Source organism: Elephas maximus, chromosome 12 (genome assembly GCF_024166365.1).
Source record: "Elephas maximus indicus isolate mEleMax1 chromosome 12, mEleMax1 primary haplotype, whole genome shotgun sequence".
NCBI lineage: Eukaryota > Metazoa > Chordata > Mammalia > Proboscidea > Elephantidae > Elephas > Elephas maximus.
The window spans coordinates 85,385,270-85,521,523 of NC_064830.1; the positions used below are offsets into that span (position 1 = coordinate 85,385,270).

Below are 136,254 nucleotides of genomic sequence, written 5' to 3' on the forward strand. Positions count from 1 at the left end.
TCGATTCTGACTCACAGTGACCCTACAGCACAGAGCAGAACTGCCCCATAGGGTTTCCAAGGAGCAACTGGTTGATTTGAACTGCTCTTTTAGTTAGCAGCCAAATGCTTAACCACTATGTCACCACGGCATCACGGGTAGAGGGGAGAAAAGCAAATGGTATCCCAATAAATGTACTTGCTAAACTTTGTGGTGGGGAGTGGGGAAATGAGATGGGAAATATAGAAAGGTGAAAGGAGGTTAGACTGGCTGTGTCCTACAGCCATGATGCTCAAAGTCTGAGAGTGAACTGTGTGTTACCAGAATGTGACTATTTTCAGAACAAAATGTGAGAGTAGCATTTAGGAACTTTCACTCCAGTTTGACGGGGTAGTTTCATGTGTGTTGCATCTACTAACAAATAATTTTGGCTTATGTTTTGTATTTTGAAAGATAGCTCAGATTGTCTTCCTCATTTTACTTTTCTTGTAAATCATTATTATTGTATTTTACAGAAAATGCCTCTAGAGCACAGGACAGAGTGGATGGGGCCTCTAGCCAGGCCTTGCCCTAACTAACTATTCCTGGCTTCATCCTCATCTCCCATTAAATATTGACACACTTAGTCTCAGGAGCCACTGCCTTAGATTTTCTTTGCATTTCTTACAGAGTCTCTCTAGTATCCATTTTAGGGTCATAATTCCTTGCACACACATGAATTGTGGTCATTTGGTCCATTTCACAATCTGGTTGAAAACAGGTCATGCTCCTGTCCCAAATTATTTGACTCCCTTGATGGGAATTACTTGCAGAGCCAAATAACTGTGTTACTAATACTCATACCAGTAAATCCACACTAATAATATATTCCAATAATACTCATAACGCAACCAAAATTAATTCCTGACATGAATAGGTAGTTCATAGTAAAAATATATGTTTTTTAAACATATGAAAATTATGTTCAACCTCACCCATAAAACGGACAAACATAAAATAAAATTAGATTGACACTATTTTTTCATCTATCACATTATCAGAGGTTAAAAAGTTTGATAAAACAGTGTATTGGAGAGAAGCTGGGAGATAATCAATCTCATGTACCTTTGTAAAAAATGCACACCAGAACACTCTCTCTTGACGATTGAATCCCTAAAATTTCAGGCTTCTCAGCTGACAAGGTAATGCCATAGAGAGGGAGCAGCTGGTTACCTACCTCTGTTAATTTCTGAAGCCTTCCTGTCTTTAAAAAAAAAAGCCTCAAAAAAAATGTTGGATATAAGGGTCATGTCAGTAACCAATGCTTGCTTCAAACCTGGAAAAGGTGAAAAAGGAGGCAGGTGACTATAGATTTGTAGGTTCAGGCCTAAGTGCCACTGCCCAGTTCCCAAGAACTAGGTCAAGGGGCCCTAGGAGAATCACCTAGATCAACATCAACAAATGAACATTCAGTGCCCCATTACCTTCCATCCAACTTTATATTCACATTCCATCACCCATCATGCCTCCCACAGGGGTCATTTCTCACCTCTCTGCCTCCCATATCCCTAATTACTTCATCAGGACCCTAAACCAGCAAATATTTAATCTGTTACAAAATATAGAGAACTGACAAACATTCATTCATTCAGTCAAGTTACAGGCCAGAAGTAGTCAAATAACTCTACTCAACTAAAAGTTCTATACCCAGAAGAAGGAAGAGTCAGATATTTGGCAAACATCACTAATTACTAAGTATTTTGTTTGACACTATATTACATGCTTGTCCTTACAATTCCCTTAGGAAGGTCATAGTGAGGGAAGCCAGGAACAAACAAACAAAACAACTACACTACACTTTGGAAAATGCCATGGTAGACTAAACTCACTCTACACTAGTCTACCTTACAAGGAATTAAAATGTTTTAGTGTTCCAAGTCTAGGAGCTGAATCCCAGATTACTACTGGAAACCTCTAGGCAACCATTAGTGGCACTGTTCTTAGAACAACTAAGAAGTCATGGAAAGAACCAGACTCCCTCAGGCCATGACCAATACACTGTGGTCCTGGGTCTATTCTTCATCTCAACATCTATTTCATGAAAGAGTAGTTTGTTTGTTTTTAATCATTAGCCAGTTTGAGTCAGGTTTCTGTTACTTGAAGCCCAAGGCATCCTGATACCCTGAGTAATACACCCACTTCCTAGTTAGTTGATAAATATGCTGAAATTTAAGGTATATACGCTGGCTCTCTCACTTAGATTATGAGCTCCCAGGAGCAGTTACTACATCTTTTCTTTGTATTATCTGACAAGACTTACTGCTACCTTGACTACCACAGGTGTTGAAATTGTAGAAATTTTTCTCACACGGTCTCTCTCATCCATGTTTGACATACACATACACCCATAAGGAAGCGTGCAACCTAAAGGTTTATGTTAAGCTATTCAAAGCTGCAGCTCAATACAGAAACATACAAAACACTCACTAGTGGACATGATTTGTTATAAGCCCAGACTGCACAAGGAAAATGGCAGACTCTCAAATCTTTACAACAGCGAACTTCCTCAGTTATTTAAAATAGTGTTTTTCGACCAGTTTGTTGTGACACGAAATGAATTTCATAGTTTGTGGAGCTGCATTTTCAAAACAAGTGAAGTAGAATGCAGTACAGTAGAAAATACCAGTGTGTACCACACACAGTAAGGGTTAAGATTTTTTTTTGTGAAATTTTTGTTTCAAGTGTGTGTTGTAGGAGTAAGTGCAGCAAAAAACGTATTTTCTCGCTGTGGGTGCAGACACTTTGGGAAACACTGATGTAAAAGAAATCCTCTATTACCATGTAGTGGTGAAAGTCATATCTGCCGTTGAAGCAAGAATGGTCCTCTACCACCTGCATCTCATGAAGAGAGTACCCATCCCACAATTTAGGATGGCAATGGATTGATAGATGTGCAGCAGTATAAAGCTCATACATTTATTTGGTCCATAGCAACTGGAAGCAGATCTCCAGGTTTTTCTTTTGTGGCACCACCGAGCGGGTTCAAATCACCAATCTGTCTGTTATTAGTTCAGTGCAAGCCTTTCGTGCCACCCAGGGATTGAACCACCACTTCGAATTCACTAGCCACTCCTTGGAAACCCTATGGTGCAGTTCTACTCTGTCCTATAGGGTCACTATGAGTCGGAGTTGACTGGAAGGCAATGGGTTTGTTTCTGGGTTTATATGGCAGATATAGCTCTAAGTGATAACTAATATTCAATACAATTTAATTTTCACAGTCAGTCACCTTAAGAGGTGCATATTTTTACCCCCATTTTTATGATCAGGAAACTAAGGCACAGAATGGCTTAATAAAGTTCCCAAGTTTGTACTGCTGGGATCAGCTTCACTGAGAGCAAAGGTTAAAAATAACAGGGGTGTAGGAGAGTGTCTAGGCAGTGGGTACAGCAAGGAAGGAGAATGGACTGTTAGAGGAACTGAAAGGACAACCTGGAGGCTGGGAAAGTAGGCAGGGGCCATGGCAGAGCTGGGATCAGTTTGACAGAGGACCTGGTTCCAGTCCAAGCTCTGAGTCACTGTGCTTTGTCTCCATGAATCCACAAAAAAGGACTTTAAAAAGGGATGATGATAAACTACTATATTCTGGCTAATTCTCATACTAGAGCTCTCTCCAATCAATATCCTACACCCCACATGGCCCCTGCCTACTTTTCCAGCCTCCAGGCTATTCTTTCACTTCCTTTGACAGTCCATTCTCCTTCCTCGCTCTACCCACTGCCTAGACACTCTGCTACAACCCAATTATTTTAACCTTTGCTCCCTGCTTAAAACAAAACAAAACAAAAGGCCTAAATTACAAGCTCTAAGAGTACCTTGTACTTCTTCTCAGTACTCAATTCAAAATTATACTTGTGTATTTTGTGGGTAACTATTTGTTTCCTATCTCTGTTTTTCAATGAAACCATGACTTCTAGTAGGTCAGACACCACGCCTGACTTGTTCATCATTATTCCCAATTATCGAATACCCAGCAACCAACACAGAGTAAGTGCCAGGCACAAAGGAAGTTCTCAATAATTTGTGTTGAATGAAGGAATAAATGAAAAGAGTACACCCAAGCCCCATGTTTTCTTTTTCTCTCACGCGTATGCTCGCACACCTCCGTGCTACCAAACCCTTAACAGTGGTGACCCTTGTAGCACATGGACAAGAGCTCTGCAAACAGATTGGTGTGGTTCTTGTTTGGCCTAAGTTTCAGGTGCACAGTGGGGATCATGACAACCTCCCAAACCTCCCCTAGTGGGAATGTAACCAACAAAAGAGGGAGAACCAGCATTTCTCTTTTTCATAACCCATCAAGACTATAGTTATTATGGACTTCATGTTGGCCATTCTAGCAAAACATTAGCTCTCAGAAGGTGGGCACCACATCTGCCTGGTTCACCACACTATCACCAATCACAGGATGCCTACGGCTTGCACCCTGCCTGGCACACAGCAAGCCTTCAGTCGTCGTTAGTTAAATAAATGAAGTTTTGCTTTGTGCACTTCCCAGGTATGAGGTGGGGATCGCCCAGCTAATGCCACACAACCATTTTGGCATAGGAGCATATTACTTCTACACAGAAGCACCTTCCATCTAGTGCCGCTCGCCCTGTGCCCAGCAGGCAGCTCTTTCACAGGTAAGCACGTCACAGGTATCAGGATGCCATCGTCACCTCGAAGCTCGATGTGGAGGAAAAGAAGGTGACTGGTGATCGAGGAGGCCCCCCTCAGGCTAGTGGCCATGGAATGGGCGGCTCCGGGATACTGTGGCTTCCAGGGACAGAAAGCAGGGTCCACAGGCACCCCTGGTGAAGAAGTGAGCCACAGGTAAAAAGCAGAACAGGCCTGACTCAGCAGACGCAGAGCAATGCAGCCGCCCACGATGGCTGCCAAGCAACCTTCCCGCTCGTTAACACCTCTGCCAAGACATTTCTTGAGCAGTTTTCCCTGCCCCTTCACTCTGCGCCAGTGCTCATTGGAGAACTCCTTCCCATCCACCCTTCCCCTGTCCCCTCCCACTCCATCCGATCTGAAAGTTCACCAACGGAGAAAGTAAACGGAAATTGACCGGAGAGGACCGCAATCCCTTCTGGGAAGTGTAGTCTTAGGCGCCTTGGAAGGCCTCAGGGTGTGGTAGTGCTGGTCACGGAATTTTATAACTATAATTAACTTCGGGGCGAAAGGGCAAGCAGGATCGGCAGCACTGGGGCGAAGGGCAAAGACTCAAGCCCTAGGAAACAAGTGTCAGTTGTTACACGCACTTGGGCTCAATCTCATTCGACAATTTCACAACAGGTACTGTGCTGAGGGCTTTACACATACAGTCAGTCCTCTGAGATCTTCACGACGACCCTAGCAGGTAGGTATGAAGGAATAATTAACTCAGTTTCACAGATGAAGAGCCGGCAGTAAAAAGGTTGATAATTGCCCAAAACTGTGTAGCCTAGGAGGAGTCCCCGAGTTGTGTAAACGGCTCACAAGCTCGGTTGCTAGAGGTTCAGGTCAACCCAGGAGCCGCAGAAGAAAGGCTTTTGACTATAAACTTCTGAAAAACCAGTCATTGAAAACCCTATAGAGTACAATTCTTTTCTGACACACATGGAAGTAGCAGTGAGTTGGGGTCACTCTAGGGCAGCTGGTAGTGGTGGTGGATGTGCCTAGGATGTGGCAGGACCAGGAGAATCTAGTCAAACCCAGATGCAGTTAAGAGGATTTACAACACTGTAAAGTGGTAAAGGAGCCCTGGTGGCACAGTGATTAAGAGCTTGGCTGCTAACCAAAATGTGGGCAGTTCAAATCCACCAGCTGCTCCTTCGAAACCCTACAGGGGGCAACTCTACTCTGTCCTATAGAGTCACTATGAGTTGGACTCAGTGGCAACCAGTTTGGCTTGGAAAGTGGTAAACCCACATGATCTGACTCCAGAGCCTGTGCTGCTAGCCACTAAGCTGTGTTGCACCTGAGGTTCAAAGGTGAAGTGGCCACTCTGCACCTTTATTCCCCCATGGCCACTTGACTGCATGCCCGGTAACATTCATGAGAAAGTCAGGCTCCTCCTTTCTTGTTCTCCACTGTGTCTCCTTCTCTCATCTTAACCACAAGGTCTCTCTCTTTTTTTTTTTTTTGTTTAGACTCTATGACTTATTCGTGAAGGAGGTGAGTGAGGTATGCACTTAAATAACTTGGTGGTGTAGAGGAATATCATGAGAAGGGTTTAAGAGGTGGGTAGAAAGTGCCAGAGAAGCTTACAGGCAGGACTCTGCGTTCTAGAAACTTAGAGCATGAGAGGCCTCTATTCCAGCCTCCACCCTCTGCCCCACCTTGTAACTAGATGCCTCTCTTCAGCATCTCTACCTGGTGGTCCTTCAGCCTATGTTTGCAAACAAGCAGCAAGGACAGGGAGAAAACTCACTTTTTCAAGGGGTAGTTCATCTTTGGTCAGGATAGCAAACTCAGTGAAATGTTCACACTAGCTTGGAGACTACCTTGGAATTAAGAGAACGGAAAAACATGATTCAGGAAAAAGGAATTAACTGGAGATACCAGTTGCATGCCAACTATCGCTCCCCTCCCATCACCAACAAGTAGTACCTCAGTCAAACCATTATCTGCCTCATCTGCTGGTCCCGATTCCCAGGGTTTTGGCCTGTGATTTCCTCACATGCTGTGCAGAGCTATAGCCTGTTGAAAAGGCTATCTTTCTGCCACTGAATTGCTTTTGCACCTTTGTCAAAGATCAGTTGGACATACTTGTGAGGGATATTTCCAGGTTCTCTGTTCTATTCCATAAATTTGTTTTTTTACCCCTCTGCCAATAGTATACAGTTATTAGTGCAGCTATATAAGTTTTAAAATTGGACAGAATGAGTCCTCTCATTTTCTTTTTCCTTTCCAAATAAATTGTAGAATAATCTTCTCTATATCTACAAAGGAGACCCTGGTGGTGTAGTGGTTAAGTGCTACGGCTGCTAACCAAGAGGTTAGCAGTTTGAATCCACCAGGCGCTCCTTGGAAACTCTATGGCGCAGTTCCACTCTGTCCTATAGGGTCGCTATGAGCTAGAATCGACTCGACAGCAGTAGGTTTTTTGGTTTATATCTACAAAAATCTTACTTGGATTTTGGTAAGAATTTTGTTATACCTCATCATGGATTGAATTGTGTCCCCCCAAAATATGTGTATAAATTTGGTTAGGCTGTGCTTCCCAGTTATTGTGTGATTGTCCACCATTTTGTCACCTGATGTGATCTATGTGTTGTAAATCCTGTCTCTATGACGTTGATGAGACAGGATTATTGGCTGTTATGTTAATGAGGCAGGACTCAATCTACAAGATTGGATTGTGTCTTGGGCCAATCTCCTTTGAGATATAAAAGAGTGAAGTGAGCAGAGAGACATGGAGGACCTCACTACCAAGAAAGCAGCACCAGGAGCACAGCACGTCCTTTGAACCCAAGGTCCCTGCACCTGAGAAGCTCCTAAACCAGAAGATAATTAAGACACACCTCCATATCAATTTGGAAAAACTGATACCTTTACTAGGTTAAGTTCCCCAATCCATGAATGTAGTATATCTTTTTATTTAGATCTTCTTTGACTTCTTACACCAGGATTATGTAGTTTTGAGGATGCATGTGCTATACGTTTTGTTAGTATTTTATTTTTACTAGTGATTATAAATGTATTTTAATGTTGTTGTACATGTGTACATTACTGGCATTTAGAAATAACAATAGATTTTTGTATGTTTATTTTGTATCATGTGACATTGCTGAACTCATTATATCTAGGAATAATTACTTTAGTACTTCCAACGTGCACATTTCAAAAGACATTACCTTGCCATGATTAGGTGTATGGGTTTGTAGTTACTTGGGTGATAGTCTCTTTAGGCTCTGCAAGAAGTCACATGTAGCTGGAGATGTGTCCTATGTGCGGGTGACTAACAGAAGGGAAGGTGTTGAATGTCCTGTTAATGTCTGGCCTCCAGGCAATGGGGAGCCCTGAAGTAATTTTAAGCATATTTAATATTTAAATAATAATCATATTTTTATCTTAGAAAGTTCACCCTCACAGCAGTATGGAAAATGGAGTCAAGGAAGGCCAAGGATGGAACCAGCAAGATCAGTAAGGAGTGTATTGAACCAATGCATGCAAGATACAGCAAGAGGGCTGAATTCTGGAATGATGGTGACATAAACAGACCATTGTTCTGACCCTCCTGTACAAATACAATAAGGAAACAGTGCCAGCTTTGAGGGACTCTAAATCAGGATGTGGAGGAAAGCAGTGAGGAATTGCACACAGGCAAGAATCAACAAATCAACAACAAGTCGTATATGGCAGGAAAATCACTCTTCCCACTGACCCTGCCCCTTCCCCCAACTACACAGGCCGCTGGATGCTGTGAACTAGGGAAGTGGCCCCCCAAAAGACGCTGCTTCCCTAACTACCATATCCCTTGCCTTTACAAATAGACAGGACACCAAGCTTCTGCTCTAAAATCAACAAGGCAGACCTCCCTGGGGGTCTGTTTGGAGTATGCCAGCACCTCCCCCACCTGGACAGTGTTGGTTACAAGCCTATGCGAATTGCTACAGAAGGCACATGCAGTGTGGTCTGCTCTCATAGTCAACACTCTACCTGCCTCCCTGTGCACCCCATAGCTCAGTCCTCTGAAACCAACAGGACAGACTTCCTGGGGCATCAGTTCAGGTCTGTTTGCTCCCCTTCCGGTCAGTGCTGAGGACTGCTGACTGAAGCTGCTGTGTGCTAGGAAACAGGCATACTACGGGGTGGGGGTGGGGGGAGGACTCTGATAGCAACAGGACATACCTCCCAGGTTCCATTTGGAATGTGCCAGCACCTCCCCCAGCTGGACACTGTCAGCTGCAAGCCTGCTGTGAATTGCTACAGAAGGCCCATGCAGTGGAGTCTGCTCTCATAGTCAGCATTCTCCCTGCTTCGCTGCACACCAGTATGGAGAGTGGAGTCAAGGAAGTCACTGTTGTAACTCTGGACATTAGATTCTTCCCTTTCTCTAGGTTTGCCCTTCTTCCTCTTTAGTAATGTTATTATTATGTTAAAATATTGAAGGCTGTAGTTTTCTCCTTCCACCCCAGACTCCCCATCTAGGTCCCTATCGGTCTCCCTACTTGGGGGTGCCAGCTGTCACTGTTACACTTCTGGGTTCCCTGGGTGGGGGTGTTGACCATGTCATTTCAGCACCAAACTCTATGGCTTGCAGCATTTGGCATGGTCACCTCCCAAACAGATTTGGGTATGATGACCATATTACTCTACCACCAGACTCACTTCCCTAAACATGCTGGCCATGCCCTTCCAGCAGCAGCCTCCCCCCAACCCCCAATTTGGGATTACTGGCTTTCTCTGATTGCCCACCATAAATATCCCCCTTATGAGCACTGGCTGTACAACTCTTTGACTGGACCTGCCAACCCAGTAATTGCTACTGTCACAGATACACCATTCTTCTCCCAGGAGCACTGGCTGTGCTACACTAACCTCAGAGTCCCACACTGGAAACAGCAGCTGTTGCTGGTTCACCACATGTCCTTACTGTTCATGAACTCCAGTCTGTACTATGCTCCCCTCATTCCTTCCTCCCGGGACTCACAGGAACTCCAGCCCATTCTGTGCTTACCTAGCTGCTCTGTCCCAGGTCTGTCTGCCCAGGTGATTCAGCCCAGACTCCCCCCACCTCCCCGCACACTCCTCTCTGTCCTATGCCCAACCCTCATGCACTGCAGCCTGCACTGCACCCACCACACTGCTCTTTCCCAGGATTCACCTGAATTCCTACCTGGGTTGTATTCACATAGTCTGTCTGCCCCAGGTCTGCCCTCTCAGGTGATTCGGCCTGTGCTTCTCCTTCCATGCCTCTCTCTCCCAGGCCAGCCTGTTCACATGCTGGGGCCTGTGCTACACTGGCTACATTGTTCTTTCCCAGGACTCACAGGGACCTCCTGCCCGGGTTGTGCTCACCATGCCTCTCTGACCCAGGTCTGCCCATCATGTGTCTCAGCCAATGCTGCACCTACTACGCTTCTCTCCTGGGCCCACTTGTTCATATACTGCAGCCTATGCCATACCTGCCACGTTGTTCCTTCCCAGGACTCATGGGGAACACTCGCTTGGGTTGTGCTCACCATGCCTCTCTGTCCCAGGTCCACCCACTCAGGTGTCTCAGCCAGAGGTGCACCTTCCACACCCCTCTCCTGGGGCGACCAATTGATGTACTGCAGCCTATACCACACCTGCTGTATTCTTTCCTGGGACTCACGGGGGCTTCCACCTGCATTGTGTTCACCGAACTGCTCTGGGTCAGGTCTGATGCCCTCTCCCTCCTGGGCTCCCTGCCCAAGAGTGCTAGCCAAAACCACCCCAAGATGGCCATGCTGCGCTGAGGAGGGGTTAGAGTAAGCATACATGGTGAACCTCTGCTCTCTTGTTGTCTATATTCTACTTTATTCTTGATTCAGTATCGACTTGGGTCCTCCAATCTTTTAATTGCTTCCTGGAGTTCTGAGATTACTGATAGAATCAGTTTTTACTTGTTTTCTTCTGGATTTGTTGCAGGGGAACAAGAGCATGCAACTGCTTATGCTGCCATCTTGCTCCACCCTCTGTAATAATACTTTAAAATGGATTTTTACTTGATTAATTACTATGGCATTTACATACATTTGAGAAAGAAAAATACAATGATATATGCAAAGCATATTATGATTCCAGGACCTTTTACCATAACGTCAAACCCCTAGAGGCTCTGGACATACACACTGGGAACCACGGCTACCACAGTAGTTCCGTAATAAAATTACATGCTACCTTTGCATATAAAATGATGCTATTTGACCACATTTTCTTAGGGTTTATTTACTTGTAGTGAATAATAGGCTTTCAATCACTAATAATACCCTCTTCGACATTCTAGGGTTTCACAACACTGTAAACTACATAACGTGGAAATGGAACAGGAGATTCAGAAGAAACTGCAAAAACACCAAACTTCACTCCATGCCTGATCCGAACAAAGTGAACTCTGCAACCTGCAAAATACCATCCAGGGACTTCGACAAAATTGAAGTCAGGACATGGATGGCCGTGAGCATGAGATGTCAGTACTGCAGGATGCACATCAGCAGAAATTGACAGAAATAGGTCAACAGCAGCAAAAAGAATTAATCAGTTTTGAAAAATGAGTTGAAAACCTTGAACAGCTTTTACAAAAAGCTGGTTGAGGCATCGGAGTACCTGATCAATCTAAACTTCAACTGATGCAAAAAAAACTCTTCAAGGTCTACAAAATGAAAAAGGAGAAAAACTCAAAGACAGTGAAGAACTTGAGGATAGATTAAAAGACACGAACAGAAAAATACCTCCTATAGAAAAGGACAGAGATGACTTGAGGCAATAACAAGAACTGCCAAATGTGGAAAAGAGAAAATTAACTGAAGAAACGTGAAACCTTCAAACTGGAATGTAGGAAATTGTAGGCTTATGTTAAGCAAAATGACACCGTGACAGAAAGGGGAAGAATTCTTCCAGAGCACATTAGTGGAAGAAGTATTCAGACTACAAGCGGCATTGCCTGATGCTGAAAATGAAATTATAAGACTAAGTAGTTTAAACTAGTACAACAATGTCACTGAAGATACAATCTGCAACTTAATAAACGTGTTTAAGTTTTAGAAAAAGGGAATCCATTATTGAGGCAGGAACTGGAAGGACTTCAAATATCACTTTTAGAAGTGAACACTTGGAAATAATTAAAAGTAAAGCTACAAGAGACATAAATTTGGATTCAGAATTAAATGATTTACGATTTTATTTAGAAGCAAAAAAAAATGAGTTCAATCAACATTACTAAAAAGGAAATGCTGACAGCTGAGATAGAAGAATTGGGCAAACAGAAACAAGAAGCTACAAAGCACATGCTTTTGATGAAATGTCAGCTATCAGTACAACAAAATGAAGGCGAAAGCATGAATCAGTAAACTAAAACAATACCTAGAGGCTGAAGAAAAGAGAGTTTGTCAACTTAAAGATGATAAAATGAACATTACTAAAGAATTACATATGCAAAAAGAGAAGTTAATTGAAAGTGCACTGGTGCTTAATGATTAGCATTCAACTCAACAAAAGCTTAAGGATAAAGGAGAAGATTTAAGAGATCAGCTTAATAAGTCACAAAAAATAACCTGAACATCCAGAAGGAGACCTTTATGGTGAAGGAACACGTGAGAAGAAATGAGGAGGTGCTTTCTAGTTATCGATGAGTTCACTCAGTCTCTTAATCAAGATTCTAAGTCATTTCTTAAGGATGACTTTCTTTAAAAAGTCAAAGTTATATAAAGCTAAAGCAAAATCTATTAGAAATGGAACAGCTCAATGAAAAATTAGAGGAATTTTCTTTTAACCTCAAAACCGAAAAGTTGGGTTTAGCACGTGATGATGTCAGAAAATTGGAGATTAAACTTCTGAATGACAAGAATGTCTCTTTAATGAAACGGATTGATCAGCTGTCCAAAAATGAGGTTGATAAACTAACTCAGATTATCCAGCAGAAATAGTTGAAAAGACATGATCTTCATACCACAATTTGTTCAGCTTTCTACATCCAGGATGTTGCATAATTTCAACAGCAACTGCAGGTGTATGCTATGGAAAGAGAACAAATATTAGCTGTTTTCAGTGAGAAGACTAGGAATAATAGTCATCTAAACAGTCGGTATTGCAAAATGTTGGGTATAGTTGCTGCCAAAGAAGCAAGCCTCATTAAGCAACAAGATGAAATTTTAAAAATTGTTCACCAGACTTGAAAATCGAGGCCTGGATATGAGAAGCTGTTCAGATTTATTTTGTATCATTCAAGAGAAAGATATTTTAATAACTTCATTAAGTCAGAAATCTGAGACATTTTTGAGATGTTTACAGATACACAGCCCTGGTAACGAGATGGGGTAGTTAGTGGTAATCAGTTTGAGGAGGTGCATGATGTACTAAAAAAAAAAAAATTGCCAACTTAGTAAACACCATAGAAGGAAAAATGGACAAAGTCCTAATGAAAAACCTTTTAACTGGACATTTTAATACCTCTAAAAATCAGTGTCATGAAGTATTATGATTAATGGGAACCCTCCTGGGAATCAAAAGGGGGGAAATGGAGCAGTTGCTTAATGAAAATAAGGGCAGTGTTACCAGATGAATAGCAGGGTGGCTTGCAGGAGGATCAAAAAGTAGCCAACCCCACTGGACAATGGGTTGGAGAGGGATGCTGGTGAGGAGCAAGCTTCTTGGATCAGGTGGACACTTGAGACTATGTTGGCATCTTCTGCCTAGAGGGGAGATGAGAGGGTGGAGGGGGTTAGAAGCTGGTGAAATGGACATGAAAAGAGAGAGTGGAGGGAGAGAGCGGGCTGTCTCATTAGGGGGAGAGTAATTGGAAGTATTAGCACGGTGTATATAAGTTTTTGTGTGAGACTGACTTGATTTGTAAACTTTCACTTAAAGCACAATAAAAATTATAAAAAGAAAAAAAAAAGTAGCCAACCCCAACACACCTGAGAGCAAATCAACACTCTTGATTGATAGTCTTTTTCAGACCTTTTTGTTGAATTTCTAGAAACAGAATCTCATCCATCAATTCTACCACCATAGGTTTCTGTTCATGATAGGACACCTGTAGATTAAACGGGAAGGAGAAAACTAGTAAAAAATGTACCACCAAGTTTTAAAGATACTACAGGATCCAGAACCAGTAGAAGAGCACATGTGAACCAATTCTCAGCTCCCTGTTCTGTAGTCGTGCCTCTTTTTAATCCGGTTGGACTTGGAACGGGTGAGTCTGGGCATCTTCTTTTGAAGCTCATCTCAGATGTTTTGCCCACATTTACATCTTTGCCAGTGCTACCTGACCACAGCACTAGAGTTGTGCTGAAAGACCTTTTAAAGAAGTAGATGATTCTCAAGTCAGAGATGAAATAGCACTTTGTAGAAATCATGAACACGCTAGTACATACTTTATCACAAAGTAAGTGGCCTTTTGGCAAAAGTCAGTTATTTGTTTGCAGTTGTACCTTCTCTAAATTTAATAAAAATATTCTTCATGTTTTTTTTTTAAAGTATCTCTTAGTGCATGCAAAATTAATCACCATACTTGAAACAATGGTTACAGCTTGTGAGGGTGGGATTTGGCAGGATTGGAGGCTATGGTTAAAGATACTTCAGTATTGTTTGTAATCCTTTAATTTTTAAAAGCAGTTAATATTTGTGTAAAACTTATATAATTAAAATTTTAACTTAATGTTCAAAAGTTATAATATACTTGAGTTCAGATTCTTTGTATAAGACAAAATGTAAACAGCACAAAAGTACATTTAAAAAAATTAAAGTTCCCTTTTCCTGGCTAAATTAGACTTGCCCTCAGCTGGGTAAACATTCTATTGTTAGCCTGTGTTTTTTCAGATCTTATAGAGATGCATGTATATTTGTATATACGGGAGCTTATTATTCTCTGACTTGCTTTCAAAAACAACAACGTAATATTAAACCTTGGAGATGTTTCCAAATGAGAATTAATCCTAATTCATTTTCAAAAGCAGCAGTTCATGGTATGAATGAATGTATCCTAACTTACTTACCTAGCTCCTACTGATCAGCATTTAAGATGTTTCTAACCCAAATTCTGTCAAATGTCCCTGGTCATCTCCCTTGCCACTTCCTCAAAGGCCATTCCAAATCTTCATCACTTTGCCCAAGCAGGAACATGCCTTGTACTCTCTTGAAGGCAGTAGAAACCAGCAGTAAAGAACTTTTAACTTCTCACACCTCCCTTGTTGTTGTTGTTAGGCGCCATGAAGTTGGTTCTGACTCACAGTGACCTTATGTATAACAAAACAAAACGTTGCCCAGTCCTGTGCCATCCTCACAATCTTTGCTATGTTTCAGCCAGTTGTTGGAGCCACTGTGTCAATCCATCTAACTGAGGGAATTCCTCTTTTTCACTGACCCTCTGCTTTGCCAACCATGATGTCCTTCTCCAGGAACTGGTCCCTCCTGATAACATGTCCAAAGTATGCAAGACGAAGTCTCACCATCCTCATTTCTAAGGAGCATTCTTGCTGTACTTCTTCCGAGACAGATTTGTTGCATTCTTTTGGCAGTCCATGGTATATTCAATATTCTTCACCAATACCGTAACTCAAATGCATCAGTTCTTCAGTCTTCCTTATTCACTGTCTAGCATTCGCATGCATATGCGGTGATTGAAAATACCACGGGTTGGATCAGGTGCACCTTTGTCCTCAAGGTGACATCTTTGCTTTTTAACACTTTAAAGAGGTCTTTTGTAGCAGATTTGCCCAACACAATATGTCATTTGATTTCTTGACTGTTGCTTCCATGGGCGTTCATTGTGGATCCAAGCAAAATGAAATCCTGGACAACTTCAATATTTTCTCCGTTTATCATGATGCTGCTTATTGGTCCAGTTGTGAGGGTTTTTATTTTCTTTATGTTGGGGTATAATCCATATAGAAGGCTGTAGTCTTTGATTTTCATCAGTAAGTGCTTCAAGTCCTCTTCACTTTCAGGAAGCAAGGTTGCATCACTTGCATATCATGGGTTGTTAATAAGTCTTCCTCCAAACCTGATGCTGAGTTCCTCATATCATACAGCTTCTCAGATTATTCCCTCAGCATAAAGGTTGAATAAGTATGGTGAAAGGATACAACCCTGATGCATACCTTTTCTGATTTTAATCATGCAGTATCCCCTTGTTTTGTTTGAACTACTGCCTTTTAGTCTATGTACAGGTTCTGCATGAGCACAATTCAGTGTTCCGGAATTCTCATTCTTTGCAGTGTTATCCATAATTTGTTAGGATCCACATAGTCGAAGGGCTTTGTATAGTCAATAAAACACAGGTAAACATCTTTCTGGTATTCTCTGCTTTCAGCCAAGATTCATCTGACATCAGCAATGATAACCCTCGTTCCCCATCCTCTTCTCAATCCAGCTTGAATTTCTGGCAGTTCCCTGTTAATGTATGGTTGTAGACATTTTTGAATTATCTTCAGCAAAATTTTACTTGTGTGTGATGTTAATGATGTTCAATAATTTCTGCATTCTGTTGGATCACCTTTCTTTGGAATGGGCACAAATATGGATCTCCTCCAGTCGGTTGGCCAGGCAGCTGTCTTCCAAATTTCTTGGCATAGACCAGTGAGCACTTCCAGTATGCATCTATTTGCTGAGGTATCTCAATTGGTATTCCATCAGTTCCTGGAGCCTTGTTTTTAGCCAATGCCTTCAGTGCAGCTTGGACTTCTTCCTTTAGTACAAAATCAGTTTTTGGTCGTATGCTACCTCCTGAAAGAGTTGAATTGACAATTCTTTTGGCAGTCAATGGTATATTCAATATTCTTTGTCAGCCAATTCTTTTTGGTACAGTGACTCTGCATTCCTTCCATCTTATTTTGATGCATCCTGAGTCATAATGACTGAAGACCAGACAAGTTGTGGGATAACATTAAGGACATCATACATGAAGAAAGCAAATGCTCATTAAAAAGACAGGAAAGAAAGGACTAAAATGGATGTCAGAAGACACTTTGAAACTTGCTTTTGAATGCAGAGCAGCTAAAGTGAACAGAAAAAATGACGAAGTAAAAGAGATGAATAGAAGATTTCAAAGGGCAACACAAGAAGACAAATAAAATATTATAATGAAATGTGCAAAGACCAGGAGTGATAAAACCAAAAGCAAGGAGCACACTCGGCATTTCTCAAGCTGAAAGAGCTAAAGAAAAAATCCAAGCCTCAACTTGCAATACTGAAAAAAAAAAAAAGTACCTCCATATATACTACCAAATTCTCTGTGCCTGTCTTTTTTCACCTTCCTTTTTGCTTCAGAGGAAAAGGAATCATCACAATTCAAAGCTAATAGCCCTAATGCACAAGGGAAACCATCCATTCAGACCTTTTTAAAGACTTCACTGCATTAATTTTCCATTCTGCTTTATCTCCAAGAGGTGTCTTTCTTTCCCTAAGCACATAAGCATGCTTAAGTCTCTCTGGGTATAAAAGTACTCCTTTCCAAGATCCATTTATTTTTCCACCCTACAGAGCTAAGCTTCTTGAAAGAATTCTTCACTCCTTGCCACCATGTCCTCATTTTTCATTCATTTCTTTGTGCATGCTACACAAAAAATCTTGTCTAATCTATGCCCCTAAGCCAAGCCAAGCCAAGCCCAGTGCCGTATGCCCCTAGAGACTTTTAAATTACTAAGTCTAATTCACATCTTTTTTGTCATTCATTCACTTTAATTCTCTGTAGCACCTGATATTAACCACCTATGCAATCTTTAAGTTTCCTCCTTCTCTTCATTTTGTGCTAGGACACTCTCCCTAGGTTCCCTTTCAAACCTCTGACAATCCTTTCTCATTCTCTGTGGCTTCCTCCTTAACCATTTATTAAAGCTAAATTTTCTCCAAGGTACCATCTTTAGCCAACAATATCTTCTCAGTCTACCTGCTGTCTCATTCCAAGCTCATCCACTCCCATGCTTCAACTTTCACCTAAATGCCAATAACTTCTGATTTTCTATGGCTAACCTCAGCCTTCTCCTACCTAATCTAATTGTCTGCTGGACATGTCTATCAGAATGTGCATAGGCTCCTCAAAATGAACATGTCTAAAAACGACATCAGGATCTTCCCTAACAACCTTGCTCCCCCTCCTGCATTCTTCTTATCATTTGATAAAACTTCTGTCCATTTCATCACCCAGGCAAGGGGCCTAAAAACTATGGTTGACATCTCTGTCTCACTAGGCCACTCCATATGCAATTAACCACCAGATATATCTTATTCTCTTCTTTTCTTTCTGTTCCCACTGCCCAGGTCCATTTCTTGCTATCTCTTGCATTGACTAGTGCAGTGGACTCCTGTTATGGGTTGAATTGTGTCCCCCCCCAAAACATGTGAAATCCTAACCCTTACACCTATAAATGTCACCTTGTTTGGAAAGAGGGGTTTTCTTGTTATGTTAATGAGGTCATACCAGTATAGGGTGGATCCTAAACCTAATCCCTCCTGAGTTATAGAAAGATCATGAGTATACTGAATACTAAAGTATCTTTAACCATAGACTTCAATCCCACCTAGACCCACCTTCACAGAGATACACAGAGGGAAGCCAGACAGCAAGGAATGCCAAGGAACTCCCAGACCACTGACAAGGAAGGACCTTCCTCTAGAGCCACATCCTAAATTCAGACTTCCAGCCTCCTGAACTGTAAGAAAATACCACTTGTATTTTCTGTTACAACAGCACTAGTTAAATAAGAACTCCTTACTGATCTTGCTGCTTCCACTCTTGGCCACCCTTGAATCCATTCTCTACAATGCTGTAATCATGAACTGATAATTTTACTATGTGCTTTAAATTATCTATCTATTATTATTTAAATTATTTCAGGACTTATCATTGCCTGGAGTCTGTACTTGAAGAGGACATTCAAGACCTTTCCTTTGCAGCCTCACTTCCTGTTAGTGATCTACATACAGGTCATTCTGTAGCTACATGTGACTTCTTAGAAACTCCGAGTAGGCTATCAAATAAATTCAAGCCCACATGCCTAATCATAGCAGGGCAATGCCTGCAAACACGTGCAGACAAGAATGGGATGTTGTTGTTTGTTTTTTGTTGTTGTTTTGTTTTCTTCCACCATAGGGTAATGGTGGAATAAGCAGGCCCTGTGCCTGGTCCCTGTGATAAGGAGGGTTGTTTGGCTAGAGGATCTTATCTGCAGTAGCAGAGATGGAGGGGAACATGTGATTAGGATATTTGATGCCCTCCTTTGGATTTTTATTTTATTTTACCAGATGTCAAACTGAACATATTAGCCATACCTCTAGTAGCAAAATGTTTACCAAGTACTGACTGGATGAAGTCAGTAATTTCAATAATACTGGGTAATGTCTAGAACTTTAAAGTGGACGTGAAATGTCGTGGTGAAGCCTTGTATTGTGGCCTTAGTGTATATAGCGACATGTGTGACCTTGATTTCTATCTTGCGTATCTATAAGGCAAGAGATTCACAGAGTCCTTCCCCAGTGGTTTCAGCTCTTAAGTAATGGCCCAAAAATGTGCAGATGAGTCAATTTGTTGGCCAAGACACTTAGCACTAAGATGACTGCCTGAAGTCTGGCCAGCTGTGCTGAACCTTGTGTCCCTTCCTGTATCCTGGGCATCTTGGTTAAGGGATGGAAAGCAGCAACATTCCTCTGAGCTCCATCATTTATGATGGCGTAAATATCATTTACACAGTCTGTGCACTTGCATTTCTGTTAACTCAGTTAAATCCCAATGGGCTCCATAGGTAGCCAAGGGGTCTGGAGAAGGGGTGGCCTCTTCTGGCACCATGGCATCTGGCAAGGGACTGAGGACATGGGAAGCCACCTACTCGTGCAGGTGGGATATGTCAAATGGCCCAGGTTCGGCTCCATCATGTATGAAGAGGGCTTCAGTACCTGTGCTTAGCTTCTAGGGTACAAAATGAGCTATAGTTTCTTGCATCAGAAGTCCATGGGTAACTTACAACCATCATAGGCAGTCCAGAGATGCCAGGGGGAATGAGAGGATATTGCTAAACACTCCACATTGAAGGAGTTTCTGAAGGCACTAATGGAAGTGTCTGATGATTTTAATTTGGATAGATTCTATGGCCATTTTTGGGAGGGGGACCCATTCAAATTGGACTGATCTGTAAATAGCTGCATTAGTGAGATACAGTAAAAATGATAAATGGAAAATATGTTGCCTCCAGAACCCCAAAAATACTAAAAGATGTTACAAATGTATGCTTTTAATGAGTGTGTTAAACAAATCTTCTGAACGTAGAACATCATCAATGTAATGTCACACTTGTGTTCCTGGAGAATAGTAGATGTGCCAAGTTCTTGCCTGAAAAGATTCCATGTGATGGCAAGGGTGCTGAAATACCCCATGGGTAAACCTGGTAAAGGTGTGTCATGTCTCTTCAGAGGCGAAGGAAAACTGCAGCTGAGAGGTTGTAAAATAGGTACTGGATATAACATATTGGCCATATCTCTAGCAGCAAAATATTTACCAATTACCGATTGGATGAGGTCAGCAATTTCAATAATATTTGGTATTGGGTATGGGGGCCTTAATGGATGGGTTCACAGCATTAAGGTTGCAGTAATCCACCATAAAGTGCCATTCATTCTTTGCAGATTTAAGGACAGGCAACTTTGGGCCACTAAATGTATAATCACCCCTCCACTAGGTCTTATATAATAAGTTTTGATTCTTGAAGGCCCTATTTTAATTTACATTGGGCCATATCAACTATTTTAACTGCAGAGTCCATGGGTCGCCATTTTGTCAAGCTAATTTGTAAGTGCCAATGACTTAATTTTATTTTATTACTCATTAGATCAGTGCCAATGCCCATTTTGGGGAAATGGGTGCTACGATCGTAGGGAATTTAGGTAAAACAATATTTCTGATGATTAATGTAAGCCTTAACTAATTTGTGTTTTATTTTATATTCAGTAACTCCCCTAAGATTATAAGGGGTACAACATTTAAATTTAGTGAGATCTCCAGGTATAACTATAATTTCTCCCCCAGTGTTGATTTAGTCCATGAAGGACTTAATTTGCCAATATTTAGCAGATGTTTAAAGTTAATTCAACCTTTGTAGTAGAGGCATGATTGAACATGCAGTCAGGATTGCATGATCGAACATGCAATCAGGACGCACTGATAATTACTCGTGATTGAAATGCGAAAGTTGGAAACAGAAGGATTGGTAGTTGGAAAATATGGCCTTGGTGATAGAAACGATGCCGGGGATTGCATGATTGAATTTTGCAAGACCAACGACTTCTTCATTGCAAATACCGTTTTTCATTAACATAAACGGTGACTACTAGAAAAAAAAAAGAATACACAAGGACCTCATCAGGTGGAACACACAGGAATCTAAACGACTACATCTGTGGAAAGAGATTATGGAAAAGCTCAGTATCATCAGTCAGAACAAGGCCAGGGGCCAACTGCGGATCAGGCCATCGACTACTAATATGCAAGCTCAAGATGAAACTGAAGAAAATTAGAACAAGTCCACGAGAGCCAAAGTAGGACCTTGAGTATATCTCACCTGAATTTTGAGACCACTTCAAGAATAGATTTGACACGTTGAACACTAATGACCGAACGCCAGAGAAGTTGTGGAATGACATCAAGGACATCATACATGAAGAAAACAAGAGGTCATTAAGAAGACAGGAGAGAAAGAAAAGACCAAAATGGATGTCAGAAGAGACTCTGAAACTTGCTCTTGAACATCGAGTAGCCAAAGCAAAAGGAAAAAATGATGAAGTAAAAGAGATGAACAGAAGATTTCTAAGGTCAGCTGGAGAAGACAAAATAAGGTATTATAATGACATGAGCAAAGACCTGGAATAGAAAATCAAAAGGGAAGAACAAACTCAGCATTTCTTAAGCTGAAGGAACTGAAGAAAAAATTCAAGCCTCAAGTTGCAATAGTGAAGGATTCTGTGGGGAAAATATTATATGACTCAGGAAGCATCAAAAGAAGATGGAAGGAATACACAGAGCCACTATACCAAAAAGAACTGGTTGGTATTCAACCATTTCAGGAGATAACATATAGTCAGGAACCCAAGGTACTGAAGGAAGAAGTACAAGCTGCAGTGAAGGCGCTGGTGAAAAACAAGGCTCCAGAAATTGATAGAATACCAAATGAGATGTTTCAACAAATGGATACAATGCTAGAAGTGCTCACTCGTCTATGCCAAGAAATTTGGAAGACAGCTACCTGGCCAACTGACTGGAAGAAATCCATATTTATGCCTATTCCCAAGAAAGGTGATCCAACAGAATGTGGAAATTATCAAACAATATCATTAATATCATACGCAAGCAAAATTTTGCTGAATGTCATTCAAAAGTGGCTGCAGCAGTATACTGACAGGGAACTTCTAGAAATTCAAGCTGGATTTAGAAGAGGACATGGAACAAGGGATGTCATTGCTGGTATCAGATGGATCCTGGCTGAAAGTAGAGAACACCAGAAAGATGTTTACCTGTGTCTCATGGACTACGCTACATTCAACTGTGTGGATCGCAACAGATTATGGGACACTTAATTGTGCTCATAAGGAATCTGTACATGGATCAAGAGGCAGTAGATAGAAAAGAACAAGGGGATACCACATGGTTAAAGTCAGGAAAGGTGTGTGTCAGGGTTGTTTCATTTCATCATACCTATTCAATCTGTATGCTGAGCAAATAATCTGAGAAGCTGGACTATATGAAGAAGAAGGGGGCATGAGGATTGGAGGATGACTCATTAACAACCTGTGTTATGCAGATGACACAACCTTGCTTGCTGAAAGTGAAGAGGACTTGAAGCACTTACTGATGATGATCAAAGACCACTGCCTTCAGTATGAATTATACCTCAGCACACACACACACACACACACACACACAGAAAAAATCCTCACAATGACCAATAAGCAACATCAAGATAAACAGAGAAAAGATTGAGGTTGTCAAGGATTTCATTTTACTTGGATCCACAATCAACAGCCATGGAAGCAGCAGTCAAGAAATCAAAAGATGCATTGCATTGGGCAAATCGGCTCCAAAAGACCTCTCTAAAGTGTTGAAAAGCAAAGATGTCACCTTGAGGACTAAGGTGCACTTGACCCAAGCCATGGTGTTTTCAGTCGCCTCGTATGCATGTAAAAGCTGGACAATAAATAAGGAAGATTGAAGAAGAATTGACGCCTTTGAATTGTGGTGTTGGCGAAGAATACTGAATATACCACGAGCTGCCAAAAGAACGAACAAATCTGTCTTGGAAGAGGTACAGCCAGAATGCTCCTTATGGGATGACTACGTCTCATTACTTAGAACATGTTACCAGGAGGGATCAGTCCCTGGAGGAGGACATCATGCTTGGTAGAGTAGAGGGTCAGCAAAAAAGAGGAAGCCCCTCAACGAGATGTACTGATGCAGTGGCTGCAACAATGGGCTCCAGCATTGCAACAACTGTGAAGATGGCACAGGACCGGGCAGTGTTTCTTTCTGTTGTGCATAGGGTTGTTATGAGTCAGGACCAACTTGAGGGCACCTAACAACAACAGTAGCAGAGGCACAAAAGCCAATCAGCATCCTTTCATCTTTTTCCTGCATAAATGTTTTAGTAAATTTTAGATTTTCAACTGGGTCCAATTGTAAACCTTTGTTTCTATTTATTTTTTCCTCCTGCTGTATGCAGGCTTCTTTCTTTCCATGTTCCTACAGCCTCCCTGGAGCTTTCTCCTCATCTTTCAGACAATTGTCACAATCCCCTCCCCTGATGTTATTTAAGTACATACTTCACCTCCTTCACCAATAAGGCATAGGGTGTAAACAACACAAAGGGACCTTGTGGTTAAGGTCAAAGAGATAAAGTGAGTAACAAGATAGCATGAACTTCACTTTTCCATGCATATAACTGATCATGTAGTCAAACGGTCACAGGCGAATAAGAGTGCACCATGGCCACCTCTGTACCTCAGGTGCAAAACAGCTTAGTGGGTGCCAGCAGCGGCTCTGGAGTCAGATCATGTTGCTTTATATATACATATATACATACATGTATACATACATATATATATATACATTTATGTGCATACACATACCTTGTTGCTGTCGAGTCGATTCCGAAGCATAGCGACCCTAAAGGACAGAGTAGAACTGCCCCATAGGGTTTCCAAGGAGTGGCTGGTGGATTCGAACTGCGAACCTTTTGGTTAGCCACCAACCTCTTAACCACTGCGCCACCAGGGCTCCGTTAGCATTATAAATCCTTCTAAATGCATCTGGGATTGACTAGATTCTGATGGCTCTGTCATTTTTTAGATTAAAAAAAAAAATCTTGGACAATTAGTAACCTTTTTACTACTAGCTCTGAATCTGGGTTAAGGATTCCCACCTGATTGGGTCATCATGAAGATCAAAGGTTTGTGTAAAGTCATTGCAATGTTCTGCGCAGAGTCAGCACTCAATAAATATTTGTGAAATTGTTGAGTTGGATCCCCGACTGAGTGTTACATCTGTTTCCTCCTGCTGTATTCTCTTGTCTTCACCCCAATACTGCGGATTTTGCCCACTCTCCGGCCTGAGTTAGTTATTAAAATTCCCAACCAGCAAGAGCACGCTACTAGGCTTCCCAAAGCACGTAAGACTACACTTCCCAGAGAACATTGCGGTCACCTGTTGCGTCCTTTTCATTTTTACTGTTTCAGTAAACTTCCGGGTCATGTGGGCAGGGCTAAAAAGTCCTCCAATGAACGCAGGCAAGGAATGAAGGGGCGGGGAAATTGTCCAGTGAGCGTCTGGGCAGAGGGGCTAATAAGCGGAAAGGTTGCTTGGGGAAGCCGTCGTGGGCGGTGTTACAGCGACGCGCCAGCTGGGGCGAGCCGCTCGTACTGTCCTTTTTCCTCCGTGGGGTTCGCTCCTTCTACCGCTGCTTGCTGACCGCGCTTCCATGTTCCTGCTGGAAACAGCAATCTGGAATCGCCACGCCCATGGCCGCTAGCCTGAGGGGAACCTCGCTCACCTCCTGTTCTTCCACTTTGAGCAGTGACACTGACGACGATGGTGTGCGCGGCACCTGCGAAGATGCTTCCCTGTGCAAGAGGTGCCTGTCGGGTGGGGGGCTAGGGACAGGCATCCCGGCTGGCTGGGCCCTGGGTAGGAGGCGGGCCTGTTCATAAAGAATACAGTCGTACCCCAAAAGGGATGCTATATTCGTCAGCTCGTGCGATACTCGCATCGTACCTGGGCAGTGCTCATAAGAGGGGTTCATTTATTTCGTAAGTATTGAGCTCCTGCAGTGTGCCAGCAGGCACAGTGTCAGCTTTGGGCATTCTGTGATTGGGGATACTGCGCTAAACCAGGCAGACGTGTTCTCAGCCTTTTTGGAGCTAAAGTCTTCCTGGAGCGATCGACGTGAGACAACTAATAGCAACAGTCTTTTTTTTTTAGTAAAAATACACACAGCAAAATCCGCTCCCATTTCAGGGTTTTTAGACGTAATGATCAGTGACGTTGTTTACTTTCTTCACATTCTGTTAGCATTCTCCTTATTTCTCACTTCCATTTCTTAATCTCCCTTCCCCCCACCCCCGCCGCCACTGCCCCCCAGCCCTCTCATCTATGCTTTAAAATAGCTATTGACTGTTTGCTCTTATATAGATAATTTCTATTTAAATAAACACAATACTGAAGGGTGACAATCTTTATTTTTTGTGCTAAACTGTTACCTAGTTTAAAGGTGGCTTCAGGAGATAGTTTAGATTCAGGGTTTGAAGAGCAACTCAGGGCCATAGTCCCCAGGACTTCTCCAACCTCAGTAGGTCCAGGAAGTCTGGATTCTTTAAGAATTTGAAGTTCTGTTCCACATTTTTCTCCCTTTTTACCAGGATTCATCTATTGTGCTCCTGATAGCAAAGTTCAGTAGTGGAAGCTGGACACCATGTAGTTCTTCTGGTCTGAAAGTGGAGGAGGCAGTGGTTTGTGTAGACAATTAGTTCCTTCTCTGATTCTTGAGTTTCCTCCTTTCCCTTTTGTTTCAGACCAATAGTTGTACCCTGGATGGCTGCTCGTAGCTTTTAAGACCTCAGACATTACTGACCATACTGGGAGGTAGAACATAAACTTTAAGGACTATACGATGCCAGTTGACTGGATTGTCCCAGAAGACCACAGTCTAAGCACTCAAACTCTAAAGCACACTAAACCCATGAGGTGACTGGTGATGTCTAATTAGTACCAGCATCTGTAGCCCACCCCTATTTTCTTTTTGGTTGCTGTTATTGTTGCAAAACCATACACAACCTAGCGTTTGCACATGGATCTCTTTTCTCTATATGTACAGCTTATTGACATCACTTACGTCAGTCAAGCTAGGCAAACCTCACCCGTATTCAGTGCCACCTTTCCCATTTCTATAAACAAAAAATGACTACTGCCTAGGGAGTACTTCTTCCTCTTCCCACCCCCACCCCTGGTAACCACTAATGAACTTTAGTTTATATTTACCTACTCATCATTTCATAAAAGTGAGGACATATGCTATTTATTTGTGTGTTTGATTATTTCACTCGACATAATGTCCTCTGGTTCATCCATGTCGAAAGGTGTTGCAGGAACTCATTTTTCTGTATCGCTGAGTAGTATTCCATTGTACGTACATACCACATTTTGTTTATCCAGTCATCTGTTGATGGGCACTTAGATTATTTCTGTCTTTTTGCTATTGTGAATAGGTGCAATGAACAGAGGTGTGCATATGTCTGTGTTGCTTCTATTAGATCCCTAGGGTATATATACCTAGGGGTGGAATTGCTGGGTCATATAGCAGCTCTACTGTAGTTTTTTGAGGAACCACCATACGGTTTTCCACAATGGCTGTACCATTTTGCATTCCCACCAGCAATGCATAAGGGCTTATAATTTAGTCAGTGGTTTTAAATTGAGCAGACAAGCCTAAATGAAAGAGTTTAGGAGACTGTTCAGGCTGTGGCTACAGCTACAGCAAGGAAGGCCTATGGACTGTTAGAGGAACTGAAAGAATGCCCTGGAGGCTGGAGAAGGAGGCTGGGGCCATATATGCTTGATGTGTGATGTAAAGTGGGGAAAACTAGAGTTCTGAATTAAACCAGATTTTTGTGAGTTCATGGAGACAAAGCATAGTGACTTAGAGCATGGAATCTAGAACCAAACACTGTCAGACTGATCCTAGCTCTGCCACTTACTAGGTGTCTAAACTTTGCGAAGTTACTAATCTATTTTGTGCATCAGTTTCTTAATATGTCAAATGGAGATGGTAGTAATACCTACCTCACAGGATGATTGTGAAGATTAAATGATATTTAATATTAGTAAAGCGCAAAGAACAATGTCTGACATAGAGAAGTTACTGGTGATTGGTTAAAGTAAGTAGGTAAATAAATTGATCTACTTAAATATAAGTAAATCAATTTACTTAAGTATATGTAAGTAAATCGATTTACTTAAATATAAGCAGAGCAGTTTACTTAAATATAAGTAAAGAGGTTTACTTAAATATAAGTAAATAGATTTAAGTGTAAGTAAATAGATGTACTTAAATATAAGTAAATAGATTTATTTAAATTTAAGTAAATAGATGAATAAATGCAAAGGTCCTGAAGGCTCGGAGGCAGTCCCTGATAAAATTTGTGAACTTAAATGGATTACACTTACCATTATTTCCTCTCCAGCTTTCAGTTGATATTGGCCAAATAAATTCATGCACTTTATGCTATGTACATCTGTAGCACTGTGGGATTAGAAATGACTTTTCTCATATTAACTGCTATTTGCATTGAGAATCTGAAATTCCATTAAAATTATCAGAAGGAAATAAAATTCCTTTTAGTATCACATTAAGGACTGTTTTATGGAATACTGTTATATTGGTTTATTTAATAATGGTAATGTTCTTTGCAAACTTGCTTACTCAAGAAAAAGTAAATTAGTTATAAAATAATTTGTACACACAGAAAAGTACAGATAAATAGCATAACTGTTTTTGTTATTTTTAGCTGCTATTGAGTTTACCCCTGATCATGGTGACCCCCTGCACAATGCAACGAAAGGCTGCTGTTCCCTCACCATCACTATGATTGGTTGCAGATGAGACAGTTGTGATCCATAGGGTTTTTGTTGGCTGGTTTTTTGGAAGTAGATCACCAGGCCTTTCTTTCTAGTCCATCTTAGTCTGGAAGCACTGCTAAAACCTGATCAGCATCATAGCAACACACAAGCCTCCACTGACAATCATACCAAAGCTTACAGGATGCAGCGAAGGCAGACCTCAAATGGGAGTTCGTAGTTGTAAATGCCTACATAAAAAAGAACAAAGATTTCAAATCAGTAACTGACTTTACACATTGAGTAACTGGAAAAAGAGGAGCAAACTAAACCCAAAGCTAGCAGAAAGAAGGAAATAATAAATATCAGAGCAGAGGTAAATGAAATAGGGAGTTGAAAAACCATGGAGAGAATCAACAAAACCAAAAGTTGGTTCTTTGAAAAGATTAATAACATTGACAGATGTTTAGCTAGACTAACAAAAAAGAAAGACGCAAATAACTAAAATCAGAAATGAAAGTGAGGACATTACTGCTTTACAGAGATTCTTTACAGAAATAAAAAGGATTATTAGAGGGTACTATGAACAATTTTATACAAATTAGATAATCTAAATGAAATGGATAAATTTCTAGAAAATGCAAAAATTACCTAAACTGACTCAAGAAGAAATAAAAATCTCAACAGACCTATAACAAATGAAGAGATTGAATGAGTAATCAAATGCCTCCCAACAAAGATTCTAGGACCAAATGACTTCGCTGGTGATTCTATCAAACACTTACAGGAGAATTAACACAAATCCTAAAACTCTTCCAAAAATAGAATAGGAGGTAACACTAGCTAATTTTATGAGGTCAGCGTTACCATAATATGAAAACACCACAAGAAATGTAAATTACTGACCAATATCCCTCAAAAATATAAGTGCAGAAATTCTCAAGAAAATACTAGCAAAGTGTATCCAACAGCATAGTAAAGGATTATACACCACGACCAAATGAGATTTATTCCAGTAATGGAAGCATGATTCAAGATGAGAAAATCAATGTAATATACCACATTAATGGAACCAGGGGGGAGGGGGGACTCACATGATCATCTTAATTGATGCAGAAAAGGCATTTGACAAATCCAACACTCTTTCATGATAAAAACACTTAACAAATTGGGAATAGAAAGGACATTGCTCCATATGATAAAGGATATTTTTGGAAAACCTACAACTGACATCATACTCAGTGGAGAAAGACTGAAAGCTTTCCCTGTAAAATCAGGAACAAGATAAGTATGCCTGCTTTCAGCACTGCCTTTCAGCATTGTACTGGAAATTCTAGCCAGAGCAATTAAAAAAAAAAAAAAAAAAAGAGCAATTAGGGAAGAAAAATTAGAGGCATCCAGTTGAGAAAGGAAGAAGTAAAACTATTTCTATTTGCAGATGATATGATCCTGTGTATAGAAAACCCCAAAGAATCCACAGAGATAATAAATAAATTCAACAAAGTTTCAGGGTACAAGATCAACGCACAAAAATCAGTGACATTTCTATATACTGGCAGTGAGCAATCCAAAACAGAAATTAAAACAACTGCATTTACAAGAACGTCTAAAAGAATAAAATACCTAGGAATAATTTCACCAGGGAGGTGAAAGACTTGTACACTGAAACCGAAACATTGGCGATAAAGTTAAAGAAGACTTACATAAATGGAAAACATACCTTACAACGCAAAGCAATCTAAAGATTCAACACAATCCCTATCAAAATCCTAGCTGCTTTCTTTTGCAGAAATGGAAAAGCCAGTCCTCATTTGTATGGAATTACAAGGGGCCCGGAGTAGCTAAAACAATCTTGAAAAAAGAAGGAAAAAGTAGGAGAACTCGTACTTTCCAATTTCAAAACTTCCCACAAAGCTATAGGAATCAAATTAGTGTTGTGCTGGCATGAGGATTGACGACGTATAGACCAAAGGAATAGAATTGAGGGCCCAGAAATAAGCCCATGTGTGTCAGAGTAGAACTGTGCTTCATAGGGTTTTCAAAGGCTGATTTTTTGGAAGTAGATTGCCAGGCCTTTCTTCCAGGACACCTCTGGGTAGACTGAACTTCAGTTTGCACTGTCCAGGGACTCCTCATTAGTCACTAGGGAAATGCAAATCAAAACCACGATAACTACATAACTATATACATCTATATATACACACGCATATATATAACTATATATAGTTATATATTCAATTGTATGCTTTGTATAGTTAAAATGGCAAATTTTATGATATATATTTTAAACTGTAATTAAAAAAATTTATAGAATGAGGGTCGATGGCTTAAGAAAGGCTGAATTTGTAACAGCTTTCATGGCACAAAGGTTGATATTGTATGGAAACTGACATATGCTGGAAGTGAAGACTTAGCCAATTTTCTTTTACTTATTGTTTCCCTTTTCTGGGTATACAGGAGAGATATCTGATAACCATCTATCTAAATAAGTCTAAAGGAGCTTTTTCAATAGCCACAAAATTAAATTTCTAAGTGATGAGAAAAAGCACTGTTAGTTTTATTTGGCAATTTTTTTGTTTTTTTTTTTTCCTTTCTTGTTGGTATAGCTTAAAATTGACAGTGTCTTAGATTTGATGAAATATAGCACATAGTGTAGAAAACTTAGAAAATGTAGATAAATTAAAAAAATAAACACAAGAAATCTCAGAGATAATCACTGAGAATATTTTGGTACCAATCCCCTCGTAATGCTCTGTCCAATATAGAGACACGTAAGTGTATTTGTGGGGAAACACAGTACATATATTCGATCTTACCTTTTTCTCTTAACGGTATATCTTGAACATCTTTCCATGTCTAATTTTTCTAGTTGGTATTTTAAATGATGGGTTAGTATTTTGTTTTATGGATATGCTGCAGTTCAGTCAGTTCATCTCCAATGAATGGCCTTTGAATTCTGAAACATAGGGTTCATCTTTCCTTCCAGTCTCCCGTCTGTGGCAATAACGGTACTCCTGTCACATTCATTCTGCTTATCCCGATACTGTGTTGTAAATTTTTCTTTTTTACCTTTGCTACTCTAATATGCAAAACAGTGAGATCCTCTTTCTCCTGAGGTGTAGAAACCACTGACAATCATCTAAATTTGAAGAATGGAAAGAGACAAATATTAGAAACATTAGGAAGAAGTAAGTGATGAAAATTAGTGTTTGGGGGTCTCAGGCTGGGTTCTCTAGAGAAGTAAAACCAGTAAAGAGTATAAATATAGATATGGAGAGATTTACAGCTCACACGGTTGTAGAGGCTGGAACATGCCAAGTCTGTGGATCAGGATAGAGGCCTCTCCCAATTCACGCAGCCACCGAAGCTGGGGAACCTAAGATTGGCAGGTCGGAGAGCAGGGCTCCTGCTCACAGGCTATGAAGGTTGACGGATTCCAAGATCAGCAGGCAAGTTTGCAAGGTTTCTCCTGATTGACGTGTAGCTGCAGGGGCTGGTGAACCCAAGATCGGCAGGTTGGGGAGCAGGACTCTACCTTGCAGGCTGTGAAGATTGATGAATCCCAAGATTGACAAGTAAGCTGTTATCTCAAGTCCCAAGAACCGGAGGTCAGACAACAAGAGACAGCTGCTGAATCCAGAGCAAGCCAGAGCCTTGTGAGGTGAGCAGGAAGGAAGCAGGTGGTGGAGGGCAGAGAGATGAAGGCTGAGGCGGCAGTGAGCTGCCACAGGCCCCATCTCCCAGTACCACTCAGCAGATTCCATCATGGGGGTGATCACATATCACAGCCTGCAAGCAAAAGCCCTGCTCCCTGACCTGCCGATCACAGGGAAGTGACCACAACATTATACAATTGCCAAAAGACTGAGAATCATGGCCCAGCCAAGTTGACACACAATCCTAGCCATCACATTGGGTATATTTGCATTATGTATGTTTGCATCTCACTACCCTTTCTGTACTACTGCTCCTCTCGGAACAATCACAGTGTGCTCTTGAGATCAGTTCCAGACTCTTGCAAGGCCCTCTGGGTCCTCTCTCCAACTGCCTTCCCTGTTGTCTTCTCTTTTATTACTGTTCTCCAGCATTTCTCCTTCCTCCACTCCCATGTCTTCTTTCTGCTACTGAAACACTCCATCCAAGTCTGTTCCCGCCCCAGAACATTGTCTGCTGTTCCTCCTGTCTGGAACACCTCTTGCATAACTGGCTTTCTCCCATTCTCCTGAGCTCAACTTGGCTGTCCTCTCCAGAGAGGCCTTCCCTCTGCACCTTCTCTAAAATTGTCCTCTATTCTATTCATATTCTTCATTCATTTGTTATCTTTTTTTTTTAATAATAATATTGTGTTTTTGGTGAAAGTTTACACAGCAAGTTAGGTTCCCATCTGACAATTTCCACACAAATTGTTCAGTGACATTAGTTAAATTTTTCACAGTGTGTCAGCATTCTCTTTGTGTTCTGATTGTTCCATTTGTCATCACCTTTTAATTGTTTTTTTCTCTCTTCTCTGTCTTCTTCACCACTGTATCCCCAGTGCCTAGCACATAGTAGGCACTGCAGAAATATTGCATGACTGGACCAATATCATTAAACTGACTGACAGTTGAGAGGAATAGAACTTGTTCCTTATTACCCAAGAGGGCAGTAATGAGCCCAAAGGGAGCACTTAACTGACCCATTGCCATTGAGTCGATTCCCACTCATAACAACCCTATAGGACAGAGTAGAACTGCCCCATAGGGTTTCCAAGGAGTGCCTGGTGGATTCAAACTGCCGACCTTTTGGTTAGCAGCCAAGCTCTTAACCACTGCGCCACCAGGGCTCCAGGGAGCACTTAGAGGGAGACAGATTGATCAGCTTCGACCAGAGTTGTTAGCGGTGGAGTGAGTGCCTTCCTTGTGGGTGTAGGGAAGCAGCGACTTGATGTTGTTGAAAGGATTCTTATACTTGATGTTGGGGTTGACTAGATTGTTTCTAAATCCCCTTCAAACACAGAAACTGTGGGGTAAGTTCTCTCCTCAGTGCAGTTACTGGTGTTAAAAAAAAAAAAAAAGGTGTTAGGTGCCTTCAAGTCGATTTTTGACTCATAGTGACCCTATGTGACAGAATAGAACTGCCGCATAGGGTTTACTAGCCTGTAATCTTTTCAGTAGGAGCCCTGGTGGCGCAGTGGTTAAGTGCTTGGCTGCTAACCAAAAAGTTGGTGGTTAGAACCCACCAACCACTCTGCAAAAGACCTGGCACTCGGCTCCCATAAAGACTGCGTTCATCACAGATTATTTCATGAAACTTTCATTTCAGGTGTATGCTGTGGAGTGAGTGCCATGAAAAATGTATTTTCTCACTGTTGGTGGCAGGCAGAAAGACTGATAAACACTGATTTCAGAAAGATCATGTGCTACCATCTAGTGGTAAAGCTGTATTTGCAGTTGAAGAAAAAAGGGTGCTGGTACAGTGGTCAAGCTCTTGGCTGCTAACAGAAAGGTCAGCAGTAGGAACTCACTCAGTGGCTCCACGGGGGGAGGGGTGCGGGGGGGAAGACCTGGGATCTGCTCCTGTAAAGACTGCTACTTAGGAAACCCTATGGAGCAGTTCTACTCTGTCCTGTAGGGTCACTATGAGTAGGAATCCACTCAGTGCCACACAGTGGCAGTCCTTCCAGAAGCTGATTGCCAGGCTTTTCTCCTTTTGTTTAGCAGCCAGGCATTTAACCCTTGCGCCACCAGGGCTCATTAGTGTTATTGTGTGCCATCAACTCGATTCCCACTCATAGCAGCCCTATAGGACGAGTAGAGCTGCCCCACAGGGCTTCCTAGGCTGCAGTCTTTACAGGAGCAGACCGCCAGGTCTTTTTTCCTCTGCGGAGCTGCTGGATGGGCTACCACTGTCCTTTCTGTTAGCGGCCAAGAGCTTAACCATTGCGCCACCACCTTTTTTTTGTTAACTGCAAATACAGCTTTACCACTAGATGGCAGTACATGATCTTTTTGAAATCAGTGTTTTATCAGCCTTTTCTGTCTGCCATCCACAGTGAGAAAATACATTTTTCATGGCACTTCACAACATACACCTGAAATGAAAATTTCATGGAACCGTCTGTGATGAACGCTGATATTTTCTGTTTTATTCTGTTCTACTTCATTGTTTTAAATAAATGCAGATTCACAAACTATTGCATGGATTTCGTGACATGAATGGGTCAAAACTCACTGTTTGAAAAACCCCATTTTAAATAGCTAGGCAAGTTTGTTAATGTACAGCTTTGAGAATCTGCTGTTTTCCTTGGACAGTTTGGGTTTATAGCAAATTGTGTTCATTAGTGTGTTGTGTGTGTGTCTGTGATGAGCTGCTGAGTTGAGTAGTTAAACATAAACCTTTCAGTTAATATGCTTCCTTCTGGGTGTCTATGGATATGCAAACATGGATGAGAGAGACTTTGGGAGACCAGTGTATAGAGAATTCAGCACCTATTGTTGTCAAGGCAGTAGTAAACCTTGTTGGTAGACACAATGAAAAGAAAAGATATGGTATTTGCTTCTGGGAGGTCAGAATCTAACTGGGAAATAAAATATATATACACACCTTAAATTTCAGTGTACTAATCAAGCAACATGGAAATAGCTGTATTACTGAAAGTATCATTTAGAATGCTTTGTGTTGCAGGTAATAGAAGCCTAAATCAAGTGGATTTAGCAGCAAAGAAATTTATTATCTTCCAAAATTACTTAGAGAGGTAGAGTAGGCTTCGGGCTCCTAGAGGCCTCAGAGATCCAGGTCTCTTCTCAGTTGTCCCAAAGCAGATTCCAATGTTCACTTGAAACTCAATAAAAGTTTAAAAAAAAAAAAAAAAGCAGATTCCACTCAGGGTTGCCAGGTTTCTAGTGAGATCCAGACTTGGGCTCAGCTCCCAGACTTGGAGCACTAACACATTCTAAGTCTGGGGTAGAGAGAGTTCAGGCTACCTGAGCATGTTCCTGGTTGTAATGTAGCTATTTTGTTTACTTTGTCCTTGCTTCCCCCCTGTAATCTCCCTAGTGGAAGTAAAATGACTACCATATAATACAGAGTCAGGAGAATTACTTAAATAGAAAATGGTGATATTTGCCAAATATTTCGGGGTGTCTCTTCTTCTAGGCACAGAATTTTTGGTTGAGTGGAATTGACGGACAAGTTTTGGCCAGTGAGCAGGCAGAGATAATAAACGGTAGTAAAATATGAAGTATGAGGTGAGGTTATTTATCGATTGGGATTTGGGGAAGGAATTAGGGATATGAGGAAAGAGGTGTGAGAAATGACCACTGTGGGAAATGTGACAGGCAGTGGAATGCAGATATGAAGATGGATGGATGATCCCGTTTAAATTTTTAATGGGGCACTAAATGTCCCATTTTTGGCCATTTGAACATGATGATTTTCCTCTGGACTCTTGACCTGGTTCCTGGGAACTTTACAGTGGGGCCTTGGCTGAGCCTACTACTCCATATTAGCTGTGCCTCCTTCTTCGTCTCTTTCAGGTTTGCAGTAAGCATTGGCTACTGGCACGACCCTTACATCCAGCATTTTGTGAGATTGTCCAAAGAGAGGAAGGCTCCAGAAATTAACAGAGGCAAGTGACCTCCCCCTTCCCACCTCCAGTGTGTTCTCATCCACCAAGAGGCCTGAGGTTTTAAGAATTCATTTGTATGGAGCGTTCGAGTGCACTCTTTCCAACAGTATATGAAAGTGCTTATTTCCCCACAGCCTCAGCAAACTTAATCTTTGTTAATATGATAAAAAAAGGTATCTTATTTTTATTTTATTTATAGGTGAGACTGAACATTATTTTTGTATGTTTAGAAGCCAGTTATTATCTCATTTACTATGAACTATTTGTTGCCTTATTAGAGGGTTAGTCAGTAACATTATTATTAGGCTCTGCAGGTAATCACCACCAAGCAAGTTAAAAGATTTGAGACAAGAGCATGACGCATTCTCTGTGTAATTTAGAAATTGACGCGACTGAAAAAAAAAAAACCCCATTGCTGTCGAGTCGATTCCAACTCCTAGGCGACTCTATAGGACAGAGTAAAACTGCCACATAAGGTTTCCAAGGAGCAGCTGGTGGATTCAAACTGCCGACCTTTTGGTGAGCAGCCAGGCTCTTGACCACTGAGCTACGAGGGCTCCAGAAATTAACCGAAGGACCATAATTCTTGTGTGTGCAGAGAATCATGGCCCTAAAGATGATTCCTTTTAGGTAACTTATGTAAAAATAAGTTACCTAAAAAGGATACAAAGAAAATTTAAAGCAGGGTCTTTTGTGGGGGGGAGGTGGGGTGTGAAACCTGGAATCAACGAGAATTGGGCAAGACCTGGCAAAGAGGCTGCAATTCTTCCTGTGCTCTTGAAGCACATTTTCCTAGTAGGTGCAGCCGTGGGGACTACATAGTGCTCCAGGACAGCATGTCAGCCTGCCTTCTTCCTCCTTCCTCTTCCTGGGTTTGGATCTCTAGATTGAGGACCTGCAACCAGTAGGAGATTGCCTCCCAAACATTGTGTGAGGAAAGCTCTTTTTTTTTTTTTTTTCTTTTCAGTATCCAATGCATCATGGATGATATTCCTGTAAAAATACAATAAAAACGATTTACAAAAAAAATACGTTTTAAAAGATATGCAAATACAAGCCCAATTTTTAGTGGATTCAGCACACTTAAAATTACTCTGTCAAATTGCAGTAAAAGTTTGTAAATGCTACTCTCAATTTGTGATCCTAAGAGAGTCACATACTGGTAACAAACAGTTCACTCTCACGCTTTGAGCAGCATGACTCTAGAACACAGACTTTGTTTTCTTTCTTCTTTATTTCCCACTGCCTTATCCCCACTGCCCACCCCAAACCTAATCAAGTAATTTTATTAGGTGACTGTTTTCTTGTGCCACCTGTAGTCTGTGATGCCATTTTATATAAAGACTTTATTCAAGGTGGAGATGAAAGGAACATGATAAGATATGTGACTTCTTTATTTTAACATTCACTGCCCAGTTTCCTGACCTAAGATACTATTTTCTGTATGCTCTCACAGTTTTTGCCCAGTTTCCTGACCTAAGATACTATTTTCTGTATGCTCTCACAGTTTTGAGTTTCACCAGAGTACTGAGTAGCCTTCTCTTTAGCCATAAAGAGAATATTTCCAAGGGGAACATTTGGATCAGATATTTTGATGTGAAACAGTTGCTTTCATATCTAAAGTTACAGGACACTTTATTTTCTTAGATTATGTTCTAATAGGTAGGTAGGTATTTCTTCCATTAAACAGATTGTCCCTACTTTGGTCCAAACCACTTTTTTAAAAGAAAAAGATGAGAATTTGAAAGTTGCTGTCTCTCCCATAAAGTCTACAGATAAATCTGACTCTGGAGAAGGGCAGATGTTTTATGCTTTCCTCTTCTGTTGTACTGGGCTTTGCAGGGGTTATTTCTGTTGTCATTGTGTGATAGCTTGTTTCCCTGGCCTTCTTTTAGGATATTTTGCTCGAGTTCATGGTGTCAGTCAGCTTATAAAGGCATTTCTACAGAAGACAGAATGTCGTTGTCAAATTCTAAATCTTGGGGCTGGGATGGATACCACTTTCTGGAAGTTAAAGGTAAGTGAGATCTCCCCTTCCTGGCAACCAATTGTTTAAATTTAATTTTTGAAGATGTTCACATAGCTCAAAAATTTAAAAATATATTAAAAGGTATGCAGTACTATCCTGTCTCCTCCCACACCTGGCCCCCATCTGCCTAGCCCTCCACATCCACCATCAGTACAATACTTTATTTATATACTGGACTAGTTGTGGACATTTATAGACTGTTTCTGATCTTTTGCTATTACAAACAGGGCTATAATAATTATCCATGTGTAGAGTTTTCTTTGCATGTGTAGAAACATCAGGAGAAAAATTCCACCAGTGGAATTGCTGGAACAAAGAGCCAAATGCATTTGCAATTTTGACGATAACTAGGATTTTAATGTCAGCATAATGGCATTGTGTGGTAAAGATCAGCATGAATCCAGTCCCTAAAATGTGCGGATTGATCCAGTACACTCATATTCCTACTGCTCCATCCTTGTCTCCAGCCACCGCTACAGCACTCTCTCTGTCTCTCTCTGACCTAGATACCTGGGGCTAGGTCAGTGCTTACAAGTTGAAAGGACACTATCCTTCAGGCTGCCAAATAGGCAGATGCCAGCTGCAAGTTTGGGGAGTCCACATGACATCTCAACCTTCTGACCTAATGGCCACAAATTTGGGGCTGGTTTTCCACTATCCCTTCATGATGCTAGCTACAAGCTCAGAGTCCACATGGCATCCGTACTCTCTGACTTGCTGGCTGCCACTGCCCTTTGGGTTCAATAATTCCCTGGAACGGTTTACAGAATTCTTGGAAAGTATGTCATACTTAAGACTACAGATTTATTATAGCCAAAAAGCAAACAAATGAAGAGACACATAGGTTGAAATCTGGGCTGATTCCCAATGTGGAGCTTCCATGTCCCAAGGGATGTGCTACCCTTCTGAGATCATATGTCCTCATCGACCAGGAAGCCCCCTAAGCCTTAGTGTTCTAGGCGAGTCTTTTCTTATTTGGCCAGCCCTCAGTAACAGCACAAATCCTCAAGGATGGTCTGGGAGTCCCAGGCCAAGGCATCCCAATTACTCCAAGGGTCAAGGACAAGGACCACCTTTAAGGGTAAAAGTAGGTCCTTTACCCCATAGGTATCTTAGGTGAAATTTGGAGATTTACAGGGCTGGGTCATGATAATATGATATAGAGCCCTTTTGTAGCCATTCTGGAATGTGATCCCATAACTGCCGTTACGGATTGAGAGCAGGTATAAATACACTCACTAACGGAAAAGGAAACTTAAGCTTCTTTAGTGGCAGAAAGCAGGACTAAAGCTCTGTTCTTTGATTCCTCGGCTGGGTTCCTACTGCCAAACCTTTTTCCTACAAAGATTTCACTAATTACATTTTCTGTAGGTTTGTACAAATTTTACTTGCTTCTTTAATCAGGTTGGACACGGCGCAGTAAAGGGTATGTGCATTTCTCTGGATTTCTTCCAGACCTAGACAAAGATAAAATAGAGTGTATGGCCTTAAGCCAACCTATGTATCTATTTTGTCCCTAATCAGCTCACCTGATAAGAATGTCTCTGGTCCTCAGAGCTCCCACCCTTTTTCCTACCCAACTGAGAAATCAATATGGTTTAGTATTCATGGTTTGACTTTGCATTCTTCATTCAGGATAAGATACCTAACATGTATGAAATGTGTATCCATCCGTGACCTATTGAATAACCATGAGAGCTGTGTGAAGGAGGGGGTGTTACATGGGGAACATGGGGCTGCAAGAGGATGTATTTTCCCCCAGAATTGTACAGCCAGTGGCATTGGAATGTGGAATAAACTTGGGAATCCAGCTCATCAAACTCTAAATTCATTACCCTTTCCTGTACGTATCCAGTCTCTGGTTGTTCGGGAGGATGTTTTCAGTAACCTCCCCTTTCCCGTAAATTTAATGTGCCTGTATAATACAGTGTCCCATGGCGTGGTATAAGGAAATGGAATAGAAGGCAGTGTAAGGGACTGTGCCGTTGTCTGTGCTAACAGATGCCATGGGAGAAATCCCTCCACTGCACTTGGGACCTCTTTGAAACTTTCATATTATTTTTTTTCCCATGTCCTAAAAAACCTAGGTGGGGTTAATAATTAATTAATCTGCAATATTTATTTTTGAGCAAGGCACAGTGAGGCTTATTTGCCCCTCTGGGAAAAAAGAAAAAATGCCTGTCAGTAGCGAGGAAGGAGAATTGCACAGTCTTTGAAAGTCCTTGGGAGAAAGCTTTTCATTTTGTTTGAAATTTATATTGATGTGAAGGGTTTTTTGGTCTAAAATTCCATTAAAAAAAAAAAATTACAAGCTACAGCCCATGGGTCAAATCTGCCTGCCACCCGTTTTGGTCAATAAGGTTTTATTGGAACACAGCCGTGCCCATTTGCTTATGCATTGTCCCTGGCTGATTTTATGCTACAACAGCAGAGTCGAGTAGTTGTAGAAGAGACAGATGGCCCACAGAGCTTAAAATACTTGCTTTCTGGCCCTTACCAGAAAAAGTTTGCAGATCCCTGTTTTAGAGTTGTATATGTTTCTATAAAAGACTAGGGTCATGTTATACCTCACCCACTTGCCAGCTGGGATGGTCCCCTGGTGGCACCAGCAGAGGCTCGGCTGTGTGTCCCAGGCTTTCTGCCACCACTGCTCTGTGAGCTGGTTCTATACCATCTCAGGGGCCCAAGACTGTTGGGACAGTGAAGACTCCCATCTTCAGGCAGCAGGTAGGAATAGCACAAGGGAAGAAATAAAGGGTGAGTGAAACCCTTTAAGGGGCCTCCGTCTGTTGGTTTTCTTGAATTATGTTTCTATACAATCAGAGGCACCAACTCCAGCCTAACCTGCAGCTTCAATTTTGTCTACCTGTAAAGCAGTCAGCTGTCTTGGATCCCCTTTATGGGATACCCTCATGGCTACTCCTGTCTGCCCTCATGTGATTATACCCTGTCTTGGATGTCTCCTAGTGACATGTGAGTGATTTGGAAGTGGAATGTCAAAAGGGCGATAAAGAATCACCGAACAAAAAGTCGAGCATCACTTGCCACGGCCATTTTGCCCCTTTCTGAAGCCGAGAGTGCAGATATGTGTTTCTTGAAAGCTCCGGGCATGCCTTTGGGAAGCTTTTCATTCACAGTGATCCCCTGTTCAGAGGATCAGATGATGCATGGAAAAGCTCTTTGAAAAATAAGAAGTCCTGTACAAGCTGTAGGATACTGTGCTGTCCTTCTTTGGTTGAATTTTACTTACTCTCGTTCTCTTCTGGAATGTTAGACTATCTTTAACTTTCTAAACTCTGTGAGTGAACGTTCATAAAAAGTATTGTAGGCTATCCTAGTAGAAGTTAATTCTATATGCACTCTAAACATGTTCTCCAAGTATTTTGTAAATACTGCAGACAGGCACATGCTGGAACTCTAAGGGTGAAGGGCTGGGATCCCTGGATGGTAGATCTTCTGATATGCCAGAAAAGTGTCTTTTTCTTTCTTTTTTCAAATAAAGCCCAGGCCTGATCCTTTGAGATTTCAACAGAGAGGCAGTCTCCATGTGGGTAGGTGGAGAGCGTAGCTGGATCTCGCAATGCTGATGCTTGCCCATAAGGATCACCTCCTACTAGAAAATGTTTGCTCATGATTGCTGACCCATCCATTGTGCTGTCCTCGGGGGGATCCGCAGCATCCTAACATTTCATCTACCCCTCTGTATCTGTTCTCCATCTTTATTACCGTTGTCTACATAAATGGTTCTCATACTTGCTCAGTTACTCAAGTCAGAAACAAGGGTATCATCCTTGACCCCTCCTTCTTCCTCTTCCCATCTATACAATAAAGCCATCACCAGGTTCTAGATATCAGTAATTTTCTTTTTTTGAATAAGTAGTTCTGCATTTCTGGATTATAAGTGTAGATGGGGAACAGATGTTACAGGAGAACCTGGGGAAGAGGCCAGGAAGATAACCCAGGTTGTAGAGCGCCTTGTTTCTTGCCAAGTCATAGAGGTTTGTAGAGCAGCTGGAAGCAACATGTAGTGTGTAGCTGAAAGGGAGCAGGAGGTGAGTCATTAGAGTCTGGGCAGGGGGTGATAGAGCTGAGAAGGAGTGAACGGATTTGAGAGTAGTCAGTAGGGCTAATTGACTGTTTAGACATTTGGGAAGAGATGGAGAGAAAAGCAGGATGACATGGTGACTGGATGGATGGAATAGCCACCAATCAGCCAGGAAAGGCGTGAAGAAGGGGTAGAGGTGTCCTTGTGGGTGTGGGGTTTTCCCACTATTTTGACCGCAGCCCACAGTGAGAAATACATGTTACATACCTACCCAGGACTCACAGTTATGTGCCTTTATCACTAAGTGGACATATATCATTAAGAAAGGCACATACGTGGTACTTAGTGAGGGTAAGTGCCACACATTTTTATTCCTTAATCCTCACAACCCTGTAGGTGTGGTTACCATTATCTTCACTTTTTAGATGAGAAAACCTCGACCTAGAGACTTTCCCAAGGCCTCATAGCAAATAAGTATTGAAACCAAAATTTGAACCCTGTTCCTCTGGCTGCAAAGTGTTTGTTCTTTACCACTCCACTATGTTTCACTGTAACAGACCCCAAAAAAGTTTTTTTTCACAAAATAAACTAACCCTCACTATATGCAACACTTTCTGATATTTGCTATTTTATTCTATTCCATCAAAAAAAGATGGTAAATACTTACTACATTGATTTTCTGACCCTTTCTCATTGGCCTCAGCCTGCCTTGTGAAAAACACTGTGTACTTCGTACATCGAAAATACCTCTTAAACTCCTCCCATCTTCATCCTAGCTGCCACTCCTCTAGTTCAGGCTTATTTCTTGCCTGGGTGACTGTAATAGCCTCCTGACTTATTTTCCAGGAGCCCCTGGGTGGACCAAATGGTTAAGCACTTGGCTACTAACTGAGAGGCTGGTGGTTCAAGTCCACTCAGAGGTTCCTCAGAAGAAAGGCCTGGCAATCTCCTTGGGAAAGATCACAGCCATTGATAACAGTATGGAGCACAGTTCCGTTCTGACACATACAGGGTCGCCCTGAGTCAGAATTGACTCCATGGCAACTGGTGGCGTTTTTGTTGCGTCCATCCTTGCTTCCCACAAATCCGTCCTCTCCGTTGGAAATGGAGGACAAGTTCCTGACCGTATCATTCCCCTAATTTTAAAATCCTTCAATACCCCGTTGACTTAGGTGCCTAGGGCTTGACACATAGAAGGTGATTGGTAAATGAATGAATAAATAATCATAAAGACTATTGTGTGTTTTTCTCCAGGATGAAAACCTTCTACCAAGTAAATATTTTGAAGTTGACTTTCCAACGATAGTCACAAGGAAGATACACAACATCAAGTAAGTGTGGTTTTGGCTGGAAGAAAAAGAGCCGGATAGAATTTAGCGCCAGCTCTTTAAATGTCAGGCTTGAGCGCTAGACACCTCATTGTAGGACATGGCTTTCCTGTGACCCCTTCCCCTCTTTCTTTCTTGCCTTAGACCCTGATTCTGGTGTATCTTGCAGCTTTGAAATGAAATCTACCTTCCCTCGTAACTCTTTTGTCTACTAGTGTAATTTCCCTGAACATTTATAAAATGACTTATCTAACAGTTTAGTAGCCTGGAATTTTTAGGCGTATTATTATGTTTACTGCTTTATCTCCAGGGCATAGAATGGTATCTAGCACGGAATAGATGTGCGGTAAATAGTTTTTGCATGAATGAGTGACTGGAAGACTGAAGTTAATCAGTTATTATAGATGAGACATAATGGGTCCATGCTGAGTTGAGTATTCAAGGACTTTGCAGACATGTAGGTTACAAGTTTGCTAATCTTTGCTTAGAGCTTTTCTTGCCTTGCATCATGTCAGGTACCTCACTTGGATTGTCTCATGTAGTCCTCACAATGGACTCATGAACTAAGTGTACATATTACCCCCGTTTTACAGATGATAAAACTGAGACTTAAAAAAATTAATTTGCCTAAGGTCATCGAAAAAGGAAGGGGTGGAGCTGAGATTTTAATCCCTAACTCCAAGCCCAAGGTCAGGGTTACTCAATAGTTTTAACCCACTCTTTATTCACCCTTTTGTATTAATCATTTAAATATAAAGCTAATTCTTAAATTTTTAAAACTTTTTTTTTATTTTCTTCTCTGTTTAAACTATTTCTTGAGTTCTTATAATAGTGGTCTTATAAAATATTTGTCCTTTTGCAACTGACTAATTTCATTCAGCATAATGTCTTCCAGATCCTTCCATGTTATGAAATATTTCACGGATTCCTCACTGTTCTTTATCGATCTGTAGTATTCCATTGTGTGAATACACCATAATTTATTTATCCATTCATCCGTTGATGGGCACCTTGGTTGCTTCCATCTTTTTGCTCTCGTAAACAGTGCTGCAATGAACATGAGTGTGCATATATCTGTTCATGTAAAGGCTCTTATTTCTCTAGGATATATTCCAAGGAGTGGGATTGCTGGATCATATGGTGGTTCTATTTCTAGCTTTTTAAGGATGTGCCAAATCGATTTCCAAAGTGGTTTTACCATTTCACATTCCTACCAGCAGTGTAGAAGTGTTCTAATCTCTCCACAGCCTCTCCAACATTTATTATTTTGTGTTTTTTGGATTAATGCCAGTCTTGTTGGAGTGAGATGGAATCTCATTGTAGCTTTGATTTGCATTTCTTTTCTTTTTCTTAATGGCTAATGATGGTGAGCATTTCCTCATATATCTGTTAGCTGCCTGAATGTCTTCTTTAGTGAAGTGTCTGTTCATATCTTTCGCCCATTTTTTAATTGGGTTATTTGTCTTTTTGCAGTTGAGTTTTTGTAGTATCATGTAGATTTTAGAGATCAGGCGCTGATCAGAAATGTCATAGCTAAAAACTTTTTCCCAGTCTGTAGGTAGTCTTTTTACTCTTTTGGTGAAGTCTTTGGTTGAGCATAGGTGTTTGATTTTTAGGAGCTCCCAGTTATCTAGTTTTTCTTCTGCATTGTTAGTAATGTTTTATATACTGTTTATGCCATGTATTAGGGCACCTAACATTGTCCCTATTTTTTCTTCCATGATCTTTATCATTTTAGATTTTATATTTAGGTCTTTGATCCATTTTCAGCTTCTTTTTGTGCATGGAGTGAGGAATGGGTCTTGTTTCATTTTTTTGGCAGATGGATATCCAGTTATGCCAGCACCATTTGTTAAAAAGACTGTCTTTTCCCCATTTAACTGTTTTGGGGCCTTTGTCAAATATGAACCACTCATATGTGGATGGATTTATGTCTAGATTCTCAATTCTGTTCCATTGGTCTATGTATCTGTTGTTGTACCAGTACCAGGCTGTTTTGACTACTGTGGCAGTATAGTAGGTTCTTAAATCAGGTGGAGTAAGGCCTCCCAGTTTTTTCTTCTTTTTCAGTAATGCTTTACTTATCCGGGGCCTCTTTGCCTTCCATATAAAGTTGGTGATTTGTTTCTCCATCTTATTAGCATTTTAAAAACTTTTAATGAACATAAAAATTTTAGCATGTGCTTTGGAAATGTCTAGCTCCCACAAACTGAAATCTTTTTTAGCTTTATTTTTTTCTAGTTTATCTGATAAAAGTAAGTTTTTCCCCTTTTCCTAATGTTCCATTTAAATATGCTCTTTAATGATATATGGCTATTCTGACACTTTGGAAACTACAAAGTATTACTAAGCTTTATAGAACTGTGAGTAAAATAAGAATAAATCGTCTCAAAGTTAAGCCCAGTGTTGAGTTCCTGGGTGAAAAGTGCATGGGTGTTTGTGGTATGGTTGGTGGGACATTGAATTTGGCTCTCTGATTTCTGATTTTTTGTGTGTACTGAGGATGTTATCACATAAATGTTCCTGAATTTTAAGTTTGTAGAAGAGTCAATTTTTTATGTTTATCCATGAGAAATAACCGTTATCTTAAACTTTTTGTTTGGTTGAGGAGAGGCAAGAAACTAGAGATGGCTTGAAAAACCCTGAGACATTTAGAAAACTTTTGCTAGCCTATTTCTAAGTCTGCATACTTCAAGTTCAGTGTGTGATTTGACATCAAAGGCTTAATGTAATGCTTAGGCGACCTAACCTGAAACCCTTGTATTTGCCGAATTTTTACTCTATGTGTCTGTAGTCAAATTTAATTAAACCTAAGTCCTTTGGAAGTACCTCTTTCTTTTAATAGTAGCAATACATATTTGCCATTTCTAGAGAGGGTGTATACATTTTTGTAGTAAATCATGTACTTGACTCATCTTTATCCTTTTTTCTCATTTTCCCATAGATCAAAGCCTCCGCTTTCAAAACCCATTGTAGAATTGCATTCAGAGGACTCACTTAAAATAGGCAAGTATCCTTAACCTAGCTACTACAGTATGAACTATATGGGTGTTTTTGCCTCCCTTCCACCTTCTTTTTAAAAATGATGTGTAGGCATGCACGTATGTGTGATGTTACACAGCGTATACTTCTGCTGATACGTATATATACTTGTATCTTGGCCACTATGAAAGAATTAAGAATTTTTTTTTTTTTTGTATGACTCTCCTTAGTTACCCATAGGTCACCAATCTTAATTCTTTTTTTCTGTTTGTTTAAGAATTTGAATTAGTTGCTGATATTTTAAAACCAGAGATATCTCATGAAATGTTGATTTCCACGTTTCATTGAAAAACAGTAGACCCTGTTTCCTACATGGCAATTATTGAGTAGTGGTTGCCTTATTTAGAGGGGTCATTCATTTTACATTTGGCTGTATACCCGCCATTCTCAGTTGTCTTATACCTGACCTACTTCATTTGTTTATGTTATGTTATTGGCCCTTTCAAGCAATTTTTCTTCCCAGTTTTTTCCCTCAACATTTAATTATGAAAAACTTTAAACATACAGAAAAGTTTAAGGAATTTTAAGGCAAACACCCATGTAACCGCCACCTAGATGTTTCCTATATTGCCTTTATTACATCTATTCAGGCCCCCGGGTGGTACAGTTAAGTGCTCAGCTGCTAACCAAAAGGTATGCATTCCAGACCTACCCAGATGCACCTTGGAAGAAAAGCTTGGCAATGTTTCTAAAAGATTACAGCCATGAAAACCCTAGGAAGCACAGTTCTACTCTGAAACATACAAGGTCGCCATGAGTCAGAATTGACTCGATGGCACCTGGTTTGTTTTTGGTCTTATCAATCTGTTCATGCCTTTATCCATCCATCAGACCAATTATTTTTTGGATATATTTCAGAGTCATTTGCAGACATTACTACATTTAATCAGCTAAACACTTAAGGGTGTGTATCTTTCACTAGAATTCAGTATTTGTCTACAGTTTGCTTTTTTTGTAAAATTTATACACAATAAAGTGAACAAATCTTAAGTGTTGGTGAGTTTTGCAAAATGCATACATCTCTGTAAAACAAACCTTTTTCAAGATGTCTAAAGAGTATCCACCTCAACAGAAACCATTCCCAAAGCCAACTCTTCAGACAGGGATTGGACTGGACTATAGGGTAGAAAATGATACTGGTGAGGAGTGAGCTTCTTGGTTCAAGCGGACACATGAGACTATGTGGGCAGCTCTTGACTGGAAGGGAGATGAGAAGACAGAGGGGGACAGAAACTGGCTTAATGGACACGGAAATAGAGTGTGTAGAGAAGTGTGCTGTCTCATTAGGGGGAGAGCAGCTAGGAGTATGTAGCAAAAGGCGTATATAAATTTTTGTATGAGAAACTGACCTGATTTGTAAATTTTCACTTAAAGCAGAATAAAAAAAAAAAAAAAAAAGAGTATCCACCCATACTTTGATTAAAATAAAATCAAGAGATTTATTGACAGTAAAGAGACAGCTCAAGTCGGGAGGAGACTGAATTTCATGTAGTGAAATCCAGGACTTCAAAATGGCTATATTACAGTGACATTTTATAAGGAGGGGACAAAGAACATGAAGTACAGTACTTGGTTAGTATTTATAAACTTAGATTATCAAAAAACATTACTTGATTGGTAGTAGATTATTGTAAGGCGGGACTTCTTGTGGCAGGAACTCATAAGGCAGGACTTTGTGTTGCAGGAGCTCATAAGGTGATTGTCTTAAAAGAACATATGTGTGTTTCTTAGATTGTTTACAGTGTGGTAATCATAAGGGTATGTGACTGGGAGTGGGCTGCAGGGTAGTTAATGTCATCATTACTGGACATTCCCCCCATAGAAACAGCCTGCATGACAGGCCTGTATGGAAGATGGCTATTGCTAGGGTGAAAATGGAACTACCATCAAAGGAGTCATACCCAAACCTCAAGCAGGCCATTTCAGATTTTATCTGGTACCTCAATTTTTTTTTAATTCCCTTACATATTCACTCTTTTTGATCAAGGATTTTGAGAGAAATTCTTTGATCAGTTCACTGACTGCTACTCTGAAGGAATAGCATTTCTGCCTCTCCTGAGGTGTTTACCCATGTGCAACAGGAGGTGTTAGCAATGGCACAAGCTTTTCTTTGCTGTGCTAGAAGGATTTCAAGAGCCTCTATTATTCAGTATACTTTGGCAAGGGAGTTTAAAGATGTCTGTTGGATTGCTATTCCATTAGTAATATCGTCAGCTACTTGTTCCATAGTGTTAGATAAATTCTGGATTGCATGTTCTAAGTCAGCGACTCCATACCAAGGAAGAAATACTCTTAAGAAGGAGTAACCTAGGCCAGAGTTTTCCTTTAAAATGTTTATACTTAGTTGGCCCTGGTCTCTAGACTGGTTCTCCTTTTTTCTAATAACTTTAAATTATCAGTCCTGTGGAGGCTTTCATTGTAAGAGTAAATATTCAGGGGAACTCCTAAATAGCCTAAAGTATTTTGGCCATCTCTGCTCCACCCATCTAAACAAGGTAAAGCCCAAGAGTTTGCCATTGATGCTTTCCCCTAATTATTCTGATCTTCCACGTAGAAATATATATCCAGCTGGTGCACAAAGAATTCCTGCTCCGAACTGATTATTAGGAAGAGAGATAGTTTGATTTGCTTTCTGAAGCCAGTTTTCAGTGAGGGAATTATTGCAAATAGACAGTCCCCCTAAATCTGATTGTGTTTTAAGATAGGAGTAAAATGAGGCCTTCAGCTTGTTTGCATTGTAGAGGTTAAAAGTGAGGTACTAAAGGATGAGTATGGGAGCCAGGAGAATGTTAGAGTTTGACATGAATGGCTTGCCTGGCAATAGCACTGGTATTAACAATAGCAATTAGGTATGAGACTATAAAATTGGTAATGCTAGCAAATCAGACTTTTCATGTACAGTTTGTGGGGAAGGCTGACAGATCCAGCATTCAGTTAAATTGACTATTAGCCACCACTTGAATAAACTTAACAAAGATATTTTCTTGCTAGAGTGTACCATTAGTTATTAACTTAGTAGAAGAAAACTTAAGAAAAGTTTCATGATGAAGAAAAACTGCCCAAAAGAAGCAAACGAGCAAAAAGCATAAAAATAATAGTGATGAGGCAACAAGTTTCTTCAGTTGTTAGCATAGGATGAAATGAAAATAAAAGGTGTTCCTAAATAATAAATATGAAAATGGCTAAAATACTTATAACAAATTTATATAATAGGGTTTTTAGATTTGCATAGGATGTAGAAAAAGTCTATGGTCTTTTACCAGTTAATGAAATATAGCTTGTAAAGCAAAGCAATTTTAAGGGCAATAAGTATAAAGCTAGAGCAACTATTTAAATTTTACTTCATTACTAAAACCATCGAGTAAGAAGACCTGCTTTGTGGAAGAGTAAAAGAACAAAAAAGTACATAGTAAGTAGGAAACACATTTCTTTCAACTGCCTGAATTTTCACATGATCTTGGTGTGAGCTGTCTTCTCCTGGTCATCTGCTTCTGACCACCTGGGTGGCTGAATTTCACTTTGAATCCTTAGTTGTTTGGGCCATCCAGGTGGGAGTTGTGGTCTTCTTTAATTGGGAGAGATGGATTTAAATTTTAACCACCTGTAATTTAGCAGCATAAGGATTGGTGAGAAGGACTAGGTAAGGTCCCTTCTCTCAGGGTTCAAAGAAACTCTAATTGGTATCTTTTCCAGTAAACAATCTCTAGGTTGAATATTAGACATTTCTGGGTGGATATTTAGACATTTCTTGCTTTTGATTATCAAAAGCTTCTTTAATTTTTGTAAAATATTATTTAGAATACTGAATTGAAGATTTGCAGTATTTAAACAGATCAGATTGAATCAAATTTGAATCAGGGCAAGTTGCTCAATAGGGGAGGGCTGTAGGCCGTCCAGTAATGAGCTCATGAGCAGTCAGTTTTTGAAGTTCAAATGGAATAGTCCTCAAATTCAGAAGGATCAGAGGCAATACCTCAGTCCAAGGTAACTGTAAAGATTTAGAAAGTTTTACTAGTTGAGTTTCTATTATACTATTAGTTATTTCAAGTAAACCAGAAGATTGGGGATGATAAGAACAATCAAGTCTCTGAAAAATAGGGAAAATTTTGTATATTTCCTTAATTACTTGTCCAGTGAAATGAGTGCCTTGGTCACTACAGAAGATCCTTGGGGCTCCCAAGTGGGGATGATATTCTCGAGAATTTCTTAAGCCATAAAAGCAGCAGTAGCTTGACAACTGGGGAAAGCTTCTACCTAGTGAGAAAATCTGTAAATCATTACCAATATAAATTTATAGCCATTTGAGGATGAGAGCTGAAAGAAATCAATCTGCCATTCAAGCATAGGCTGTGAAGGCAGAGAAAATGTCCCAGGTAGAGCCTTATAAGCTTTACCAGAATTAAATTGAGAGGAAATTGCACATTGGAAAGCCACTTGTTTAGCAGCTTCATAGAAGTGCCCCCACCAATATATTTTTTAAAAAATTTTACCATCTTATTTCTTCCCAAATGGGTATTCATGCAATGCCTCCAGTACAAGGGCTTGTAAGGATTTGGGGAGAACTAAGTTTTCCTTGGACCCAATCCATATCCCAGAGATGGAGCATTGGGAACAACTATGTTTTTTCCATTTCTCCACTTTATCATGTGGGGCTGATTTTGATGTTCAAATAAATCCTTTAAGGCAACTCCTCCAGGCCTGGAAGGATTTTCTATAAGCATGTTAAAAGGTGGTTCATCATTCAAAACAGTACCCCAGCACGAGGGACTATACATAACTGTTAAAAATTTGTGAGGAGAATTAACAGGGTTGAAACAAGGGAGAGTATGATCTTCAAAACTGTGAGAAAGAACATGGTCCACAACAGCGGAAAAATCTCCCCACGAATGGGCTTCTAAAGCCCTGATTAGTTCATCTGCTGTTATTCATATATTATTATGCCAGCAATTTCGAACCATAGGATCATGTAAGCATTCTGGAAAGTGGGTTTTTGGTTTTTTTTTTTTTTTTTTTTAATACTTTTTATTGTGCTTTAAGTGAAAGTTTACAAATCAAGTCAGTCTTTCACACAAAAACCCATATACACCTTGCTGCACACTCCCAATGACTCTCTCTGTAATGAGACAGCCCGCTCTCTCCCTCCACTCTCTCTTTTCGTGTCCATTTTGCCAGCTTCTAACCCCCTCCACCCTCTCATCTCCCCTTCGCAGGAGATGCCAACATAGTCTTAAGTGATCCAAGAAGCTCACTCCTCACCAGCATCCCTCTCCAACCCATTGTCCAGGCCAATCCATATCTGAAGAGTTGGCTTCTGGAATGGTTCCTGTCCTGGGCCAACAGAAGGTCTGGGGGCCATGACCACTGGGGTCCTTCTAGTCTCAGTCAGACCATTATGTCTGGTCTTATGAGAATTTGGAGTCTGCATCCCACTGCTAAAAGTGGGCTTTTTATTAGACCTGATCTACAAATCTAGTAGTTGGATCTTGATAATAGTTGGTCTGTTTTCATTCTCTAATTTCATCTGTGGGTGTTAACTGTTGATGTTTAGAAAGTGATTCTGAAATTTCTTTCTGGTAAATTTTGGTAGGCAACATTTTACGGGTGCCATATTTACAGGCATCCTAACTGTTCTCCGTGGTTAAGAGCTTGGTTGCTAACCAAAAGGTTGGCCGTTTGAATTCACCAGCTGCTCCTTGAAAACCCTGTCGGGCAGCTCTACTCTGTCCTATGAATTCGCTATGCGTTGGAATCAACTTGATGGCAATGGATTTGGTTTTGATTTTTAACTGTCGTATTATTATTATTTACTCTCTCCTTTTCATCATGATCATGAGTGGAATTATCACAGTCATGAATGAGGGTGACATCTTAAAAGGGTAATTGGGAGGCAGCCCGTTTAGCTGCTCTGTCAGCCAGGTTGTTTCCTTTAATTTTTTTCTGTTTGTAGAACCTCTTTGGGTTGATGGGCCTGAATTTTAATTACAGTGATCTCAGAGCGTAGAAAAAGGGCTTCCAGGAAGTCTGCTACTAAAGGGCTATTTTTAATTTGGGTCCCAGAAGAACCTTTGTTTCCATAACACCAAAATCATGAGTAGCTTTTAAAAGCATACCTCGAATCTGTGTAAATACTTACCAACCGTCCAGAAACCAGTTTGCAAGCTCTTAAAAGTGCAGTCAGTTCAGGTTACTGAGCTGGAGTGACATCAGGAAGGGTGCCACTTTTTTTTTTTTTTTTTTTTTGAGAGACGTATTTTATTTTTTTCTCATACAAAAAATTTATATACACCTTGCTGTATACTCCTCGTTGCTCTCCCCTTAATGAGACAGCACACTCCTCTCCACCTTTTATTTTCGTGTCCATTCAGCCAGCTTCTGTCCCCCTCTGCCTTCTCATCTCCCCTCCAGACAGGAGATGCCCACATAGTCTCATGTGTTTACTTAATCCAAGAAGCTCAATCCTCACCAGTATCATTATCTTGTGGTCCAGTCCAATCCCTGTCTGAAGAGTTGGCTTTGGGAATGGTTCCTGACTTGGGCTAACAGAAGATCTGGGGACCATGACCTCCGGGGTCCTTCCAGTCTCAGTCAGACCATTAAGTTTGGTCTTTTTATGAGAATCTGAGGTCTGCATCCCACTGTTCTCCTGCTCCTTCAGGGATTCTCTGTTGTGTTCCCTGTCAGGGCAGTCATCAGTTGTAGCCGGGCACCATCTAGTTCTTCTGGTCTCAGGATGATGTAGTCTCTGGTTTATGTGGCCCTTTCTGTCTCAGACTCATAATTACCTTGTGTCTTCGGTGTTCTTCATTGTCCTTTGCTCCAGGTGGGTTGAGACCAATTGATGGATCTCAGATGGCCGCTTGCTAGCATTTAAGACCCCAGACACCACTCTCCAAAGTGGGATGCAGAATGTTTTCTTAATAGATTTTATTATGCCAGTTGAACTAGATGTCCCCTGAATCCATGGTCCCCAAACCCCTGCCCCTGCTACACTGGCCTTTGAAATGTTTAGTTTATTCAGGAAGCTTCTTTGCTTTTGGTTTAGTCCAGTTGTGCTGACTTCGCCTGTATTGTGTGTTGTCTTTCCCTTCACCTAAAATAGTTCTTGTCTACTATCTAATTAATGAATACCCCTCTCCCTCCCTTCCTCATTCCCCACTCTCGTAACCATAAAATAATATTTTTTTTTTCTGTTTAAACTATTTCTTGAGTTCTTATAATAGTGGTCTCACACAATATTTGTCCTTTTGCACCTGATTAATTTCACTCAGCATTATGCCTTCTAGATTCTTCCATGTTATGAAGTGTTTCACGGATTCATCATTGTTCTTTATTGATGTGTAGTATTCCATTGTGTGAATATACCATAATTTATTTATCCATTCCTTCATTGATAGGCACCTTGGTTGCTTTCATCTTTTTGCTATTGTAAACAGTGCTGTAGTGAACATAGGTGTGCATATATCTGTTCATGTAAAGGCTCTTATTTCTCTACGATATATTCAAGGAGTGGGTTTGCTGGATCATATAGTAGTTCTGTTTCTAGCTTTTTAAGGAAGTGCTCAATCAATTTCCAAAGTGGTTGTACCATTTTACATTCCCACCAGGAGTGTATAAGTGTTCCACTCTCTCCACAACCTCTCCAACATTTATTATTTTGTGTTTTTTGGATTAATGCCAGTCTTGTTGGAGTGAGATGGAATCTCATTGTAGTTTTGATTTGCATTTCTGTAATGGCTAATGATGGTGAGCATTTCCTCATGTATCTGGTAGTTAACCTGAATGTCATCTTTAGCGAAGTGTCTGTTTGTATCCTTTGTCTGTTTTTTAGTTGGGTTATTTGTCTTGTTGTTGAGATTTTGCAGCATCATGTAGGTTTTAGAGATCAGATACTGATCAGAAATGTAATAGCTAAAAACTTTTTCCCCGTCTGTAGGTAATCTTTTTACTCTTTTGGCGAAGTCTTTGCTTGAGCATAGGTGTTTGATTTTTAGGAGTTCCCAGTTATCTAGTTTCTCTTTTGGTGTTTGTGCATTGTTAGTAATGTTTTATATACTGTTTATGCCATGTATTAGGGCACCTAACATTGTCCCTATTTTTTCTTCCATGATCTTTATCATTTCAGATTTTATATTCAGGTCTTTGATCCATTTTGAGTTAATTTTTGTGTATGGTATGAGGTATGGGTCTTGTTTCATTTTTTTGCAGGTGGGTATCCAGTTATCCCTGCGCCATTTGTTAAAGAGACTGTCTTTTCCCCGTTTCACTGACTTTGGGCCTTTGTCAAATAGCAGCTGCACATATGTGGATGGATTTATGTCTGGATTCAGGGTGCCACTTTTGAGGTCCCTGGTGGAAGTGGCCATGGCATATCCTCTCTGGTAATGAGAACTGGTAGGTTTAGCCTTTAAATATGACCCATCAACAAATAGGATTAAATCAGGATTTGATAACAGGATTTTTTGTAAATCTTATCTAGGAGACAAAAGTTGCTTAGTAATATTTAAGCAATCATGGGGTAGGTGGTCATTCAACAAATGAACAACCAATATCCAGTCTAGGTTCATCCCTTCCACTTGGTTACTGATGTCTGGTGTATTTTAACCACAGTTCAGCGTTCTTAACCAAAGGCGATTGTGCCCACCAAGCAGTTTTAATTGTCACATCTTGTGTTTACCTGTGCATTTGCTTATATTAGCATCTAGTTAGTAGAGGTAAGGCATGTAGCTAAACATCCTACAATGCACAGGACAGACCCCCACAACAAGGAATGCATATAGTGCCAGGATTGAGAAACAGTCCACACTTTTTCCCCCTCATAGCACTGACATTTTGAAGAGTCCAGGATGGTTGCCTGTAGAATGTCCCTCATTCTAGATTTGCCTGATTATTTCTTTTTGGTGCCCTTTCTTTTGGTTCTCTATCCCTTACATTTCTTGTGATGTGGAAGTTAGGTCCGGAAGCTTAAATAGATCCTGTCTTAGTCATCTAGTGCTGCTATAACAGAAATACTGTAAGTGGGTGGCTTTAAGAAACAAATTTATTTTCTCACAGTCTGGTAGGCTAGAAGTCCAAATTCAGGGCGTCAGTTCCAGGGGAAGGCTTTTTCTGTCAGCTGTGGAGGAAGGTCCTTGTGATCAATCTTCCCTTGGACTGGGAGCTCCTCCATGCAGTAACCCCAGGTCCAAAGGGTGCACTCTGCTCTCAGTGCTGTTTTCTTGCTGTTATGATGTCCCCAACTCTCTGCTTGCTTCCCTTTCCTTTTATCTCTTGTAAGATAAAAGGTGGTGCAGGCTACACCCCAGAGAAACTCTCTTTACATTGGATCAGGGATGTGACCTGAGCAAGAGTGTTACATCCCACCCTAATCCTCTTTAACCACAGGCAGAGATTATGATTTATAACACACAGGAAAAATCACAAAATGGAGGACAATCACACAATACTGGGAATCATGGCCTAGCCACGTTGACACATGTTTTGGGGGGACACAGTTCAATCCATGACAGATCCCCACAGGCATTCGAGTTTGTGAACCCTGTCTTAAACAATGAGATGTGGTCTCTTTCATGTTTTGTTCAGTTCTTAAAACAATATATGTAGTTCAGGCACTTGAATACACTGTTTTCCTCAATCTGACATTTTTTTCCCCTCTCCTATTCACACCTCAAGAATTACTAGCTTTGAGGTTCCTTCCTTGGGAGCCAGAGCTTATGGAGTGAAGGACATCTATGAATGAATTTAAGTTTACTGATTATCTTTTAGAACCCCGATTCAGGGCTTAGCATGTAGGAAATGCTAAGTCAGCATTTGTTGATTTGATTAGATGCCATGTACTCATTTATTAAAAACAACTGCCAAAGCGAAGTGCTATAGTGGGGATCTCTGATAAGTACACGAACCCAGATTACACTCTTTGATATTTCTTAGAACAGAAGACAACTCATTTTAACACTTAGTCTTCTACCTTAATGTTTCTAACAATACTTTTCTTATTTCTAATAATTGCAAATTATAGTAAACCTTTTCTAGAATCTTCCATTGTTTTCAGTCTGTGTCTGGCAGTGGTTTATTAGTAATTCAGGGGAGAAAACATGCCTTATTGGATGGTTGACACAGATAACACCATAAACATCAGGCCTCTGGATAGATCTCCTTTTACATGCAATCAAAATGCTTTAGTCATCCCTCAGGTGACTGGATTCCCAGTAAAGTTTCCACAGAAAATCTCCCTCCTACCCCTTTATTCCTCATACAAATTACAAGTAGAATCTCTTCAAGCTTTGCTATTATTGGTCTATTTGCTTTCTCCATACTTTTTCTATTACTATTTTCTATATATTTGGTTAATATTTGTGTCAGAATAATTACCTGTAGTGAAAGATTTAGTACTTTGCATTATCTTTGATCAAACAATGTAGAGATACATAAAGTAGAAGGTAAAGACCCTCCATAATCCCACCGCTAGCTATAAACAACACTCTGAGTGTTTTCTAAGCAGATGAACAGTATACCTACAGATAGGTAAATATATCCAAATATAAATATATTCCTAGCATAAAAGTTTCAGTACATTTTTGTTGAATGAACATATATATATATTAGATAAATATTTATGAATGAATGAATCTGTACTTCCATATATAAATAGATTTATATGTAATTTTAATAAAATACATACACATAAATGTATTCCAGTGCATGGCATATAAAGGATTCGATAAATTCTTGTTGAATGAGTGTGTATATATACATTGAATAGATATTTGTTGAATGAATGAATCTATGCTACCATATATAAATATAGATTTATGTGTAATTTTAGTAAACAGTGAATAATTTATACATATGGTTTTGCAGCTTGCTCTTTTCATGCCCTGGTAAATCATGGCCATCTGGAAACTCTGTGGGGCAGTTCTACTCTGTCCTGTAGGGTCACTATGAGTCAGAATCAACTTGATGGCAACGGGTTTGGTTTTTGATTTTGCACCCTCACTAACACTGGGTATTACCATTTTTTTAATTCCTAAATCCAGTATGCTGAAATGATGTCCTCCTATTCAAAAATCCTGTATAACTTTGAATGCTACTGAGATGGATGATCTTTTCTTAGTGTTATTGCTCTTTGGGAGTTTGTTGTAAATGTTCTTTTCAATTCTTTTGCCAATTTTTTGTTTTGGTTGAATTACTTCTTTTCTTTTCTATTTGTAAGAACTCTTTATAATATGTTCTTTCATAAAGGTTCTTTGTCAGACTTTTTATTGCAGATCTTTCTTTTACTCTTTTATTTTACCTTTAACTTTGTGTTTGTGTCTTATGAAAGCAAACTTCCCAGTCCTGTCCTTTGTAGCTTTTGATCTTGGTGTCATACAAGAAAGGAGAATTTAAATAAAGATAATTAAAATACAAATGTGAATGAAAATTTGAGAAGAGTAATAGGTGATAATAAAGCTGACAGAAATTTCATTTAAAAATTACCCTGTATCATCACACCTATGAGGCTGCGATCGTAAGAGGCACCATCATTTATTTATTTATCAGTAAGGAAGCAAAAGTGCCAACAATTAAACCGACACATCGTTGATTGTTAGATGTATCCTGGTTTCAGCAATGGTAAAATGCGAAAAAATATGCATCTAAGAATTGGAGATTTGTTTTTTTAAGCTAAAATATGCATTGGGTAAAAAATTGAAAGTATATAAAGGGGCACACATGAAAATAAGGCAGGATGAGTTTTTAAAAAGTAGATCAGGTTCTGTTATCCCCTGCATTAAACCTCCTACAGGATGCCACCCACATGGTGAATCAGGCGTCTCTCTGCCTCCTGATTTTATTTTTGACCACAGTAACTATGATCTAGCCACATGCCTTTGTGCTGCCCCCTGAATGTGCCAAGCTTGCTCTCACCTTCAAGCCTTTCTACCCACTCTTGTCATGGCCTGCAACTCTCTTCTACTAACTCTAGCTCTTTGCTTGACCATTTCCTTCTCATCATTCAGGCCTCAGCTGAGCTGTCCCCTCCTCAGAGAGGTCCTCCCTGACCACCCAGGGTAAAGACCTACCTCTCACTATGGAGAGAAGTGTAAGCTTCATGGGTACAGGGATCTTTTCTGCCTTGTCCACCACTGTATTCTCAGCTCAACATCCTTGGGGAATTAAGTGGATATAAAGAAAAACAACAAATAAAAGCCTTTCAGACTGGCAGCAGGCCTTTCAGCTGAACCCTAAGAAGGAGAAGCTATTCAGGGAGGAGATTGCCTCAGAACAAGGCAGGCTTAAGAAGAGAAGGAGCACTGTGCATTCGAGGAACTCAAAGGGCCAGTGTGGCTGGAGCTTGGGGTAGAAGGAGGTGAATGGTTTAAGATGAAGTTGAAAAAGGCAGCCTCGGCTGCATTAGGCAGGGTCTCGTGTTGGACTCTGCTCTAAGGAAAGTGGGAAACATGTTATATATCCCGTACATGTAACACTCTTTACTTCTTTGTAACATTCACCACACCTGTCCTTGTTCATTGTTCATTTTCCTTGCTGGATTATAAACCCCATAAGGACAGGGACCATGTCTTGTTCAGCAGTTTATTCCCAAAACATGGCTTAGTGCCCCACACATAATGAGAGCTCAGTATTAGATGGGTGGACAAATGGACAGATGAACAGATGAATCTTCTGTGTGGTCCAGGAAGCCCTGGTGGTACAGTGGTTAAGAGTGCAACTGCTAACCAAAAGGTCGGCAGTTCAAATCCACTAGTTGCTCCTTGGAAGCCCTATGGGGCAGTTCTGTGTCCTATAAGGTCGCTATATGTCAGAATTGACTCGACAGCAACAGGGTTTATGTGGTCCTGAAATCCACTGGAGACTACCGCCATTTTATAACCTCTTTTTTTTTTAACTGAAATCTCCAAGGAAAAACCTATGGGCCAAAGGTACACTTTGTAATAATAATAATAATAAGTCCATTATTGATGACATATAATGAATGGGTAATGGGATCCACTACTGGTCGGCAGCACAAAAGAACACATCTCTCTTGAAATACTTCCTGGAGATGCTGTGGGCCAAAGGAACTTTGTAATACTTAGTAAGTCCATCATTGAAGACATACAATGAATGGGCAAAGGATTCACTACAGGTCAGCAGTGTTTAAGAACACAACTCTCTTGAAATACTTCCTGGAGGCGATGGAAGAGATCATTAGTTGTATGATACCCCAGCACTGTGGATTCAGTGTATGTGTGTCTTTGTGTATTTAACTACTGTATTACAACGTGTAAATCTCCAGCTCTCTGTGCGTATTCTAGTTAAGGTGATATAGCATATGAGCTTAATGAAGCAGATAATTAAAGCATGTGTTCACTTTTGCTCTGTTATAAACCACTGCGAAGCATGTAGCTTAAAACAGCTATCATCTGTGCAGCTCACAATTCTGCAGGTTGGCAGTTTGGGTTGGGGTCATCTTGATGGAACTTCTCAGCAGGGCTCACTCAGGCATCTGCCTGGATTTAATAGTTTGTGGTCTGGTCTTCACAGAAGGCTCCCACTACATTCCAGGCATTGAGCTAGACTGGGGGTCCCAACCTTTCTTAGTTCACAGTGCACTATGTGTCTCAGTAATTTTTTCACAGTGCCCTTAATCCAGAACAAAACAAAAAAACCTCAACAGTTCTGTTTATTAAGTAGTTGGGTTCAAGCATCTTAGTAAGTGTTTATGTTCTAAAAACTTGTTAGTTGCTGTCAAGTCAGCTGTGACTCATGGCAACCCATATACAACAGGATGAAATGTGGCCCAGTCCTGCACCGTCTTCACATCTTCACAATTGTTGGTATGTTTAAGTCCATCGTTGTGGCTACTATATACTCTGAGTGCCTTCCAGCTTGGGGGGCTCATTTTCCAGCACTGTATTAGACAATATTCTGTTGTGATCCACAGGATTTTCATTGACTAATTTTAGCAAGTAGATCACCAGTCTGTCTTAGTCTGGAAACCTGGTGAAACCTGTCCGCCATGGATGATACTGCTGGTATTAAATACTGGTGACATAGCTTCCAGCATCATAGCAACATGCAAGCCACCACAGTACAACAAAGTGACAGAGGGGTATATGGCTAAAACCTTATTAACATGTGAAAAAGTAATGCAAATAAATTGAAAGAACAAATAATAATTTTGTTTCATTTTTACCCATTGCCATTCCAACTCATAGCTACCCCATAGGACAGAGTAGAACTGTTCCATAGAGGTTCCAAGGCTGTAATCTTTATGGAAACAGAATGCCACATCTTTCTTCCACGGAGCATCTGGTGGGTTTGAACTGCCAATCTTTTGGTTAGCAGCCGAGCGCTTAACCGCTGCACCACCAGGGCACCTCATTTCATTCTTAAGTAACCACACTTACTTACTAATGGAATATGTGCTTCTGTTGAGCATTGCATAACTGCACCTTGGAATCAAATTAGGCACCACCACCCTAATTTCCTGTTCGTCATTAATGTTTGCACAGGTAAAAAAAAAAAAAAATTTAATCGCAATATCTGAAACCCAGCTTCACAAAGGTATGTCATTAAAAGGAATGCAGAGTGATCTAATGTTGAAATTGTGAACTACCTTGAGCTAGTAGTATATGTCTGACTGATACGGAGTATCTCTGCACTAACCTCAAAAATGTAGAATACCCCACTCTGCCCTATGGTTTGCTGCATACAGGGTGCCTCAGTACACAATATGGGGACTGTGCAGCTCAGCACTTTAATACGGCCATTGTGGTTAAATGAGTTCGATTGTGTGGACTTTTGCCTTGGTTCTTTGGAAAAACAGCTCTGGAGCCTTTTCCCCTAAGCCCTGAGGAGTTTACCTTTGCCCTAGTTTTCTTCCTCAGTAGGTGTTGTTACTTTTGTCCAGGTTGATTGACATTTCCTGGGTAAGCTGTAGACAACTTGAGATTTGATATGTTTTGCCTGGCTCTGGGCTGCAACCTACCCTGTGGTTGGTTTATTTTACGCACTTTGCAGGGATTGGTCAATATACTTATGCAAATGAACTGACTATAGCCTACTAAGCAAATGAAGTATCTGTGGCCTACCGAGAGGGGATTGGTCAGTTCCTGGCCCTGGTGGAAGGGCCATTCCTTGAAACTGACCAGGAGTTTGCTTATATATGCGGCAACCCCACAGAGGTGGACAGACAGAAGCAGAAAGAAGAAAGAAGACAGAAGTAGAGAGAGGAGGCAAGGAACCCCCTAAAAGAGCTGTAACACAGGTCATGGGCTCTAACACTGAGGTCGGTGACAGGCCCGGAAAGGGCCCTGTGGCAGAGCTGGCGGCAACAGTACCGGCAGTTCTTGATCATATGCTACCTCCTGAAATGATTAAATGTGCTAACTTTAGATTCTAATCTCTGAGTAAGATACATCTCCCCTGAGAAACAAATGCTTCAAAATTCTGTTTTTTTGGTCAGGAATGGCAAAACGTGTTCCATATGTTATTAATATGTTTGTTACTTGGAAGAAGGCACGTGGGCTTCTAGGAACCATAATTTGTTTTCACAATAGAGCAGACAAGTGCCTTTTTGCATTGTAGCATTCTGGGGCAGATTTTGGGTTTCCCTGCTTATCCTTTAGAAAAACCTAGTGACGTAGTGATTAAGAGCTATGGCTGCTAACCAAAAGGTCAGCAGTTCAGATCCACCAGGCACCCCCTTGGAAACTCTATGGGGCAGTTCTACTCTGTCCTGTAGGGTCGCTATGAGTCGGAATCGACTCGACGGCAGTGAGTTTTGGTTTTGGTTTTGCTTACCCTTTAGTGCTTTCCTGACATCTAGTAGGCTCCTAGAAGGTATTTCTTTTAGCTCATGGTGTGTTACCAAATGTATTTGAATCAGCCAACTGTGGTTATCAAGATAATGAGGGAGAACCTACTAAAATGTTGTACCTTAGACTTTTCAATATTTTTTGATATGAGTTCTCAAAGCCAAAAGAACTTGCATTATTAGCAGTATTATAGCTTGGCTGTTGGACATTTCAGTTCCTTCCATGGATTGTACCCTGGAGGAAATTGAGTAAATAATGCTTCTGGAAAACCATCAAGCAATTTTCTTTTTATAATCTGTTTGTTTAAACTTGAGTTGAAAAAATTTTCAAGCATACACAGACATATCATAACTAGTTCAATGAACTTCCATGTTCCCATCACCTAGCTTTAACTATTGCCAGTACTTGGCCAGTCTCATTCCTTCTATGCCAATGGTTCTAAAGGTGTAGTCCCCAGAACAGGGGCATCATCATCTGGATATTTGTTAGAAATGCAAATTCTCCAAGATGTACTGAATCAGTAACTCTGGTGGTGGGGCCCAGCCATCTGTGTTTTAACAGGCCCTCCCAGTGAGTCTGATACCTGTCAAAGCTTGAGAACCACTGACCAAATACCACTCCATGCCACATCTGCTGAAATATTTTAAAGCACATTTTATCATTTTATTTGTAAATACGTTAGTACTTAAGCTTTTTTCTTTAAAAAAATAATATATCCCACTTTGGCATACTATTTAGAGAGCAGTCTGCCAATCTGTACCGATATTTACATGGACTTACTCTTTTACTCTTTGATCTCATAATTCTACTCATAGTAATCTAAAGAAATAACTGCCTAGGTACTTCATGGTGTATATACAAGGATGCTCATTGCAGTAGCTAATATAGAGAAAACTTGGAAATACCATATGTCCAGTAGTGGGGGATTAGCTAAATAGGTTCTGTTTTATCCACACAGTGGAATACTGTGAAATCATTTCAGAGAATGATATCCCCGATGCTGTTGGTAAGTAGGAAAAGTAGTTGTCAAAGCAAGTATTGGGTGATCCTATGTTCTTTTCTCGAGAGAGAGAGAGAGAGAGAGAGTGTGTGTGTGTCTGTGTGTGTGTGAGAGAGAAAGATAGGAAGGGATGGAAAGGAAGAGAGGGAATGAACGCGTATGCAGTATATATAAGTTTAAGCACATAAGAAAAAGGCTGGAATGTTATACACCAAAATGCTAATAGTTAACTTTGGAAGGTACGCTATTTTGGTTAATTTTCACCCTCATCTGATTTTTTTTTTTTTAACAACTGGCGTATATTTTTGTAATGGGGAAAAGAATAAAGTTACTTTAATTTTGAAAAGGCTATACCCATTGAAGTTATAATATCTCCTTCTTCTTGCATCTGCAGATGGACACATGTTGGATTCAAAGAGATATGCCATTATTGGAGCAGATCTGCGAGATTTACCTGAATTGGAAGAGAAACTAAAAAAATGCCAAATGAATACACAGTGAGTTTTATTTTTTTTAACCTCTTATGCATTTGTAATTTCATGCTATTATGAGATAAGGCCAGTTGGGGCTAGAAGTGCAGCATGAACCCTGTATCCCATCTTTTACCCTGCAATTTTTATCATCTCATTGCTACTTAGAAGAGTTTTCTGAATTTTTTTAGGAGCAGTGTTTCTCAAGTCTGGTTTCACATCAGAATCACTTATGTTGCTCTTTTTAAAATACTGAGGCCTAACTTCATAAACAAAGTTCGAACGAAAATAATTATAGCATAAAAACATGTAATTGCAGTATCTAAAGAAAGGATTGGAAACCCTGGTGGTGTAGTGGTTAAGTGCTACGGCTGCTAGCCAAAGGGTCAGCAGTTTGAATCCACTAGGCGCTCCTTGGAAACTCTATGGGGCAGTTCTACTCTGTCCTATAGGGTTGCTATGAGTTGGAATCGACTCAACGGCACTGAGTTTTTGGTTTGGAAAGAAAGGATTAGTATCAGGACTATATAAAGAACACCTACTGTTTTTTGTTGTTTTTGTTTTAAAAAGCCTCATGGAAAAATTGGCAAAGGATTGATGACCAGGCTGCTCAGAAAACAAATCTGAATATCATAGAAAAAGAGTATTGAACCTTATAGTAATCTGGTGAAATTCTATTCATTTTTACCAAATGGGCAAAAATGTAAAAGTCTGATGATATCAAGTGTTAGCAAGGATATGGGGAAAAGAGAATGGTCCAATACCAGTGGTGGCAGTGAACTTAATACAACCATTATGAGGAACAATCTGAAGGTACCTAGTAAAATTGTAAAAGAGTGTGCCATATGATAGAGCAGTTACACTTTTGGGTGTGTCCCCCAGAAGGTCTTGAAAGTGTGCACAAGGAGGATGTTCATTGCAGCCACTGTTTTTTTTTTTTTTTGGTAGCAGAAAATTGGAAACAACCTAATGCCCTTCAGTAGGAAAATGGATGAATAAAATATAAAATGACTGACCTAGATAACATGGAGAGAGCTAAAAAAACAAATGTTGAGTAAAAAAAAAATTAAGTTGCAGAATAATATGCATTGTATGATAACAAAATGTGTAAATTCAAACACCCTGAAATACCATATTTTCATGATTACATATGTACATCACAAAAGTATTTTTAAAATGGACCAGGAGGCTTCACACCAAGTTCTTAGGAGTGGGTTCCTAAGGGAAGTGAGGTGGCATAGTTGTAGCGTGATACTGCTGATCAAAATCAGATAGCAGTTAAGGAGTTAGTGGGAGGTGAAGATGTGTAGGTGAAGATGACACTTCCAAGAATATTTGTGGTGAGTGACACAAGGTAGATGTTTGAGAGGAAATTAGGGAGAATATTAACTTTAAATTAAAAAAATGAAGGTAAAGAATTAATGACAAAAATTAAAGAAATTAGCAAGTAGGGAAATCATTGTTAGAACAGGGTCCTAGAGGAGAGAGAAGGGAGGAGGTAGACCATAGATTGAGGTTAACTAGCCTTAGAGGGAAGGGAAAGACCCCAATTCTTCTAAGAGGGGAGGAAGGAGAGAAAGGACAGATGCAAAAACAGATGAACTTTGGGAAGTGGAGCGAAGAAAAGTGTAGGGAGTTAAGACTTGATCATTCTAATTAATCTTTCATTTAGGTGGGGATTGCTGTTTTCTCTACATCTTGAAGTTCTTTACCTGCTAAGCCTGGAACCATCAGCCAGGTTGTCATTGTTAAGATTTACTCACCCACCTGCTCAAATGTTGTTAGCTGCTGTTGAGTTGGCCCCCAGCTCATGGTAACTCCATGCACAATGGGATCATTGTGATCCACAGGGTTTTCGTTGGCTAATTACTCAGAAATAGATTGCCAGGTCTTTCTTCCTAGTCCGAAAACTGCTGAAACCTGTTCAGCATCATAGCAACACCCAAGCCTCCACTGGCAGATGGTGGTGGCTGCACATAAGGTGCTCTGGCTAGGAAATGAACCCAGATCTCCTGCATAGAAGGTGAGAATTCTACCACTAAACTACCACTAAAGTACCACTAAACTCAAAAAACCAAACTCAGTGCCGTCGAGTCGATTCTGACTCGTAGCGACCCTTTAGGACAGAGTAGAACTGCCCCACAGAATTTCCAAGGAGCGCCTGGCAGATTCGAACTGCTGACCTTTTGGTTAGCAGCCGTAGCACTTAACCACTATGCCACCAGGGTTTCCTAAACTACCACTCAAAAACTACCACTACCCCCGCCTAAATGTTAGGAATGGCTGCTTAACCCAGCACTGTCACTCTGTATTTTCTGAGTCTTTGCCTAGCTGAGTGTTAGACAGGAAGGTCAGTAAATCATAAAGAGTAGTTATAACTCTCTTTTTCTTTGGGGATCTCCTGATGTGGGTCACAGATTGCAGTGTGTGGTATGTCCTTCTTAAGTCTTGATGTTCAAGGACACCACTGGTTTTCTTGGGGCATGTATTATTCAGGGGATATTAGTGAGTGGAAGGCAGTAGTAGATTGGTTAAAGCTGTTACTCACTCGGAAGCATGGCACTCTTTGAGTTTGAGGGGAGCACAAAACTTAGTAATGTTGTGGATTTGAATCTGCCCTGGAGGTGCAGTGGTTAAGCAGTTGGCCGCTAATAGAAAGGGAGCAGTTCTAACCTACCAGCTGCTCCATGGGAGAAACACTGGCAGTCTGTTTCTGTGGAGATTACAGCCTAGGAAATCCTATGGAGCAGTTCTACACTGTTCTACAAAGGGTCCCTATTTTTTTTTTTATCAGTCGGAATTGACTCAAAAGCAAGGGGTTTGGTTTTCTACTGATTACTAGTTATTTAATAGAAATAAGCTTTTTAAAACCTCTTTGAGCTTTGGTCTCTGCATTTATGAACTATGAATAAGAACTATATAACTCACAAGATAGTTTTGAAGGTTAAATGAAATAGAGCCTGTAAAAACAGTTGAACAGAAACTAGTACACAGTAGGCACTCGATAAAAGTAAGTCACATCAGAGTCTAGCTGCAGTTGCAGTAATCAGCTGTTTTGATAAATGAGACCAAAGATCAGGGAAATCATCAATTATAAATTGATAGGGAAGTTTGCCTGGCTTTTGAAAATCTACAGAATGGATGAAAAGTAATTGATGTACTAGAATTATGTGTTTGATTCTTCCATGTGGTTTCCTTTGTGTTCTATATTTTCCTTTGTGGGCTATTTTTCCGTTGCTTTTCTTTCACTTACATTTTTGAGTACTATTAATTCTATTTTTGATATTGCTAATGGCTGTTTTTAAAATATATTTGTAAATTTTTTAACATTTTATTTTGAAATCATTCAGATTTACCAAAAAAGTTGCAAAAATAATACAAAGCCTTCTCATACAGCCTTCTTCAACTATTAATCTTATATAATAATGGTTACCTTTTACATTAAACATTTTTTTGAGACTGTTTCTCTAATTATCAACTTATTAATTCGATGATGCTTTAGAGCCTTTTCCTCACCATTTCTGTTGATAAAATCTAGGATTTTAGGTTTAGGTTATTGCTAATTTTTTTTTTTTTTTCATTTTCTTTGTAATGTTTTTCTTTCTGATTTTCAACCCTATTTGTTACTTATATTAGACTGAATTCTCTTTCTTCTGCATTCAGCGCATTGTTTGTTTGTACCGTGATTTCCTGGGGGCCATGCTGAGTTTCAGATGTCTGCGGAACAATGAGGAGCCCTGGTGGCACAGTGGTTAAAGCAGTCAACTGCTAACTGAAACATTAGCGCTTCGAAATGACCAGCAGCTCCGAGGGAGAAAGATGTGGCAGTCTGCTTCTGTAGAGATATATAGCCTTGGAAACTCCATAAGATCACTATGAGTCAGAATTGACTCCACGGCAGTTGTGGGGGGAGGGAGGGACCAGTGCTCCAGACAGCATTTGAATATATTTTTTAAATAACTCTTAAATTATGCAACATTTCATTGTTTAACAAAAAAAAAGAAAAAGAGGAAGGAAGGAAGGAAGGAGAAAAAAAAAAAGAAACCTAGATGGGCAAAACAGATAGATAGCTGGTACTAGTACTGTCTGGTAAAGCCCCCTTTTCTGTCATATGATGTAGTCCTCATTAGTCCAGACACTGAGTTCAACTGCACAGGTTTGAAATCTGACAGGAACATGATGGCCTTGGACAGTTACTTCACCCATCTGTACCTTAATTTCCTCCTTTGAAAAATGAGACTAAAAATACTACCCAACAATAAATCTATTAGCAATTGATGATACTGATAACTATTAGTATATATATATATGCCTGAACATTTCCATGCATTTCCATAGTTTTAGTTGTCTCTGATGGCTTCTGGAAGAGCAAATGAAAATAATTCCTAATCCCAATAGTGGGACAAATTTTATGTCAAAATTTGTAAGTATTTATTTTTCTTTAGGAAATGCTACTCTGATACATATACAGTTTTGGAATGTCTGAAGAATCAAATATGTCTGTGTATATGTGTGTATATATGTATATCTGTTTCCTTATTTATTCGTTTACTTATTCACTCATTCAGCAAGTAGTTGAGAGTCTACTATGTATAGGCACTCACATAGAGCCATGAGCAAAACATTCACAATACGGCATGAGAAAAGGGATATTAAACACCTGATTACAGTTGACTGTTTAATTATTCTTGTGGTTCCTTCTTTGAAGGAGTGTAGGAGAGCATCTAAGAGGCAATTTGTAAACCAGGATGGCTTTCATGTCAATAAATACAGTTCTGACACATACTTATAAGCTGCCAAGCAGTCCATTATGTGGACATACCATGTTCTTTTCAACCCATTTCTTGTTGTTGGGCATTTGATTTCAAACAGTTTAAGTGTTCTAAGATTCCTTCTCCAACAAAAACAGATAAAAAAGAATCTACCTGCTTTGTGAGAGAAAGAACAACCAGCCATGAGGAACATCAGTACTAGGGGGCAGGGAGGATAAGAGGATCCAGAAAAGGAGTCTGCGAAGGAGCAGTAAATGAATGAGAAATAAGCTAGTAGGATACAATTCTAGAGGCGGGGAGAAGAGAGTTTCTCCCAGGCTTTACCAGTCCGGTCAGTACTGAACTTGTCACAGACTAGTCAGGGTGGGAGAAGGTAAAGAAAATCGTTCCTACCCTCACAGAATTTTGGAGGAAGATGAATAGTCCAGTCAAGCCGAAAGATCATATTGCGCATGAGCTACATTCAGTCGTCTTGCATAGTTTAAGGGATCCTAGTGTTCACAACAGGACCAATAAGCCACATCATGAGAAATGGAGGAAAGATTAAAGTTGTCAAAGATTTCATTGTACTTGGATCCACAATCAATACCCATGGAAGCAGCAGTCAAGAAATCAAAAGACCCATTGCATTGAACAAATGTGCTGCAAAAGACCTCTTTAAATTGTTGAAAAGCGAGGACGTCATCTTGAAGACTTAAGGTGTGCTTGACCCAGCCATGGTGTTTTCAGTCACCTCATATGCACGCGAAAGCTGAACAGTGAATAAGTAAGATCGAAGAACTATTGACGCCTTTGGATTTTGGTGTTGACGAAGAATATTGAATATACCATGGACTGCTGAAAGAACAAACAAATCTGTCTTGGAAAAAATACAACTTAGAATGTTCCTTAAAAGCAAGGATGACAAGACTATGTCCTACATACTTTGAACATGTTATCAAGGAGGGGTAAGTCCCTGAGAAGGACATCATGCTTGATAAAGTAGAGAGTCAGTGAAAAAGAGGAAGACCCTCAACAAGATGGATTGACACAGTGGCTGCAGCAGTGGGCTCAAGCATAACAATGGCTGTGAGGACGGCGCAGGACTGGGCAGTGTTTCATTCTGTTTTGCATAGGGTCGCTGAGTCGGAACCCACTTGATGGTGTCTAACAACAACAACAGTCTTCTCTTTAAAAAAATTAAAGCTTTTAGATATTTCTACAGGAATTTGTTACTTTTCTTATTACCTGTTTTGTTGATTATTTTGGGTCCGGTGAATCAGAATGCATACTAATAATGTAATTTATTGAAAACTATCCAAATTGTTTTCAATTCTTGATGGTGAAAGCTTATATAAGAAAAATCAGATTCTATTAAGTGAATGTCAGTATTTCCACATTTTATGAGTCAGCTTTTGATGTGTAACAGACCACTCCAAACTCTGTGGTTTGAGACAACTCATAATTTAGTTGTTCAGAATTCTGTGGGCTGGCAATTTGGGCTGTGCTTAGCTGGGTGGTTCCTCTGCTGGGGTGGAGGGGTCAGGTTCAGCTGATGTCAGCTAGAGCTCCTTTATGTGGACAGTGGGCAGGTCAGCTGGGGACTAATTGTCTCCTGTGAAGCTCATTCTCATTCATGGAGCTTCACATCCTATAGTGGGCCAGCTTGGTCTCCTTCACATAGTGGTCTCAGGGCTGCAGGTACAGCAGGAGATCAAGTGCCAATGTGCAAGCACTTTTCAAGTCTCTGCTTGAACCATGTTTGCTGCTGTCCCCTTTGCCAAAGCAAGTCACCTGACTAACTCTGATTCCAGGGTAGGGAAATAGAGGCCACCTGCAGTATCACATTGCCACAGTATGGATGCAGGGCGGAGCTATGGCTGCCAACCAGAGGTTAGCAGTTCACATCCACCAGGCACTCCTAGGAAATCCTCTTGGGCACTTCCACTCTGGGTCCTGTAAGGTCACTGTGAGTCAGAAGTGACTTGACAGCAGTGAGTTTGGGTTTTACAATCTGTCACACGCATATAAGGTTTCCATAAGCCAGACACATCATTGCTCATTACCCACCTTTTTATAGCACAAAACAATTGGTCATGATGGTGTTACACGTGTATTACCGCACCACTTGACGATGTGCTTGCTTGGTCCTGGTTTTCCTGGGGTATGAACTGCACTGCCAGTACTGCAACATATGCACAGTTAGAGGGTCTCAATTTGATGAAAACATAATTATGTCCCTTTTTTTTCTTCTCTTAAGCTTGCCGACACTCCTAATAGCAGAATGTGTGCTGATTTACATGACGCCGGAGCAATCTGCAAACCTCCTGAAGTGGGCAGCCAACAGTTTTGAGACTGCCATGTTCATAAACTATGAGCAGGTAAAAGGAAGTATGAGAAGTTTGAGTTCTGCATAGGACTCCAGGGGTCATTGTCCCTATTTGTGCACCCTCAGTAATCTTGTCCTGCCTCCAGCCATTCTCCTTTATTAATCGATTCCAGCAGTGCTGGTGCTCTTCATTTCTTGACTTCCTGCAAACTTCTACCTGAGCCTATATAAAAGTTCTGAGTCCGTACTTCATCGTTGCATTTACCATAAAGTTATAGAAGTTGATGGAGAGGATTGGGGCTATCATCTAGGGTAAACCGAGAAAACCCAAACTAGTGGCTGTGGAGTCAGGTCCAACTCATGGCTCCTGCACGTGTGTCAGAATAGAGCTGTGCTCCATAGGATTTTCAGTGGCCGTGACTTTTTGGAAGTAGATCACTAGGCCTTTCTTTCCAGGCACTTCTGGGTGGACTTGAATTGCCAGCATTTCAACTGGTAGCTGAGCACTTAACTGTTTGTGCCACCCAGGAGGACTGTCATCAAGTGTACGGCTAGCAGACTTCAGTGCCTTCAGGGGTAAGCAGGTGATGCAAGTAGAGGAAGTTGGCCAGGTGTAATTAGTGTAGAGTGGTGGGGACTGTGGTGAGCTGGAGCACTAATGTCCCATTTCATGGCAGCAGCCACTACTCTTCCAAATAGTGACTGGAATGTTACCCTAGAGCTGCCAAAAGTCCCAATTTTTAAAGAGATGTTAGAAAACAGGCTATTAATATAAAATTTCCTAATTTCTAAAAATCACTGGCTTGGGTCCATTAGGTGCCTATTTGCATGTTCTGATCTAGCACAAAAAGGGTTATGTTTTAGGGCTTTGGAATTATCCAGCTTGGTCTGAATTATCCAGCGATTACTATTAGCTGTGTGACCTCAGGCAGAATTGTTCTGGAGATAGACTGCCTAGCTGTTGTGACCTGGGCAAGTTACATAACCTCCGTGTCTGTTTCCTCATCTGAAAAATGATGATAATAACAGTCCCTATGTCATGGGGATTATTGTGAGGAGTAAATGAGTTAATACATGCTCAAGCACTGACCGCAGTGCCTGGCTGTTAGGTAAGTGTTGGCTATTTCTCCTTGACCTCTGTAACCCTCAGTTCTTTGTTTTTAAAAGGGGATAATAATAGCAACTTGTCTGAATCATGGGAATTCATGAGATGTTAGACAAAGCCGGGGACATGATAAGCACTGAAGACACAATAGATGTTTTTTTTTTTTAGTTGTATTTTAGATGGTTTACAGAGGAAATTAGTTTCTTAATAAACAATTAATACACATACCATTTTGTGGCATTGTTTGCCAGCCCCATGACTTGCCAACACTCTCCCCTTCTCGACCTTGGGTTCTCCATTTCCATTTGTACAGCTTTCCTGTTCTCTCCTGCCTTCTCATCCTTGCCCCTGGGCTGGTGTGCCCACATAGCCTCTTTTTGTTTTCTGGGCCTGTCTAATCTTTGACTGAAGGGTGAGCCCCAGGAGTGACTTCATTACTGAGCTAAAGTGTTGTCTAAGGGCGATACTCTCAGGGTTACTCCAGTCTGTGTGAGACCAGTAAGCCTGGTCTTTTTTTGTGAGTTTTTTTTCTCCAGCTCTGTCCAGGACCTTCTGTTGTGATCCCTGTCAGAGCAGTTGGTGGTGGTAGCCAGGCACCATCTAGTTGTGCTGGACTCAGTCTGGTGGAGGCTGTGGTAGTTGTGGTCCATTAGTCCTTCAGACTAATCTTTCCCTTGTGTCTTTGGTTTTCCTCATCCTCTCTTGCTTCAGACGAGGTGGGACTAGTGGAGTATCTTTGATGGCTGCTTACAACCTTTTAAGACCCTAGACGCTACTCACCAAAGTAGGATGTAGAACATTTTCCTTATAAACTATATTATGCCAGTTGAGCTAGATGTCTCCTGAAACCATGGTCCCCACAGCCCTCAGCCCAATATAATTCAGTCCCTCAGAGAATTTGGAAGCGTGCATAGTGGGTAAGTGTTACAGCTGCTAACCAAAAGGTCGGCAGTTCGAATCCACCAGGCGCTCCTTGGAAACTCCATGGCGCAGTTCTACTCTGTCCTATAGGGTCGCTATGAGTCAGAATAGACTCGACGGCAGTGGGTTTGGTTTTTGGTTTTTAGGAAGCTTCCATGACCTTGCCTTGGTCAAGTTGTGCTGACTTCCTCTGTATTATGTACTGTTTTAACCTTCACCAAAGTTACCACTTAATCTAGTTAGTGTTTTCCCCTCCCCATCCCTTCCCTCCCTCCTAACCATCAAAGATTGTTTCTTTCTGTGTGTAAGCCTCTTCATGAGTTTTTATAATAGTGGTCTCATATAGTATTTGTCCTTTGGTAATTGACTTATTTCACTCAGCATAATGCCCTTCAGATTAATCCATGTTATGTTTCACAAATTCTTTATTGTTGTGTAGTATTCAGTTGTGTGTATGAACCATAGCTTATCCATTCATCTGTTTTTGGGCAATTAGGTGTTTTCAACTTTTCGCTATTGTGAATAATGCTACAGGGACATGGATGTGCATAACCCATGTCTCTTAATGTGATGGCTCTTATTTCTCTAGGATATATTCCTAGGAGTGGGATTGCCAGATCACATGGTATTTCTATTTCTAGCTTTTTAAGGAAGCACCATATCATTTTCCAAAATGGTTGTACCATTTTACATTTCCACCAGCAGTGCATAAGAGTTCCAAGCTCCCAGCAGACTTGCCAACATTTGTTGTCCTCTGTTTGTTTGTTTTTTGTTATTCATGCCAGTGATGTTAGGGTGAGGTGGTATTTCACTGTAGTTTTGATTTGTATTTCTCTAATGGCAAGTGATCACAAGTATTTCCTCCTATTTCTGTTAGCTGCCTGAATGTCTTCTTTGGTGAAGTGTGTACTCATATCCTTTGCCCATTTTTTAATTGCATTATTTATCTTTTTGTTGCAGAGGTGTTGGATTTTCCCATAGATTTTAGAGATTAGACGTTTGTTGGATTTATCGTAGGCAAAATTTTTTTCCCATCTTTAGGCTCTTTTGGCAAAGTCTTTTGATGAGCATAAGTGTTTAATTTTTAGAAGATCCCAGTTTTTTTTTTTTTTTTTTTTTTAGTTATCTAGCTTATCTTCTGGAGTTTGTGTGTTGTTAGTTATGGTTTGTACCCTATTAATGCTGTGTATTAGGGCCTCTAGTGTTGATCTATTTTTTCTTCTATGATCTTTAGAGCTTTTAGTTTTGTTTTTGGTCTTTGATCCATTTTGAATTAGCTTTTGTGTATGGTGTGAGGTATGGGTCCTGATTTATTTTTTTGCAGGTGGACATCCAGTTTCGCCAGCATCATTTGTTAAAAACACTGTCTTTTCCACCATTCAATGGACTTTGGTTCCTTGTTGAAGATTAGGTGGACGGATTTACACCTTTGTTCTCAATTCTGTTCCATTGGTCAGTGTGTCTGTAGTTGTACCAGTACCAGGTTGCTTTGACTACTGTGGCTGTGTAGGTTCTGAGGTCAGGTAGCACGAGTCCTCCTACTTTATTCTTTTTCTTCAGTAGTGCTTTACTTATCCAAGGCCTCTTTCCTTCCCATATAAAGTTAATGATTAGTTTTTCCATCTAGTTAAAGAGTGCTGTTGGTATTTGGATCGGGATTGCATTGTAATTGTAGATTGCTTTGGGTAGAATTGACATTTTCACAATGTTGAGTCTGCCTGTCCATGAGCATGGTATGTTTTTCCATTTATATAGGTCTCTTGGTTTCCTGCAGTAGTATTTATAGTTTTTTTCTATAGTTCTTTTACATATGTGGTTAGATTTATACCTAAATATTTTACTTTTTTTTAGGTGCTATTATAAATGGTATTGCTTTTCTGATTTCCTTTTCATTGTTCTCTTTGTTGGTATATAGGATTCCAACTGACTTTTGTATAAAACCCAAAACCCAGTGCCATCTAGTTGATTCCGACTCATAGCGACCCTATAGGACAGAATAGAACTGCCCCATAGAGTTTCCAAGGAGTGCCTGGCGGATTCGAACTGCCAACCTCTTGCTTAGCAGCCGTAGCACTTAACCACTATGCCACCGTATGTTTGTCTTATATCCTGCTACTCTGCTGAATCTATTAATTCCAGTAGTTTTCTTGTGGAGTTCTTTGGGTTCTCTATATATAGTATCATATTATCCACAGATGGGAATAGTTTTACTTCTTCCTTACCAATTTGGATGTCCATTATTTCTTTTTCTTGCCTTATTGCTCTATTTAGGATTTCCAGCATAGTGTTAAGTAGGAGTGGTGATAAAGGTAAAGGGCAGCCTTATCTTTTTCCTGTTCTCAGGGGGAATGTTTTCAGCCTATCTCTGTTAAGAATGATGTTGGCTTTTGGTTTCATATAGATGCCCTTCGTTGTGTTGAGGAATTTCTCTTATATACCTGTTTTATTGAGAGTTTTTATCAGAAAGGGGTGTTGGACACTCTGGAATGTCTTTTCTGCATCACTTGAGATGATCGTGTGATTCTTTTGTTTTATATATGTGATGGATTACATTGATTGATTTTCTAATGTTCAACAGTCCCTGCATACCTGGTGTGAATCCACTTGGTCATGGTGTATTTTTTTTTTTTTATATATATATGATGCTGAATTCTATTAGCTAGAATTGTGTTGACAATTTTTGCATCTATGTTCATGAGAGGTACCGGTCTGTAATTTTCTTTTTTTTGTGTGGTGTCTTTATCTGATTTTGGCATCAAGGTTATGCTGACTTCATTGAATGAATTCAGAAGTATCCCTTCCTTTTCTATGTTCTGAAAGAGTTTGAATAGTACTGGTGCAGGCTCTTCTCTGAATGTTTGGTAGAATTCTCCAGTGAATCCATCTGGGCCAGAGCTTTTTTTGTTGCGGATTCTTTTATTATTATTACCTTTCCAATCTCTTCTCTTGTTATGGATCTGTTCAGATTTTCGATCTGTTTGTGTTAGTTTAGGTAGATAGTGTGTTTCTACAAATTTGTCCATTTCCTCTAGGTTTTCAAGTTTGTTGCAGTTTAGTTTTTCATAGTACTGTGTTAATGATCCTTTTTATTTCAGTTTGGTCCATTGTCCCTCATTTCATTTCTTATCTGGTTTATTTGCATCTTCTGTTTTTCTTTCGTCAGTTTGGCCAATGTTTTGTCAATTTTGTTGATCCTTTCAAAGAACCAACTTTTGGTTTTGTTGATTCTTTCTATTGTCTTTCTGTCCTCTATTTCATTTATTTCTGCCCTGATTATTATTACTTCCTTTCTTCTGGTGGCTGTGGGCTTCTTTTGCTGTTCTGTTTCTTTTTGTTCAAGTTGTATAGCTAATGTTTTGATTTTGTCCCTTATTTTTTTGCTCTGAGAATTGACCTCTGAGCACTGCCTTTGCTGTGTCCTAAAAGTTTTGGTATGATGTGTTTTCATTCTTGTTTGATCCTAGGAATTTTTTAATTCCATCTTTGATTTTTTCCTATTACCCAGTGGTTTTTAAGCAAGGTGTTATTCAGTTTGCATGTATTTGATTTTTTTCCTTGCTCTTCCTGTTATTAATTTCTACTTTTATGAGTTTTTTATCAGAGAATATGTTTTATATTGCCTCTATATTTCTGTATTATATTATTCTGTTCAGGGTTGCTTTGTGCCTTAAAATGTGTCTATTATGGAGAACGTTCCATGTGCGTTGGAAAAGAACGTGCAGTTTGCTGCTGTTGGGTGGAGTGGTCTGTGTATGTGTATGAGGTGAGCTGGTTGATTGTGGACTTTAGATCTTCCGTATCTTTGTTGAGTTTCTTTCTAGATGATATGTCCTTTACCGAGAATTGTGTGTTGACGTCTCCTACCATTATTGTGGAACTGTCGATTACCCTTTTCAGTACTGTTGGAGTTTATTTTATGTATTGGAGCCCTGTCACTGGGTGCGTAGATATTTATTAAGGTCGTGTCCTTATGGTTTATTAAGGTCGTGTCCTCATGGTGGATTGCCCCGTTAATCATTATATAACGCCCTTCCTTGTCTTTTATGGTGGATTTTGTTTTACAGTCTATTTTATCTTAGATTAGTATTGCCACTCCTGATTTTTTTTTTGGTTACTGTTTGCTTGATATATTGTTTTCCATCCTTTCATTTTTAATATATTTATGTCTTTGATTCTAAGCTGTGTCTCTTGTAGACAGTATATTGATGGGTCCTGTTTTTTCATCTGTTCTCTCATTGTCTGTTTCTTTATGGGCACATTTAAGCCATTCAGCATGATTATTGATAGGTGTAAGTTTATTCCTGTCATTTTGTAGTCCTTTCTTTTGTGGTACTGACATTTTCTTTGTTCCTGTTACTCTCTTGTCCCGAATTCCTTTTGTTTGTGATTTTTTATTTGTATCTTTTGTTTTTGTAGATTTTGTGTTTACTGAGACTTTTTGTTTTCCTTCTTTATTCCGATGAGTAGGCTTGTTAACTTTCTTTGTGGTTACCTTGAAATTTACCTCATCTTCCTAAGTTTAAACCAGATTTTATTACTCAATATTGTCTTCACTTCCTCTCCATTTAAGAGTTCTAAACCTATACTGTTTATTCACTCTTTTATTGTTCTGACATTGTTGTCATTTACAGATTGATGCCTCTGGTTCCCTGGTGTAAATCTTTTGTTTTATCCCTGAGAGCTCATTACCTAGGTTGGTATCTGGCTGATGCTGATTTGTGTCCTAGATTCAGGTTGTTGTCTGGTGGTGTTGGTTCCCTAAATAAGGACTCCTTTAGTAATTCTCATAAGTTTGGTTTGGTTTGAACATATTCCCTTAATTTCTGTTTATCTGGGAATGTCATCATTTCACCATCATATTTGAGCAAGAGTTTTGAAGGATATATTATTCTTGGTTGGCAGTTTTCTTCTTTCAAGATTTTATATGTGTCATCCCATTGTCTTCTTGCCTACATGGTTTCTGCCAAATAATCAGAGTCTTGTTGTTTCCCCTTTGTATGTGACTTTTTGTTTTTCTTGAGCTTCTCTCAGGATTCTTTCGTTGTCTTTGGTTTTAGCAAGTGTGATTATGATACGTCTTGGAAATTTTCTTTTGGGGCCTGTCATGGATTGAATTGTGTCCCTCCAAAAATGTGTGTATCAACTTGGTTAGGCCATTTTTCCCAGTATTCTGCAGTTGTCCTCCATTTTGTGATTGTAATTTTATGTTAAAGAGGATTAGGGTGGGATTGTAACACCAGCCTTACCGAGGTCACATCATTAATCCAGTGTAAAGGGAGTTTCCCTGGGGTATGACCTGCAGCACCTTTTATCTCTCAAGAGATAAAAAGGAAAGGGAAGCAAGCAGAGATGGAGACCTCACACCACCAAGAAAGCAGCGCTGGGAGCAGAGTGCGTCCTTTGGACCTGAGGTTCCTGTGTTGAGATGCTCCCAGACCAAGGGAAGTCTGATGCGTCACAAGGACCTTCCTCCAGAGCAGACAGAGAGAGAAAGCCTGCCCCTGGAGCTGACGCCCTGAGTTTGGACTTGTAGCCAACCTGACTGTGAGAGAATAAACTTCTCTTTGTTAAAGCCATCCACTTGTGGTATTTCTGTTATAGCAGCACTAGATGACTAAGACAGGATCTGTCCTACATGTCGTTCGTTGAGCTTCTTGGGTGGTCGGCTTTTCGTCTTTCATGATATTCGAGAAGCTTTCTTTCAGCACATCTTCAGTGATCCTCTCTGTGTTTTCCATTTTCTCTCCCTGTTCTGGAACTCCAATCACATGTAAATTTTTGCTTTTGATTATATCCCACATCGTTCTCAAGGTTTCTTCATTTTTCTTCATTCTTTTCTCTGATTTTTCCTCAAAGTGGACCCAAGAATGTGTCTTCAATTTTGCTGACAATGTCTTCCACTGTTTCACATTTGCTCCTAAAACTTTCTATTGCACTGTCCATTTCTGAAATCTTTTGGATTTCTAATTATTGATTTGTATGATTTCTGTTTGTTTATTTTGACATTTGGTTTGTGTATTATTTTCCTGAATTCTTCTATTGCTTTGTCTGTTTTCCCTGATTTTGTCTGTATTTTCCAGGATTTTATCTCTTTTTTCTGCATTTTCCATCATCTCTTGGGGAACCCTGAATATTAAAGTTTTGAATTCCCTATCAGGTAGTTGCAGTGCCTTTTATTCTTCCAGAAGGTCATCTGGTGTTTTATTTTTTCATTCTCTGGAGCCACTCTATCCTGTTTTGATATTGTCTGCTGTCTTAGAGACATTCAGGAATTAATTTCTTCATTTATTGATTGTAGATTTGTTTTGTCTTGCTTTTTTGTCTTATCTGGTTATGTCTAAGCAGGCGGGTTGGGCGTGTTTTGTTGCTTGCTCAACTCTGGGCACAATGCTTCTCACCACCTTGTCCAGGTGGGCAGGGCAGGTCATTAAGCTGTGGTGCAGCAGGGCAGGTCCAGCAGGGCTGGAGGAGTGGGGATGGGTAGTTTGCGACACAAACTGGGGCCTACAGGGCAGGGTTGGGTGGCGGTGCAGGGCGGGTTCGTGGACCACATTGGTGTCACTTGAGGGTGCGGTGTTCAGTGCATGGTGCAGATAGCCATGAGGGAAGGATGAGGATGTGATGTGTGGAGCTGAGTGAGTAAAAGAAGAGAGAGAAATAAAAGCAAAAGAAAAAATGAAGGAAAAAGAAAAAAAGTAAATAAAATGGCATGGTAGGATTCAACTGGTGGGAGTGGGGTAGGCCCAGCGAGTCTGTTTCCTCGTGGTTCTCTAGCTGAGCGGTGTGGCTCAGCCTGTTGAGAAGGGGTGTGGTCAGCACACAGGGCTAGGTGGGCAGGAGAAAGGACAGGAAAGAGAGAGAAGAATCCAACCAACAAAAAAAATTAAAAACAAAAAATAAATATAGTGGGGGAGCTGGCTGTTGAGGGTGGGGTGGAATTGGGGTGGCGGCAAGCTGATGTCTCTCACCAGGTGGCACAGCAGAGCCCATCAGGAAGGCGGGGAGGCCACACAGGGCCTAAGTGGGAGTGAGAATGAACAGGGAGAAAGGGAAAGATACAGACAAGTAAGAAATATGGCACTTAGGGAGCTGGCCTGTGGGGGTGGTGTAGACCTGGGGAGTCCGTGTGCCACAGGCTCTCCAGCTGAGTGGTACAGCACAGCGTGCCATGGAGGGGTGGGTGGTGCATGGGGCTAGGTAGATGGGAGAAAGGAAAGGAAGGAAGGAAAGAGAAGAAACAACAACAAAAAGAAAAAAACACAACAATAAATAAAGGCGCTGAGGGAGCCAGTCAGTGACAGTGGCAGAGACCTGAAGAGGCCACATGTCAGTGACTCTTCAGCTAAGTAGTGCAGCACAGCCCCTCAAGAAGCACAGCCCCTCAAGTGGACAGGTCTAGGTTGGTGAGAGAAAGGAAAAGATGGAAAGGAGAGAGAGAGAAGAAACAGAAAAAAAGGAAAAAAAAAAAAAGAACAAAGAAAACAAACCAAAAATATAGTGCTGAGCGAGCCAGTTGGTGGGGGTAGTGCAGACCCAGGGAGGCTGTGTGCCGGTGGTACCCCAGGCAAGCAGTGCAGCATGGCCCGTCAGGAAGGGATGGGGTGGCACACAGGGACAGGTGGACAGGAGAAAGGAAAGGAAGAAAGGGAAAAAGGGAGAAGAAACAGAGGAAAAAAAAAAAAACAGCAAAGGAAAAAATATGACATTGAAGGAGCCTGCCTTTCAGGGGTGGCTTGGACCTGTGGAGGCCATGCACCAGTGGCCCCCTAGCCGAGCGGTCCAACACTGCCCATTGAGAAGGGGCAAGGGCAGTTTATGGGGCTAGGTGGGCTGGAGAAAGGAAAGGAAGGAAGGAAAAGGGAGAGAAGAAATCGGGAAAAAAAATGAAAAAGACACTGAGGGAGTGTGCCGGAGGGTTGTGGCTTGGACCTGAGGAGGCCGTGCACCAGAAGCTCTCTAGCAGAGCAGTGTGGCACAGCCCACAAAGAAGGGGCAGGGACATCACACGGGGCTGGATGAGTGGCAGAAAGGAAAAGAAGGAAGGAAGGGAGAAAGAGAAGAAACTGAAAAGAAACAATAAAATAAAAACCGATGCTGAGGGAGCCTGGCAGCAGGGACAGTGCAAATCTGGGGTGGCCATGTGCCAGTGGCTCTCTAGCCAAGCGAGGCAGCACAGCCCATCAAGGGATGGGGACATCACATGGGGCTAGCTGGGAAGAAGAAAGGAAAGGAAGGAAGGGAGAGAGAAGCAACAAAAAAAAGCCAAAAAAAAAAAACAAACAAAGGCATGAAGAGGCCGGCTGGTAGGGGCAGGGCAGACCCAGGCAACAGTGAGCTGATGTGTCTCCAGCCAGGTGACTGTGGCCCATTGGAAAGCAGTGGAGGGAAGAAGGTTGTGGGGTGGAAAAGCATATATCCCTGGTTACCAGGTACTCTATCCTGTTGGGAGCTCCTTGAATTTCCTTTCCCATACTCCCTGGCTGTAGTCCTTGGTGGCTGAGGTCCAAGATGGCAAATCCGGCAGCAGTGAGCTGGTGTCTCTCTGGCTGAGTGACCATGGCCCATTGGAAGGCAGCAGAGGCCATATACAAGGAAGGAGGGTGGGGGGCGGGAAAGTGTGTATCCCTGTTTACCAGGTGCTCTGTTTCCTGTTGGGAGCTCTGTGAAGTTGCCTTCCTGTACTCATCTGTGTTCCTTGGTGGCTGTAATCCAAGATGGAGAATCGGAGCCATATTAGCTAGTAGGGGACCCCCCACTCCATAGCTCTACTCATTCTCTGTTCTCTGTCAGTTTCTTTTTGTATTTGGTGCTTGATTGAGTTCTTCATTCCTTCATTTTATGCTTAGGGTTCCTGGATTGACAGTTGTATCTGTTGTACTTAATTTTTCAGGTCTTTGCTGCAGAGGGACAGCATGGTGCTTCTGCCTGTAGTGCCGTGTTGGCTTTACCTCCCATGGTAGCTATTGATATTGTTTATTTTATTTCAATTTTATTGATTTTACTTTTTTATTTATTTTTTTTAATTTTTTAAATTATAAGTAAGAGCAGTAAAGGGACTTGCTGTCATGTAATTATGTGTCATGTAATTATGGACAGAGCCAGGGCTGACCTTGGTCTCCTTACCTTCCCACCTGCCCGCCCTGGTCCAGGTTTCTGTGCAGTGTGCTGTACTATTCTTGTTTGAGATTTTTCATCCTTCTCTTTGATTGTGGGTGTTCCTCACACTCACTCTTCAGTTCTGGTCAATGAATATAATGGAAGCTGACCTCATTGGTCTTTTCTTTCGATGTGAATAAATCACGGGAATTTATTTTGGCTTGCAGGATGTCATACCTGGGGAAAATGATTTCGACTTTCCATGTTTCTTCACATCTCAGATGTGTGTGACTTCCCTTACTTTGCTTCATTTGTGTATTCTTGTATTTAGCAAACATTTATTCAACATTGTATGAGAGACAGTCGATTAAGAGAATTTTAACCAGAGACACTGTCACTTTGGAGCAGGTCTGGGAATGTGCCAGATTTCAATATGTTATCTGCAGCTATCCCTAAAATGGCTAAACTGCCACCCACTACCTACCATCACTTTGTGAATAATAGACATCTAACTTAACAATTTTCTAACAAATACAAAATCACCAGTATCCTCAAAATGTGTATTAATTGCTCACATGCCTTATTTAGTAATTTAAAATGATAAAACCACATGGATGACGATAATTTTAGTTATGGTAATAAAGTAACGATAGCAAATTCTTAGATATGCTTACTATGCACCAAGCACCATTCTATGAGTTTTACACATATTAAATTATTTAATTATCACAGTTGTCCAGGAAGTAGGTACTAGTACTACGTTGATTTTATAGATACAGGAACTGAAGCACAGGGGGTTAATTAAATAGTTTGTTCATGGCCTCACAGCTACTTGAGGCAGCATTCAAACCCAGGTAATAAAACTATGGAGTATATGCTCACAAATGCCCTTTTCTGCTCAATGGATAGTGTGTAATTTGAAAATTAGTGCCACATAAGCCTTACTCACCCAGTGAAAGAGAATAATCAGCATTGGTTCTTGTTGTATAGTCATATTAACACTGGGGATCATTTTACATATTGTTAAAGTGATGAATTTTTGATACTTGTACATATGACAAATAATAATGTAAATGCTATAATACAAAACCAAAAAAAACAAACCTGTTGCCATCAAGTCAATTCCAACTCATAGTGACCCAGTAGGACAGAATAGAACTGCCCCATGGAGTTTCCATGGAGTGGCTGGTGGATTCGAACTGCTGACCTTTTGGTTAGCAGCCAAGCTCTTAACCACTGTGCCCCTGGGGCTCCAATGCTATAATAGTATACGTAATATGTTTTACCCCACATGTTTGTCAGTTTGTCATACTGTGGTGGCTTGCATGTTGCTGTTATGCTGGAAGCTCTGCCACTGGTATTTCAAATACCAGCAGGGTCACCCACAGTGGACAGGTTTCAGTGGAGCTTCCAGACTAAGACAGACTAGAAAGAAGGACCTGGTGGTCTACTGAAAAAATTAGCCAGTGAAAACCTTATGAATAGCAGTGGACATTGTCTGATATAGTGCTGGCAGATGAGCCCCTCAGGTTGGAAGGCACTCAAAATATAACTGGGGAAGCACTGTCTCCTCAGAGTAGAGTCTACCTTAATGACATGGATGGAGTCAAGCTTTCAGAACCTTCGTTTGCTGATGTAGAACGACTCAAAATGAGAAAAAACAGTTGCAAACATCCATTAATAATAAGAACATGGAATGTACGAAGTACGAATCTAGAAAAATTGGAAATTGTCAAAAATGAAACGGAACATATAAACATCGATATCCTAGGCATTAGTAAGCTGAAATGTACTGGTATTGGCCATTCTGAATCAGACAATCATATGGTCTAAAATGTTGGAAATGACAAATTGAAGAAGAATGGCTTTGTGCAAAAGAACATTTCAAGATCAATCCTGAAGTACAGCGCTGTCAGGATAATATCCATACACCTAGAAGGAAGACCAGTTAATAGGAGTATTATTTACATTTACGCACCCACTACTAAGGCCAAAGATGAAGAAATTGAAGATTTTTAACAACTTCTGCAGTCTCAAATTGATCAAACATGCAATCAATATGCATTAATAATTACTGGTGATTGGAATGCAAAAGTTGGAAACAAAGAAGGACTGGTAGTTGGAAAATACGGCCTTAGTGACAGAAATGATGCAGGAGATCGCATGGTAGAATTTTGCAAGAACAACAACTTCTTCATTGCAAATACCTTTTTCAACAACATAAACGGTGACTGCGCACATGGACCTCACCAGATGGAATACACAGGAATCAAATTGACCGCATCTGTGGAACGAGACAGTGGAAAAAGCTCAATATCATCAGTCAGAACAAGGCCTGGGGCCGACTGTGGAACAGACCATCAATTGCTCATAAGCAAGTTCAAGTTGAAGAAAATTAGAACAAGTCTATGAGAGTGAAAAATATGACCTTGAGTATATATAACCTGAATTTAGAGACCATCTCAAGAATAAGTTTGATGCATCGAACAGTAATGACCAAAGACCAAGTGAGTTGTGGAATGATATCAAGGGACATCACACATGAAGAAAGGAAGAGGCCTTTAAAAAGATAGGAAAGAAAGAAAAGACCAAAATGGATGTCAGAAGAGACTCTGAAACTTGCTCTTGAACGTCCAGTAACAAAAATGAAAGAAATGATGAGGTAAAAGAACTGAACAGAAGATTTCAAAGGGTGTCTTGAGAAGACAAAGTAAAGTGTTATAATGACACGTGCAAAGGCCTGAAGATAGAAAACCAAAAGGGAAGAACACACTTGGAATTTCTCAAGCTGAAGTAACTGAAGAAAAAATTCAAGCCTTGAGTTCCAATAGTGAAGGATTCTATGGGGAAAATATTAAATGATGCAGGAAGCATCGAAAGAAGATGGAAGGAATACACAGAGTCACTATACCAAAAAGAATTGGTCATCGTTCAACCATTTCAGGAGGTAGCATATGATCAGGAACCAATGGTATTGAAGAAAGAAGTCCAAGCTTCACTGAAGGCATTGGCAAAAAACAAGGCTCCAGGAATTGACGAAATACCAATTGAGATATTTCAACAAACGGATGTAGTGCTGGAAGCGCTCACTTGTCTTTGCCAAGAAATTTGGAAGGCAGCTCCCTGGCAGCTGACTGGAAGAGATCCATGTATGTGCCCATTCCAAAGAAAGGTGATCCAACAGAATGCATAAATTATTGAACAATATCATTAATATCACATACAAGTAAAAATTTGCTGAAGATCATTCAAAAGCGGTTGCAGCAGTACATCAACAGGGAACTGCCAGAAACTCAAGCCAGATTCACAAGAGGACATGGAACAAGGAATATCATTGCTGATGTCAGGTGGATCTCAGCTGATAGCAGAGAATAGCAGAATGATGTTTACCTGTTTTATTGACTTCGCAAAGACATTCAACTGTGTGCATTATAACTAATTATGGATAACATTATGAAGAACGGGAATTCCAGAACACTTAATTGTGCTCATGAGGAACCTGTACATAGACCAAGAGACAGTTATTTGAACAGAACAAGGGGATACTGCGTGGTTTAAAGGCAAAAAAGGTGTGCATCAGGGTTGTACCCTTTCACCATACTTACTCAATCTGTATGCTGAGCAAATAATCCAAGAAGAAGGCGGCATCAGGATCGGAGGAAGACTCATTAACAACCTGCAATACACAGATGACATAACCCTGCTTGCTGAAAGTGAAGAGGACTTGAAGCACTTACTGAGAAAGATCAAAGACCACAGCCTTCAGTATGGATTATACCTCAACATAAAGAAAACAAAAATCCTTACAACTGGACCAATAAGCAACATTATGATAAATGGGAAAATATTGAAGTTGTACAGGATATTACTTGGATCAACAATCAATGTCCATGAAAGCAGCAGTCAAGAAATCAAAAGATGCATTGCATTGGGCAAATCTGCAAAAGACCTCTAAAATGTTAAAAATCAAAGATATCACTTTAAGAACTAAGGTACACCTGACCCAAGCCCTGGTATTTTCAGTCTCCTCAAAAGCTGGACAGTGAGTAAAGAAGATCAAAGTAGAATTGATGCCTCTGAATTATGGTGTTGGGCAAAGAATATTGGATATAGCACGGACTGCCAGAAGAGCAAACAAATCAATCTTGGGAGAAGTACAGCCAGAATACTCCTTAGAAGCAAGGATGGTGAGACTTCGACTCACATACTCTAGATGTTTTATCAGGAGGGTCCAGCCCCTGGAGAAGGGCATCATGCTTGGTAAAGTAGATGGCCAGCAAAGAAAATGAAGACTCTCAAGGAGATGGATTGACACAGTGGCTGCAGCAGTGGGCTCTAGCATAACAACTGTGAGGATGGCACAGGACCAGGCAGTGTTTCATTCTGTTGTGCATAGGGTCGTTATGAATCAGAACTGGCTTGATGGCACCTGACAACAAGAACAATATGTTTTATGGCATTTGTGCATATATATGGATTAATTAGGTCTATCTAGTTTTTAATTCTAAAAGTAATACCACATGCAAAATAAAAACAGTGCTGAAGAGATTAAAAAAAAAAGAGACGAGAAAAAATCTGTTTCCCAGACCTCAGCCCTCTAAGCTTAGAAAGTAACACTGCCATATTCCAGAATGTGTCTATGCATATATAAACACAAAGAGGAGCTTTTTATTCTCTTAAATGCAAATGGGAGCATATTACACACACTCTTCTGTACCCTGCTTTTCATGAATTTAAATTAGAGATCATTCCATATCCACCATCTATAACTTCCTTTTCTGTTTTTAATGTTGCATAGTGTTTAATTGTATGAGCATGCCAAAATGTATTTAACCCCAAATAATGGATCTCTATGTTATTTTTAGATTCTTCCTTGAAATAATGCTACAGTAAACATTCTTGCATCTTTGCATACACATGAGTACATCTGTAGGATAAATTGCTATCAGTGGAGTGGTTGAATCATAGGTAGAGCATTTAAAATGGAAGTATAACTGCCCAGCTGCCCTTCAAAGGGTTACACCAATTACTGCTACCACCAGTAGTACCAGCACTGTGTACGAGTGCCTGCTCCTCATTCCTTTACCTGCGCTAACTCGTTCCCATCGCCATCGAGTTGATTCTGACTCAAAGTAACCCTATAGGACAGAGTAGAACTGCCCCGATAGAATTTCCAAGGACCGCCTGGTGGGTTTGAACTGTCGACCTTTTGGTTAGCAGCCGTAGCACTTAACTGCTACGCCACCAGGGTTTCCTGGTGCAGGGTTACCTGCACTAAGTATTATCAAATGTTAGCCTTGACTGGTTAAAAATAGGGTATTGTTTTATTTTGCACACTTAAGAAAAATATCTTTATGGCGGTGCCTGGTCATCTCTTTCCCTCCCCAGGTGAACATGGATGATCGGTTTGGGCAGATCATGATTGAAAACCTGCGGAGACGACAGTGCGACCTGGCTGGAGTGGAAATGTGCAAGTCTTTAGCATCACAGGTCAGAAGGCAGAGATTGGGACGTGGTCTTGAAACATTAGCCAACGAAGGAAGGGCATTTTCCCTTCACATATAAGATAATGGGAGAAATCCTCTCAAGGACCGGACTGCATAGGCACTGAGGGTTGTGTGGGTCACTAGTTAGTGCCAGGAAAATCCAAGCCCTGCTTTGCCACCTGGATATGGAAAGTACACATTTACGTTTCCATACATTATTATTTTAACTTTCCATTACGAAAATTTTCTGTTAAATCTAAAAATGCAAAGAATCCCTTATAAAAATTTTATGTTGTTTGAATATTTTAAAGCAAATTCCAGGCAGTACATCAAAAGACTTCAGTGTGAATCTCCTACCAATAAGGACTTTCTTTCACCGGGATAATGATAATACCATTGTCATACCTCACAAATCAATAGTAACGCCTCTGTTGCACCTGATACCCAGCCTACATTCAGTTTGCCCAGTTTAAAAAAAAATATTTTCTTATGGTTGCTGTGTTCGAATCAGAATCCAAACATGTTCCACATTTTGTACCTGATTGCTGTGTCCCTTAAATCTCATTAATCTGTAATAGTCCCCCTTCCTTTTTAAATGCTATTTATTTGCTGCAGAGACACTTCCCATACTTACCCCGTTTAGGTTTTACAAGTCTTATGTCACATTGCTACTGGAACACTTTAAATAATTGCTACTCATAGAAAAGTGTCCTTTTATTTCTTTTTATACTTCAGTGGGTTTTTAGCATGGCATGTGTAATGTAGAAAACTGGAAAATAAAAAGAAGAAAGATGGCAGGGCCCAGAATGAGCTCATGAAAGAGCAGTCATCTAAGTGAAGTTCCCGTGTGCTTTAAGAGTGTTTTGGATTTGTGTGATGCTGCCTTGTAGTTCTTCTCTGCTTCTCTTCACTGCACGTTTCAGAAAGAACGGCTGCTGTCAAATGGATGGGAAACAGCATCAGCAGTGGACATGATGGAATTGTACAGCAGATTGCCGCGATCGGAAATGGGCAGGTATGGGATCGGCACTCATTAGCTCCATGATAATTAACTGGGAGTTCATTGCATGATTGTCTATGTCCTTTAATGTTAAAAAAAAAAAAAAAAGGCAAAAATCGTAACTAGACTTATTTTGAAACAAGTTAACCTGCTAACATAGATTAAACATCGGCAGCAATTTGAGAAAAACTTATTAACCATTAGATGAGATAGGGTTTATGCCAAAATAGATTATTTTAGTCAAAATAAGCAATTACACCTGGGAAGTTCCCAGAGAAACCTCTGCAATGGAAACTTTGTACAATCCCTGTGTTACAGAGAAGGAAAATAACATTGCACAAGGGCCTCTAAGGAGGAATAAAAGTCTGCTGGCAGATTTTTTTTTTTTAACAGATTTTCCCCCTCATTGTAAAAGAAACATATACTCATTGCTCAAAAAAAAATTTCAAGCAATACAGAAGTACACAAGTATAAAGGAGCTGTGTACTCTGTAGTCATACCCTCCAAAGATAGCCATTGTTCTTAAATTGGAATGTATACTTTCTTCTATGCATATAAAGAGAAATATCTAGTAATATATAGATTTCTATTTTTTGCTTCAGTGGATTCATACTACACATATTGGTCTGTAAACCACTCCCCTCCTCTTTTTAACTTAACGATAGCTATCTTTACCTATCAAAACATTGTGTTACCAAATCCTGTTTAATAGTGCATAGCATTTATATGTACATATATTATATTGGTAATAATAATTTTAAAATGATTTATTCATCAAAAGAATTTACCAAAAAAGTGAAAAGGCAAGCTACTGACTGAGAGAATATCTTTGGAAACCGTGTTATCTGATAAGAGTCTAATAACCAAAGCATACATAAAATTTTAACAATAAAAAGATAACCAAATCAAAAAATAAAGGAGTCAGATGTTTCACCAAAGAGGATATTCAAATGGCCACCAGACACATGAAAAGATGGTCAGCGTCATTAGCCATCAGAGAGATGCACGTCAAAACCACAATGAGGTACCATTTCACTCCCACTAGGATGGCTAAGATAAAAAAAGAAAATAACGAATGTTAACAAGAACATAGAGAAGTTGGAACCCTCATCCACTGCTGGTGGGAATGCAAAATGGTGCAGCCGTTCTAGAAAGCAGTGTGATGGTTAATCAAAAAACTAAAAATAGAACTACCATATGACTCAGCAATTCCACTCCTATGTATATACCCAAAAGACTTGAAAGCAGAAACTCAAAGAGAGACTTGTACACCAGTGTTCACTGCAGCACTTCTCACAAGAGCCAAAAGGAAGAAACAACCTAAATGCCCATCAACAGATGAATGAATAAATCAAAATGTGGTACATACATACAATGGAATACTACTCAGCCAGTAGGAAAAATGAAGTCTTGATAAACACTAAAACAAATGGAGCTTAAAGACATGCTGAGTGAAATTAGTCACAAAAAGATAAATATTATTTATGACTTCAGTTATATGAAAAGCCAAGAACAGACAAATATATAGAAACCAAAGTTCATTAGTGATTACCACAGGCAGGAGGGTAGGGAAAAGAAGGAGTTATTGCTTATGGAGCACTGAGTTTCAGTTTAGGGTGATGAAAAGTTGAACTGGCAAATGTTGTAAATAGATACATTTATAACAGCAGTAAATAGATATATGTACAAAAACAAGAAAACGTGCAGCTACCGGTGGCTGCTTATATACAAACACCTCATCGGATTTGCTTTTTTGGTTTGGTGTCATGGTTTCATGGGACATCGAAGTTAATTGGCTGGCCTAGTATCGTGTTTAATGCCTCTATTCTACCTCCTAGTTCGTTTTGTAGTGCCTGGGGTCTTAAAAGCTTGAAAGCAGTCATCTAAGGTACAATAATTGGTCTTTGTTTGCCTGGAGCAACAGAGGAAGAAGGAGAGTCAGGAATAGGAGGAAATTGAATGTGTGTCTAATTGCCTCCATAAACAACTGTCTGCTTTGCCATGAGACCAAAAGAACTGGATGGTGCCCGGCTACCATTATAGAACGTTTTCTATCAAAGATTCTGTAACAGAATCCTGTTCAGGGGATAAAATGTAGAACAGAATTTCAAATTCTCATGGAATCCAGACTTTCTGGAGCCATGGAGGCTGGATGAACCTTTGAAACTATTACCCTGAGATAATCTTTAAACCTGAAACCAAAAATATCCTCTATAGGCCTTCTTTAGACCAGACAATAAAACAATAGTTCAGCTTATTTAGTAAAGAATGTCTACCCTAAGCATTGTGCTCTTTTAAGAACTATCTATGTGGAATTGAATTGACAGCAGCAACTCAAAATATTAGATAGGAAACTTAGAAGGCAGTGAGTTTATAGTAATGGGGGAGGAACAATTTAGAAAAGAAAGGTGAGAATGTTTGCACAACTTGAAGTACGTAGTCCATGTCACTGAATTGTACATGTAGAAATTGTTGAATTGGTATATGTTCTGCTGCGTACATTTTGAACAACAATAACAAAAAATGAAAAATTTTAAAGAGGTACAGAAAAAAATTAGACAATGTCTCGATAAAAAAAAAGCTGGGCATTAATTATGGCTTTATGGTTTTTTAAATTCTGTTTTGTTTTTATTTTAATTTCCCTGTTATAAAAAACACTGGATGGATCATCAGTATGTACTTATCTCTGGACAGTGCTAGTACCAGCATGAATTATTTTTTTGTAATTACTTTGTGCTTCCTAATATGTGTTTTCTTCTTGCCACTGGGACCCAGAGGTATAGTTTTTGTCTCTTACAAGGTAATGAGAAGAACTTTTGTCTTTGCTGCCCTGTAGAACTTATCACAGCCAATCCTCACTTATCGACACGATTAGGCTCCATTTATGGGAAAATGGAGGATCACCACGTCAGATCACAGAATAGAGGAGGACATCATTACATAACTGCCACGTTATATAACAGGCAAATTACATCATCACATAGCTGCCAGATTACATCATTACATAACTGTCAAACCACTGAGAATCATGGCCTAGGCAAGTTGACACATAACCTTAACCATCACAGCCAGCATTACTCTCGCCTTGCACCTCAGTGTTTGTTACTGCCAGATGTACATCATTAATGTGCAAAATAGCTGGATAGTATATTTTTTACTATTGTCGTGAATGTGAAATTTTGGATAATGAGTTAGTCGATAAATGAGGAGTAGGTGTGTATTAACTCTTAGAAGTACCACTATTTTTTCCAAGTACATGCAGCAAAATTGGCAATGAAAATGCTCGAAGATTTGAGAAAGGGCTTGTTTCCATGTGATCAAGTCAGTGCTTCCTGAATTCTTCTAGAAATGTTCTTTCCCACAGGCTGGTTTTCATTTGCTGCAAATCAAGATGAATTGCCCTAGTGACATCTGTAATGAAAACAGTCTAATAACTGTTCTAGATACCCAGGCAGCAGTCCTATAACTAGCATCATCCAGAAAAAGAGAAACTTTATACAATCATTTGTCTCATGTTACTTTGGGACTCTTGTAGACAGCAACATGTGACCCTAACAGGGGTGGGAAATGAAACAGGGCTGGCTTTATTTTGTCTATCCCAGGCTGAAAAGCCTACCTAGTTCTGTGACTACCGTGTAGTTTGCATCTGCATTTGCCAAGGGCTTTTTACTGCAGGAAACCGTGGAGTATGAAAAGAAGCCTAAGGCAAGTCTATTCATTTAACAAGTACATACTGAGTGCCTACTGTGTGCCAGGTACTTTTCTAAGCACAGGGATACAACAGTGATCAAAACAGGCCAAAAGATGTGCCTTCCCTTGTGGAGCTCTCATGCTAGCTTCACATGCTAGCTTCCCAACCAGTAGTGTCTACTGATAACCAAACTTGGTAATACCCATTCTGGAGCCTTCAATGGTACTGCCTTTTCTTTCTTCCTTTTTTTTCTGGCAGTTTTTTATGGAAATTTGTCTTGTACATCTTTTGGCAAGATTAGTTGGAAAGCAACCAAAGTATTTTATGGATAGTCACCCTCACTTCAGATGTGGTCCGTAGGCCTGGATATCAAGACAGAAATGAATACACAAATCCAGAAACATGTACAAACATATGCATATATGACCATACCTGTGTGTGCACACACAGCCTAGGTGATGGCAATACCAAATTGTTAGCAGTGGCTGTTGTGAATGGTGGTAATATAGATCTTTTTTTTTTTAATTGTGCCTTAAGTGAAAGTTTACAAATCAAGTCAGTCTCGCACACAAAAATTTATATACACCTTGCTATATACTCCTAGTTCTCCCCCTAATGAGACAGCACACTCCTTCTCTCCACTGTTTTCATGTCCATTTGGCCAGCATCTGTCCCCCTCTGCCTTCTCATCTCCTCTCCAGACAGGAGATGCCTACATAGTCTCATGTGTCTACTTGATCCAAGAAGGTCACCCTCTCCAGTATCACTTTCTATCCCATAGTCCAGTCCAATCCCTATCTGAAGAGTTGGCTTTGGGAATGGTTCCTGTCTTGGGCTAACAGAAGGTCTGGGGACCATGACCTCCGGGGTCCTTCTAGTCTCAGTCAGACCATTAAGTCTGGTCTTTTTATGAGAATTTGAGGTCTGCATCCCACTGCTCTCCTGCTCCCTCAGGAGTTCTCTGTTGTGTTCCCTGTTAGGGCAGTCATCAGTTGTAGCTGGGCACCATCTAGTTCTCCTGGTCTCGGGCTGATGTAGTCTCTGGTTTATGTGGCCCTTTCTGTCTCAGACTCATAATTACCTTGTATCTTTGGTGTTCTTCATTCTCCTTTGATCCAGGTGGGTTGAGACCCATTGATGGATCTTAGATGGCCACTTGCTAGCATTTAAGACCCCAGATACAACTCTCCAAAGTGGGATGCAGAATGTTTTCTTAATAGATTTTATTATGCCAGTTGACCTAGATGTCGCCTGAAACCATGGTCCCCAAACCCCCACCCCTGCTACGGTGGCCTACGAAGCATTCAGTTTATTCAGGAAACTGCTTTTGGTTTAGTCCAGTTGTGCTGATCTCTCCTGTATCGTGTGTCATCTTTCCCTTCACCTAAAATAGCTCTTAAATATAGATCATTCCTTCTTTACACTTTTTGGAAATGCGCGAATTTCCCCCCACAATGTGCACATATTTTTGGGTGAAAATAAAAAGCTATTTCCATGTTTGCGCATGTTTCTCTGTGTGCGTGCATTTATTTAAAAGTTTACACTTAAAATGCTTATTTTAAAACAAAGCCATACATGCACATTAAAAAAAAAACAAAAAACTAGAATGCAGTAGTATAAAACCCAAAAACCCATTGCTATCAAGTAGATTCTGACTCATAGCGACCCTATAGGACAGAGCAGAACTGCCACATAGGGTTTCCAAGGAGCGGCTCGCGGATTTGAATTGCTGACCCTTCGGTTGGCAGCCAAACCCTTAATCACTTGCACCACCAGGACTCCATAAAGTAGTATAACCAAAAACCAAACCCACTGCCGTCGAGTCAATTCCAACTCATAGCAACCCTATAGAACAGAGTAGAACTACCCCATAGAGTTTCCAAGGAGCACCTGGCAGATTTGAACTGCCGACCTTTTGGTTAGCAGCTGTAGCACTTAACCACTATGCCACCAGGGTTTCCTAAAGTAGTATAGAGGGGAGAAAAAAGAAACTCCACCCACCCCACCCTCGCTACCAGTCCACTACCTTCTTTCTCCAAACGACTGCCATTATAAATTTCTTGGATATCTTCCAAAAGTAGTCTATGCATATAAAATCATATGTATCCCCCACTTTTTATTTACATGGAGTTATACTGTGCTCATTATATACTATGCAGCTTGCTTTTTAAGTTCCACATGATACATCTTAGAGGTTCCATGTTAATATATATATTTTTTAATGGTTGTATAGTATCCTATTGTATGAATGTGCTATAATTTATTCCACCCATCTGTGATGCTACAGCGAACATACATCTTGGTACACATACAGGGTAAATTCTTAAAAGCATAATTGTATAAGTCAAAGGATGTACATTTTAAACATTGATAGAGATTATTGAATTTCCTACCAAAGAGGCTGTACTATTTTGTAAAACAGGAAAACACTTTTTTCCACGTCCTTTCAGAATTTATATCAACCATTTTGACCTTTGTCAATCTGAAAGCTGAAAAATATCTTGTATTTTAATGTGTATTTCTTTTATTATAAATGAGGTTGAAAATCTCTTGCTTTTCTTTTCTCGTGAGCTGGTCTTTTACCTGTCTTTTAAATGAATTTTAATAGTTTTTTCTTACTGAAGTGTAACAGCTCTTTATATAGCATGGAAATCAACCTTTTGTTATTTGTACTTTTTTCTAGTTTATCATTTGTCTTTTGACTTTATGGTACTTTTTTCTTTTCAATAAAAAGAAAGTAGAAACACACCATAGATACTGTTTTGTAGCCTGCTGTTTTTCACTCAATGTGTCATGGGTATCTTTCCATATCCTTAATGATGGGTCATCATCTTCATTTTTAATTGTATAAATGTACAACTGAGCTTTGTTCTATTTTCATTCTCTCCATAGGATAGAGTCGCTTGAATTCCTGGATGAAATGGAGCTTCTTGAGCAGCTCATGCAGCATTACTGCCTTTGTTGGGCAACCAGAGGAGGAAATGAACTAGGTGTGTGTTTTTATTTTAGTTGATTTGACCTAGAAATGGGGAGCTTTTCTTCTCCAAAGAATGTTAAGACTGAGACTTTAGACCCAGAAAGAACTAGCGGATCATATGCATGTATCCATGGACATATCCAAAGAAGTAGCTATTACAGCTTCTGTGTTTTTACAGTACCGAGCCAGAAGAACGATTTAGGTAACCCATGTGTACAAAAGAAAAAAAACCTTTAGAGGTCTATTGTGATGTTCCGTCACTTGGAAGGTAACAGACCTTGAAAGTTTAAAATAATCTTAAAAGTAGCCAATGTTTGTCTTTTTAATCAACTATAACCAAGTTTACTAAATGTTAACAAACCCATGCAGCTGTGGGTTGAATTTTGCCCTCTTATCTCTTACAGTTAAGGTGCAGTTCCCTGGCTGTGGTAGAGTGGGGCATGGGGCGAGAGCTTGGATCCACAGCTCATTGATTGTTGTTACATCAGTCTTAATCCAGTTCCTCCTTTACAACTGGCCCATGTTGACCTTGATTGTCCCAGTGGTTTCCATTGGCTGGGTGTCTCCCCAGTCAAGGAGATGAGTACTTTTGATCCCAGTTCTGGCCTTTAAGGTCAAATAGCTTTGAGCTTCCTACAGATGGTATCCTGCAGATGTAATCCAAATGACATTCGACCATATGCAGGTAGCTGATAGGAAACAAAGAACTTGACAGAAACAAGTACTGTCTGTCTCCTGTGTAAAAATTCCAGGTTGGCATGAGCCCTTGTGGGCTTATCATTCAACTGGTTTATAAATTTATCCAGCTGTACAGTTCAGCACACACGGTCCTTTTTAATTTGTTTTCAAGTTAAAATTATTTATTAGTGTATTTTTATATTGTTGTTCTCCACCAATTATAAAAACAATATAATATGTAGTAGAAAATTCTAGAAAGTATGGAGAAGACAAGGAAAACCACTGTGTGTACATCACTCAATGATAGCCTCTAGTAACTTTTCCTTCTGCTCTTATTCTGTTATTTTGTTTTTACCAAGAGTGGAAATTATATACTTATGTAACTTTGATTTCTGATTTTTGAACCTAATATTATAACAAAAGTATTTCTCTTTGCTATTAAAAACTCCCAGTGAGGGTAATTTTAATGGTTTTACTAAATTCTGTCATGTGCCTGTGTCCAAATTCACTTAAACTTTCCTGTACTTTTGGAAATGTATGCTGTTTCTAATTCTTTCATGGTAACTTTTTAGTTTTTATAAAGTAACAATATATTGAACATTTTTATGTAAGGGACTTTTATTGCATCCATTATCCTCTGGGCTGCTTTGTGATATCAGTGCTTGTGTGTGCAAGGTATTTTCTGTATTTGCTCAAAGTTCATCACTAAGGATAGACTTTTTGCATTACCTGCAGAGAGCCCATAAACTGTTACAATACTTTCTTAATCCCTTTAAAACTAGCCATAAACACATTCTTGTTCAAGTTCATGTTTCCTTGTGAAACCTCATTTAACAAAACAGGAGACCAGAACTGCAGTGGATAGGTGTTTGGTTGGTGCCCCAGAGCTAGTCATTGTGGGCCTGCAGCAGGGTCATATCTCTTACCTCTATTTTCTCTGCTCTACACCATGAGAGTTTTTAACAGCATTTGTGGGTTTCCTCCCCTCAGGTTTGAAGGAAATCACTTATTAATCTGTTAAGGACTCATGTTTGAGCCAGAAGCTGAAGCCACTAGCCCTCACAGAGGAGACGTGGGGAGCATCCTGAGTGCCAGCAGGCTTTGTCTCCCTGGTGTCATCCTACACACTGAGAGACTTCAGTTATTAGGGTTGCTGTATCCTTTCCTGTTGACTTATTGTTGTTTAAATAAAGCTCAGTTGCCAGTTGCCTGTGTGTTGGACCTCTGCTGATTGTCTGCTGCTCGTCTGCTGCTCATTTTGCATCCCGCTGGGTGGGCCAGGGTTTACCTCTGTGTCACCTGAGGGATTTATTGTTTATATCCTCATTAGTAAAAACTGGATAGGGTCACCAGATAAATATAGGATGCCCAATTAAATTTAATTCAGGTAAATAATAATGTTTTGTAGAATTATGCCCACAGAATATTTTGGGACATACTTAACATTTAAAAATTGTTATCTATCAATTTAATTCAGATTTAACTGGGCATCCTCTATTTTAATTTGCTAAATCTGGCAAGAGAATATATGGCTTTCAAAAGGATTAGACAGGCCCATAAAACAAAACAAGACTAGAAGGGCACACCGGTCCAGGGGCAAGGACTAGAAGGCAGGAGGAAACAGGAAAGCTGGTAATAGGTAACCCAAGGTCGCGAAGGGAGAATGTTGACATGTTGTGGAGTTGGTAACCAAGGTCACAAAACAATATGTGTACTAATTATTTAATGAGAAGCTAGTTCTGTAAACCTTCATCTAAAGTACAATAAAAAAAAAATTTTGAAAAAGAACAGAGTTGTAGGACTCATACTTCATTTCAAAACCTACTACAAAGCTACTCTCAACAAGACAGTAGAGTACTGGCATAAGAATAAACAGAGATCAATGGGATGGAATTGAGAGTCCAGGAATAAACCCATGCATTCTTGTGCAATTGGTTTTGGATAATGGGGCCAAAGCAATTCAGTGGGGAGAAGGATAGTCTTTTCAACAGATGGTGCTTGGACAACTGGATCTCTGCATGCAAAAAGAATTAATCTGAACCATTGACTTACACCATATATGGAAAAAATAACACAAAAACAATCATACACCTGAGAGTATGAGCTAAACTATAAAACTCTTAGAACAAAACACAGGAGGAAATCTTCATGATCTTGGGTTAGGCAATGATTTCTTTGGTACAACACCAAAAGCACAAGCAATACAACAGAAGAGAGGTAGGTTAAAATATATATATATATATATATATATATATATATATATATATATATATATATATATATATATATATACATATATATATATATACATATATATATATATATGGCTTTCCAGCTTTTGTAAGGCAAGGTGGGGAACAAAAAAGGAAATTGGGAAAATTTTAGATCATCAGCCATCTATATGTTAACCAGCGTGGAGTCTTTTTGAATTTGTTTACTATACTGTTCAGAGAATATATTTACATAATATCAGAAAATTTATGAAGTTCAAAGCAGAGTCAAAACTGTATTTTCACCTTACCCATTGTCATCGAGTCAATTCCGACTCAGCGACCCTATGGGACAGAGTAGAACTGCCCCATAGAGTTTCCAAGGAGTGCCTGGTGGATTCGATCTGCTGACCTTTTGGTTAGAAGCAGTAACTCTGAACCACTCCACCACCAGGGTTTCCATTTGCATCTTTGAGTTGTTTTATTTCTTTTTATTTTTTCTCCAAGAGAGGGAAGGGGGAGTAGTGGAGGATCATGAATAAAATACCTCTTATTTTTTTTATGGGTATGATACATATATATTTATATGCTTCCTTGTGCCACAAAAGGAATTGAGATGGCTACTAAAATCAACACACACATAAAAAACCCACAAAAATGGCCAGGGGAGTTGGGAACATGAGCTTAAAAAAAAAGAGCAAGAATAACATTGGCCCACAGAAGTGCATATTTTATTGTCCCATGCAGATGCTGACAGTGGGCCACAAATTTGATCTCCCCTAAGTCCTCAAGCAGATCAAAACAAGATTCAGAGTTTTTGTAAATTCACAGCCAGCCACTTGCTCAGGAGAGGCACAACTTCCCTACCCTGAGACCCAGGTGCAGTTTCTGAGGGGTCTCAGTGCGATCCCCACTATTCTCACACTTGCAGGCCTGGCTTTGCAGCTGCTGCCTTAGGGTCCCTTGATACAAGCCGATGGCTAAAGTGAGATTCCATGAAGGTGATTATACAAGACCAAAAACAATGCCATCTCATTGTATATATAGCCCTGAGATGCTACATTTGATACAGGAGTGAAATTTAGAAAATCTGGAAAAAAATAAAAAGTTGGCAAAACCAATGTGCTTAAATTATGTTCCTGAAAACTGGACATTTGATGAAAGAGTCGATGGCAGTGAGTTTGAGGTCAGAGCCTTTGTCAAACACCTGAAGGTCAACTTGACTGAATGGCCCATATCAAAATGCTTTAAGAGCCAACCAGGTGGAGGGTAGGGCTAAGGTCTGAAATAGCCTATACCAGAGGTATAACCACAAATGTAAAATGGACCATCCCATGCCCTTTTTTAAACCCCCAAACACCTCCACTCCTCTCTAAGTATGAAATCCAATTCCTTCCCATGGCCTACAAGGCCCTGCATGGTCTCCTACCTCATCACATACCACTCTCCACATTGTCCGTAACACTCCTTCTAGCCCTGCCTTCTTTCCTTCATCTACCAGACCCTTTGCTTCTTCAGGGCCTTTGTATTTGCTAGTCCCTTTCCTGACTCAGCCTTACCCATTAAGGCTTTGTTTAAATATCACCTCCCAGAAGGACTTTACCCCATCACCCTATGGAAACTTTTCCCCTATGCTTGTGCTCGTAAAGTTTGTCATAAGTGTGATTATTTCATTCATTCATCCAGAAGTGTTTATCAAGCCCCTACTATGTATCAGGTAGTACTCTAGGTATAGGACAGTGCACAAAACTGACATGTTCTCTGTCATCATGGCATGTTCCACCTACTGGGAGAGGCAGTGAAGCAAACTAATAAAATAATTACACTGTGTCCTAAGCACTCTAATGATTTGAGATAATCTTGGTGTGAAATATGATGTAATCCTGTTTTTATCAAGATACTTGATTTTTAGCTACTTTAACATTCCACCTCTCCACTCAACAACAAGGAAAACTTGCTGTGGTTCAGATGTAGGTGACGCAGTTACTATCATCGACGATGGTCGCCCCAGTAGGTTATGGAAAAGGTGACACATGTTGGTTCTGGCTTAACATTTGTCAGCTCGAAAGTCAGCATAGAGGGGGAAAAATGATGCACCCAGTTAGGTAAGAACAATTCTTGCAATAATGCAGGTACTTTATAAATGAGGGTGTTCCTGAGGCCAGAGAACAAACTCCTGTTGAACCCTTGGGGAAAGGCAGATTGGCAGGGAAACTATTACCCTGTCTGTAAACAAGAACTTGCTAAACTCAGTGACTAAGTGAGTAATAAAGTAGCCTGGAGAGCTCTGGGAATACAGTCTGAAGCCCATTGTTCTCTTGGTTTTACCCACCCACTCTTTCCTATCTGTGGATGAGTTTCAGACCTAGAGGTCTAATCCCTGAGGTTGGATCATGGCTTCAGAAGGCAAAGGACATGCAGAAAGATAATACAATGGGATTCAATAAACACATGAGAGATTGGGGTGTCCTTGAGGAGTGGGGATCAGGGAATATTAAAAGAAACATTACAGGAAACCTTGTATAGGAAAAGAAATCATAAATGGCAGTGATGGTGATCGAGGTGCAGTAGATTGCAAAGAATGGCCACAAAGTCTTTCCTTCTCCAGCAAGAAGTGGAGTCTTTTTCCGCACTCCTTGAATCTGGAGTGGCTTTGGCCAACATGATGTGAGCATGAGATGAGTAGAAACTTGAAAAGTACTTGTGCATTAGGACTCACCTCCTCTTGCTGCTCTTGGGAACCATGTGACCACCACCATGTGAATAAGCCCTGCCTAGCTTGCCAGATTCCTGGTGGTGCAGTGGTTAAGTGCTTGACTGCTAACCAAAAGGTCAGAGGTTTGAACCCACCTGCCACTCTGAGGGAGAAAGATGTAGCAGTCTGCTTCCATAAAGATTACAGTCTTGGAAAACCTATGGGGTATTCTGCTGTGTCATATTCCACTGAGTTGGAAGTGACTCCATGGCACACAACAGTTTGCCAGATCATGAGAGACCACGTGGAGCAGAGAGGAACTGTCCCAGATAAGGACCTTCCCAGATTATCCAGGCTCCATCCAACTCATCATCTGACTGCAGCTGTATAAATGTGCCCAGAAGAGGTCAGCCAAGCCAGCCCACACCAGAAGAAATACTCAACCCAACTCACAGAATCGTGAGCTAATTGAATGGTTGTTTTAAGCCACTAGACATGGGGATAGTTTTTTAAGGTTCAGTAGTTAACTCATATATGGGTGGAGGGGGCAGCAAATTATTGATTGACTGATTTCTTCATCAATACTTACTTTATGCCAAGCCATGTGTTTGGTATAGAGATTTAACAACGAGCACAATAGGTGTAGTCTCTACCCTCATAGAGCACCAGCTATCAACCGTCCCAGATAAGAAGTTTGGCCATTTCTGTTATCACAATAACAGAAAGTGCAGGAAGGTGCTATGGGAGGTACTGGGAGGAGAAAGCCACTTGTAACTTGAGACCTGAGGATTTAACCAGGTGAACAGGACCTGCGGTGGGGGGTGGAAAAAGGGCAGGAAGAGATTTCTGACTATAAGAGAGAGTATGGAAAGTTTGACGAGCTGAGAACTGTTCCATATGGCTAGAGCAGTGTGCTTCAAAGGGGCACACATTTCCTCTGGAGACTTATGAAGACTTTCTGAGAGGTTTGCAAGGATACTTATAAGGCATGCATTCTCTATGGAGGTGATATTGCCCCTAAGGGGGCAAACACTGGTTCTTGGGGGGTGGTTTGTGACTCCCTAAAGGGCCACATTATATAAACAGATACACAATATACTTATATTAAAATTTAATAGGGGGAGGGGGGATAATTAGGACAAAAAAATGTCCAAAATGTCACCTTATGGAGGCGATAATGAAAAAGTAGTTGAGAAACACTGTTATGAAAGAATCCATTTCCAGATCCTCACCTCGTATGTATATTCTTCATCAAAACTGAACTGCCTCCCTTTTTGCATGGCCCTCCACCCACATTACAAAAGAAGGGCAGAACACTCCCTCATCTCAAGTTTTTACCAGTGTTTTGCTTGATGTAGCACATGGGGTTGCCATGTGAATAAAAACCTGGGGTGGTGGTGATGGGAAACAATTAGAAATACCTGTGTGGGCCTTGAGAAAGCGAATAACAATAATGACCAAGTATCAAATCCTCTTCTAGGTTGGGAAAAATGATTCTTTGCTTACAACGAAATTGAAGGAGGATATAATAGAGTTGTCAGCTTAGTAATTGCTTTTAAAATGATGGATGCAGTGATTTTTGGCGTATAACTCGAAAGGAGTTCAAATGAGTGAGTGGCATTGCTATAGAAAACATCTTCCTGCTACTTATTTTTGTAAAAGGCCTCTCTGTGCTTCCATCTATAAAAAGGAAAAACGGAAATGGCATTGAGACTGAACACTGTCTCATTAAAGAAAGAAGTCATAGTCATTTGGGGATATATGAACTAAATGAATAAATAAACAAAACCTGCTCTATCCATGTCGTTAACGGAAGTATTTTCAGTAAAGTTTTTTTTTTATGTGTGATAATCAATCATCAATAATTGTAGTATAAAAAAAAAAAAGACCCATTGCCATCCAGTTGATTCCTACTCATAGCGACCCTATAGGACAGAGTAGAACTACCCCATAGAGTTTCCAAGGAGCACCTGGTGGATTCGAACTGCTGACCTTTTGGTTAGCAGCTGTAGCTCTTAACCATTACCCATGGTGGGTTATTTTGATCCGTTTTGTACTACTAATAATTGTAAAGATAATACAATCCAGAAAGAATAAAATTAATATTTAAAGCCAATGGTCACAGAAAAAAATTAAGACATTCATTTCAATTATAGACTATTATATATGTATGGTATTGACAGGATGATCAACAAAACACTTTCATGCTTCAAAAAATCTGGGGAAGGAGATAAGAGAATTAAAATACAAGCTGAAGGAGAAAAGGGAACAATGTAAAATTTCCAACTAGTTAAGATGAGCTTGTTTGTGGCTTTTATAATAGATATGAAAATGGCTATGGTATTTGCATTCCATTGTATGCATTTAAAAGAACGATATAATAGTTCTAACTTAGAATTAAAATGGTTAAAATATGCCAGAAGTTACATTTTTTGCAACTACAACATACACATCAAAAAGCTGAAAACCAAACCCACAGCCAGCGAGTTGGTTCCAACTCTTAACGACCTTATAGGACAGAGTTGAACTGCCTCATAGAGTTTCCAAGGCTGTAAAGCAGGCTGCCACATCTTTCTCCCACTGAGCTGCTGGTAGGTTCAAACCTCCAAGCTTTAGCTTACTAGCTGAGAGCTAAGCCACTGTGCCATCAGGGCTCCTTTCTATAAAAATTATAGCTGAGGAAATCCTATGGAACAGTTTTACCCTGTACCGAGTGTGGTCGCCATGAGTTAGCATTGACTGGACAGCAACAAACAACAACATGGCTGCCAGATGTGTGGCAAATATTTTCCTAATTACTTTTAGCCTTTTGTGTTTGTGGTAATTTTTGTTTTGTCTTTAGATTTTTTTTTTTTTAGTGTAATCTTATTGGTCTATTTTGTTTTAAATGAAGCTTTTTATTTCGACATAATAAAAGACATGCAGTTGTAAAAAATGATAGAGAGACCTCTCCCCTTTATCCAGTTTCCTACAATGGTAATGTCTTGCAAAACAATAGTACAGTATCACAACCAGGATACTGACATTGATATGGTTAAGATACAGAACACTCCATTACCACAACGATCCCTCATACTGCCCTTTCTTAGCCATACAGACTCCCCTCCTGCCCCGCCTACTCTCTAACTCCTGGCTACCACAAATCTATTCTCTATTTCCGTAATTTTGTCATTTAAAGAATGTTATATAGATGGAATCATATAGTATGTAACTTTTGGGGATTGACTCTTTTCACTCAACGTAATGCTCTTGGAAATTCATCCAAGTTGTTGTATCAGTAGCTTTCATCACATCATTTCAAGGGTACATGCTATCAGCGTAACTTGTCGCTGTTGATGTTGACCCTGATCATCTGGTTGAAGTAGTGTTTGGCAGGTTTCTCCACTGTAAAACTATTCCTCACCTCCTTTCCATACTGTACTCTCTGGAAGAAAGCCACCCTACACGGCCCACACTTAAGGAAAGGGAAGTTATGCTCCACCTCCTTGAGGGCAGAGTATCTGGAATTTTTCTGCCCAGGGGATTTGTCTCTCCTCCCTCATTTTTTAATTTATTCGTTCAATCATTTATTTATATCAGTATGGACTCGAGTATTTATTTTGTATGTTGGTTATAATCCAATACTACTTTGTCATGTTTAGATTTTCAAGAAACACTTTTCCAGAGTGACCAAACATTCCCACCAGCAATGTATGAGTGATTCATTTTCTCCACATCCTCACCAGTGTTTAGTGCTGTCTTTTTTTAATTTTAGTCAATGTCATGGATGTGTAGGAATATTTTATTGTGGTTATAATTTGCATTTCCCTAATAGCTAATGATGTTGAACATCTTTCATTTAGTTATTTGCCATCTGTATATCCTTAGGGTTACTATGATTCTCTTGTCCATTTTCTAATTGGATTGTTTGTTTTTTTTTCACTATTGAGTTTTGGAAGTTCTTTATGTATTCCAGATACTAGTCCTTTGTTGAATATGTGATTTACAGATATTTTCTCCCAGGCTGTAGCTTTTCTTTTCATTCTCTTAATAGAAATTTTCACAGACTAAACTATTTTAAATTTTATGAAATTCAGTTTATTGATTTTTCCTTTTATGAATGATACTTTCAATGACAAATCTAAGAACTCTTGGCTTTGCCTAGCCCTAACTCCTGTAAATTATCTATTTTTTCTATAAGCTTTATAATTTTGTTTGCATTTACGTCTATGATCCAAGTTGAATTAATTTTTGTATAGTATGTGAGTCTTAGATCAAGGTTCTCTTTTTTGCCTATGGGTATCTAATGGGTCCAACATAATTTGTTGAAAAGTTATCTTTCCACCATTGAACTGCTTTGAGTGCCTTTGGAAAAAAAAATTTTTTTTTTAATTGTACTTTAGGTGAAGTCTTACAGAGCAAATTAGTTTCTCATTAAACAATTAATATACATATTGTTTTGTGACATTGGTTGCTAACCCCATGACATGGCAACACTCTCCCCTTCTTGATCTTAAGTTCCCCTTTACCAGCTTTCCTGTCCCCTTCTGCCTTCTTATTCTTGCCCTTGGGCTGGTGTGCCCATTTAGTCTCATCCTGTTTTATGGGCCGAAGCTTTGGATGAAGGGTGAAACCTCAGGAGTGACCTCAGTACTGAGTTAAAAGCATGTTCGGGGGCCATACTCTTAGAGTTTCTCCAATCTCTGTCAGACCAGTAAGTCTGATCTTTTTTTGTGAGTTAGAATTTTGTTCTACGTTTTTCTCCAGCTCTGTCCAGGGCCCTCTATTGTGATCCCTCTCAGAGCAGTTGATGGTGGTAGCCAGGCACCATCTAGTTGTTCTGGACTCAGTCTGGTGGAGTCTCTGGTAGTTGTGGTCCATTAGTCCTTCAGACTAATCTTTCCCTTGTGTCTTTGGTTTTCTTCATTCTCCCTTGCTCCAGATGGGGTGGGACCAGTGAAGTATCTTAGATGGCCATTCACAAGCTATTAAGACTCCAGTCACTACTCACCAAAGTAGGATGTAGAACATTTTTTTTTTATAAGCTATACTATGCCAATTGAGCTAGATGTCCCCGGAGACCATAGTCCTCAGTCCTCAGCCCGGTAATTTGGTCCCTTAGGGAATTTGGATGGATCTACGAAGCTTCTATGACCTTGCCTTGGTCAAGCTGTGCTGACTTCCTCAGTATTGTGTACTGCCTATTCCTTCACCAAAGTTACCACTTACCTATAGTCTAGTTAGTGTTTTTACCTCCTTACTCCTCCCCTCCCTAGTAACTATCAAAGATTGTTTCTTTCTGTGTGTAAACTTATTCATGAGTTCTTGTCATTTTGTGATTGCCTTATTTCAACTCAGCATAATATTCTCCAGATTCATCCATGTCGTGAGATGTCTTCAAGATTCATTATTGTTGAGTAGCATTCCATTGCCTGTATGTACCATAGTTGGTTTATCCATTCATATGTTGATGGTCACTTAGGTTGTTTCCGTCTTTTTTGCTATCATGAATAATGCTGCAGTGAACATGGCTATGCATATGTCTACTCATGTGATGGCTCTTATTTCTCTAGGATATATCCCTAGGAGTGGGATTGCTGGATGATATGGTATTTCTATTTCTAGCTTTTAAGGAAGCACCATAGCGTTTTCCAAAATGGTTGTACCATGTTATATTCCTACCAGCAGTGCATAAGAGTTCCAAGCTCCCCACAGCCTTTCCAACATTTGTAATTTTCTGTTTTTTTGATTCATGCCAGTAAATATTGGAGTGAGATGGTTTCTCACTGTAGTTTTGATTTGGATTTCTCTAATGGCTAGTGATTTCAAACATTTCCTCATGTGTCAGATAGCTGCCTGAATGTCCTCTTTGGTAAAGTATCTGTTCATAACCTTTGCCCATTTTTTAATTGGACTATTTGTCTTTTTGTTGTATGGGTGTTGGGAATTCCTATAGTTTTTGGAGATTAGACCTTTGTTGAATTTTTCATAGCCAATTTTTTTTTTCCCAATCTGTAGACTCTCTTTTTACTCTTTTGGTGAAGTCTTTTGATGAACATAAGTGTTTAATTTTTAGAAGATCTCAGTTATCTGCTTATCTTCAGGTGTTTGTGTATTGTTGTTTGTGGTTTGTATTCTATTTATGTTGTGTATTAGGGCCTCCAGCATTGACCCTATTTTTTCTTCTATGACCTTTATAGTTTTGGGTTTTATATTTAGGTCTTTGATCCATTTTGAATTAGTTTTTATATATGGTGTAACGTATGGGTCCTGTTTCAGTTTTTTACAGATGGACATCCTGTTTTGCCAGCACTGTTTTTTAAAATGACTATCTTTTCCCCATTTAATGGATTTTGGGCCTTTGTTGAAGATCAGGTGACTGTAAGTGGATGGATTTATATCTGGGTTCTAAATTCTGTTCCATTGGTCATTGTGTCTGTTTTTGTACTAGTACCAGGCTGTTTTGACTACCATAGCTATATAGTAGTTTCTGAGGTCAGGCAGTGCAAGTCCTCACACTTTATTCTTCTTCTTTAGTTTTAGTAATGCTTTGTTTATCCAAGTCCTCTTCCCTTCCCAAATAAATTTAATGATTAGTTTTTCCATCTCTTAAACGAATGTCATTGGTATTTGGATCAGGATTGCATTATATTTGTAGATGGATTTGAGTAGAATTGACATTTTCACAATGTTGAGTCTACCTACCCACGAGCATGGTATGTTTTTCCATTTATGTAGGTCTCTTTTGGTTTCTTGCAGTAGTGTTTTGTAGTTTTCTTTGTATAGGTCTTTTATGTCCCTGGTTAGATTTATTACTAAGTATTTTATTTTTTAGGGGCTGGTGGTATAGTGGTTAAGTGCTATGGCTGCTAACCCAAGGGTCGGCAGTTTGAATCCGCCAAGTGTTCCTTGGAAACTCTATGGGGCAGTTCTACCCTGTCCTATAGGGTCACTATGAGTTGGAATTGACCCGATGGCACTGGGTTTTTTTTTTTTTTTTTTTACTGTAAATGATATTGCTTTCCTGATTTCCTTTTTGTCATTCTCTTTATTGCTGTACAGGAATCGAACTGATTTTTGTATGTTTATCTTGTATGTTGTTACTCTACTGAATCTTTCTATTAGTCCCAGTAGTTTTCTTGTGGAGTTCTTTGCGTTCTCTAATGTAATATCATATCATCTGCAAACAGAAATAATTTTACTTCTTCCTTGCCAATTTGGATGCCCGTTATTTCTTTCTCTTGCCTATGGCTCTAGCCTGAACTTCCAGCACAATGTTAAATAGGAGTGGAGATAATGGGCATTCTTGTCTTCTTCCTGTTCTCAAGGGAAATGTTTTCAGCCTCTCTCCATTAAGAATGATGTTGGTTGTTGGTTTTGTATATTAAAAAAAAACAGGTGATGCCCTTTATTATGATGAGGAATTTCTCTTCTATACCTATATTATTGAGAGTTTCTATCAGGAAATGGGTCTCGGACTTTATAAAATGCCTTTTCTGCATCAATTGAGATGATCATGTGATTATTTTATTTATGTGGTAGATTACGTTGATGGATTTTCTAATGTTCAACCATTCTTGCATTAAAAAAAAAAAATCATACCTGGTATCAATCCCACTTGGTCATGGCATATTTTTTTTTTTTGGTGCTGAATTCTATTGGCTAGAATTTTGTTGCGAAGTTTTGCATCTATATTCATGAGAGATATTGGTCTGTAATTTTCTTTTTTTGTGGTGTCTGCCTGGTTTTGGTATCAGGGTTATGCTGGCTTCATAGAATGAATTCAGAAGTATCCCTTCCTTTTCTATGTTCTGAAATAGTTTGAATAGTACTGGTGCAAGCTCTTCTCTGAATGTTTGGTAGAATTCTCCAGTGAATCCGTCTGGGCCAGGGCTTTCTTTTTGTTAGGAGTTTTTTAAAATTACCTTTTCGATTTCTTCTCTTGTGATGGGTCTATTCAGATTTTTGACCTCAGCATGTGTTAGTTTAGGTAGGTAGTGTATTTCTAGAAATTTGTCCATTTCCTATAGGTTTTCAAATTTGTTGAAATATAGTTTTTCCTAGTACTCTGTTATGATCATCTTTATTTCAGTTGGGTCTATTGTAATGTCCCCCATTTCATTTCTTATTTAGGTTATTTGCGTCCTCTCCTGTTTTTCTTTTGTCAATTTGGCCAATGTTTTGTTTATTTTGTTGATCCTTTCAAGGAACCAACTTTTGGTTTTGTTGATTCTATTGTCTTTCTATTCTCTATTTCATTGATTTCTGCTCTGATTTTTACTATTTCCTTTCTTCTGGTGGCTGTGGGCTTCTTTTGCTGTTCTCTTTCTATTTGTTTGAGTCGTACAGCAAGTGTTTTGATTTTGTTCCTTTCTTCTTTTTTGATGTGTGCATCTACTGCTATCAGTTGACCTCTGAGGCCTGCCTTTGCTGTGTCCCAAAGGTTTTGGTATGATGTGTTTGTGTTCTTGTTTGATTCTAGGAATTTTTTTATTCCATCTTTGATTTCTTCTATTACCCAGTGGTTTTTTGTTTGTTGCTGTTGTACTTTAGATGAAGGGTTACAGAACAAACTAGCTTCTCGTTAAACAGTTAGTACACATATCATTTTATGACATTGGTTAACAACCCCACAACATGTCAACACTCTCCCTTCTCAACCTTGGGTTCCCTGTTACCAGCTTCTCTGTCCCCTCCTGCCTTCTCATCCTTGCCCCTGGGCTGGTGCACCCCTTTAGTCTCATTTTGTTTTATGGCCCTGTGTAATCTTTGGTTGAAGGGTGAATCTCAGGAGTGACTTTATTCCTGAGCTAAAAAGGTGTCCAGGGGCTGTACTCTTGGGGTTTCTTCAGTCTCTGTCAGAGCAGTCAGTGGTGATAGCTGGGCACCATCTAGTTGTACTGGACTCTGTGGTAGTTGTGGTCCATTATACCCAGTGGTTTTTAAACAAGGTATTATTCAGCTTCCATGTATTTGATTTTTTTTCTTGCTCTTCCTGTTATTAATGTCTACTTTTATGTCATTGTGATCAGAGAAGATGCTTTGTATTATCTCAATGTTTTGGATTTTGTTGAGGCCTGCTTTGTTACCTAAATATGGTCTATTATGACGAACATTCCATGTGCACTGGAAAAGAACGTGTAGTTTGCTGCTGTTGGGTGGAGTGTTCTATACATGTCTATGAGGTGAAGTGGGTTGATTGTGGCCTTTTGATCTTCTGTATTTTTGTTGAATTTTTTTCTTGATTGTTCTGTCCTTTACTGAGAGTGGTGTGTTGAAGTTTCCTATTTTTGTGGAACTGTCAATTCCTCTTTTCAGTGCTGTTAGAGTTAGTTTTATGTATTTTGGAGCTCTGTCATTGGGTGTGCAGATATTTATTATGGATATGTCCTCACGCTGGGTCATCTCGTTAATCATTATATAATGTCTTTCCTTATCTTTTATGGTGGATTTCATTTTACAATCTATTTTATCTGAGATTAGTATTGCCACTCCTTCTGTTTTTTGGTTGCTGTTTGCTTGATATGTTTTCCATCCTTTCATTTTTAATATATTTATGCCTTTGTTTCTAAGGTGTGTCTCTTGTAGACAGTATATTGATGGGTCCTGTTTTTTAATCCATTCTGTTACTCCGTCTCTTTATTAGTGCATTAAAACCATTTACTTTCAGTGTGATTATTGATAGGTGTAAGTTTATTGCTGTCATTTTGTAGTGCTTTTTTGTGGTGCTGACGTTTTCTTAGTTCCTCTTTCTCTTCTGTGCTGAATACTTTTGTTTGTACATCTTTTTTTTCATTTCTTTCATTTTTGTAGATTTTGTGTTTAGTGAGACTTTATGTTTTTCTTTTTTAATTTGATGAGTAGGTTTATAACTTCCTTCGTGGGTATTTTGAAATTTACTTCTATCTTCCTAAGTTTAAACCAGCTTTTTATTACTTGATATTGCCTTTATTTCCTCTCCATTTGAAAGTGCTATACTTACACCGTTTTATTGTTCTGACGTTGTTGTCATTTATAGATTGTCCTCTCTTGTTCCCTGGTGTAAATATTTCAGTTTTGTTTTATCCTTGAGAGTTCATTACCTAGGTTGGTATGTGGCTGATGCTGACTTGTGTCATAGATTCAGGTTGTTGTCTGATGTTGTTGGTTCTCTAAATAAAGGACTCTCTTTAGTAATTCTTGTAAGTTCGGTTTGGTTTTTACATATTCCCTTAACTTCTGTTTATCTGGAAATGTCCTTGTTTCACTATCATATTTGACCAAGAGTTTTGAAGGATATGTTATTCTTGGTTGGCAGCTTTTTTCTTTCGAGGTTTTATATATATGTCACCCCATTGTCTTCTTGCTTGTACGGTTTCTGCTGAGTAATCACAGCTAATTCTTATTGGTTCCCCTTTATATGTGACTTTTTGTTTTGTTTTTTGAGCTGCTCTCAGGATTCTTTTCTTTGGTGTTAGTGAGTGTGATTGTGATATGTCTTGGTGATTTTCTTCTGGGGTCTGTCCTACATGTGGTTTGTTCAGCTTCTTGGATGGTTGACTTTTCATGATATTCGGGAAGTTTTCTGTCAGCAAATCTTCAATGATCCTCTCTGTGTTTTCCACTTTCTCTCCCTGTTCTGGAACTCCAATCACATGCAAATTTTTGCTCTTGATTGTATCCCACATTGTTCTCAAGGTTTCTTCATTTTTCTTCATTCTTTTCTCTGATTTTTCCTCAGTCAAAATGGATTCAAGGATTTGTCTTCAATTTCACTGATCCTGTCTTCCTTTGTTTCAAATTTACTCCTAAAACTTATTGCACTGTCCATTTCTGAAATCTTGTTATCTTTTGAATTTCTAATTGCTGTTTTTGTATAATTTCTAGTTGTTTATTTATTTTGACATTTTGTTCCTGTATTACTTTCCCGAATTCTTTCTTCCATTGTTTTGTCTGTGTTTTCCCTGTATTTTCCATGATTTTGCCTATTTTTTCCTTATTTTTTTCTGTGTTTTCCTTCATCTCTTGGAGGTCCCTGAATATTAGAGTTTTGCATTCCCTATCAGGTAGTGCCAGTGCCTTTTCTCCTACCAGATGTTCATCTGGTGTTTTATTTTGGTCGCTTTCTGGAGTAACCCAGTTTTGTTTTGTTTTTCTAGGTTTTGGTATTGTCTGCTGTCTCCAGCACATTCAGGAATTATTTTCTTCATTTATTGATTGTAGATTTGTTTGTCTCATCCTGCTTTTTTGTTGTATTTGGTTATGTCTGGACAAGTAGGCTGGGCATATTTTGTTGCTTGCTTGCCTGTTGCACAATACTTCTCACCACCTTGTCCACATGGGTAGGGCTGGTCACTCAGCTGTGCTGCAGCAGGGTGAGTCCAGTGGGTGTGGAGGAGTGGGGTTGAGTAGTTTGCAGTACCAACTGGGGCTGATGGGGTGGGGCCATGCGGCAGTGCAGGACTGGGTCCAGGGAACCACATCAGTGCTACTCAGGGGGCATGGCACTCAGGGTACACAGCAGATAGGCAGGAGGGAAGCAAGAGAATGTGAAGTGTGGAGCTGAGTGGGTGAGCAAAAGAAAAGAAAAAAAGCAAAAATAAAAAGGTAAAGAAAATTTTAAAAAGAAGGAAAAAGAAAAAAAAAGAAATAAAATGGCGGCACGATAGGATTCAGCAGGTATGGGTGGGGGCATACCCAGTAAAGCCCTGTGCTAGTGGCTCCCTAGCTAAGTGGTGCAGCTTATTCTGTCTAGAAGGGCCGTGGCTGGCCCACAAGGCTAAGTAGCAGGAGAAAGGAAAGGAAAGAGACAAAAGAAACCAGCCAACCAATAAAAGAATATATGGTGGTGGGGAAGCCAGCTGTTGGTTGCAGGGTGGAACTGGGGTGGCAGTCAACTGATGTCTTTTTTGCCAGGTGGCATGGCCTTTCAGGAAGGGGCGGAAGCAGCACAGGGCCTAGGGAGAAGGAAAGGGAGGAGAAGATAAAGAAAAATAAATATGGTGCTGAGGGACCTGGCTTGTGGGGATGGTGCAGACCCAGGGACACCATGTGCTAGAGGCTCTCCAGCTAAGCAGTGAAGCACAGTCTGCCAAGAAAGGGGGGATGGTGCATGGGGCTAGATGTGTGGGAGAAAGGAAAGGAAGGAAGGAAGGCAGAGAGAAAGAGAGAGAAGAAACAACAACAAAGAAAAAATAAATAAGTAAATAAATAAAATGGCTGTGAGGGAGCCAGTCTGTAAGAGCAGCACAGACTCTGGGAGGCTGAACTTAGTGACTCTCTAGTGGAGTTGTGTAGCACGGCCCCTCCAGAAGAGGGGGGCAGTGCATATGGCTGGGTGGGTGGGAGAAAGGAAAGGGAGAGAGAGAGAAGAAACAGAAAAAAAAAAAGAGAGAGAGAGAGAATACAGCAAACAAACGAAGAAATCACAGCCTGTCAAGAAGGGGAGAGGACAGCACATGGGGCTAGCTGGGTGGGAGAAAGGAAAGGAAGGAAGTGAAAGAGAGAGAAGCAACAACAACAACAAAAAAGCCAAAAACAAAAACAAACAAAAATGACACTGAAGTGGCTGGCTGGCAGGGGAGGGTGGAGCTGGGTGGCAGTGAACTGGTATCTTTCTGGCTGAGCAACAGTGGCCTGCTGAAAACCAGCAGAGGCCATACACCGGGAAGAAGGGGGGTGGGAAGGAAAGCATGTATCCCTGTTACCAGATGCTCTGTCTCCTGTTGGGAGCTCCATGAAATTGCCTTCCCGTACTCCCTGTCCACAGTCCTTGGTGGCTGAGGTCGAAGATGATGAATCCAGGCAGCAGTGAGCTGGTGTCTCTCCAGCCAAGCAACCATGGCCGATTGTCTGTGTTCCTTGGTGGCTATAGTCCAAGATGGTGAATCCGTGCTGTGTTTGCTGGTAGGGGACCTCCACTCCATAGCTCTCTTCATTCTCTGTTCTCTGTCAGTTTCTTATTCCATTCGGTGCTTGACTGAGTTCTTTATTCCTTCATCTGATGCTTAGGGTTCCAGGATTGATGTTTGTATGTTTTACTTAGTTTTTTGGGTCTTTGCTGCAGAGGGACAGCATGGTGCTTCTGTCTATAGCACCATGTTGGCTTTGCCTCTGTCATAATTTTTTATCCAACTTTTTCTGTGTATTTTATGTGTTTTCTGTCCTTTCCCATTCCTAGAGTAAAAATTAATTAACCCATGTGTTTTACATTTAAATTGTTGGTCCATCTGAAAATATTTTGTTATAAGAAGAGAGCTAAAGCTCTAGCTTTCCTTTCTTTCCCAAAAGTCTAGCCCACTGTCCCTACTATACCACTCATTTGAAATGTGATCTTCATTGTAAACTAAATTTCAAAAAATATTTAAGGATATTCCTAGGCTCTTTAGTCAATTCCGACGGATTATTTCTTCTCCAGTTCTAAACTATTTCATCTATTTTAGTCATTGTTATTTGGTATCTAGTAGAAAAAAAAAGAGCTAGTTCTAAATCTTTTCTTTCTTTGACAACCCCTGGATATGCTCACATGTTTATATTTCCTTAGGGAATTCAGTATAATGATTAGTTAGTTAGCCCCCAAAGATTCATGCTGCCCTTCCTCATTGTTGGGGAGGAAGCTGCTACCCAGTATGAGACTACATTTCTCAGCCCCCCTTGCATCTAAGATGTGGTCATGTGACTACTTCTCACCAATGAGTCACTTTTGGCCTGATGTGGCTTAGAAGTAGGTCTGTTTCTCTACATTTTCTGTTCTCTTTCTCTGGCCAGCCAAGGTATTAAAAATGGTGAGGACACAAGGTGATAGGAACCTGGTCTCTGGATCATGGTGTGAATGATTACCTGTTGAATAAACACTTGAACCTTCTTTTACAGCCATCGACAGAACTTAAAATGTATATTTTGGACCATTCAAAGACAGTGATAACTAATACATTCGTGACTCTATTTCAGACATCTCTCTGTGAAGAACATCACATATTGTATATGTATTCAATTTTACATAGATGAAGTCATAAATACATGCTGTTTCATAAATTGCCTTTTCATGCCAAATTTTTTTCTCCAATAATGCATATATATCACACATATCAGGTGGTGGCAATTTTTTCTTAAAGTACCAGATAGTAAATATTTTAATCTTTGTGGGCCAAGAGGCAAAATTGAGGATATCGTGTATGTATTTAATAACCATTGAAAAATGTAAAAACCGTTCTTAGCTTACAACCCATAAAAAAAAAAAAACAGGCAACTAGCCAGATTCAGCCCATGGGCCATAGTTTGTCAATTCCTAATCCACATCATCATTTTAAAAACTACTTGCTTATGTGGTCCTCTATTAATGCACATTTATGTTGCTTCCATATTAATTTGCTATTATAAACAATATGGCAACAAACATTCTTGTATGTAAATCTTTTCATGCTTATCCTCTACTCCTCCAGGGTAAACCTACAAATAAAATTGTTACATATTGACAAAGTATGTATTTAGATTCTCATCAAGTATGCACAAGACAGCCTGTTTCACTACATCCTTATTGACTGACACTCACTGTTACCAATCTCTTTAAGTTGCCAGTCTAATAAGTGAGAAATGACACCTCACTGATGTTCTTACACTCATTTCTTTTAGTTAGTAAGAATACCTTTTCACATATTTATTGTACTTAAATGAATTCCGTTTGTGTCTTTTGTCCATTTTTCTCTGTGATTTTTTCACATTGATTTTTAAGTGCTCTTTACATATATATATATTTTAAAAACAAAACAAGTTGCCTCGACACTCTATAGGGTTTTCAGGGGCTGAGACCTTTCAGATGTAGATTGCCTGGCCTTTCTTCTAAGGCATCTCTGAATGGACTTGAACTGTCAACCTTTCAGTTAGCAGCCAACCTCTTAACCATTTGCACCACCCAGGTGGCCTCTTTGCATAATAAGGATAAAAAAGCAGTTGCTCTAGAGTTGACCCCGACTCGTGGTGACCCCGCGCGTGTCAGAGTAGAACTGTGCCCCACGGAGGTTTCAGTGGCTGATTTTTTCCGGAAGTAGATGGCTAGGCCTTTCTTCGGAGGCATCTCTGAATGGACTTGAACCTCCAGCCTTTCGGTTAGTAGCTGAGCAGGTTAACTGTTTGCACTACCCAGGGACTCCATAATAGGGATAGTAACACTTATTATTTATGAGCAACTTTTCCCCCCCAGTTTTTCATTTGTCTTTTAACCTTATTTCTGGTGATCATTTTTCTTTTCTGGTTAGAAGTTGTGTATTTTTACCTAGTTCTGACTGATAAATTTTCTTCCTCTGTGTTGGTTTTCCTGTATGGGGGAAGGCCTCTCCCCTCTTGAGATTACAAAAATATTCACCTATGTTTTATTTTAATGCTCTATGGTCTCATTTTTGCATCTCAACCTTTGATCCATTTAGGATTTATTTTGAAGTAAAGAATGAGACAAAGATCCAACTTTATTTGCTTTTTGAAAGAGGCTAACCAGGTTTCCTAACACCATTTAGACGTCTTTAACCCGTGATTTTGAACCTCAATATCAATTTCTATGCATATATTTGGGTCTTACAAGACTCAATTAAAAAAAAAAAAAATTACCAGCTATTAAGGGACTGAGTGTCTTGATTCTAGCACATTATTCACTCCCAGACTTAAGAATTCCTTGAAAAACAAGGTAGACCTTATCTTTCCCTGGAAGCTATTTCACCGGATAGCAATTTATATACCAAAGATAAATTTCCTCTTATTCAGGTTGATAGGATTGTTTGTATTCCCCTGAACAGAAAGATATAAACATGTAGAACTGAGAAATATAGCTATACTAACATGGTATATTTTTATTCTATTTGTATGTATGTACAACCATGATTATGGAAGTAAAGTAGTCTGTACAGTGAGTTGTCAAACCTAAAGAGTTAAAAAAAAAAAAAAGACTAAGATGACATTTCACCAAGTTTAAAGAAATAAGGCAGCAGCTTTGGATGTAGACTTGTGGTTAAATTCTAGTTTCACCATTTATAACTGCGCAGCCCTGGGCATGACCCTTTCCCTTATGGGGCCTCAGCGTCCCCATCCGTAAATTAGGGATAATAATTATGATACTACCTTACACTGTTGTTGGGAGGACTAAATGAAATAGCAGAGGCCGGACTTCATTGTACCTGGGGTTAGCCATTGACTTCCAGGAGCCCTCAGACCTGTGGTCTTAATTTAAACCCCCTCCCCATCTCATACTGTCTCCTTCAACTAGGTTTCAGCTTCTGTTTCCTATTTAACAAGCCAGCTCCTGACTACACAGCACACTCAGAGAAGCCCTTGACTGTCTGTTTTGTTCCTGTCCACCCCTTCCCCATTACTCCTAACCATTGCCTGAGTCCTGCTTCCATGACAGCCCAGTGGCACTTGACCACAAGCTGGGGAAGTCCTGGCTCACCCACATGTGAGACCTTGTGGCTCCAGCCAGACACGGCCATGCCCTTGAACCCCTCCATTGAGCTGTCGGCTGGGACCCCAGCTGGCCATGCCACATTTCGCCTCCCATTACCCTGTGGTGCTGAGCTCCCCGGGGGGCCTTGTGAATAAGTAAACACTTAATTCTTACCGGGGCATTTGCATTCCTAAAGAGTATGGTAAGTAATGCAAAGGACTCCTAATCCTGTTGGAATTCCTGGCATTGTGCCAAGGGGGCATAGCCTTCTGTTGGCCCAGGGCCAAGTCACCTATGCCAGCCATAAACTCCCCGGGAGTTTATCCCAACGTGGCTTTTGCCTTCGCATTCTTCATCATGTTACAGTTATTTATGTGCCTGACACATCTCCCTGATTTGACTGTAAAGTTCACAAGAAATTACCCCTTACTCATCTCTCTGTTCATAAGATGATGAAAGTATTGCCCTGCCTCGCACCCATGAGCAATTGTCTGTGGTCCTGAAATGCCAAGGAAATGTTTGCTTACTCAAGTATGTCTTGTCCAATGTCTCCTAGGAATTCTCAATTCTGAAAAAACAAGTGGTAGCTCTGGAAGAAAAGAGAAAAAAAAAAAAAAATCAGCCATTGGAGACCCTGTGGAGCACAGTCCTACACCGATTCACAGTTCTACTCTGCTACACATGGGGTTGCCATGTATTGAAGTCGACTCAATGGCAAATGGTGGGGTTGTTTTTTTGGGGGGAAGGGGTGGGATAAGGAAACAGGCTGTTCAAAGCCGTGTGATTGAGGGAAACTACGGAATGTTCAGGACACTGAAAAGTAGACATGCAACGTAGAATAGACACTCTCTATTTAGTTCAACTGTTTTCATAATTATGACCATTCAAATGGTTCCCAGTTTTTTCTCCCGTTATAGACAATGATGAAATCAATAGCTCCATACATATACTTTTAACTATTGTAGCTTTTATTTCGATAGAATAAATTTACAAACATGAGGCTTGCTGGATCCAAGGGCATGTGTATTTAAATACTTAATAAATACTGCAAGATTTTCTTTTAAAATGTTGTAGCAATTCACACACTGGCAATGTATGAATTTCTTTTTCCTCATGTTTGTCAGTAAAGGATGCTAATCGCTTAAAAAAAATTCTGCCAATTTAATGGTGAAAATGGCACTTCTGTTGCTTTAATTTTCTGGCTTTTTGCAAGATTAAATGTCTTTTCACGTTTGTTGATCATTGAATTTCCTCTTCTATAGTTATTTAATTAGTATGATAGAGAAAAGGGTGGTCCCTGAAGACATGGGAAAGTTCAGAGTATTCCTGTAAAATATGTTCATAGTGCCCAGCTTGCAGTAGATCCTCAGTGAACAGCAGCTATCGTTACCACCACGTTTTTAATTGTGGTGAAAATATACACACTAAAGCATTCTCCAGTTCGACAATTTCTGTATGTAAAACTCAGTGACAGTGATTACATTCTTCATATTTTAAAATCATTATCACTATCCTTTTGTGAGTTATTCTACCGCCATTAACAGAAACTCAATGCCCCCCCACCCCCCAAATAAAATCTCCCTTTCCCACCTCCATCCCACTCCTGGTAACCACTAATAACCTTTGGTCTCTGTACATTGGCCTGTTTCATGTAAGTGAGATCATGCAGTATAGGCAACTGACTTCTGTCACTCAATGTAATGTTTTCAAGGTTCATCCATGTTGTGGCAAGCATCAGGGCTTCATTTCTCTTTGTGGATGAGTAATATTCCATTGTGTGGATATACCACATTTGGTTAATCCATATCACCACTATTTTTATTGTTGTTCAAAATACGCAGACAGCAAGGAAATGAAACTTTATTGAACTGGCTTACTGGATTGTTTCCTAAGTTTAATGACTTTTTGGATGTAAAGAGTTCTGAAATGCCAACATATCTGGTTACTAGTGACTCAAAAGACTTTGAACGTGACACTGCAGGGGACAAAAGAACATGGTGGTGACTTCTATGAGAAAGGAAGATGCTCAGGTTCAAACTGAACCTACAATTTTAACAAACAGAAGGTGAAATCTAGATTCATTCTAACTGCTTCGTTGCCCTGAGCTTCAAGTGATCATACATTGAAGAAAACTGCAGTTCTTTAGGTTGGAATAAAGCCACAGTTTCACAGGAGACATGGTGCCAAGGTGGTTAAAGAGCTTGGCTGCTCACCAAAAGGCTGGCAATTCAGATCCACCAGCTGCTCCTTGGAAACCCTATGGGGCAGTGCTACTCTGTCCTATAGGGTTGATCCACTTGATGAAAGTTTGTGGGTTTGGTTTTTTTGGTTTCAGAAGAGAGGGGCAGTCCCACTTTAAGGTTCTGTGATTGCCCAAAGAGCATGCATCTCAGGATCAGCCTGAATTATCAGGCATCTGCATTAGAAATGGTGGCCACTTTCAAGAAGAAATTATTAAACTAAAAGCCTAGTGTCTCGGGAATACTAGGGATGAGTGTGTCAGCTAGAAATGTTCTCTGCAGCAAGTGATACAAAACTCAGCCACCAGTGCCTGAAACAGAAGGGCATATGTTGTTTATTTCAGAGGCTCCCAAACTTTCTTGGTTCATGGCACTCCTAGGCCAGAAGGAATCCCTACCAATCCTGTCTATTAAGAGTTAGGTTCAAAAGGTCCCTGGATTGCACAAACAGCTTGCTCTCTCTTGGCTAATTGAAAGGTTGGTAAGATTACGGCCATTGAAAACCCTATGGAGTGCAGGTATACTCTGAAATACATGGGGTCGCCATGAGTGGGAATTGACTTGACGGTAATGGGTTAAGTCCAAAAAACTTCATAAGTATTTCCTAACAACTCAGTGTCCGCTTGAGAAAAATAAAATAAATTGAAAGGAAAAATATTTTATTTATATTTCATTTCATTCTTAAATAACTACAGCACAAAACTCAACCAAAAGAAAAATACTGTCATCTCCTTTTTAAACAACTACATCTGCTCACCAATGGGACATGTGTACTTTTGGGCACTGGCTTCCTCAGACCTTGGAATCAGGTTGAACACCACCACCCTTACTGTCTCTTCCACCTTGATTTTCATGTGGTACTTGCTTTTGAATCGTAACAACTGCAGTAAAACCAGCTTTGTAAAGATATGCTGTCATTGAAAGGAATGTAGAGACAACTGATATTAAAACTGAACTAGTTCATATGGTGACTGACAGACGTTGGGCATCACTGTGTTTCCGCTGAAAACTGAACACGTCCTCCAGCCCCTCTGTGACTTCACTGTGGCTCCCTGGAGTGCCTTGGCATACAATGTGAGAACCATGGGTGTACTTAACAAGATCTCTGGAGTAGGTGGTCTTGAAGTTGATCTGTTGATCTGGTGAGGTCATCAAGGATCCTCTTCTGGCAAGTTAGTTGCACCTCAGGTCTCAAGATGGCTGTGTCACATTCTTGCAGGACACTGCAACCATCACTGCAAGAAAGGACAGGTGGTATCCCAGCTTAAAATGTGACGTGCTTTTACATTCCTTTTGGTCCTTGTGGTGGATGGCAGACAGGCGCCTACACATGCAGAGACTTTTGCACTGTTGCCCTCCAGATGGGGATAAAAACTAGAGGCCTTGGTCATTTCAGCCATACCTAGGGTTGGATGACTGGGAAATCAGCCAGCCAAAGAATTTCTCAAGAAGGTACTATCTCCCTAGCTCATGCTTTTTTCTATTTAATTGTCCAGTGGTTTTGGTAGACTGGTACATAGCTTATAGAGATATGTTTAAAAACAAAGCAAAAACATCATTGCTGTTGAGTCAATTCAGATTCATGTCATCCCCATGTGTTACAGAGCAGAACTGCTCTGTAGGGTTTTCTTGGCTGTAAACTTTACAGAAGCAGAGAGCCAGGCCTTTCTTCTGTGGTATGGCTGGGTGGGTTCAAACCACCAACCATTAGGTTAGCAGCCAATCACAAACTACTTGAGCAACCCAGGGACCCCTAGGGAGATATGCCATGTGAAAATCCTAGGCCAATGGAAATATGTTGTTTTATCTGAATGACTTCCAGGTTTTCTCTGAAAGACACTGGTTTTGGAGATACTGAAGCCAATCCAGGCTCAAGAGAGGGAGAGGGATGCCTAGGAGGACTGAAATCTAATTGGCCTAAGGGCCAGGGAGGACTTGATACCTGAACTGAGATTGGAATGAGAAGTTGGCCAAGAGGGCAGATGAGGACTCCAAATAGAAGGAACAGGATAAGTGGGGTGAGAACGTGTGACTCATCTGGTAAATTGTTAGAGTTCACACGGCAAGAGATGAGTCAGAGGCTAGGATGCAAAACCTGTGTGATAAGCTAAGGGAACTTGGTTTTGCCCTGAAAGCCGTGAGAGGTCCCTGAAAAGTTTTAAGTCAGAGAAGGATGTGATCAGTTTGACAGAGTGGGATACAACAACTATCTTAGGGCAGGAATTGCACAGCGTCCACGTAATGCCTTTCTTTTTCCTCCTGGGCACATAGCTAGACTGCATTTCCATGATTTTGGAGTCAGGTGAAGTCAAGTGACTGAGTTCTAGCTAATCAAATACGGGTGAAAGTGGTATTTGCCATTTCTAGGCCTAAACCAAAACCAAACCCAGTGCCATTAAGTCGATTCCGACTCATAGCGACCCTATATCTCCTTTACAGCCCTGACAGGGAACACAACAGAGAATCCCTGAGGGAGCAGGAGAGCAGTGGGATGCAGACCCCAAAATCTCGTAAAAAGACCAGGCTTAATGGTCTGACCGAGACTAGAACTCTGGAGGTCATGGTCCCTAGACCTTCTGTTAGCCCAAGACTGGAACCATTCCCAAAGCCAACACTCTTCAGACAGGGATTGGACTGGACTATGATACTGGTGAGGAGTGAACTTCTTAGCTCAAGTAGACACATGAGACTATGTGGGCAGCTCCTGTCTGGAGGGGAGATGAGAATGCAGAGGGGGACAGAAGCTGGCTGAATGGACATGGGGAATACAGGGTAGAGAAGGAGTGTGCTGTCTTATTAGGGGGAGAGCAATTTGGAGTACATAGCAAGGTGTATATAAATTTTTGTATGAGAGACTGACTTGATTTGTAAACTTGCACTTAAAGCACAATAAAAAAAAACTAATTAAAAAAAAATCTGCCCATTCCTCTACATTCTTTCTTCCCCCATTTGCTGGGGGATGGAGAAGATCCAAGGACCTAGATGGTGGAGCTACAAATAGAAGCAGTCTGGTTCCCTGAATGACCAGTTGGTGAAGAGCCCTCTCTGGACTATTATGTGAACAAGGAATCAATTTTTAGTATGTTAAGTCACTGAAGTGTTGGGATTGTTTGTTACAGATCTTAGTCTTCTCTGACAAATACAAAGCTTAATAAACCAAAAAAAAAAAAAAACTTCTGCCATCAAGTCTTGATTCTGATGCATGGTGACCCCATGTGTTACAGAGTAGGACTGTAGTCCATAGAGTTTTCAGTAGCTGTGACTTTTCAGGAACAGATCACCAGACCTTTGTTCTGAGGCACCTCTGGATAGATTTGAACTGTCAGCCTTTCAGTTAGTAGCCAAGGGATTCAAAGAGCATAAACCAAAACAAAACCCAAACCCACTGCCGTCGAATCGATTCCGACTCATAACGACCCTATAAGACAGAACAGAACAGCCCCTAGGGTTTCCAAGGAGCGGCTGGTGGATTCCAACTGCTGACATGTTGGATAGCAGCCAAGCTCTTGACCACTGCACCACACAGAGCATAATAAAACCAAAAACCAAACCCTTTGCCGTCGAGTCATTTTATTGGGCACTTGCTCTGAATTGGGCACTGTGCTAAGTGCATCGTCTCATTTACTCTCCTCAACAATACTATGGGGTAAGTACAACCACTAGTCCATTTGTGCAGAAGGGCAACTGAGGCTGAGAGCGAAGGCAGTGGGTGAAGTCCAATCCCCAAAACTGGACTCAAGTGTCAAATTATGCCCTGCTGGCTCCCAGCATTACAGAAATGGGTTAAAATAGGGTAAGGCAGGGAGACCAGGTGGGGAGTTATTATAGTAATCCCAGCAGGGAGTTTCTGCCTGTGAGATGGGGAAAATAACAGGTTACTGTAAAGGCTAATTGAGAGAACGTGTGTGAGGTGTCCAATTCAGGGCCTAGCACTCAGCAAGTGTATGTAATAAATGTTAGTTTGGTTTTTTCAAGGGACAAATCAAGAACCAATGAAAGCCTGGACAAAGGCAGCAAAGAAATATTCAGGAAGGAGCCCTGATAGGACCCTGAGTGGTGCAAATGGTTTGCTCTGGGCTACTAACAGAAAGGTTGAACCCACCCAGCGGTGATGTGAAAGAAAGGCCTGGCAATCTACTTCTATAAGAGGAAACCCCCCAAAACTCTTTGTTGTCAAGTCGATTCTGACTTACAGTGACCCTATAGGACAGAATAGAGCTGCCACATAGGGTTTCCAATGCTGTAATCTTTAAGAAGCAGACTGCTACACCTTTCTCTTGCAGAGCAGCTGCTAGGTTTGAACCACCGACCTTTTGATTAGCAGCTGAGAGCTTAACCACTGCACCATCAGGATTCCTTTCTGTAAGATTACAGTCACTGAAAACCCTATGGAGCATAGTTCTACTCTGAAACACCTGGAATTGCCATGAGTCAGAGTCAACTTTTTTTTTTTAAAGAATTTTTATTGTGCTTTAAGTGAATGTTTACAAATCAAGTCAGTCTCTCACACAAAAACCCACATACACCTTGCCACACACTCCCAACCACTCTTCCCCTAATGAGACAGCCCGCTCTCTCCCTCCACCCTCTCTTTTCGTGTCCTTTTTGCCAGCTTCTAACCTCCCCCCCTTCATCTCCCCTCCAGGCAGGAGATGCCAACATAGTCTCAAGTGTCCACCTGATCCAAGAAGCTCACTCCTCACCAGCATCCCTCTCCAACCCATTGTCCAGTCCACTCCCTGTCTGAAGAGTTGGCTTGAGGAATGGTTCCTGTCCTGGAGCAACAGAAGGTCTGGGGGCCATGACCACCAGGGTCCTTCCAGCCTCAGTCAGACCATTAAGTCTGGTCTTATGAGAATTTGGGGTCTGCATCCCACTACTCTCCTCCTCCCTCAGGGGCTCTCTGTTGTGTTCCCTGTCAGGGCAGTCATCGGTTGTAGCCGGGCACCGTCTAGTTCTTCTGGTCTCAGGATGATGTAGTCGCTGGTTCATGTGGCCCTTTCTGTCTCTTGGGCTCTTAATCACCTTGTGTCCTTGGTGTTCTTCATTCTCCTTTGATCCAGGTGGGTTGAGACCAATTGATGCATCTTAGATGGCTGCTTGCTAGTGTTTAAGACCCCAGACGCCAAGTCAGAGTCAACTTGATGGCAACAGTTTTTTTTTTTTTTTTTTTTGGTTAGCAGTGACAGGACTTGGCAAAGAATGAGGGAGATGGGAAAGTCGGGGGTTGGACAACCATCTTATGCTGCCATTTATAGGGACGTGGAGGCAACATCTTACACAGTGTTCTGTGGGATGTGGAGGAGGTAGAGAACAGATCTAAAAATAATCAGTAAGAGCACAAACTCTGAGCCCTTCCAGAGGGCAGGTGTTCAAGAGACTTATAAGAGCATGGACCAACTACCCAACTCTTGGCCAGATGTATCCACTTCTTTCCTGAAGCAGTTACTTTTTGTCTAACATGAACTTGGACAAGTTCTTTAACTTCTTTCAGCCTCATTTTTATCATCCAAAGATGGGGGTCATAAATAATAGGACTTATCTCATAGGATTATTTTGACCCTGTGCAGAGTGCTTGGCACAGCGTCAGACATGTGGTGAGCAGTCAGTAAACGATAAAAACTATCACTGGAATTCTCTTATCTCTACATTATTTCTCTACGTCTATGCATATAAACACTCAGATAATAGTTACGAGCACAGAGCAGAACCTTGCTTGCCTTATTCACTGTAACATCTCCAGCTAGCTCTTAGAATGGTGACGCCTCACAGTATTTAAATATTTTTTGAATGGGTGAATAAGGAAACTCGTCTTTCCTTCCTTTCTCCCTCTCTCCCTCCTCCCTTCCTTTCTTTCCTTTCCATCCATCCTTCTATCCATCCATCCATCCATCTTTTCATTCATCCACCATCCATCTCAGAAAGACTTAGAAAGGAGCGTCGTGACTGAGCCCACCATTTTTACAATCACGAAAGCCGTGTAACTCTGGGACACTTAACTTTCCTTAAATTCCATTTTCTCATCTGTAAAATGGCTATAATAATAGTACCTATCTCATAGGGTTGTTGTGAGATTTAAATGAGATAATACATATATTTAGCCCAGTGCCTGGAACATAGAAAATGCTCAATAAATATGAATTACACATAAATGTAGATTTTTCATCAGTAGATAGTGGTATTGCACTTACCATTTGTGTGGCACTGGCAAAGCCCTTTACATGTATTAACTCATTTAAACCTGGCAACTCTATGACATTGGTAGTATCACTATGATACCCATTTCACTAAGTAACATGCTCAAAGTGACATTGCTAGTTCATGGCAGAGCTGGGATTTAAACCCAGGCAGCCTGTTTCCAAAGTCCACGGGCTTTACCCCTGTGCCACGCTGCTATTTGCTAGCCCCTGCTGCCCCTCACCTACCAGTGAACTGGTCATCTGTCTATACACTCAGACTTGGATCAGGCTAGCTGGGTGAGTGGACGTACAGGTGCCTCCCATGAGGAAATATTCATGGGAGTGCGTGGAAAACAATTGAGGGTGATATAGCTGTTGGTCAACATGTACAGTCCCGGCCCTCTGAGGCCCCTCTCAGGCCATCTGTACTGGTCTCCTTTGGGCAGTGGAGAGTGACCCAGGGGAGTTGGCCCTCCACCTCGTGCTGTGCGAGCCCTGGACTGCACTGCCCAGGTGACCCAGCCAAGCCATTACCTTTTCCCCTTGTTGGCAGAAAGCTCAGCAATCCTTGACACCCCCTCCCCTGCCCTGCCCTGCCCTGTTGAGATTAAAAAAAAAAAGTTTCCTTTTCTGGGCCTCAGAGCCACCTCCCACTTGGGCTTTATTGCTTTCTTGACACCCTTGGTGAGCCTCTGCAGCCCTTAAAAAGAGGCAGAACCTGTCATGGGATCAGTGGCTCCTGTCCGGGAGGTAAGGGTGGCCAGCACAGCAGGTGCAGACTTCCCAGCAGCTCAAGCAGGAGCTGGGTGCTGTCCCAGCTCAACCCTGATGTCTGGAGAGGTGAGCCCACCCCCGGCATCTTTCTCTCCCACCTGGCAGCCCAAGGGGTTGCTGAAAATTCATTCCAGGTTGAAGGGTCGGCTCCTCCTGTCTGGTCTCTCCTCCCACTCGGGCCCACTCTCTCTTTCTCCCTCTGCAGGTAGCTGAGGCCATGTGTGACCTAGAATTTGGCGGTGGCAAGGTGAAGGAGCACAGCACCAGTGACAGGTGGCATGTGCCTTGGTATGATCGGTTTGTGCAGCCCTGTCTGGTTGAGCTGCTGGGCTCAGCCCTCTTCATCTTCATTGGGTGCCTGTCGGTTATCCAGAACCAGAGCGACACTGGGTCGCTGCAGCCGGCCGTGGCCCAAGGGCTGGCCTTGAGCCTTCTCGTTGCCATATTGGGGAACATCAGGTGAGACGAGTGCCAGGCAATCAGCCTGTAATTTGGGGAGCTGGGTGTGGGCATGGCTGCTGGCAGGGACCCCTGGGCACTCACTCAGGGTTCCAGGAGGCACTGAAGATGGGAGTGTGGGATGGGGAGTCAGACTGCCTGGGTTCAAGCTTCACTCTGCAGCCTATGAGCTCTGTGGCCTTGGCTAAGTCAGTCCCCAAACCAAAGCTCCCCGCGTATAAAATGGGAATAATAGATTGCTTTAAAAATTATCTTCTTTTTCAAGCCTACACATATATAGGGCTAACCATTTGCCAGGCACTATTCAAGCACTTCATAAATATTAACTCATCTAATCCTCACAACAACGCCGTGGGGTAGGTACTATGGTTATTCCCATTTGCAACTGTGGAAGAGAAAGATCTTGCAACTTGTCCAAGATTGTATGGCTATGTAGCCGCAGAGCCAGCAGTCAAGCCCTGCCTGACTGGCTCCATCGCCTGAACCTGTATGCCTCATGGAGGAGACAGGAGAATTGAATAAGGACAAAAGCTTGGCACATATTAGGTGCTTAGCCAATATTGCTTTCAGTGCTACTGTTATCCTTAGAAAGGAGATTTTACTCCAGCCTAGGGTCTTCCTGTGGGTCTGCAGACACAGGCAGAAGAGCATCCCAGCCTGCCAGAGGGTGAGTAGAGGGGAGGTGCCGGGAGAGTGGAGGGGCTCCTCTTGCCTTTTCTGCCAGTGCAGATGGGAGCTCAGTGGGCTCCCAGGAGAACCACAGTAATGATCAATATCTAGGACATGGCTGGTCTGTATTTAATCCCATTCAGAAAATAGACCTGAATAAGGAAATTGAAATACTGTTTCCCAGAAAATCAGAATAGGAAGATGGAGAAATTTAATGTCCTTCTTTAAAAGTCCAAGGAAGCTGCAGGTAGAATAAAAGGACATGGTCTTTGGTTTAGAAGGGTCCAGGGTTGAATGCAGCCTTTGTCACTTAGCTTGGTGGTCAGAGCCAGTAGCTGAACGTCTTTGTCCACAGTGGTATAAATGGGGGTAATAATAGCTTATTGAGTAATAATTTATTGAATACTAACAATATGCTAGACCTGGCAGAGCTGGGATTTGAAGCCAGGCCAGCTGGCTGGAGAGACCGTCTCTTATGCACTCCAGTCCAGTGCCTCTCTGTCACACTATTCTTTTATTCAATGATTTGCTTTTTCTACAAATATTTATTGAGCACCTATGAGGCTGTTGAGTGGATCCAAGACAATGTATGTAAAGCACCCAGCACAGCACTTGGTACACAGTAGGTATTCAATAAATATCTATTGAATGAATGAACGAATGAACTAAAAAAAAAGTCTTGATTGTTTTGCTGTTAATGAGTGTGAAGTTACTCTAGGGAGTATGTGTTGTCCTCAGATGGTCTAGCCTTCTCCTGGTTGAGCCATACTCTGAGTAACAGTTTTTTTCTTCATTTGGGCTTGGGGAGATGGTGGAGAGGAGAGGTCAATGACCTGAGAGAGTTTTAACTACGGTTTCCTGAGAGAGGTCAGCGTCCCCCACCACCACGTCTGTGCGTTAGCAGAGCCAGGCTAAGCTTGATCATGGCCCCAAGTAGAGACCAACTGACCCCTTTTCCTGGTCATCTGCCTGGCCCCTCCCTACTTATTGAGCCGGAGCATCAGCTGGTGCTTCCCAATAATTTATGAAGTTTGTGGGGTCTGGGTTTAGGGCAGGAAAGGGGCTGCTCTTCTTTTCCTGGCTCTCCACCATATCCCTCACCCGACCCCTGGCACCTCACGAAAATGTGGGAGATGTGGTGCCTGTCTCTAGTTGGGCTGGGAACGTTGACTGGCCCTGGCCCTGCAAAGACAGCCTGGGCAGCTGGTTGGGACACATTTTCACAGGTGACAGCCCGGATGTCAGCCCTAGACTTTGACCTCATGACTTCTTTCTTCTCTTGCTGGTTCTAGCGGCGGACACTTTAACCCTGCGGTGTCCCTGGTGGCTATGCTGATTGGAGGACTCAACCTGATAATGCTCTTTCCCTACTGGATCTGCCAGCTGTGCGGTGGACTGATCGGGGCCGCCTTGGCCAAGGTGGGTGACCCCGAGGGGGTTGGGCTGGTGGTTCCAGCTCTGATGGGGCTGCTGGAGGGGTGTGTTTGAGAGGGGCGGCGGGGAGGTCCTACTCTTTGCTGGTTTTCTCCAGTGGAACAAATCCCTTTACTGCTGGGGAGGGGGACACTTAAAGGGCCTACGTGTTTGGACACAGCCCTTCCTTGGACAGACCAGGAGGCAAAATCCAGGACGTAAGTTTTTTCTTCCTGACCCCAATTCTTGCAATGGAGTGGATTTGGATAGTTCTAGTATTTTTTCTTTCATTCAGTCTACAAATATCTCACTGAGCTCTGAGTGAGAATACAAAGGCGAATATGGTTATTCTCCTTAAGAAACTCCTGCACTAACTTTCCCATATGTTCTCCGGTTTGCTCACTTTTAAGCAGTTACTCTACACCTGATGGGAGTCTGTATTTCATTTGTTTGGAATCCTCACATCCCAAAAGGAAGGCTATCCCTAGATTTTTTATACCTGTACACACATAACTCCTAAAAAGCCTTGGTGGCTAGAGCCAGTCAAGTGTCCCAGCCCAAATAGAGACAGACTCTCATTCTACAATGGTTAAGTGCTTGGCTGTGCAAGAGAAAGCCTTGGTGATCTGGCCCTGTAAAAATTACAGCCAAGAAAACCCTATGAGGCAGTTCGACTCTGTCATATGGGGTCACTATAAGTCAGGATCGAATTGACACACTCAACAGCAACAATGTAACTTCATGAACCCTGGACCCTCAGATCCATTTCCCCCATGTCCCTCTTCCAGCCTGGCTGGAGCTGCCCATGCAAAGGCTTGAAGCAAGTTCTCACTATCATCATTGGGTCTTGCTACTTAAATTGTGGCCCAGGGAACTAGCAGTGTCAGCATTCTCCAGGAGCTGGTTAGAAATGCAGAATCTCAGGCTTTACCCCAGACCTACAGAATCAGAATCCGCATTTTAACATAATACTCTGGTGATTCGTGTCCAAGTTAAAGTTTGATAAGTATGGATAGAGTGACAGCTCTCTGATGTTTGCTTGGGGGTCAGGAGATCTTCTCCAGGTTAACAATTTCGTGCCCCCTCCTTCCATTGACCAAGCTTAAGGTCTGATCTCCAACCAGCCTTAACTCTTCAAAACACTGTCCTGGCTTCCCTTATTTCTCTCTCTCTCTTCCCGTTCCTTCCTCCCTCTTTCCTTCCCTCCCTCTGTCCTTCCTGCCTTCCTTCCCTTCCTTCTTTCCTTCCACCCTATCTCCCTCCCTCTCTTGCCTTTTTCCCTTAAGTCTCAGTTCAACCAAGGGCCTTTGCTCGGGGTGTGTGTGTGTTGTGTGTGTGTGTGTGTGTGTGTGTAGGGGAGTAGTGGGTGTGAATGGGGGAGCCCTGTCAGCCTAGCTGGGGTCTGGTCTATAGCTACAAAAGCTGCAGACTTTGGTCTTAAATCTCCTTTCACTGTCTTTTGCTGCCCGTCTCTCCGTGTCCTCATTTGAGACCCACAGCGTGTTTCCCTGTCTGTAGAATGGGGGGCCATACTTTCCTATTCTCTATGGAAGAGTGCCCAGACTCAAGCCCTGCCACTGGCAGACTTGTCAAACATGATGTGACAAGGGTAGAGCAGCAGCTAGCGTTCACTGAGCACAGCCCTTGGCTCAGTACTTTATATTTATCCTCTCATTCACTCTCCCAACAACTGCAATCCTCAGAGAGCACTCTGTATGTGCCAGACACTCCAAGGGCTTTCCATGTGAGCTAGGAGCTATTGCTATCAGCCCCAGTTTACAGGTGAGGAAACAGAGACACAAAGAAGTAAGTAACTTGCCTAAGTTCAGACAAGTTGGTCAGCAGCAGAGCTGAGATTTGGTCCAGAGTCCAGATGCTTGTCTGCTCCCAGTCTTCTATGTCAAGGGGCTGTCTTAATCCCTGAGGCCTGTTTCCTGTGAAGCTGATTGAGCTGGAGCTTCTGGACTGTCCTTGCACAGCCCCTTTCAAGGCCCCGACAAAGTCCAGCAATGTGTTAACCTGGACATGTGTTTGTAGAGTTGCAAAAGTAAGATGCTTTTCTTTCTTTCCTGTGGGTTCATTCTTTTTTTTTTTTCCAATGCAACAATTTCTACATGTATAATTCAGTAGCATTGATTACATTGTGTTGTGCAACCAAATCCTTTTTGAAACTATTCCACCATCATTAACAAACTCAATGCAAAATAAGATATCTTCGTATTATTTTTCTCAGAGGGTCATCTGAGTTACGTAAGCTTCAGGCCCACAACACTTGGAGCCACTGCTAGGGTATTTCCAGTCTTCAGATGAGCAAAGTGAAGCTCACACAGAGTCACACAGTAAAAAATGGCAGAGCTGGAATGCGAACCCAGATCTGCCCGACTACACAGTGTGATTCATCTATGTTTGACCATAACCCTCCACTGGTTCTCAAGGTGGGGGTAAGCATTTGGGCTCCTTCCCCTCAGCTCCAAGCAGTCTTTCTGCCGACATGTGAGGTGGGACTGCTTCTCTCCACAGGCGGTGAGTTCCGAGGACAGGTACTGGAACGCATCGGGAGCGGCCTTCGTGACAGTCCAGGAGCCAGGGCAGGTGTTGGGAGCAGTGGTAGTCGAGGTCGTCCTGACAATACTGCTGGCTCTGGTCGTATGCATTGGCGTCATCAACGAGAGGACCCATGATGCTCTGGCTCCCTTCTTTGTTGGCTTCTCCGTCATTGTGGCTGTCCTGGCTGGGTGAGCTCCACTTGGACTGTGGGAGGGCTCCATCAGACAGAAGACAGTGCCCAGACTTGGCCAAGTCTCTGTTCTGGAGGACACCAGGCCTGAAGAGCCTACCTGAGGGTCACACACTCAGTTGCCAATAGGGGCTGGGACGGAAATGCAAATGGGGGAAGTAGGCTGGCATTGAGCAACAATAGGGAGTGCTGATGACTGTAGTATCTAAGGAGGCCACCACTGCTCTGCTGTAGTAAATTGTTGCTGGGTAGGAGTGTGGTCCTGGAGTGACTCTTCTTCCAATTCCATTCAAGGAAAGACAGAAATATAGATATTTCTGTGAAATTTTCTAGTTTTTGATGTGTTCATTCAGCTGGTGGGCAGTCTGGCTTTAGCCCCTGGCTTACAAAGAGCATGCATACCCCTTGTCTCACTGATTTTTCAGCCTTTCAGCAGGCATGGGAGAGGGTTAAGGAGGCAAGGGGCTATCTTTCCATTTTATCCATGATGAAACTGAGGCTCAGACAAGATAGAAGTGGCATATTTAAGGTCATTGGGCAGTGGAAAATTAAGTGACAGATCTAGGCTCAGACAAGATAGAAGTGGCATATTTAAGGTCATTGGGCAGTGGAAAATTAAGTGACAGATCTAGAACAAGAGGGGGTGGGGGAGCCCCTTTCCGATGGCCAACTCCTTTCTTTGAGCACAGAATCAAGTCTAGCCTTTCTCCTGGGCCAGACCTACCGTCATCTTTTGGGAGGTGGAGTCTAGGGAGGGCTGGGGAAGGTGTGTATAAAGCTGTAGCAATGCTTTGCTGCCGTCTAGTGGCATTTGGGGAGCCCTGGTGGTGCGGTGGTTAAGAGCTTGGCTGCTAGCCCAAAGGTCTGCAGTTGGAATCCGCCAGCTGCTCCTTGGAAACCCTATGGGGCAGTTCTACTCTGTCCTATAGGGCTGCTATGAGTCAGAATTAACTGGATGGCAAAGTGCTTTTTTTTTTTTTTCAGTGGCATTTGGTTCACTGACAAACCTATTGAATCATACACTTATGACTTTGGCTACTGGGCATGGACGGGGTGGGGTAAAGTCTGCGGGACCTCAGCTTGAGAGTGGGGAAAGAATGTAGACACCAGTACTAGCAAGGTGAACCTGAGGAAGAATCCCCCTATAGCAGACCCTGAGCCCCAAGCTTGTGGCACAAGAAGGCCTCAGTCTGGCTCAGCCAGATTATAGTTAACAAACAGTTACTGCATGTGAATTATATGCGGGGCATGAGGCTCTACATGCATTTTCTCATTCTCTCCTGACAACAGCCTATGAGATAGGTACTTTCAGCTCAGTTTTACCAGTGAGGAGACCGAAGTACATGGAAGTTAAACACAGGTCACAAAGCTAGAAATAACTGAGCAAGGTTTTGAACCTAGGTCAGTGTGACTCCAGAATTCACAAAGTTGACTTTTCTTTACAGACTTTGGAGAGGACCTAGTTCTATCTTCTCTTCCTGTCATCACCAAAATGCTGGTCATTTTGCTAGAAGGATGTGTGGGGAGTGGCAAGCTGTACGCTCTCGAGGAGGGGTCAAACTTTTCACTTCCTAGTGTTAATAACCTCTTTATGTTTTCTTTGGGATACACCCTGGAGCCTATGATACAGTAGCTTAGAACAGTTTCTGGATGGCTTGACCCAGGCCTAGTTGAGGAAATGAACTTGAGATGAGTTCAGGCCTGGCTAAGACCTTACTTGACCAGTGTGGCTGGGTGTTTACAGGGGTGCTGTGTCTGGAGCCTGCATGAACCCTGCTCGTGCCTTTGGACCTGCTGTGATGACCAACCACTGGGACTTCCACTGGATCTACTGGCTGGGCCCACTCCTGGGCAGCCTGTTCGTAGGAGTACTCGTCAGGTAGGGGCATGACAGCTAAGAGAGCCCAGGGCTAAAGGGTTGGGCTCTCACTCTTATTGGAGAAAGGAAGAGGGAGCCTAATGCAGAGGCAAAGATATAGCTCTCTCTTGGACCTTTGGTTGCAAGTGACAGAAATCCATCTCAAGACAGCTTAAATCATGAAGTAGAATTAGTTGGTTCCCATAATTGAAGGGTTTGCAGGTAGCACTGGCTTCATGGAGGAGCTCAAACAATGTCCTCAGGCCTTGGTTTTTCTCTGGGGCTCTACTTTCCTCTGTGTGGGCTTCATGTGTAAACAAACTCTCTAATAGAGGCCAAGATGTTCACCAGCCACTCTAGGCTTACCTCATAGCAGTTTAGCAACTCCAGAGAAAATAGAACAGTTTCCTTTGTTCTGTTTCTGAGTCTGATGTTCACTGGTTTGGACTGGCCCCGCTTGGGTCCTGTGTCCATTTCCGAATTGATCACTGTGGCTATGGGGGTAAGACACTCTTATTGGCTAGGTCTGGAGCATGAGCCTACTGGGGTGTTACCTGAACAACTGTTCGGAGAGTGGAGAAGAGGAGTTCCCCACAGAAGTGTTATACAACTCCAGGGGTTCCCATTTGCATGAGAAAACTGTGTGAATGGTGCCCCAAGACCATGCATATCAGGGGGTGCCATTCATATAAGATACAGTGTAAGTAGTGCTCCCAGGTTTGTGCAACAGGTCATCAGGATAAAATTACCAGAGGGATAAGTGAAATCCATGTAGAAAAAAGTCACAAAGGCCCCCTTCATCCTGCTTGACTGCTCACTCTTGGCTCTCTTCTTTGGGCCTGAAGGACCCTCAGGGTCCTGTTGTCTCTGCTCCAGGTAGTCCAGAGATTAGCATCTGGATTTGGTACGAATTGGGCTTGTCTCCCACCGTCTGGGCGAGGGCAGGCACTGGGCTGGGCTGATCTAGACTGCTTGTACCATTACCCAGCTACCGTCCCATAAGCCTTCACAACCTAATCTGTGGCTTCATGGAAAGCATCTCTAATAATCTTCCATCTGTTGCTTTCAGGATGGCAGAGAGTAGCATCTTCTGGAAAAGAATGGGAAACTAAACAGAAAACACTTTCTCTCTCTCCCTAAGGGGATCTGACTCTTGAGGTTGGAAAGGCTCAGGAAGGCATCTCTCTGAGAAATTCTGGGCTTGAAGATATTTGATGGAGGGCTGGGTCTCTCTACCAGTGTCTCAGACAACTTACTGGACTGTCTTTCTTATAGACTCTTCAGTGGTAATGGGAAAAACAGCCCTATCCAAAAGGGCAGGTGAAGCTGAGATGGTGGAGTTCCTGCTGCCCCAGGTGCCCTCAGGTGACCAGTCCTGGACTGTAGACAGGGCAGCTTCTGCACTACCTGCTAAGGCAGAGCCTAGAGGAGCAACTAACCTGCCTCTCCTGACTGGACCTGACTGCTTGAATAGACGGACTGCTGCTAAGTCTCAAGGATACTCTAGGTTCTTTGAATTCCTCTGTGTTCAACAGAGACTTCGGCCTGGGGAACGTGCTGTCGGCACTGCCCAGAGGAAGGTGGAAAATAGGTCAACAGAAGAATTTTTCTTTACAGGGAAGGTTCCAGGATCAGAAACACAGTTGGAAGAGGTGGCTGTTTATGTACCTCAGCACATTCCTCTTACCCCTTTCTTCTCTCTTGTTCTTAATTCCTCTGTACAGAGGGCCTCCTGTGGCCTGAGCACTTCCTTGTTTCCTGATCTGCCAACCTAGCTTTGCAATAAATAGTCCAGTATTTCTCCCATATGCCCATTGGCTTTCATTTCAGAAATGGACACTGCTGGAGAGGAAGCAAAAGTCCAGGACTGGGCCTTGGCTGTCCAGAGTCTAGTTAAGCTTAGAGCCCAGCCTAGAGTCCAGTGCCCAAAGTAGGTACTCAGAGTGCAGTGCAGTCTAGAGTCCATCTACCACTCAGTCAGACCCATCTTACAGCCCAACCTGGAGCTCAGAGTCCAGTTTAGAGTCCGGTTGTGATCTCAGAGTCATTTCCAGATCACAGATCTCAGGACCCTTCTCAATGCCCAACCCAGAGTCCAGTGGCCAGTTTAGTGGCCAGGACTATCTAGAACATGGATCAGCCCATTCCTATCCAGCCAAACACCACACTCAAGCTGGGGATATGTGGGTATGGGGGTGGGGCAGAGCTGCAAGGATTTCCCAAGGAGGTAGACTTCTGAGAAAGGGGCATGATTATAGGCCTGGAGTGACAGTGGCATGTGGATGGAAGATGTGAGTGTAGGATGAAAAGACACATTCTAAACCTTGCACCCTACAAGTAGAGTGTGTATCGTCTCTGTGAGAATCTATATGTCATTTACGGAAGATGATTGTTATAATACCGTAAAGAAAGCAAACAAACAAACCTGTTGCCGTCGAGTCAATTCCGACTCATAGCAATCCTACAGGACCGAGCAGAATTGCCCCACAGGGTTTCCAAAGAGCAGCTGGTGGATTTGAACTGCCAACCTTTTGGTTAGCAGCCGATCCCTTAACCACTGTGCCACCAGTGCTCTGACCATAAAGGAGTATTAGGGAAAAATAATTTTCAACAACAAACAAAAAACTCACATACTTCTATAAGATGACTGAAATGCTCACCTGAGTAAAAATGAAGAAAATGCCGTTTGGAGAAAATAAAAAATACAGTTAAGAGACTGCCCATTGAGGAAATGGACATACTGTATACTCAAACATCTGAAACATTCTGGGAGAAACAGAGTAACAAATAAGAATAACAACAACAATAAATCTAAAGAAAGAAAAAGGAGGAAATAATATGACAAAATCAGAAACAACCAAATTAGAGCACTCACAATGAAAAAATGTTAAAAATTACCATCGCTTTTGGCGAAATAAAGAAAGAAATAAATCTTTGAAAAAACTAGTTTGAACCCACCCACAGGTACCTCAGAAAACAGGCCTGGCGATCTTCTAAAAGATCACAGCCTTGAAAACTACGGAGCACAGCTCTACTCTGCACACTTGGGGTCGCCATAAGTTGGAACTGACTCGATGGCAAGTAACAACACACACATATAACATTTACCGTGTGTCTAATATATATATATATATTACTATATGTGTGAGGAGCCTTGGCGACACAGTGGTTAAAGGGCTTGGCTGCTAACCAAAAGGTCAGTGGATTGAACCAACAGTTGCTCCGCAGGAGAATGACATGGCAGTCTGCTTCTGTGAATATTTACAGCCTTGGAAACCCGATGGGGCAGTTCTGCTCTGTCCGATAAGGTTGCTACGAGTCAGAATCAATTTGATGGCAGTGGGTTTGGTTTGGTTTGGGGAATATACATGTGTGTATATAAAAATACGTACACACACGCATACAGGTAGTCCCTGACTTACAACATCTCTGTCCTAAGTCATTTCTGATGTAACTCCGATACCTTTTTTTTGTTTCCATTGTTACTGCCTTTTAAAAAAAAATTATTGTGCTTTCAGTGAA

At 40.9% G+C, this 136,254-nt stretch overlaps 2 protein-coding genes across 2 annotated transcripts; both read left to right on the forward strand.

The window, feature by feature from the left end:
* The first annotated feature begins 24,458 nt into the window (after positions 1-24,458).
* LCMT1 (leucine carboxyl methyltransferase 1) lies at positions 24,459-96,318 on the forward strand. Its single transcript, XM_049903468.1, has 11 exons — positions 24,459-24,782; positions 35,275-35,366; positions 37,262-37,383; positions 42,695-42,771; positions 45,713-45,774; positions 63,002-63,104; positions 70,089-70,209; positions 86,668-86,769; positions 87,689-87,780; positions 94,349-94,446; positions 96,102-96,318. Exons 1-11 carry the CDS (start codon positions 24,670-24,672, stop codon positions 96,122-96,124), a joined length of 1,005 nt encoding a protein of 334 aa, XP_049759425.1. The 5' UTR covers positions 24,459-24,669; the 3' UTR covers positions 96,125-96,318.
* A 29,332-nt stretch (positions 96,319-125,650) lies between these two features.
* Positions 125,651-134,070, forward strand: AQP8 (aquaporin 8). The gene is made up of 6 exons (XM_049903469.1): positions 125,651-125,662; positions 125,802-126,055; positions 128,017-128,143; positions 130,658-130,872; positions 132,619-132,753; positions 134,008-134,070. Exons 1-6 carry the CDS (start codon positions 125,651-125,653, stop codon positions 134,054-134,056), a joined length of 792 nt encoding a protein of 263 aa, XP_049759426.1. The 3' UTR covers positions 134,057-134,070.
* The last annotated feature ends 2,184 nt before the right edge of the window (positions 134,071-136,254 follow it).

Coding starts and splice junctions, on each gene's coding strand:
- LCMT1 (XM_049903468.1), top strand. CDS start 24,670: ATGGCCGCTAGCCTGAGGGGAACCTCGCTCACCTCCTGTTCTTCCACT. Junction 42,772..45,712: donor AGGAAGATACACAACATCAA/GTAAGTGTGGTT, acceptor ATTTTCCCATAG/ATCAAAGCCTCCGCTTTCAA. Junction 45,775..63,001: donor AGAGGACTCACTTAAAATAG/GCAAGTATCCTT, acceptor TTGCATCTGCAG/ATGGACACATGTTGGATTCA.
- AQP8 (XM_049903469.1), top strand. Junction 126,056..128,016: donor GCCATATTGGGGAACATCAG/GTGAGACGAGTG, acceptor TGCTGGTTCTAG/CGGCGGACACTTTAACCCTG. Junction 128,144..130,657: donor TCGGGGCCGCCTTGGCCAAG/GTGGGTGACCCC, acceptor TTCTCTCCACAG/GCGGTGAGTTCCGAGGACAG.